The sequence below is a fragment of the Pristis pectinata genome, chromosome 32, assembly GCF_009764475.1.
Source record: "Pristis pectinata isolate sPriPec2 chromosome 32, sPriPec2.1.pri, whole genome shotgun sequence".
In the NCBI taxonomy this organism is placed as follows: Eukaryota; Metazoa; Chordata; class Chondrichthyes; order Rhinopristiformes; family Pristidae; genus Pristis; species Pristis pectinata.
The window spans coordinates 17966577-18110755 of NC_067436.1; the positions used below are offsets into that span (position 1 = coordinate 17966577).

Genomic DNA, 144179 nt, shown 5'->3' on the forward strand with positions numbered 1-144179 from the left:
TCATCAATGGGCCTAATAGCCCCTCTCTGTGCTATACTATTCTTTGATTCTATGATAAGAGAAAGAATGAAGAAAAAGTTAGGAAGTTAGGAACACCTATTTGTTCTTCAACCTTTTTTGTGCTCCTCAATTAACTTGTAGATTCAATTGGTATTTTAAGAAAATATATATGAAGTGAGAAAAAGAAAGTATGACAATAAAAAAGGAACTTGGGATGGTGTAGATAATGAATTGTAGATTGAACGCAAGTCACTGGAGCTGTAAGGCAGCATTGCTAACTGTGCACCACAGTGCTGCCCCTCTGTGTCACTATAAATACTAAGACTAGACTGGGAGAAGATGTGCACATGTTTTGTGGTCAATGGTTGACACTCATTGCTTTGTCTGTATCCCAGGTAATTTTACTTTCACTTGGAGGTCTGCATTGGAATGCTTCTTAACTTAAAAAACCACCCATCCACTGAAGATGAAATGAAAATCCCACAACAAATTGATTCTGATAAGACACCACCAGGGTTCAACACTTAACAGCAAAACTAAAGTAGACAGAACCACATCAGGACTTCTCACGGGAAGCGCAGCCAAACCTCTTCAAATAGACAAAACAGACAATGAAGCAAATGCCGTGTGACTGTGGTTATACAGCACAAAGGATGATGCATATGACCTCTAAGTATCCAAAGGACAAGCACCACCTCACTACTGTTCCACTGGCCACCTAACCCAGGTTTTAATTGGTAGAGGTTTCTACAGGTCCCACAAAAAAATTTCCTTGGAACTGAGACTATGCGTATTGGAATTTTTCTTATCAAACATTACATAATTTGTTGGGTAAGTTAAGTTTCTGATTATACCCATTTTCTCCAAAAGTAGCTGCTCCAACTTTTTTTGAATTCCAGTCTGTTGCAAGGAGGCTGTTCATGTTTTCTAATACGATGAAAGATCCAAGACATCAACTTGAATACAGATACCTGATAGAAGTTGTCAGGAGAATATTAGAGCCTTTTTTATAAAAGAAACCAACGAAGGGAAACAAAGAATACACACAGGATCCACTTGCACTGTCAGTGCTGAGAAATTAGTGTCTTTTTATTGAGCTAAATGCAAACAGTATGCATGTAACAAAATAAATACCTTAATAACACACATGTAGAATGCCTTGAAATGCTTTATCATAAAGGTATTATAAACAACTGCAAACAAAGACGCTCCTACAGGCTAGACCAAGCTTTTGGTCAAAGATACTGCTATCTCCATTTGTGGCGTGGCATCCAGTTTCCTTCCATATCTCAGGTTGGTGGGTTAATAGGCCACTGCAAACTGCCCATACTGTTTAGGTGAGTGGTAAAACTTAAGGGATTTGATGTGAATGTGGGGAGAATAGGTTATAGGGAAAATAAGTCAGGAATGGGATTGCTCTGCCAGCTGGCACATTCTCCAAAGGTCAAAATGGCCTCCCTCTTTGTCATAAGGAAATACAGAAATAAAACCTATTTGATATCATTTCTGTGAACTGATTTGTGGCTTTCTACAACATTAATAGGAGGATGTGTACAAAAGTAAGTTTGCTTGCTATAACTACATAGATCTTTGGTGAGGCCATATTTGGACTGTGGGTACAGTTTTAGTTTCCTTATTTAAAGGAAGGGGATACTTCTCTCAGAGCTGGCACAATGAAGGCATGCTTTATTGATTCCTAGGATGAGAGGGTTGTCTTACAACAAGAAATTGAGGAGAATATGCTTATAGTATCTAGAAGAATTAAAGGTTACCTCAATAAAATTTTTGAGGAGCTTAAATGAGTAGATACTGTAAGGATTTTCTCTCTGTGAGAGAGACTAAAATTAAGAGCCATATGTCCCAGGATAAGGAAGCTAAAGGAAGGAGTTCAAAACCACCCTGATCCTAATCTGGAGGCAGGAATGGTGAAGATATTTCCCAATCTGGGATCAGATTCCAACCTCACTTCCCATCCCCCCAAATGGAGGTCATGAAGGCTCTTTGCCAACAGAATCACCATTTAAGACTGAAATAAGGAGGAACTTCTTTTCTTAGAGGATTGTGATTCTTTACAAGAGGGTTTGAGTACGAGTAAAGATAATTTGTTACAATTAAAGATTTATTACAATTATATAGGGCCTTGGTGAGACTTCACCCAGAGTATTGTGTACAGCTTTGGTCTCTTTACCTAATAAAGCACTTACTCATTGAAATGTATAATTTTGTTTTAAAAGAGGGCTCAACAGGGTAGAAACAGAGAGGATGCTTCCCCTTGCAAAGGAGTTCAGAATAATGGGTCATAGGCTCAAGTTAAGGGGTTAGCAATTTAGGACTGAAATGAGGAGAACATTTTTCACTCAAAGAGTGATTAATTTTTGTTTTGAATTTTCTACCCTGGAGGTCAATGAGGCTCAGTAATTAATTGTCCTCAAAATGGAGGCCAATAGCTTTCTGGTTATTAGAATAATCAAGAGTAATGTGGATAGAATTGAAAATTTGAGGTAGAAAATCTACCATGATGTTGAATTCTGAAGTAGGCTTGAGGGGCCCCAATGGCCTACTCATTCTGAGATTCTTATGAATTCTGTACACCTTTGAGTTGAGGATGGTGAGCTCTCAAATATATTCATATCCAACCAAGAATTTTAGGCACCAGAAGGTGACAGGGACAAAGTAGCTAACTGAAATTGAGGCCAAAGATCAGATCAGACATGATAACGAATAGTGAAGTGTGGCCAATTGTTCTTTTTTCCTTATAAATGCAGAACTATTTTGTTGCAGGACAATGCTAGAACATGGAACACTACAGCACAGGAACAGGCCCTTTGGCCCACCGTGTCTGTGCTGATGATGACACCAATTTAAACTGCACACCTGCCCACACATGGTCTATATCCCTCCCTTCCCTGTGTGGTCATGTGCCTGCCTAAATGCCTCTTAAACATTGCTACATTATGTGCTTCTACCATCTCCCCAGCAGTGCATTCCAGACACCTACCACTTGATATAAAAACCTTGTCTCTCTAGTATTTGATACTTCCTCACTGGGAAAAACACTCTGATTATTTACCCCATCTAGGTCTCTCATTATTTTATATAGTTCTGTCAGGTCACCCCTCACGTTTCGACATTCCACAGAAAACAATCCAAGTTTGTCCAACCTCTCCTTATAGCTCGTACTGTCTAATCCAGGCAGCATCCTTGTAAATCTCTTCTGCACCCTCTCTAAAGCCTTCACAACCTTTTTGCAATGCAGTGACCAGAACTGCACACAATATTCCAAATGTGATGTAACCAAAATTTTATACAGTTGCAATGTGACTTCCCACCTTTTACAGTCAATGCCCTGACTAGTGAAGGAAAGTATGCTGTATACCTTCTTTACCACCCTATCTACTTGTTTTGCCACTTTCAGGGAGCTATGGACTTGGAACCCAAGATCCTGCTGTACATCAATGCTCTTAAGGGTCCTGCCATACACTGTATACTTTCCTCTTACATTTGACCTTCCAAAGTGCAACACATTACACTTGTCCAGATTAACCTCCATCTGTCATTTCTCCACCCATATTTCCAACTCAATCAAATTTGTAAGACGTGACCTCCCCCACTCAAAGACACACTGACTGTCTCCCTAACAAATCTATGCTTTACAGGTGTGCAAATTCTATCCACAAGAAACTTCTCCAATAATTTCCCTACCACAGATGCAAGGCTCACTAGCCTTTAATTTGCTGGATTATCCCTGTTGCCCTTCTTAGACAAAGGAACAACATTGGTTCCTCTTCATTCCCCTGGGATCTCACCGTGGCTAAAGAGGATGCAAAGACCTGTCAATGCCCCAGCAATCTCCTCTCTCAATAACTTGGGATAAATCCCACCAGGCTCTGGGGATTTATCCACCTTAATGCTTTTCAAAAGAGTCAACACCTCCTACTTCTTTATATTGACACGCTCTAGAATATCAACATAACTTTTGCTAATCTCACCATCATCCATGTCTTTCTTCTCAGTGAATACTGATGTCAAGTAGATATTGCAGATGGTGGAATCTGGAGCAAAAAAAAAACCAAACTGCTGGAGGAACTCAGCTGGTTGGGCAGCATCCATAGAAGGAAATGGACAGTCGATGTTTTGGATTGAGACCCTCCATCTGGTCTGGGAAGTACTGGTTTGGTACTTTGGCTACTTCTTTTGGCTCCAGGCATAAATTCTCCCCTTTGCGCTTGACCGGTCCTACTTTCTCCCTAGTTACCTTCTTTTTATTGCATGTATGAAATTCTAAACTCCAGGTGTGATGAGAAGACTGTGGACTGAGGGTCTTAAGTGAAGACCAAGGATATGGATGGAGCCGAAGAGAAATGGCGACGCAATCATCCGCTCGCGAACGCTCCGGTTCAAATCCCAACCGCCAGCAGACTCCCGCCCACCCAGGGAAAACCCACTCCCCCTCCCACTGGTCATCCAAGTTGCCCATCGCAAATCCTATTCGCTCATTGGTTAACCGAGCTCTCAATCACCTGGAGGGTGGGTCTCGCGGCAATGATTCGACCAGACGCTGGAATGACAGTATGATTATGTTTACCGATAATATCAGTTTGCGGGACGTTTTCTTATGTTAAACACGATATTGTGCAACAACAGAGTTTACTAGCTGAAGATAAATCCGGCCATCAAACTAAGCCATAGCGTCAGTTCAGCGTAAACTAATGGAATAATCTTATAAGAAGCCTAATGATTGAAAAAAACCGCTGCATCCAAAAAGTCTGTCAGTTTACTGAAGCAGTTTATCGGCCGTTCGCAGACGCTCCTCCTCCATTGTGCGCCTGGAGCGGAAGACAGCACCAATTACAAACAAAAACACAAGTGAATGCTGCCCTGCAGTTGGCTTGAAAGGGTCTCATTCCGCCACTTCAACATATGGGTTTCCGTAGTGTAGTGGTTATCACGTTCGCCTCACACGCGAAAGGTCCCCGGTTCGACCCCGGGCGGAAACATTGTTTTGTTCCGACCATGTATTTTCATTTGCAAAGGTACCTTTACTTATTCAACTTACAATGTATTTTGTTAGTAAAACAAATATTAAATGTTTTCAATTTTCACATTTAGTTTTAAAAGCTAAAAGCAATTTATTAAGATTTCATCTACATTCTATTTTCTACAAATCTAAATTCTAGAAATGGTGTTTTAAAAGTTAAAGAAGATTTATGTTGCATTCATTTTGTAACTTAAAATATTTTAATCAAAATTAATTGATAATAAAATAAATTGATGTTAATTATTTCCATTTTTGCTACCTCTGAATTTAGGATGTGCCTTTTTAAAAAAAAAATTCCATATGTTTTAAACTTGCATGTGAAAATAATACCACAGACGTTATTATTTGTTGAATAGCCAATTTGATTGTTTTAATTTTTTAAATTGACATTTATCACTTTGTGTAGATGTTGAATATTTTTAACAACTACCAGAGACACCGATCTACACCTCTCAGCCCTGTGTTTGGGTCATGGTTTATGGTGAGATGGGGTAGCAGCATTTTAATTAGTTGTGATCTCTCACAAAAATAACAATAAACTGAGATTCACATATTTTGATCTGTGATGCAATGAGCTCTCATGAATAAGAGCTTGCCCCTCAAGCCTTCTCCGCGATTCATAATATGATGGCTCGTCTGATCTTGGCTCCTTTCTTGCTCTTTGACTCCCTTGTGGTTTAAATGTCTGGCAATCACTGCCTTGACTAAATGTAATGACACTGCTCCACAGCTCTATGGAATAGAGAATTCCAAAGAATTACAATCCTGTGTGAAGAGATTCCTCATCATCTCTAAGTGGATGACACCTTACTCTCGTTCAAATTTATTGTTATTGGCATATATATACCCAGGGAATAAATGCCATGAAAATTAGCTTTATCTTTTTGCAGCAGCACAGTACATTACAAACCTGACAGACATAAGTTAACATAAACTTAAACTAACCTAGGTTGTACATTACTTACACAACAAAATAAACATAATGACATTAGTACAAGTTGAGAGAGAAGTTGAGAGAGGTAATGTTACGGTTTTTCAGATCAGTTCAAGAACCTGATGGCAGTGGGGAAGAAACTGGTGTTGAACCTTGAGGTGTAGGTCTTCAGGCTCCTGTACCTCTTGCCTGATGGCAGCATCGAGAAGAGGGCATGGCCTGGATGGTGGGGGGTTCTTAATGGTGGATGTTGCCTTCCTAAGATATCGCCTCATCCCCTCGATGGTGGGGAGAGCTGTACCCCTGATGAAACTGGCTGAGTCCACTACTGTCTATAGCGTCTTGCATTCCTGTGCATTGGAGTTTCTATACCAGGCTGTGATGCAATCAGTCAGAATGCTTTCAACTGTGTATCTGTAGATGTTTGTCAGAGTCTACTATATACCCTAGTTCTAGATACCCCCACTAGAGAAAACATCCTCTAAGCATCCAAGTTGTCAATGCCCTCTCAGAATCTTGTATTCAAAAAGATCACCAGTTATTCTTCCAAACTCCACTGAACATAAGGCTAATCTACTCAATTATTCTTCAGACCTTAACCTCTTCATCCCAGGAATCAGCCTTATGAACCTTTCCTCTGTTGTCTCCAATGCAATCATATCCTTCATTTAATATGGACAGCTAAACTGAGTGTAGTATTTGGGGTGTGGTCTTACCAGTGTTCTATAAACTTATCTACTCTTGCACTCCTTACTTGTAATAAACACCAGCATTTCATTTGCCTTTCTAGCTACTTGCTGAACTGCCCTTTGTGTTTCATGAGCTAAGGCCCCCAGATCCATTTACACTGCAACATTTTGTAGTCTCACTCCATTTAAATAATATTTTGCTTTTTCATTCTTCCTTCTAAATTGGACAATGTCACATTTTTTAGCATTATACTTCGATCGTTAACTTCTTGCTGACTCACTTAAACTATCTTAAAGAGCCACCCTAACAAACCCTAGGCAACACCCCAAAAAACCCTAGCCAACACCCCGACAAGCCAAAACCCTCCACAAACCCAATAACACCACCCCCCATCTCACATACATGACTACAATACGTGGGACCACTATCCCACCCTATTTTAGATATGGAATAAAGAATAAGGCACAGATCCCAATAAAAGTGAGTAGAGCGGAACCAGGATAATGAAGGCATGGGCCAGATCAAAGTGGCAGGCTCCAGTGAGACTGAATCTCCAGTAACGAGATCAACAAACACATGAGGGATAATTTTCCCACTGCCCACTAACTAACAACCTAACCTCTGGTGCTGTCTGTGTAGAGTTTGCACATTCTCCCTGTGACCTTGTAGGTTGCCTCCCATATCTCAAGACTTGTGGGTTGGTAGTTTAATTGGCAACTGTAAATTGCCCCTTGTGTGAAGGTGATTGGTAGAGTATGTGGAGAGTTAATGGGAATGTGGGGAGAATAAATTGCATTGGTGTAAATGGGTGCTTGATGTTTGTTGTAGACATGGTGGGCCAAAGCGCCTGTGTCTCTGCTCCATTATTATACCTTTGTGTCCTTGTCATGACTTGTTAACCAACTTAATTTTGCATCATCAGTAAATTTTGCCAAAGTACACTAGGTCCCATTATCCAAGTCATTCAATTGATCCATTGGAACTGCACTAGTTACTGATTGCCAGTCTGAAAATGATCCAGTTCTATTATCTATTAGTTAGCCACTCCCCTCCCTCTGCCTATATAATATTCTGACCCAATGCTCTCTTACTGAATGCCTTCTGGAAATACAAGCACATTACATGCACTGGTTCCCCTTTATCTGCCTTGGTTGGTACATCCTGAAAGAACTCAAACTGAAAGAAAGCAAATGTTTCAAACTCCATTTCCCTCTCATAAATCGTTTTGTTTCTGCTTGATTGTCTTATGATTTTCAAAACGTCCTGCTATTTTCTTCCTAATGGATTCCAGCATTTTCTCAATGTTAAATGTCAGACTAACTGAGCTGTAGTTTCCTGCTTTCTGTCTCCCTCCCTTCTTGAATAGTGGTGTTACATCTGGGGTTTTCCAGTCCCCTGGGATCTTCCCAGAATCCAGGGCTTTTGGTAGATTGTAACCAACGCATCCACTATCTCCTCAGCCACTTTCTTTAAGACTGAATTAATTGCAGGCCATCAAGTCTAGAGGCATATCAGCCTTTAGCCCCAAAAGTTTGCCCAGTATATTTTTCTAGTAACGGAGACTGTTTTAAGTTTCTTCCTCCCTACAGCCCCTTGATTATTTATTATTAGGGGGATGAAGACCAATCCAAAACCTCTGCCATTTCTTTATTTCCTGTTATAAATTCCCCAGTCTCACCCTCTAAGGGACCAGTGTTTACTTGAGTTATTCTCTTCCTTTTTATATAACTATAGAAACTCTTAGTTTATGTTTCTTTATTATTTGTTAGTTTATTCTCATTTTCTATCTTCTTCCTCTTTATAGTTTTTGCTGATTTCTGAAAACTTCCCAATTTTCTTGACTGCCACTAATCTTCACAGCATTGTATGCTGTTTCTTTAAATTTGATCCCATCCTTAACTTTTTCAGGGAATCATGAATGGTGCATCCTTTTCTTGGAGCTATTCTTTCTCACCCCTTTACTGAAATACATGACATATCTTGTTACGTAATAAGAAACTAGTTTCGGACCCAAGTTTCTCACCCTCAAACTGAATTTTAAATTCTACCATGCCATGATCACTTTCCTTGGGATCCTTTCCCAGAAGATTATCAATTAATTCTGTCTCAATACATGATGATTAATTAAACTGTCTCATTAAATATTATGCATTTAAAATAGCCTGCTGATGAAAGGTCTGATAAACTGATCATTGACCTAAACTCTTTCGGTCTCCATAGATGCTGCCTGTTGTGCTGAGTATTTCTAGCATTTTTATTTTTTTTTGTTTTTCCAGCAGTTTATTGCATTTTGCTTCCCAGAAACATCTGTTTTAGTGATGTTGACTAAAGGTTAAATATTGTCAAGCAGCTCCCAGATTCATTGTCAGTTACTGAAGTGGGACCTTTTACACTCCCCTGATAGGGTGAATAAGGCCCTCATTTAACATTGCATCCAAAAAAACAGCACATCTGATGAGGCAGCACTGCAATGAAGTGTCACTTTGAGGTTGCCGGACCAGGACTTGAACCCATAGGACTGTAATTTGGAGCAATAGTGTGACCCTTGAGCAACAACTGACAATTTATGAAGTATAATAAGAGTTGGTGTTGGCTGATGTCACATTTTAGAAATGATAATCTTTTATTTTTGGCAACACATTTGAAAGTAACTACTCACTTCTCAAAGAAAAAGCCCTGGAGTATTTGGTTAGACAGTTTGATGCTGGATGTTTAACACTTTTTGTTTACCTCATTAAATCTTGAAGGCTTAATGGTGTTGGTAAGGAAAAGAAATCAGTATGTGTTGGCACAAATAACTAACGGGAATCTCAGCGTCATCCAGGATAAAGCAGTCCACTTGTTTGGCACCCTGTCCGCTGCTTTAAATATTCCCTTTACCATGGTATACCATGATGAATCAGTGGTACACCAGAGTATACCATCTATAAAGTGATGGTACTCACCCAGGCTACTCCAATAGTACTTCCAAAATCTTTGACTTCAAGAAGGACAAGGGTAGCAGGTGCATGGCTATTTGCATGCCTCCCTGGTTTGGAAATATATTGCTACTCCTTCATTGTCAGTGGGTCTAAATCCCAGAACTCCCTCCCCAACAGCACTGTGGGAGCACCTTCAACAAGACTGCAGTGGTTCAAGGAGGTGGTTCACCATAACCACCTCAAGGGCAACTAGGGATGGCTAATAAATGCCGGTCTTTCCAGCGACATCCACATCCAAAAAAAGTTAATTTTGAAAAAATCAAGTGTTTATGCGGGTATATTTTTTATAAAAATATGGTGAGGAATTCTGCCTCCAGCAGTGAGTTGCAGAAGTTCCACTTTGGGAGGGGGGCGTGGGGGGAAAGAAGCCCTTTACTCCTCTCTAAACCTTTCAAATCCATTTAAGGGTTCTGTTTAAACATGTCCCATCACCAAAGCCGATCATAGTAATCCTAGGCTCACCAAATACAAGGGCCTGTTTATACCAGGAGGGTATCCAGTTCAGGCCTCATTAAGGCTTTTAACTTCAATCAATCTCTCCGAGAGAATGAGATTAATCCACTTTAGTTCGAGTCCATCTCCCCGTTGAGGAACATTGACTTGGCTCTGTTTGGATAGTGACAAGCTAAGGCTTGTCGCCCATTTAGTTGGAAGTTAAAATCAAATGTTTGAAGATGCCACCAAAAGAAACCTGAAAGTGGATTAATTGGTCATTCCTTTCATTGTTGCTTATGGTTCATTGTTCATACATTTGTCTCTGTTCAGTAGATCTTGCTAATTATTGATGCTATATTAAAGATGGGATAGAAATGTGAGCAAAATAACCTGGCTGTTTGCAACTAGAATTTATTCATTGATGTCACTGCTGGAAAGACCCACATGCACTTCCCATCCCCGAATTACCCTTGAGAAGGTGGTGAGCAACCTCCTTCATCTGCTGCAGCCCATATGAAGGGACCTGCCAGTGCACAGCAGTTTTGATACAAGTATATTGCTTGTTGGGCCATTGCAGAGGACAGCTAAGGGTTAACCACAGTGGAGTCATAGACATGCCTAGCTGGACAAGGATGGCAGATCTCCTTCCCCAAAGGACTCTACCAAATTGTGATCTTTATTTACTAAATTATGATATTTTTGAAATCAATCCAGTTTTCTATTGGTTTTCATCACCGATGATTTCATTCCAGTTATATTTAATTAATTTAGTTTAAATTCCCAAACTGATTGGCAGGATTTGGATTTAAGTTTAAGATTTCTTTATTAGTCACATGTACATCGAAACACACAGTGAAATGCATCTTTTGCATAGAGTGTTCTGGGGGCAGCCCGCAAGTGTCGCCACGCTTCCGGCGCCAACATAGCATGCCCACAACTTCCTAACCCGTATGTCTTTGGAATGTGGGAGGAAACTGGAGCACCCGGAGGAAACCCACGCAGACACGGGGAGAACGTACAAACTCCTTACAGACAGCGGCAGGAATTGAACCCGGGTTGCTGGTGTTGTAAAGCGTTACGCTGATTTGTGTCTCTGCATCATTAAATCTGGCCTCTGGATTAAGCACCTATTAACATTATCCCACTGTGCCCCCAATGTTTAAGCAACCTGTGTTTTGCCTTCATATCCCAGCAAACCTGCTGCAAGCTTGTGTAGTATTTCAGAATCCCACTCTGTGCAATATTTCTTAGCTCATTTGGTTGATTCTCTTTAGTACCAGAGCAACACCAGCTGCTGTAATTGGCACTCCTTCATGTAGTGGAAGGATTGCAGACAGCTAGGGACAAGTTTACAAGACAAAACCTTTCTCATGTAGCCCTGGAGGCATTAGATGACCCTCATCTGATGTATGGCATCGCATGAACACCACCCAGATCAAACAAAACAATGGGGAGAAGGGTAGCTCCTCCTCAGACCAATTCAAGCACATCATTTTCAGAGTAATCGACTCACCTGGCAGGTGAATCATGTATGACTCAGTAATTCCAGGAACAATCAGTACTGTCATCTTTTGTGGCTTTTTCTTTCCCTTTTCACACCCAGTTCCCCTTCCCCAAGTGGTTAAAGCAATTTAGCTGGTGAACACGCATACCAGGGAGACCTGTGTTCAATCCCTATTTACGTCAGCTGATTTTTTAAATACGGAGAAAATAGGTGTTAGTCTTGGTACACGCTTCACTGTATAATGGGATTCCTGATGAAGAGATTTGTGCCTTTGTGTTGAAAGAGAATGGGGTTACGCCTAACCGCAGTGCACCCTGTGGCCAAATAGCACATGTGGTGGGGACTCTGAGACGAAGAATGACCAGTGGACAGATGCACTACCCAGAGGTGGCAATTCCATTGGAAAGTCTGTGCTTAGTTTTGACCATCTCATCCCAGTGACTATGTGGGTAAATTCCAAAGAAATCTTCCATTTATATAGCACCTTCAATGTAACAAGAAAATTCCAGAGTGTTTTGCAGTAACGTTATCTTGTAAAATTTGGCACTGAGCTACAGATTATGATCGATAGACAAAGCCTGGTCTTTCATAAGACCTTGCTTTAAAGGAAGAAAAGAGGGAAAGGGACAGAGAAGGGAATTCCAGAGAAGGCCCAGGTGGCTGAAGGTATGACAGCCAGTTGTGGAGGGATTCAATTTAGAGATGATCAAGGGGACAGATCTGGCAAGAAGCAAGATCTCAGAAGGTTGTAAGGCTGCAAGAAACAATCTGCTGGAAGAATTCAGTGGGTTGAGCAGCATCTGTGGGAGGAAAGGAATTGTCGATGTTTCAACTCGACGTTGTAAGGCTGCAGTGGATTGCTGTACGGAGATAGGGTGGGGGAAGACAATGAGGGGGGTTTGAAAACAAGGGTGAGAATTTTCAAGTCGAGGGGTCATTTAACCGTGAGTGCATGTAGGTCAGTGAGCAAGGGTGATGAGAAGATGGGTGAAATCATTGCATGATGAGACATGAGTATTGGATCATCCATCACTGGCTGGGAATCACACTGGGGCAGGCATCCTTCATCTACATCTGCTGGCACCAAACCAAGCAGTGTCTTTACCACAGAAAACAGGAGGAGGCTCTTCAGCCTCTCGAACCTGTTCCTGACTGAACCAAGTTGCCCACTAGGTTAGTGCTGGTGAATCTGAACATTCAAGTGTTCAAACCCAGATCCAGACAACTGAAGATCAAAATACTGCAGAGGCTGGAAATCTGAAATAAAAACAAAATATCGGAGACACTCTGCAGGTCAGATAGTATCTGTGGAAAGAGACATAGAATTAATACTTCAGGTGCACACGCTCCCTAACCTGCTCAGTCTTACCAGCACTTTGTTTTTATTCCTGATCTAGACAACCTTGCAGAACCACCTCCTGCTCTGGGTATCATGTCACACTCCATCGCTGTGGATGCCTCTCTGTCCCAGCCAGCTTCTCTCCCCACCTTCAACTACCACATATTGATCCTGGGTTTAGCCCTACTGCATTACACCTAGGCTGGGGCTCTGATTCAGTACAGAGGGAATGCTGCACGTCAGAGATGGTGTCTTTCAGATCAAATGCTGAACTGAGTGCCTCTTGCGTGGATGTTAAATATTCTCAGCACTATTTTTAAGAACAGGAGAATTCACCTGGTGTCCTGACCATTTATTCCTCAATCAACATAATGATATAAGTGGTTACCTCGCTGCTCTGTGTGGGAGCTTGCTGTGTGCAGATTAGTTTCCTTCATGGCAATAGTGATTGCAGTTCTATAAAAATGCTCCATTGGCTGTAATACACTTTGGACTCAAAAGAGGCTGTATCAATGCATTCTCCTAAATTTTGACAGTTTTCCCAGGGAATATGATTACAATTTTCAACCGTTTTGATAAAGAATAGGAAATTCATGTTAACTTTCTGTGTTCCATGTACATGGACACCCAGATCCCTCTACAGCTGCAGGCTGCAGTCTCTCTCCAGCATTCTGTTCTTCCTACCAAAGTGAATGAATTCAGATGTCCCCACATTTTACTCTGTCCTCGCCCCACTTCGTTAAGAGTTTGAGGAGATTTGGTATGTCACCAACAAATTTCTATAGATGTACAGTGGAGAGCATTCTGACTGGTTGCATCACAACCTGGTATGGAGGCTCCAATGCATAGGATTGCAAGAGGCTGCAGAGGGTTGTAGAATTTGCCAGCTCCATCACGGGCACAACCCTCCCCACCATTGAGGACATCTTCAAGAGGCGGTGCCTCAAGAAGGCAGCATCCATCACGGTATTGAGTGTCTAGCATGGATGGAGACGTGAAGCAACACCCATCCTCTACAAAGGACCTTGGACCTGCATCCTCCATGTAATGCCAGTACCCACACTGCCTGGTGCTTTTTATCAGAGGGTTATAGTTACTGGGTTAAACATACCATGGTGCGGTCCAAATAAGGTCAGCTGTGCTTGTTTAGTTTATTATAAATGTTACACACCAAACACATGAGTCAAGCACCATCTGTAAAAACAGAGATCCAAATATAACCAGCACAAATGATTAATATATTTTCAGGAAGCACTGGGCTAGTGCAGTTTTGACTTTGAGCTACTGAAGTTTACGAGTGAAATCTGATGCTGGACTATTTGATTTCACTTTTTCCTTCCAATTTATCTCTTCATCTCTTGGAGGTGATGACTCACACTGGGGTTGTGCTTCTTCAGCTGCCTATGTCTTTCTGATATCCAAACAGCATTCTTCAATGATGACTCTGAACATTAAGTACTGGGAAGCTGATCAAGCATGGAAAGTGTGGAGTTGTGGGGGAAGAGAAGCCACAGCCAAGACCCAAACTTATTCTCGTCTAGTTTGGGCAGGGAGTGGGGATGGAGGAGCAGTTGGCTGGATAATTGTGAGGATCAGGAACATTAGCCTCGTTCTACACTCTTGCCAGATCTAGAATTCAATATTATTGTGTGCATGAGTTGAGGTATGAGGCATATGGGTCTCTTGGTTAGTGCTGAGTTAGCTGATTTCAGTGGAGGGAGTGGTGCCATTATTGATTGGAATAATCTAAATGAGCAGTTAAACATCAATCAGAGGTTCTCACTCTGTCTACATCTGGAAACCCATGCTAGGACTGAGCAGGTCACAGATGTCACAAAAGCCCAGCTGCTGAGGACCAACTGTTGAGGACCACCTGCCTGACCTTCGTGCCTGGCTCCCACCTGGAGAGCAGCCATTTGCCTGAACAACTGTACCTCAGCCTAGAGTTCTTAACAGCATTTGATGGGGTAAATACAAGGATGATTTTTCTTGCTGCTGGAGCTTCCATAACCAGAGGTCTCAAAGTCTCAAAACAAGGGACCAGCCATGCAGGACAGAGGTGTGAAGCAATTTCTTCAGCCAGAGAGCAGTGAATCTTTGGTACTCTCTACCCTAGAGGACTCGGTCGCTGAGGATACTTGGGACAGAGATTGATAGACATTTGAACATTAAGGGAATCAGAGGGTGTGGGGTTAGTGCAGGAAAGTGGCACTGGAGTAAAAGATCATACATGAATGGAGGAGTAGATATGAAGGGCCGAATGGCCTGCTACTATCTCACATGTACTTCTGCACATTGGTCGCAGTCAAGGAGTGAAATGGAAAGAGAAACCAGTGGCACATCTCTTCCACTAAGTAGTTCTTTACAAAATCTAACTTTTGTAGATTCTTGCTGATCTTTATCATCTTGCCTGCACCTGCCTTTACTGGGTCTGCAATCCCCTTCACCGCCCTCTCCCCTAATACAATTAAAATTTATCCTTGGATCAATCCAGGCTTGGGGATCATCTACCAATTCTGGGCTCACAGTGAAGGTCCTAGGTTGCTGAGAACACAAATTACTCTTTATTTTGCATTTAATCAGAACCCAATGGATGTGTGCTCCTCTTTACAATCCTTGCAAGTTTCTTTCCATCTTTTATTTTGAAGCTGAACTTATAGTTGGATCTTCCAGATTTTTGCAAGACTGCAGCTGAAGGCTGGTTTTAGTCTCTATATTGAAGGAAGGAATAGAGACCAGAAGGCAGTTTTTCCTGAGTTCCTCTTCTTCCTCTCATCCCTTGCCATCCAAACACTGCCAGCCTCACAGTTTCAACCCAATACCCCACCCCATTCCATCCTCCCAATCTCACCCCACCATAGATGCCAGCTCTCCTAAACCCAGCTCTGAATTAAATACTGACTGGTTGGAAATGTCCACTGGCTGGTCAATTGTATCCAATGCCTTTTTGGGCCTTGAGTACAACTGGAGTTTGCCAAACAATTGTTGGCAATTGCTCAGCCCAAGAAATGCACCCATTATGGTGTAATAGTTATTTAATTCTCACAATGCTGGAAGTTTGTGGAAGCTTGCTGTGTTTAAATTCAAGCTGTGCATTATAACACTTAAGTACATCATTAGGCATAAATTGTCATAGGGTAATATAGCCTGGAAACAGGCCCTTAAAACCATGAATCTCTACTGACTAATCCTTCATTTATACTAATCCTTTACTAATCTCACTGTACTTTTCCCGCATTCCCATCGGCTGCTCCAAGATTCTATCACTTGCTTACACCAGAAGTGATTTCTAGTGGCCAATTAACAGCAACCTGCATGTCTTTGGGATGTTGAAGGAAACTGGAGCACCAGAGGAAACCCACAGTCACGGGGAGAATGAACAAACTCCATACAGACAGCACTCGAGGCCAGGTCGCTGGAGCTATACCAACTAAATCAGTGTGCTGTCCAGATTGCTCTTGAAGGCAGTTTTTTTTTGTCTTTAAGATAGATGGGAGGCAATATATCACATGTACATATCTATGAATTAGACGTAGGAACAATTGGGAGCATGGCTGGTCTGATTTTACTTTAGCTCTGTATTCCCACCTAGCCTCAGTATCCTTTCACCCTCTTGCTTATCCATGTACTATGGGAGGAGCACAATAATACTGTAATTATATAAAGATATTAGTGTGGTTAGATTTTGTATTTTGGTCAAATGTGTGAAGCTTGTAACATGAATTATTTAAATTTGACATACTTTTGTCTTTACACATCTATCTCGGCCTTCAAAGACTGCTTCCACCATCTCTTGGGGAAGAGAGTTCCTTGAGACTTGCAACTCTCAGGAAGAAAAGGAATTCACCTCACCTCTACTTTAAATGACTACTTTAATGAATTTGTAAGGCCCAAACCAACATTATCCAGATTTTCCTTTTGAGGTGCTCCAGGATAAATGTTTTGTGGTCGTCTTTAGAGCAATAACACAGTGAGTCTCGGGATTGCTGGAAATTTACTGTATTTAGTCACAGAGTTATGGAGCACAGAAACAGGCCCTTCGGATTCAGTCCTGACCATTATGCACCTCCATTTACACTAATCCTACACTAATCCCAATTTTTACCTGGACTTGCACCTTATTGTCCTCCTGCACTGCACTTTCTCTGTAGCTGTGACATTTTATTCTGCATTCTGCATTGTTTTACGTTGTGCTACCTCAATGCACTGTGTAATGAATTGATCTGTACGATCGGTATGCAAGACAAGTTTTTCACTGTACCTCAATACAAGTGACAATAATAAACCAATTCCAACTGTGGAAATATTAATCTATATACCATGGATCCACCATGTTAAACTTGAACAAGAGTAATTAATCTCCTGAAGGCTTGTGTGTTTCTTCAGTGATGAGGTAAAGAGCTGCTGGGAGTGTTAAGGATGTCTGGGATTGCTAGTGAAGCAGCACGTGTGTGTGTAGACAGAAGTAAATCAAGTACTATTTAATTATTTCAGTACAAAAGTCACATATTTGGCCAAAATGCAAAATCTAACCACTTTACTGCTTTCAATATATAATTACAATAAAATTGTGCTTCTCTTGGAGTATATACAACTCTTTTCATTGAACCAGAGCAATCTGTGGCACATACAGAGGCCATAGATCACAGAATCCATTCCCACTGAAGGAGATCTTATCGGGCTGATTCCACTTCCCAGCCCTTGGCCTGTAGCTTTGTGCATTAAGTTCTCATCCAGATACTTGCCATAAAGTTGGGAGTGAGCATTGCACCCTGTGGCCCTGGTTCATGCCATAAACAAATTTTCTTACTTTCCGTTCCCCTTTCCTCCATCCTCAATCAAGAAAAAAAATTTAACAATTCAAGAGTAGAGCACTAGGTGGCAGTGTAAGACTGCTTAGGATTGGGGATATGTTCGAATTCACAGAGGTTACTGTTAAACATAGAACATGGAACACTACAGCACAGTACAGGCCCTTCGGCCCATGATGTTGTGCCGACATTTTATCCTGCTCTAAGATCTATCTAACACTTCCTTCCCACATAGCCCTCCATTTTTCTAGATTTAAAAAATTTTTTTTTGATCAACTGGTGAATCAGTGATCTTAAGCTATCTGATAATGTGAGGGTACAGTCATGAAATCCTTTATACAGATTTTGAGATACAATATTAAGAGTCATTGAAGAGCTTAATATTTTGTCATGTATTTATATTTGCAACAATCATCTTAGATCTTTTAAAATTTTAACTACTGCAGTGCTTATAGAATGGATAGGATAAAAAGAGAGAACTAATTGCTAGAGTACTATCAGAAAAAAGACTTTATTAGTCACCGAGGTACAGAAAAAAAACATTTTGCACATGGAGGTGCAAGACACTGCAGATGCTGGAATCTGGAGCAATGAACAATCTGCTGGAGGAACTCAGTGTGTCGAGCAGATTCTGTGATGGGAAAAGGGATGCTGCTTGACCTACTGGAGTTCCTCCAGCAGATTTTGTTGCTCCATTGGTCCTGTGCCAGCTGAAAAAAATGTTCCCCAGCCTAATTGTACCTTCCATCATGAGGTCTGTAGAACAGAAGAACAGATACCAATAAAAGCAGGAATGGGCCATTCACCCTTTGTTCAATAAGATCAGGGCAGATCTTCTACCTTAGCACCACCTTCCTGCACTAACTACGTGTCTCTTGATTCCCTTAATATCAAAAAAATCTATCAATATGGGTCTTGAATGGTCTCAGCAAAAGAGCCCCATTAGGCCTCGTAGATATAGATTTACCACCCTCTGGATGGAAAAAAAATTCTTCTGTCCTGCATGGCTGACCCCTTATATTGAGACTGATCCCTGGTTCTAGACACTCTAAACATGGTAGCTACAGGAATGATGGTTCCCCTAGCTGGTCCCATAACAATTTTGTCCATTTCAATGGGATCATCTCTCATTCCTCTAAACTTATGTACAGACCTAAAAACTGCTGAAATTCATTGCCCACTAGTATCTCTGGTATTCAAAATACCAGTTTGCAATAAACTTGGCTTGAGATGGAGGAAAGAATGGATGATGTAATTTTTTCCTTCATCACCACCCCTCAGCCTTGGTGTCAATGTCCTCTCCAGTCAGACGTAAGCTGAGAATCCGAGGAGTGGGTGGATATAGTCTCCAGTTAAATGTTGAAGCTATTTTTTTTGGGAAGCTTTAGGGATGATTTATCAGCTTGGTATGAATGTCTGGGGATAAAGACCCTGTGTGCCTTTGTATTTAAGTGCTCTGCTTGACTAAAAGCTTTGCATTTCTGTAGTGCTGTTCGCAGGCCTGTCAGGTTGTTCTAAAGCAATGTAAGGAATGTGGCAGCCACCTTGCCCACAGCTAACCCCCACGAACAGTGGTGTAATAATTATTTTCAGCCGGCACAGACTGACCACCCAGCAGTTCTGGTAAGTGGCAGAGGGATCAGTACCCTTGAGGGTTGGGGAGCTAAATAAAACAGCATTGCACTCACTGAGTACAGAGGAGTATAAAGTGAACAATTTTTAGTAAATAACGAATAATGAAGCAAGTGTTACTTGTATTACTTTGTTTCAGTATAGATTGAGCCCTATCCAATTATTTTGTTTCACTTCTTCTAAATTTTAAGGGAATATAAATGAAAGTTACTATTACAGACCATAGCTAAAATAGATGAATAAAAATAACAGAGTGAATGTGCATAGTCTTTTTCCCAGGGGAGGAAACTTAAAAACTAGAGTGCACAGGTTTAAGGTGGGAGGAGAAAGATTTAAAAGGGACCTGAGGGGGAACTTCTTCATGCAGAGGGTGGTGCATATATGGAATGAGCTGCCAGAGGAAGTGGCTGAGGCAGGTACAGTAACAATATAAAGACATTTGGATAAGTACAGGGATAGGAGGGATTTACAGGGATGTGGGACTAGCTTGATGGGCACCATGGTTGGCAGAGGCTGTTTCTGTGCTGTTTTACTCAATGACTCTAAAGATTTTTTACTTATAGTTTTCTTTAAGCACATAATTTCACTCAAAAATTACACATATTAAGCACAGAAAACAACATAAAGCCCAAAGCTTGAACTTGTGCCAGTGTGCTTTAGGTGCCTGGGCCAATTTTTAGTCTTGGTCTGTCATTTGATATTCACTGACGGCGGCTGAGTGATAAATATTTACCTGTACCCCATTACCAGAGAGAGCAGACCATTTAACATCACAGCCAAAAATCAGCACCTCCAACTGTGCAGCACACCCCCAGCTTAGAGTTTTGTACTTGGGTCTCTGAACAGGGAGTACTGAATGAGGGATGCAATTCTCCTCAAATCTTAGGCATCTGTTTGACAATTTGCTGGATAGTCTGTGTCAAAAAAAAAGTATTGAATCCTGCGCTCTGTCGTGGGTGCAAGATGCACTTGGGCATGTTATCCAGGCAGACCTCCAGACTGAAATTTCATTCAGGCAATTCCAGCATGTTTCCATTCTGCTGACAGGGTTAATATTACATTTCTGTCCACAAGAGGTCAGGACTGCAGTGGAGCCTGTCCGAGTTCCTAGTGAGTTAAAAGAGTTCCAATGACTCGTTGTCTGTACCGCCCCCTTTATAGCTGGGACCACCTGTCAGCACTGGAAGGGATAAGAGAGAGACATACGCACACACACACTCACTCACACAGATGGAAATCTGCCTCTCTCTTCATGACAGGATAAGGAGCTCGCACAGCACACAAGAGGTGTCTTCATCCTGAGTAAGAGATTCACACTGGGGGCCAGGACCAGCACAAGCCGACAAAATGTTTCCTTTCAGGTCCACAATTCTTCACGAAAAATCGCAGCTTCAGGAGCTCAACTCCCGGCTGGAGTCTTACCTTGCCGGGGTCCGAGAGCTGGAGAAAGAAAATGAAATGCTCAGTGTTGAGATCCAGCACCTGAGGAAGGCGGGGGGGTCTGAGGAAAGTCACGCCTCTGCGGATGAGATCCACAAGATGCGGTGGGAACTAGAAGAACTGGCGTTGGAGAAGGCAAGAGCTGAAATGCAACACCACAACCTGCAGCAAGAGATCCAGGAGCTGAGAAACTACTATGCCACTGAACAAATGCTTCACAAAAACATAAGGCAAGAGGTGAAGGCACATCAGAAGATGCTTCAACAGATTGAAGGCACCAACGCTTCTCTGGAGGGCATCATCTTCCAGCTGCAGGCAGAATATCAAACCCTGGAATCTCAACACGAGCAAGCCAAGTGGGAAGTCGGGGAAGAGGTGAGGAGAGCCAGACAGGTCCTTGTTACCCAGAGCTACCCCACCACCCGCTTGGACTTTGAAAACCATTCCCTTGCTTTTTCAGAAATCTGGCAGGAAAACTTTGAAGTCTGCAGAAATAAAATCGAGGAGCTTGAAGCTGCAGCGCAGCAAGAAAAAGAGAGAACAGAAGATTTAAACAGGGAGAATGTGCTTTTGATTGAGGAGATAGAAACCCTGAAGAAAGACCTTGAAGATCAGTTTATTCTCCAAAACCAAATGGAACAGGACTTCTTAACGTTTCAGCAGAAGCATGGCATGGACGTGGAGGAATACCAGGTGAGTGCGATCGGGAGAACTGCTCATTACTCTTCACTGTATGCATGTCAAAGGAATGGAGGTGGGTAGAGCTGTGTGATGCTGTAGTCACTCCCAGTCCACTTCTGTGGATACCTGAATATTGCTTTTCACAATCTCAGGATGTCCCAATGTACTTCACAGCCAGTGAAGTACTTCTGAGGCGCAGCCCCTGTTGTGAATGTGGGGAGTGTTGCAGCTGTTCTACGCACAGCAAGCTCCCACAAACAGCAATGGGATAATTTGATCCGTTACTAATGAGAGATAAATATCAGCTGGGGAACCAGGGTTAACTGTTCTTTAACGCTGCCATTGGATCTTTTATGTTTTCCTGAAAGGACATACAGGGTATAATAGTTAAACATCTCCTCCAAATGCCAGCACCTATGAGAGTGCAGCGGTCCCTCAGCACTGCGCAGGAGTGCCAGCCTAAGTTATGGGGTGGGACAAAACCTTTTGTCTCAGACTTGGTTCCACATCTGGAATTTTCATAGAGACGAACAGCACGGAAACAGGTCCTTTGGCCCACCGAGTCCGTGCCAACCAGCAACCATCCACTTACACTAATCCTACATTAATCCCATTATTTTATTCTCCCCACATTCACATCATCCTCCTCTGTCTCCTTACTGAAACGAGTCATCCCTGCCCTTGCCCCTGCCCCTGCCTCTGCCCCTGCCCCTGCAGCACAGTTCAGCGAGCACGGCAGGGGCCAGAAATCAAACACTACCTGCACTCTCCCACAATTTCTATTCAATTGCCCTTGGCACATGTGGTCTACAGCACTTCAATAAGGGAAAACCAAGAGGTGCACTTGATGTTGTAAAGCTTGAAAGTTGCTTGTGTAAAGTGTTTGTTCTGCAGTGTTGGATTTGCGCCCAGGAGACCCATCCTTGGTGCCCGTCTTCCCTGATGTTTACAGCTCGCTGTACACTTAGCAGTCAGTGCTGTCCACCTCTCCGGCTGCCTGGCGAGTGGGAATGGCTGCAAAGTATGTTTCTGCATTTCTCGCCTCTTACCTGAAAATGCTTCCCCCGTCTCTGCAGCTCTCTGCCAGCTGCCCACGTGGCCAGGCTTAATGCGTGAGCCTGGACACTGATTGTTGGCAGGTAGTGTGGCTGAAGGATGAGCAGGAGGGAAGAGAGTGGGTGGTGGTTCCCAAGCCATCATCCCCATCCTTCTGGGCAACTGAGACTGAACCAGACTGTTTGCAACATCAATGTCACATTTGAACACTTCCAAGCACAGCAGGTGTCTGTGACGTTCAGATCACATCACTAAAAGACCACTTCTTTGTGCTTCCAAAAACGATGCCCGACTCTATCCTGCCCTGGTCCACACACTGCTAAAACCCTCCGCTTTCTCTTGGTGTCTGCAGGCTCGGTATCCAACACACTTCTGGCCTGCTGCTACACAAGATCCAACCTCTCAAAACTCGAGGTTATCTGAAACTCTGCCATTCATGTCTTAACTCAAAGTCTCATCCACCCATCACCCCTCTGTCGACTGGCTCACAAGCTTCTGGTTAAGCAATAAAATCCTCATCCTTGTCTCCTCAGTTTCGTGGTTTCTCCCCTCCCTATCTCTATAATTCCTCTGACCCTCTTGAGGTCTTTGCCCTCCTCAACTCTGACCTCTTGACCATGCACAAATTTAATCACTCCTGCACTGGGGGCTGTGCCTCCTGCTTCCCAGGCTGAGTTATGGAATACCTCTCCACCTCTCCCTAATACCCATCTCCAACTCAGTTGTTCGTCATTTGTCCAAATACCTCTCCAGGTGGAACAGGGTCAATCTATCTGCATATTCCTACCATGAAACTGTGTTAAAGTTGCTAAAAAGACATTAATGTTGTTCAGGGGACTGGCAGAGAAACCATTGTCTACTGACATCCTTCGCTCAACATCCTAACTCAGTGGAGAGTTAGGCTGATTTCTGTTACACACTGGCCTGGTGCACAGAGGTTAATTGAAGCGCTGGCTGAAATTGGGCACCTTGGGAGAGACCAGGGTTTGGTCTGTGGGCTTACCTGGTCCACGTGGCTCAGAGCTACAAAGGCAGTGTTGTCACTGAGCTGAGGATCTCCTGCAAGTCAAAGGTAGATCAGTGGACTGGGATCCAGGTACGGCAGCTGCCTACTTTCAGGAACTTTACTTCCAATCCATCTCAGTTAGATTCATAGAATCATAGAAATGTAGAACACAGGAACATGCCCTTATGGCCCACCTCGCCCATGCTCACCATGATACCTGTCTGTGTTAATCCCATTTGCCCACATTAGGCCCATATCCCTCTATTCCTTTCATATCTAAGTACCTGTCTAAATGCCTTTTAAACATTGTAATATTTTCTGTCTTCACCACTTCCTCTAGCAGTTCATTCCAAATATTCACCACCACCTGTAGGGAAAAACTTGCCCCTCACATCTTCTTTAAATGTCTCCCCTCTCATCTGAAACCTGTGCCCACTAGTTATAGACTCCCCTGCCCTGAGAAAAAGGACTTGACTAACTATCCCATCTGGCTGAATTTATGAAGAAAATCTTCCTGATATCCATGTTAAATCTGTTGAGAAAATCCGAACCCTTTGTCGGATGGTACAGAATGAGGTAGCGCTGACTCTAACCTGCTCTGTAGATCCTTTACATTGTTGATAGGTTTACCCATTAGTGATATCCTCTCAGAATTCTTGTTTCTGATGCAGGGTTTCGACCCGAAACATCAACAATTCCTTTCCCTTCCCCACAGACGCTGCTCTGTTCCAGAGAGTTCCTCCAGCAGATTGTTTGTTGTGCTTGTTTGTACTCATTCACAGTGCAGTCCTCCGGCACCAGGGTCAGCAGTGTGTGTCCTGAACACTGCCTTCAGCAATAGCATTGCTCTGCTATTCCTGAGTGAAGTTTCAGCTCTGGGGTGGAATGTAAAAAGATGGAAACTAGAAATAGCAAATGGCGGAAACACCTGTCAGGTCAGGAAGCATCTGTGGAGAGAGAAACACATGTAACATTTCAGATCAAAATGCACAGCACTTTCTCTTTTTATTTCAGATTTCCAGCATCTGAAGTTTTTAATTTTCAATCACTGAAAAGATGGAAGAATGCTAAGTACATGTGTTAGATACCGAATAAGTCTTTTACCTAATCGCCCACAGGCAGTCAGAGTAACTCGAAGAGCCACTGAGACCAACTACTTGCTGGTATTTTACCTCGTTGGCCACTTGAGCTGTAGTTAGTTGGCTGTTATGATTTACAAAGGAGAGGGTGAGAGTATTTATGGTTGAAACTCTATCTCCTTGTTCACCAGAATGTCCCTGAAACAACAAAACGATGATCAGGTCATTATAATTTTGTTTGTTGGATCTTGCTGTGCACCGTGGTTGCTGTCTTTCCTACAACAATGACTGCAGGAAATGAGCTACCCTACAACTCCAAATGGCTCGGGTTCAATTCTCTTCCCGAGTGCACTCTGTGTGGAGTTTGCACTCCCTTCATGTGACCCAGGTGCTTCAATTTCCTCCCATACTCCAAAGACATGCTGGTTGGTAGGTTAATTGGCCACTGTAAATTGTCCCCAGTGTAGGTATGTGAAGGGTGTTTATGGGCATGTGTGAGGGGAAAATGGGTTACATGGAAATATGTGGAGCAATGGGATTGCTTTGAGGGCAAGTACAGATATAATGGGTTGAATAGCCTCCTATGTTGCAGGGAAATATAAGCAGCAATTACATTTTAAAAGTGTTTCATTGATTGTGAAGGGTTATTGAGATGTCCTGAGGTCATGAAAGGTGATGTATTAGTTTTCTTTTTGTCTTTATCCTGCTGCCACCAATTTGCATCAGGTAAACTGGACACAGCCAGGATTAAACTGGGGTTATTCCCACTGGCACAACGCTACCTACCCAGTCACTGGGGACACTGCTTTTAATTTAGAAAATGTTAATTGGGAATCTGCTTCCTTCACACTCTTTCATCTGTCTCAGTGAAGAATTGATGTGGGATGAGGCTCTTTGTCCTGTCCTGTGCAAGCCAACCCTTTGAAAGAGCAGTCGAGTTTCTCCCAGGCGCTCCTTTCACAACTCCCCGTTAGTTTTCACCCCATTTTCTTACTGAGGATCACTGTTTACTCTGCTTCCAGTGGTTTTTGAGGCAATGCATTTTGGAGCTCCTCGATTAAAAATGTTTCTTTCTCATTTCCTCTCTGGCTCTCCTGTTAATTAACTTGTATCCATGTCCCCCTGTGACCAACCCACCCATCAGTGGAGTACAGAGAAACAATTACCACCCTCATCCTTGATTAAATCTGGATGTGCTGAAGTTTCAATTCTTTGCCTCGTGGGGGTGGGGGAAGGAAAACAATGGGGGCTCAGTGAACGCTCTGTCCCTGTTATTTGTGAGGGGTGGGGACTTGGATTTCTCATGGATAACAAAAAGAACACGGATACCACTAAGGCTGTTGGTAATGACACCAAGGCTAAATGACATTCCGTAATCAACCACTCCTTGCATGTAACAACTTCTATGTAACTTTCAGCTTTAAGCTTCAGTTTCAACTTGTACATAAACTCTGTGATCCTGATCCTAATCCTGATCACAGCTCTGGCTCCAGCCACAAACCTACCACATTCCCAATTCCTGGTGTTCCTGAGCCCCAACCTCAAATACACAGATCAACGGATGATCCATCAGCAGATAATGAGGACTTGGTGTATATTCAAAGCTGAGCTAGCTGAATAGATTTTCAATCAGTAAGGAAATCAAGGGGAAAAGGCGGGAAGCAGACTTGAGGAGACATGGATCAGCCATGATTTTCCTGAATTGCGAAGCAGGCTCGAGGGGCCAAATGGCCTCCTCCTGCTCCCATTTCTTATGGATCTGACCATTTTTGCTGTAAGTACAATCCCAGCCTCTCTTGCCTTGTGCCCTATACCTGGTGCTGGATTAGATGGTGAATTATGAACTGCTGTACTTGTGCAACTGTTTAACTAACTTTGCCTTGGTTGTTGCATACAGAGGGAAATTGGTGTACTGGAGGATGAGAAGCAACATCTCGCATCAGCCATCGCTCTTAATCTCAAGGAGCAACAGAAGTTGATGCAGGTGAAGATGGGACTGAATCTCGAGCTTGCCACTTACAGGTACTGTTTCCATCTTTGACACAAAAAATTCTGCAGATGCTGGAATCTGGAGCAGTACACAAAAGTGCTGGAGGAACTCAGCGGGTCAGGCAGCATCCATGGAGGGACAGTCCAAATGGGCTACAGTCAACGTTTCAGGCCGAGACCCTTCATCAGGACTGGAAAGGAGGAGGGCAGAAGCCAGAATAAGAAGGTGGGGGTAGGGAGAGGAGCACACGCAGGCAGGTGATGGGTGAGATCAGGTGATGGCAAGTCCAGGTTTGTGTATTGCACTGTTTGACACTGCTTGACGCCTGACTGATCCACAATGAGCCTAACTTTAAAGTTAAACCAAACCAAATGCAAAGATGCCAAGATGCACAAAAATCAAAAAGCAACATTAGACTACCAGGTCTTTTAAAACTGAAGTTTGGAATTCAGCAGCCAGAGGGTGAGAGAGGTTGGGAACTCTCTCCTGCAAACAATAGAAATGTCCGGGGTCCACTTTCAATCCAAGATGGATAGATGTTTGTTAACCAAAGGTGTTGAGGGATGAGGGGTAAAAGCAGCTGTGTGGAGTTGGGTGACAGACCAGCCCTGATATCATTGAATGGAGGGACTCAGTGGTCTTCTCCTATTCCTATGATCACTAATGAGGCTGATAGAAGCTTCCTACAAATGGAGAATGAGGATCAAAGACCACAGTATGGAGAGAGAGAAGGAACCAGGTCAGGCCGTGAAATCAGGTGACATCACACTTCAGGCTTTAGACAAAGGAGTTATATAAACTGTCCAGCACAGAAATAGACCATTCAGACAACTCGTTTGTGCTGTTGTTTACGTTCAGCACTTTGGCACCCCCCCCCCCACCCCACCAAATCTATTCCCCCGTCTCCATCCATCTCCTTCTATTCCTTTCTCCCTGTGCATTTGTCCACTTTGCCCACTCCCAGAGGTAGTGAATCCCATACTCCCACTGCTGTCAGGGTCAAGGGGTCTCCCAATTTCCCCATTTGGACTTGACTACATTAATCATTACATTGATTTCAGTTCTTCAGCACTGCCAGCCTAGCACTGTTATTAAATAACCGTCCCTGCTGGATTGGTAACTGAATGAACAAAATGCTGATTGGAAATCGAGGGATTGCACCATTCTTTGAGAGTAAAGAATGAGACAGAAGGGCGTAGAGCAATGAGTTTCTGAAGAAGGAAGAGCAGAGAAGGAAGATGCTGTAATGGAATAAGGAGAAGTCACACTGGAAGCTAAGGGGTGTGGTGCTGGAGCTGTGATAAAGCTTGCTCATTAGATTACAACTTTTGCTTTTCCTACTGAAGTGATTCTGGGTTGACTGTAGCCCATTTGGAAGGTTCTGAATCAGAAAGGTGTGAGTTCAAAGCCTCCAAAAATCCAAGGCCTCCAGTGCTAGACATAAGCAGGACAAACTAGTTGGGTTGAATGCTCTCTTTCTGTGCTGGAGAGTTGATGTAACTTCTTTCTCTAAAACCCAAAGCTTGATGACCCCTGATGCTACAGTACAACTTGGATTGTCTTCCCCCTTCTGTCTCAGCACTGTAGGCCTTAATCTTCATTCTTCACGATGCATTGTAGGAGCTTGTTTGAGCCACGGCCACTCTCCTCCCTCAGCACCCCATCACACTGTTCTGAAGAGCAGGGAAGTTATCACCAACACCCCAGTCACTCATCTTTCCAAAACAGATTGCCTGCTCTTTATTGCTTTGAGTTTTTAGGGATATTGCTGCATGCAAATTAGCTTCTGCGATTCCCATACCACAGCAGTGACCACTTCAAAATTTACCTCACTGGTCAGAGGCATGAATGGTGATTGGTTTATTATTGTCACATGTACTGAGATACAGTGAAGAGCTTTTGTTTGCATGCCATCCAGTTTTTGAAGGCTCCACCGTCATTGGTAATTGGTAATTTGTTTATTATTGTCACATGTACTGAGGTACAGTGAAACATTTTGTTTGCATGCTGTCCATACAGATCATTCCATACATTAGTACTTCGAGGTAGTACAAAAAGGAAAAAAATATCAATGCAGAATATGGTGTTACAGTTACAGAGAATGTACAATGCAGGTAGACAAATAAAGTGCAAGGACCATGGCAAGGTAGATTGAGAGATCAAGGATTTATCTTTATCATATAAGAAGTCCGTTCAAGAGTCTTGTAACAGTGTGAAAGGAGCTGTCCTTGATCCTGGTGGTACATGTTCTCAAGCTTTTGTATCTTTGTGTGGTGCTACAGAAATGTACAGTACATCTTTCTCCATTTGGGAAGAAGTGATGTGCAGTGAGTCTCCTGTTGGGAAAGTATTATTTACTTGTGGATTGACTTGGGATTTAGAGAGAGCTAAACCAAGCATGTCCCAGGCAAGCACAGAAACAAATGCATTCAATATGATTTCATTAGAGCAGGACAAATAGAAAAGAAACAGATGGACTGGAGGAACATCTGAAAGAACACTGCCATCATCTCTGTATAAGCAGAGACGTTAGGAATCAGTAAATTACGAAGATAATTGTCTTCTTGCTCCGATGTCATATTTTATGTGTGGGAAACCATCACATAAACAGTGGTTTATTGGTGGATAAATCTTATAACAGAACTATAAAGATCATTAGTATGAAAGATGACTGGAACTTAATGGCTAAATGGAATTAAGGAGCCCTGAAATGGTCCACTGAGGTAACGTATTTGGCTACTTCCACATGTGACTACTACAAATGCAAGGTTCCCTTAGTATGGATTGAACATTGGAGGACGGAGTTTTTTCTTAATATGGGCAATTCCCTCTGAAATATTAGAATTGCATCAGTGCCAGTTGTTGCCCATTAACGGCCTGCTTGGTGCAGAAGGACTGCAAATCCAGCATTTTTCTTTGGGAACCTGACTTGCGAATCACTGCAGACTCACCGGAACAGTGTCTCCTCAATTTGTTGGCTGCAGAAATTTTATTTGGAATGTGGTTAAGCTGCCTCAGTCCTGCTGGGCTTGAGTCCAAAAAGCAGAGCAGCTTGTAACCAGACATCAAATACATGATCTTACTAGGGGGTGCAGCAGAGGTTTGTACCTTGAATGCAAAACAGGAGCATTTTTACTGAGTTAAGGATGAGTTGTTGGGGCAAATATTATATAAGGGATGACCTTTCTATTTGTCGTATTCTGTGCCTGATGAGGATAAGAAGGATTGGGTGGTTTTGTTACAGTCTGCAGCTTTATTTCTCACCCTAATTACAACTCCACTAAAATAAGTCCTGAGCTACCATTATATATTCCAAAAAAATCTCTGCCAATTGAACATTGTCCTTATTTACTTGGTAGACATAGAAGACCATTCAGCCCACCTTATCCATGCCAGCTCCCAGCAGAGCAATTCCATCAGTCTCATTTTGCTGTAACCCTGCAATTCTCTCTCACATGCCCCTCAGATCCTCTGATTCTTTGGCATTGAGGTACACTAAGGGGCAACTTGCAGCAACCACTTAGCACACCTGTATATGTTTGGAATGTGGGAGGAAATCCATACTGTCACAGGGAGAATGTATAAACTCCACACATAGAACAACCAAGGTCGGGATTGAACCCCGGTCGTTGGAACCGTGAGGCAGCAGCGCTACCTGCTGCACCACTATGCCACACATCAAGTTCAGGTTCAGCTCCTGGGGTAGAGAGACTGGCAGATCCCAGATTTGGTCTCTAATGATATTATCTTGACTGGGATGCTCCAATTTTCATTACTGTCTGGCTGGGGAGGGTCAAATGCACAGGGCTCCTGCTCACCATCCACTAACCACTCGGTTCAGTTATTTATCTTTCATGGAGAGTGGGGAACTTTAATTGTCTGGAATGATGTATGGAAGATGAAACTTTACTCTGTTAATTGTCAATATGTAATAAACACCAGCATGAAGCAGTTGGGCAGAATGGCAGTTTCTGACCTCTAATATCCTGTGTAGTGTTTCCAGCATTGAGGGGAAAAAACAAAAGTGGAATGGCCAGAAGTCCAATGTCCAAGATGGTGAATCTACAGTATAACCAACAATACTAGTGCTCCACCCAACTGCAAAATGCTGCATCAAAACTTTTGTCTTGGACATGGTTTCTGGTGACTTCATTCTTCCCTTCAGCAAATAGGTCAACCATTGTACTGAGATGTGCCAGCTCTTAGCAAACTCTTCCACTCTGAGTCCCGCACTAACAACACCCCAGTATTGTTTCGGAGAATGTTGCTCCAATTCCAACCCTTTTGAAATTCTGTTTGCCTTTGAAATATCAATCCAGCCAGTCGCACCAGCCAAATTACTTGGCTTTACAATACAGCTGTGAGTTCCAGGAATCTCTGAGTAACCTGACATTCCTGAACTCCGAAACTGATGGTATCCTGACTGAAGGCAGTTTATGGGAGAAAATGAATTAGCCAGTTTTCCTTTGAAGAGAATAATGTAATTTCCAAATATAGTCTCAACTACTGTTAATGCTGGCAGTAATGAATTTTTAAAAGTTACTGCATGAAGTTAAGTGATAGTTTAGTGCCCTGCATGGGGCTGGATTTAGGCTTTCGAGAACCAGATCATGGTAATAGTATGCCACCAATGATGGTGTGTTATGGATGGTGTGACACTGGTGATGGTGTGTTATGGATGGTGATGGTGTGCCACTGGTGATAGTTTCAGAGAGTCATAGAGCTTTACAGCATAGAAACAGGCCCTTTGGCCCAACTCATCCATGTTGCCAAGGTTGCTTAAGTGAGCTAGTCCTATTTGCATGCATTTGGCCCATATCCCTCTAAACCTTTCCCATCCATGTACCCGTCTAAATAATGTGTGACGCTATGGGTGACTGTGCTACAGGTGGGGATGTGATATGATTGGTGATGTGTTAGGAAAGATTATGATGTCGTGCTACATTTGGCTTTGGCTAAAAAAGCTAATACAAAAACAGTCATGAAACCTGACCACCATGCAGAATATTGGGCTCAGTATTTTAGCTGTTGATGCTCTCTGCAAAAGCCAACTTATTAAAAATGGTTACGTTAGGGCAAGGGAACATAATCCTTCATATTCATTTCTTCCTGGCCCAGAGCACAACAGGGAACTCTGTTTACATTCTGCTAAGGGCAGCTAACTTGCTTGGGATCCTTCCTATACAGGCAGTCCATTATCAGGAACAGCCAATATTGTCAGACCTGAGTGGTCTTATCTGAGATAAATGTGCTGTTTACCATGCCCAGTAGACTCCATGCCCAGGCACGACGTCTCACGATTACACTGTCTGGAATGAATGCACAGACCTATTGCACATCACCTTCACCTTCGTGATTACTTGTCTCTGCAGGGCCTTATTAGAAGCAGAACACAGGAAACAGCAGGAGATAGGAGAGCAGCTGTGGAAATCCAGGAAAGGTAAAACTGTTTATTTAATTGGGTTGATTGTTCAAACTCTGCTTTTTAGCTAAGCATGGTGGAAATTTCTAAATAATTTTTTTTCAGATTACCACCAGTAACTGATTTCAATCTGATCTGTAGTTTGCCACTAATTTCTCAATACTATTGGCTGGAGTGGTCCTGTTTGCTCAGTCCAGGCTGTTGGTGAGAACAGGTCTCAGGTTTGCATCTTGATCTGCTTTGAGTTATCTCCAATATGGCAGAAACAATTAGTCTTAGCACCTCAAGGCTAGGGAGGGATGTTGTTGATTGTGGGACTCTCAAATAACAAACAATCATGGAGGAACTGACTGACATCAACATTTGTTTGGGATCAACTTCCCCGGAGCATGGAAATCGAACTTATGGCCCACTGATCTATACAGCTTGGTGTGTTGTTGGCCTATGTCTTTTTTCCCCACATAATCCATAATGGCACCTCTTCATCCTCCTAGACCTCCAAACTTGACTATTCAAAGCTTTCCCTAACTTTGTGAGGTCACGTAGAACTTTGTTGTGTCCTAACCATTCCCAAGTTCTGCTCACTGATCTTCTTTGGCTCTCAATTAAGCAAAGTTTCAATTTTAATTGAGTCTCAATTCTTATCTTTATTTTTAAGCTCTTCTGTGGCCTCTCCCCTCGTAATCCCTGTAATCTCCAGTCCTATAGCATCCAGTGGAAGAGTGCGCTCCCCCAATATGGCCCTATTGATCATCCCTGCATTTAGTTGCTCCCCTATCGGGAGCCATTCCTTGCACTGCCAAGGCCCTAAGGTCAGAAGTTCATCTCCAAAGCTTTGTCCATCCCTCTCTTTCTTCCTTCCTCTTGGGAGCTGTGTCTTAATTGACATTTTTTTTATTTGATGCAATGTGAAGGTCCTTGGGTTGTCTTATGGAGTCATTGAGAGATGCAGCACAAAAATGGCCCAACAAGTCCAGGTTAACCATCTAATGCCCATTATCACACTAATCCCATTTTAACCCATTTTATTCTCCTCACATTCCCATCAACTTCCAGATTTGAACATTTACCTACACACTAGGGGCAATTTATTGTGGCCAATTAACTTACCAACCCCTCATTATTTTTGGTATGAGGGAGGAAAACCTCATGGTCATATGGAGAACATGCAAATACCACACAGAAAGAACCTGGGGTCAGGATTGTATCCAGGTCGCTGGAGATGAGAGTGGCTCTACTAGCTGCACCACTGTCATCCATTATAGAGCCATAGAACCATACAGCACAGAAGGAGGCCCTTCGGCCCAACTTGTCTGTGCTGACCAATGCACCAACCTGAGCTAGTCCTATCTGGCTGTGTTTGGCTCATATCCTTCTAAACCTTTCCTATCCATGAACCTGTCTAAATATCTTTTAAATGTTCTAATTGTACTCGCCTCTACCAATTCCTCTGGCAACTCATTCCATATACCCATCACCCTCTGTGTGGAAAAAGTTGCCCCTCAAGTCCCCTTTAAATCTTTCCGCTCTCACCTTAAACGCTCTTAGACTCTCCTATCCTGGGCAAAAGATTGTGACCAGCCACCTTTATCTACGCCCCTTATGGTTTTATAAACCTCTTTAACGTCATCCTTTACATTAGAGGTGCCACATTAATGCAAGTTTTGTTGTAATGTTTTCTCAACGGCTTGAAATGAAGAGTTCTTCCAGGATACCTTTGAATATAGAAATCAACTCCTGCATTAAGTGATGTGTTATTACTTCAACAGGTGCAGACACAAGATCACATAGATATAATGTTATGCCAGGTCTGACTCTTGACACTTTGGATGAGAAATTGTGGAAGCCAAGTAGGAAAGCTGTCCCCTCAACCTTCTGGAGAGATGCTGTGACAAGCAACAAAGGAATAACATCAACACCTATTCCATACCGTACATCTACAAGGACGATTAAAGGTTCTTTCTCAGATAAAGATCTCCTTTACACCGAGAAGTCTTCATTGGTTCAAAATGTAGATTCTTCAACAAGGTCAAGGAACACCTACAGAGGAGCAGCAGGATCTACATCTGTACCTCATGACCCATTCAGCACAATGAAGAAGCCTCAAGTTCAGCACAAAGTGCTTCCAAAAGAGGAGAATGAGAGTGGAGTGGTCTTACCAGGGCCAGAGAATGTTGTGGAAGTGGTCACCCACACATCCAGGATACATGCCACAGAGTCGGCTAGTGACAATGAAACTGGCATATCAGAGAATAAAGCCGAACCTCAGAGTTCAAGTGACTTGCCAACACCTATTAGTGAGATGGAATATCATGATGGTAATTTCAGGACCAGTCAATCTGCGGAAGAGGAGGAGTACAAAAGGCAATATCTAAAGGATGTGAGAGCCTTTGAGCCTGGTGCAAAACAGCTGGAATTCAAAGCAGACCTAAGTGAGATGGGGTCACTCATTAGCCCCGACAGCTACATCTCTACTGCCAACCATGAGGCAGATGCAGAAATAACATCACGGTATTTCCTCTCCGATAATATTATAGAAAAGAATGAGGAGGAACCTACAACAGAGTTGGTGCAAGAGATGCAGGTAAAAAGTTCACCAGAGTCAAGTGACAACAGAGGGATAACCCTCTCTGAGGAAGGGAGTTTGACAGATGATGTCAGAATCAGGGATGTCATTGAAACAGTCATAAAACCCACTGATCTGGGAAAAATGGTTTCACCAGAAGCTGCTATCACTTATCACATCGAGGAGAAGGAAGTGCTGGAAGATGGGACAACAAAACGAGAGATCGTCATTCAGTCAAGGAGTGAGAAGACTGTTGATGTGACAGACCAGGGCGCTCTTCAAGAAGTGCTGAATATGGACACCAAAAGTCCAGAGATGCAACTGAAAGGGGCTTTGGAGCATTTAACAGGGTCAGAGACGGGAAGTTTCATAGATGGACTGCTACACCTAGACATTAAGGGAAGCGAGACTCCAGGGAAAGTATCTGTAAACGTTGAGGTAAAGGAGCAGCTGTCCAAAGCTGATGACTTGCCTGCTCCAACAGTTGCAGCCCCATTGGATGCTGGAGCAGGGGAGGGTGCAGCCCCATTGGATGCTGGAGCAGGGGAGGGTGCAGCCCCATTGGATGCTGGAGCAGGGGAGGGTGCAGCCCCATTGGATGCTGGAGCAGGGGAGGGTGCAGCCCCATTGGATGCTGGAGCAGGGGAGGGTGCAGCCCCATTGGATGCTGGAGCAGGGGAGGGTGCAGCCCCATTGGATGCTGGAGCAGGGGAGGATGCAGCCCCATTGGATGTTGGAGCAGGGGAGAGTGATCTTGAAGGAACAAATGGCAAACATGAAGAAGTCTTAAATGTCACAATGTCTGCTGCGGACTTCAGGAGAACGATGCTATCAAGTTCCGAACCAGAGTCTCAGAAATTCCAGGAAAGGCCAACTAGCTTTTCTATGGATGAAACCGTGGAAGAAGTGGAAAAGGGCGAAGCAGAACTGTATGGAACAAATGAACAACAGGAGAGACCGCAAAACCTTTATGGTGATGAAGGCACAGAAAACATCGAACAGACCAAATTCACACTTCACGATTCCTTTGCAAAAGAACTCCGCTCGCCATGCATAATAGAAGAATCGATTAAGGTCCCACAGGGTGTTCAGGCATCTATTGTAAAACTACTGAAGGAGGAAACTGAAGATCCAGAACTTAAACTGAAAGGAGCTTTGGAGCAACTGAAAGGGGCTGTACCTGAAAATCTGAGAGAAGAGCTTTCACTACTCACTGGAGAAATCCAAGAAAGATCTGACAATGTATCTGTCAACATCAAGAACATCCAGCAATCTTCTCAGAGAGGTGTTGTCACTATAGAAGCTGAAGTGAATGTGTCGCAAAGCCTTGACCCAGAAGACTTCTTCTCAATGGAAAAGTACACTGAAGATGAACAGGATGTAGGTGAAATAGGCTCTGGACTAACATTTCTTAATAGCCAGCAGGAAATACAAAGGTTATTGAATGGGAAAGATCTTCAGATGGTTGAATCTTTAAATGATGATGGCAGAATTAAAGCAAATACTCAAGTTTTTAAAGAACAAAATATATTTTTTGAGCCCAGTGCAGGAGATGTGGAAGATGCTGAAGAATATTCATTTATTCAAGGCCACACAGGTTATCAGACTGGGTCAAGTGAAATGGAAGGTGATGTGTCTCATTGGTTGCAAAAGGACATAAGTAAAATGTATGGAGAAGAGTTCATTCACAAAGTTTCAGATCCCGTTGATTCATCGGGAACCCTTAACATGAATGTAAACAGAATTATGTCAATGCATGCCAGTGGAGGTGACAGTGAGGGAAGTATGTCTTTCATAACTCAGGAGGAAATCGCTGAAGGAACAGATGGAAAGGGACTGGATGACAATGTTTATTGTTATGAAGAATGGGAATCTGGAAGCAGAGGTGAGCTGGCTGTTACTGATGCAATTGAAGAGGGAGAACAACAGGCTTCTGATTCAGAACTAATGCAATACTCTACTTCTCCAAAGGTCCTGACTAACCGTAGGGTTGTCGTGTCTGAAAGCATCACACAAGTGGTTCATGGTGAACAAGACAATGGTGTTACATACCTTGATGAGGACCAGTTGGTTATCTTTTCTCAGTCTGATGATGAACCTTAAAAAGCTTGCAAAAGAACAGATTATGTTCTTTAACCTAGAACCTAGTTAACATAGACAAAAATTCAGGATCAGCACTACAGAGCAGACATTAGCCAGTCTCAATATAATGATATATTTTTTGCTTTGGTGATAAAAAGCTTGGAAGTTGCTTATCGAGCATATAACCATAGTATCCACATTTATTTTAAATGTGATTTCAGATTAACTGAGATCTCAACAATGTCATAGAAATCACTTCCAATGAGAAAATAATTATTAAGTAATAACCTTGCTGACGTGATACAAGTAGTTTTTACTGACTAACTTTTCAGGAGTAATGTCAGGGGCTAAGAAGAAATTACCACAATCCATGGGAAATGACTGACTGGTAGTAATGCTGGAGCAGTGACGTTGCAGTCACTTCTGAAGTTTCCACAGACTGTCTGCATACAGGCAGTTTCAATTAATAAGTTTCACAGTATATAAAAAATATTGCACAGTTAAGCTATGCTAAATTATGGTGCTGTGCAGCTTAATCTGAATTTTAGACTCCTCTGGACAGCTCACATTCAAAAATCTTTCCAGCACAAATATTAATATTACAGAAATAGAGATGCAGATGTTGGCTTTGTTACTGTAACAGGTAATTAAACATAAATAACTTTAAACCATCCATAAAAATTACTTTGGGCTGTTTCCCTTTTTTCTTTAATTACTATTTAGGCCATGTCCCCTGGTCTCTTATTCCCAGAAATATGGTGGAGGGAGAGAAGCTCAGTTTTCCCATGCCTCCTTTCTTGTGGGTTTGCAGTGTTTAGAATTTATTTTTATGTTTAGAAAAGATAAAATGAGTTTAGCCCTTGATATATGATTCTGCTCAGACACACACACATGAAACAGCTGAACACACGTGTGATGATTTTAATTTCCTGATTTCCTTTCTCTTTCTTCAAACCAGAGTGTGTTGGCCACAACTGCATGCAATCTATCAAATATAGAACAACTATTACTGGTTTGAGTAAAATTAGTATGAACATCAATAAGAAATCTACTCAGAGTTGAGACAATTATATTTTTTAATTAGTAATATGTTCACAGAATAGTCAGAGTGGGCATGTCAAGAATCTGGACTGAAAGTTGATGTTATGTAGAATAAGGAATGGGTAGGAGATGTTTCATGAAATGACCTAAACTGCTTTAATGGTTGAAATGAATAAACTAGCATTTCGACACAGCCATTCCTTGACTTATAAAAGGGATGCATTCCAGGAAAGCATTCAGTTAGGCAAAATTTCAGAATTTGAAAAGGCTTTTCAAAATGAAATGCAGATTTGGTATTTTGGTACAGTATATCATTGCGGGTAGGGAGTGGCATGCTAGTCGTTACAGCAAAAAATAGATTTGTACATTGTGGACATAAACCAGTTGATGGTAACATTGAAAATCTGTAAATTGAACATTTGCAAATGGAGGAATACCTGTAGAACCTGTCACAACCAAAGGCACACCGGTAGGGTTTACAGCCATGTAGTTGCTGCTGGAAGATAGGAAAGGTGGCAGCCAATGTGCCCACAGCAGACTCTGCAAGGGGTGACTGGTGCCTGTAGAAGCAGACTCTGCACAAGGCACAACATTTAAGGGAGGAAGAACTGAGGAAACTGACTAATTAAACCTTACTGAATAAGGGCTGCCATCAGTATTAATGACATATTTATCCTGGTGCATGTGCTGATATCAGAATGGAAAGCTTACAACTGTTTCCCTATCCGCACCTCTTACCCAGAATATGCCAGTGTTTGTGTGTTGTGCTGGTTATGTTAGAGTGAGTCGTTTATACCTGATATTAAGGTAAGTGGACCGCAGGTTAGTAGGTGTGTGGGGAAATAAGAAGTGCAGGCATACTAAAGTTTGCACAAATTACTAACAGTACTGGGGATGCCATAGTCTAAGATAAAGTTGCACTCTGCAGAAGATGATTAAGGCACGGGTAAGGAATGGTAATGGTTGAATTACATGTTATACTCTGGCTAAACATATACCACTTCACAGCTGCTTCCTGTATTCTTTTCTAAAATATTTTAATTTAGTAGTAAAACATTTCTTCAAATTCCGGAATCCTGTTTTTCTTTCATTCAAGTTGCTGCATTTTAAGCCAATATATTGGAATTGGCTAAGAGATTAAACCCTATGAATAGTCCAACATATCCAAGACTGTTGCAGTAGGGGCTTCCTCCCAGTGTAAGGCTCTGAAATAATTTTAGTCATATTTCCATAGTTGCCATAAAATGGCACTCTCACTCAATGGAAGAGGATTGTGGACGGGGCAGGAAGGAGGGTAACTGATTACTGCTGTACACACTAGAAGATATCAACTGGTGCAGTAGGCAGTCTCTGCTTCAGCAGAAGGCAACTCATGAAGTTACAACTGCAACAGCTTCACTCTATGACAAGGCTGTGACCCAGGGTGCGTTCAGAACACTGAAATTCCATGAGGGTTCTCCTAGCTTCCTGCCGTCGGGCAGAGGTTACAAGAATCTGAAATCCAAACCATTCTATTCCCAGTATCCAGCTGGTGAGGGAAAAGGATTAGAGTGGAACAAACAGCTTTAGCACTTTAAAAAAAGGTTTTGGAATAAAAAAATAAGCCTGCTTGAAAGATTACAAAAACAGTTCTTTCATCCAAGGGTTACACTCCAGTATAATGTTATGTTACTATGGAAACACTGGTTTCAAAACATTGCAGTCTTCAATTAAGTGCCCCAGCTGCTCCTGGTACCCATCCTTGAAATTTCCCACAGTGGCTGCACCATGGCACTTGTTGGACGTTGCTCACCTGAACTTGTGACAACATTATATTAACTTAAGGCAGATGGGTGGAAATTTTAGAGTATTCAATAACCCACAGCACAGTATATGTTCAACTGAACAGTCACAGACTAAGGTACAATATATTGCGATCCCCAACCACATGTACAACAATCATAAATTATATTTTACTAAACCAGAGAATGCAAAAAAAAGGGGTCAAATTAACATAAAAACTTGTTAAGAGATTAAGGATTCCAAAAAATTCCCAAGAAACTATACCCAGGTCAAAAGCTAAGGAAGTGAACTCAAGACATGGATGCACAGAACATGAAAAGCAAAACATTAATTCAGCAGGTTGTTAACATTCTTTAGCATCACACTTTGAAATGAAAAATAGGATTACATAACAACACTCAGTAATGTGTACAAAGGTAACAGCTGATAACGTTTTGCTTCTATGTAATTACCACTGCACTCCTTAAAGACAGTCTACCAGTGATTCACCTGAACTCCAACAGGGGACCTCCTGTGCAAAAGGACATCTGACTACATGAAAGCTGATTCTCGTCACAGGTCTGTTTGAGTATATAATTAAAATCCATTCCAAGCCTAATGCTTATAATATTTTCCACACTTGACCCAATCTGGAGGCACTTGCAGTAAAGTGGAACAAAAGTCTTGTCACACTGCACAGAGTTTGTCAGTGGTGAAGGACAGAGGACACATCCTGATCTGGATGAAGTACTAAGCTGGGCTGGTACAGTACAGCACAGCCCAACCCAACCTGAACCCAAGTGTTGTAGTAAAGTAGTGTAGTGTAGTGTGCCTGAGAGTCAGCACAGAGTTGGTGGCCGAAGGGCCTGTTTCTGTGCTGCATGATGCTGAGTATACACCTGACCTGACTCTATGGCTCCAGTTTATATTTATTTCAGTGCAAATCTTTAGCTCGTACACATAATAATAAAAAAAAAATAAAATCAAGATTTAAAAAATGTTTTAAAAAATTAAGAACATGTACAAGATCATAACAGGTAATAGAGTATATAGAAAGAAGTTGTTCAAATTACCAGATGGTTCGAGGACCAACAGACACACAGTCAAAGTGATGGACCAAAGCTACACAAGGCTGTGAGGAAAACCTTCACGATCTGTTCAAGTATCAATACACTGTGTTGGTTATGTATTTGCATTGAGAAATTGAGGTGGAGAGCCTTGGTACTGGCTAATACCCAGGCTGGGTGAGGCGAGAGTGATACATCAAGTCAGTTATATACATTTCCTTTGGTACCTCCTGAGATACTACGTTTTGGTAACACCGCGCAAAACAGAGGTCTCTGCTTTAAGTGATCTGTTCCAGTCCGCCCTTCTGCCAGTGCCAGTTCTGGAGACCTGTTGAAAATACCAACAACAAGTGCTTAATTAAACCTACTGAATGGGGGCCAAAAAACTAGGTCAGAGTGTCCCAAAACAATAATTTTGTTCTCTGTCCATTACCTGTATGCAGGTGCTGACTGGTGCTTATAGTTAATACCCAGCAATCCCCAGCCTCCTATGTGGCCACCCATTAGGTATGAGAGGCTGCTAGCAGGCAATTTTTCCTGGGGCGGAGACATCAACACCCCCAACATCTATTCATGCCCTCCTTCTGCAGGAACAACTGGGAGCAGGGACCCTGGTTAATTGTGAATCACCCAAGGAATTCAGAAGAAACTTCTTTATCCAGAGAGTGGTGGGAACATGGAATGCTCCATAGGGAGTGGTTGAGGCAAATAGTTTGGACATGTTTAAGGGAAGTCTGGACGAGCACATGAGGGAGCAGGGAATGGAGAGTTACAGGTAGACGTACAGGAGAAAAGACTAGAGGGGGCTGGAGTGGGGCATAAGTGCCAGCATGGACTGGTCTGGCTGAATGGCCTCTTTCTGTATTATATACCTTGCATAGTCCTATGACAGATGTCCCTCCCCATGAGGTGTATATTCTCTAGGGGTGTATAAAGTCATGAGGGGCATGGATAGAGTGAATGCACACAGTCTTTTTCCCAGGGTTGGGGAACCAAGAACTAGAGGGCATTGGTTTAAGGTGAGAGTGGAAAGATTTAATAGGAACTTGAGGGGCAACTTTTGTTCTCCGCAAAGGCTGGTATGTATGTAGAATGAGCCGCCTGAGGAAGTGGTTGAGTCAAGTACAATTACAACTTTTAAACAACAGTTGAACAGGTACTTGGATAGGAAAGGTTTAGAGGTTATGGGCCAAACACTGGCAAATGGGATTTGTTTGTATTGGCATTTTGGTTGCCATGGACCACTTGAGTCAAAGGGCCTGTTTCTGTGCTGTATGACTCTATTTAATCCCAGTTTTAGCACCCCTGTCATGAACAACACTGAGATTAGAGACCTAAATCTATGGATCACTAACAAGCAGTGACTTCACCACCTGAACAACCAAACACATCTGCAGCCTGTCCCATTCTCCTGTCAGTCCTATGTTGCTAACTATAGAACAATGGCAGCAGATATTGGGCCCAGTACAAGCAGGTGATTTCTCACTGGAATTGAGGTCACCAGGAAATAGCTTGGAAAAAATACCTCAGGTCTGAACCTCCCGGAAAAGTTCTGAACAAAAGCAGAATAAAAACTCCAGAGCCTTGGAAAACAGGAGCTCAGAGCAGTTCACACAGGAAACTCCAGAAATTCGGATATAAAATTTAAACTGGCACCCCAATGTGGCACTGAGGGAGTGCCGTCTTTTTGCTGAGATAGTAAGTTGAGGCATTGTCTACCCTCTCAGGCTACATAGCTATGGCAACCCTTCCACAACCCCCTGGAGCAATTCACTCAAAGTGTGTACCTCATAGAACAGTCCAGCACTGGACAGGCCATTCGGCCCACGATGTTGTGCTGATCTTGATGCCAATTTATACTAAATGTCCTCTTCCTGTGTATCATCCACATCCCTCCATTCCATTCATATTCATGTGTCTATCTAAAAGCCTCTTAAACTCCACCAAACTGCCTGCTTCCACTGCTACCCCTAGTAACCCAATCCAGGCAACTACCACTCTCTGCGTAAAAAACTTGCCCCTCACATCACTTTTAAACTTCCCCCCTCTAACCTTAAATGCATGTCCTCTGGAATTTGACCTTTCTACCCTGGATTCCTCCACTAGATCCAATCCAGTCTCATTGTTCCCAATCAACTGCACCTCCTAGCAGGGCAGATTAGGAGCATGAGCCCAGGCTGACTGCTCCTGAGCGTAGAGACTATAGACAGGCCCCCCAACCTCTCTCGATGAAGATCAGCTGATTTAGCACAGAACGGTCGAAAGAATTCTATGATTCGAATCCTCATGATTGGAGCCCAGAGAACAAGAGGGGCTGCAGCAACATGGGCAGAAAATTGGCTAAGTAACAGGAAACAAAATATCAAAAACCTGCAGATGCTGGAAATCTGAAATAAAAATGAAATGCTGGAAGTACTCAGCAAGTCAGGCAGCATCTGTGGAGAAAGTCAGTGAAATTGAAGTAGTTCTCTGACATGTGAAGATTTCAACCATGGAAATGGGTGGGGTGCTGGTCCGGCCTCTGTTCAAGGAAGGGCCCCCAGACCATCCTGGTGTGGGAAGGAGGTGTCGAGGGATTGGATGTCCATGGTGAAGGTGAGCAAGCTGGGGCCAGAGAACTGGAAAGTGTCAAATGGTGGAGGGCATCAGAGGTGTCAACAATGTAAATGTGAAGGGACAGAGTCAAAGTAGTTCTGATGAAGAGTCACTGACCTGAAACATTAACTCTGTTCTCTCTCTGTAGATGGTGCCTGACCTACTGAACACTTCTGGTACTTTCTGTCTTAATTTCAGGAAACAAAAAGTGAAAGGTTGTTTTTCAGAATGAAGTCTACAGTGGAGTTCTCCAGGGATTGGTTCCAGGATGATTCCCTTTCCTACCATATATTAAAGACCTGGACTTGGGTGTACGGGCCACTATTTCCAAATATTCAGATGACACAAAACTTAGAGGCTCAGTAAACTATGGTAATGGGGTTGGAAGTGATATCAACAGGATGGGTGGCCATTGAAACTTATTACTGAGAAATGTGAAATGTTATATGTTTGTGGGAAGAGGAAGAACAGGCAATGTAATCTAGAGGGTACAAGAGGACAGAGACCTGGGGATGAAGTGATAGGGTAGTTTGAGATAGTACTGGACAGGTCAAGAACAAAGGGATAAAGAATGATAGCAAAAGAATCAAAACTGACCTGAGGAAAACATTCCTTGGCAGAGTGATGGTCAGGGTCTAGAATGCTGTGGTAGGGGTGGGAGTACAGGCAGATTTGATGATAGTGTTCAAAGGGGAGATGGTAAGAATGAACTTGCAGTGCTTTGGGAGAGGGTGGGATGGCTCTCGGTGAATCACTATTGTAGAATATGGATGCAATGGGCTGAATGGCCTCCTTCCACGCTGTGCCCATCCTGTCAACCAGATTCAGACACTGAGGCCAGGGATCATACATTCACACTGGGTACCTTCCCCCACCATGCTGAGCTGTCAGATCTCAGCCATCATGGTGAGCAGGAATGGGTCACTACACCTTCTCACACCCAACTACAATGTGAGGGCGTGTACACCTGTTGTAATGACACCTAAGTATCCTGTTGACTTTAAAACCAACAACTTGCACTCTTAAAGCAGTAAAACATTCCAGCAGATTCAGCCCAGTCCTGAGATCAAACTTGCTGGTGTGTATGGCTCAGAACTTGGACCAAACTAACCAAGTGCAGAGAACCATTACAATTAGCATTGCAACTCTTTACTGGTCTTGCGGCGATGCAATGGTTAAAGCAGCAGTCTGGCAGTTCGTTAGAAAGTTCCTAATGGCTTTGCGCAGCTTGTGTCATTGATCTGATGGGCACTGAGGCGTCACTCACTTGGACAAGAGTTGGACTGTTTGCTGAGTCGCTCTGGTCTTTTTGTGCTGTGAGCCATACAGAAAGGTCTGAATTTCCAGGCACTGCCAAAGAGAGAGATTAAAGTATTTTGTTAGAAACTCTACATTCAGCTAATCACTGGTAGTTGCATAGAGTCAGCACATTGTAATCTAACGACGAAGCAGAACATTTATTAAAATTGCACGTGGACTTCCATCTCTCTAGTTTCTCGTTCTTTTCCCTCAGAGGTGCCAATTCCAGGCTTCACATCTCCCTGTTGCCCTTTCTCTACAACATTCAGCCCTGATGAGCCCTACATCGCTCCATCACTGGCTGCTGTGCCTTCAAATGCCGAGACCTTAAGCTCTGGCATTCCCTCCCAAAACCTCTCCAATCATTAAGATGCACCTTAAAACTACTGTAAATCTTGCCTGACTCAGTGTCAAATTTTGCATAAAGCTCCTTGACAGACCTTGGGACAAATTTGAAGGCACTATGTGGTTGTTATTGTATTTTCTTGACGTAAACAGTGAGGGTCAAGAGGATATTTAACCATGCAAGTTCAGGGCAACACCTCTGAACTGATGTGCAGTGGCCTCAGTGAAACGGAGGAGCCATGAATTGAATAGGATCTCTCCACGGATTAAGGGTGTATTGGAAGCTGGAACACACTGCCTGAGTGCCTGTGGAGGCAGGTACTCTCATAACATCTAGACATGCACATGAATTGTCAACGCATTGACTATAGGTTAAGTGCTGGTAAATGGGATCAGGTTACTTGATGGTCAGCATGGACATGGTAGGCTGAAGGGCCTGTTTCCATGCTGTATGACTATGACACCATGATTTTCCGACCACCATCCTCTCTCATTTCACAAATCAACAACAACTTGCATTAATATAGCATCAATAACATACAAAACATCACAGCAGCATTACCAAATTGAATCAGCTCTAATAACACCACATCACGGTGTCATTAGAGCAGGCAACCAAAAACTTGGTTCAGGAGGTGAGTTTTGAGAGGCAATTTAAAGGAGGAGAGAGGTGGAGGGGTTCTGAGAGGAAATTCTGGAGTCTGGAGCCAAGACAGTTGAAGAATTGGCTGCTAATGGCACAGGACAAGTGAGGAATGCATGGGAAGACCAAATCTGAGGGATGCAAAGGTTTAGGAGGACTGTAACATTTGGAGTAGATTACAGAGGGGCAAGGTTGAGAATTTTAAACATGAGGGTACTCTGATGCTGTGCAATTGTGCAGTGCACTGTTACTAGGTGTCCATTAGTGCATGACCCAAGTGGACACTCTTCCCATTCGAACCTGAGGAGTGAGCATTGGTGAGTGATTCACTCGTCAACTATCGCCCCCTCCAGATGGACAAACCTCGCAGACCTTCTAACAGCTGGTGGCTGGGGGTCTGGAGTTGGTTACTGGGAACCCTCGCTAGTTTTAACTCTTCTTAACCGTACCACCAGACTAAAGCTCAGCTTTTACCTCACTGTTATCAGACTCTTGAACGGACCTCTCATACGCTAAAAATGAACTCTTGATCTCACAATCTACCTCGTTGTGGCCCTTGCACCTTATTGTCTACCTGCACTGCACTTTCTCTGTAACTATAACACATGCTGTTTTCTGTTTACTACCTCGATGCAATAATGCATGGCATGACCTGTCTGGATGGCACGCAAAGAAAAGCTTTTCACTGTATCTCGGTACATGTGACAATAGTAAAACAATTACCAATTGTTGCAGCTGCTGGATCAATAATCTCAGCTCAGGGTGCTAAGTAAAGCTGGTCTCTACCACCTGTCACTTGAACATTCACTTACTAAATCTGTCATTTCCAATGGAAACTATCGTTGCTCCAGTCTGACACTGCCAACAGTAACCGAGTGAATAACAGTACTATGATATGCAATGTTGTGATACAAAGGGATCTGGGGGGTCTGAATGTATGAAACACAAGTTATCATGTTGGTGCAGCAAGTAATTAAGGCAGCTAATGGAATATTGCAAGGGGTATGCAGTTTTGATCTGAACTGACGGCACTGGTGAGACCACATCTGGAGCACAGTGTGCAGCTTTGGTCTCCAGATTTAGGGAAGGGTGTGCTTCCTTTGGAGGCAGTACAGAGAAGGTTCACTGGGTTGCTTCCTGGAATGAAGAGGTTTCACACAAGGAAGGTTGAGCAGGTTGGGGTTTAGAAGAATGTAAAGCAAGCTTATTGAAACAGATACAGATCTGGTGTGGATGCTGAGAGGATGTTGCCCCCTCTGGAGGCATCTAGAACCTGGCAGCATAGTTTCAGAATAAGGAGTCACCCATTGTAGATGGAGATGAGGAGGGCTGTGAATCTTTAGAATCCACTACGCCAGTGAGCTGTGGAGACGGAGTTGGTGAAAGCAGAGACAGTTGAGGGGGATGGGGGAGAGATTGGGAAAGTAGTGTTGAGGCCAAAATGAGCATGATATTACTGAATGGCAGAGCAGGCTTGAGGGGCCAACTGGCTACTCCAGCTCCTGTTTCTTCTGTTCTTTAGTGATGCACAGGAGGAAGGAAGGAAGTAAAACCTGCCTTTGAGTTTTGCACAACATTCTCAGGTTACTCCTTATGACCCTGTGTTTCAGCTGATTCTACAGAACCTTACAAAGTAAATGTCAGCTAAGTGTATCAGTAGAACACGAACAATGGTTTAAAACCCAGCCACACATTCCCCTCAACTTAACGAGATATCCATGAACCACTTTTACGTTCAAAAAAAATTGAGTTTACAATCTATCTGAGGGACCCGTATTGTGTAGTGGAGTTATATACTGGTCTCTAGCCTGTGTCCAGTACACAAATCCTCCCCTGACTAACAGAATTCTTGTTTCCTCTAAATAGACTTTGCCTATCATTTGATTTTAAATTCAGGGAAAAATCCTTGGCTCATCACTCAATTAAAATTCTAGGTCCCTTGTGGAAGGCATCAATACTGAATAATGTCTTCCAAACAAAAAAAATATTAATTGCATTTAGGAAAATTGTGCTTCGAATCCAGACTGATGCACCCAGTGTAGAACACAGTGTAGAATCAGTGCTGCCTGTCAGATGAGACATTAGTGTGAGGCTGCCCTTTCCCTCTCAGATGGATGAACTAACCCCATTGCATGGATTTAGAGAGGAGCAGGGAACTCCCCCAGTGTCTGCACAGTCAGTCAACATCACTCAAAGCAGATTATCTGGTCATTATCACATTGCTGTTTGTGGGACCTTGCTATGCACAAATTGCCAGCCTGTTTCCTTCATTATGCAAACATGACTATGGCTCAAAGGAACTTCAATGGCTGTGGAAGAAGCTATAGAAATGAAAGTCAGCTTATCAAATGTAGCACTTGAGGTGTTAATGTTAGAAAATATAATTAAAGTTTACTGCTCGAAATTTGGCCTATGTAAGTTGCATTAACTAGGGGAATACAGAATTGACCACGTGCTATATTTTGAAATTCAATTCCAATGGATGTTCTGCCAGCTGAGGGCAAATTTCTAAATGCACAAATCCAGATTAAATGCATTTAATTTTAGAAGCCTCTGTGATTACTAAGAGGCAAATACTGCCCTGTTCACAGCTGCTGTCCTGGAGAGCAACAAAATAGGAAACAGTGGAATGGGACATGGACTATCAGTGTGTGTCTGTCTCCAGCTCATCTTCCGTACAACCTGTACAGGGAATAGACCTGCTATTTAATTTCTGTTTCAACTGCACAACACATGTGGCATCACAACAACAAGCAATGTTTGTCGTTTGTCAACAGGTCCATGGAGTAACATCAAAATACAGGGGGAGTCAGGGAGGACAGATGTGTCCTGAGTTACTGGTGTGAGAGTTTTGTATTCATGGCTTACATTGGTTTTGATTGAAAGCTTCTCAGCCAGCTCCGTCACGGGCACAACGCTCCCCACCATCGAGGACATCTTCAAGAGGCGGTGCCTCAAGAAAGCGGCATCCATCACTAAGGACCCTCACCATCTGGGACATGCCCTCTTCTTGTTACTACCATCGGGGAGGAGGTACAGGAGCCTGAAGACCCATACTCAACGATTCAGGAACAGCTTCTTCCCCTCCGCCATCAGATTTCTGAACAGTCCATGAACCCATGAACACTACCTTGTTATTTTTTTTTTGCACAAGTTATTTACTTTGTAATTTATAATAATTTTATGTCTTTGCACTGTACTGCTGCCGCAAAACAACAAATTTCACGTCCTATAAGTCAGTGATAATAAACCTGACTCTGATTCTGAAGTGTGGGTTGAACAAGGACTGAGTTTGGGCCGTTGCCAGCCCACACGGTTAAACAGCCCGTCGCACGTAGGCCAATGTGGTCACCCGTGACAGGCGCTGGGGGTTGCTTGTGTAAAGTGCATTACAAGGCAAGCCGGGACAGGTGGCTATGGAAAGAAACTGGCAAGAAATCCACTCAAAATAAAAGTGCTCGCATTTAATGTGTTCTCAGGAAATCCCAAAGAGACCTCCAGTTGTGGTAATTAATTAGCTCTGGTTTCCAGGGAAATTTGAGCATTTTCAATGACACTGACTTTTAAAAGATTTTAAGATACTAGAACAAGGGCCGGACATTGAAGCCATCTCTCTAATCAAAACTCAAAGCCAAATATAGCTTCTATTTCACTACTTTTCCGCAACAGCTCTACATTTACATGGGTTGGAAACTCTCTTCAAAGAACCCTCTCAGACAATCTGACCACTTGTCTAGGAAGATGACACAAATATCAAAGAGTTAATATCTCAACCTCAGGATATCCGAAGACCTTTAAATTATCTGTTTTTAAGTGTAGCCACCACTATTATTGCAATTAAATATGTCTGAACTTCTTGCAACATTCCTCAAACAGAAGAGAGATAAAGAGGCACTTAATATACAGTTGGCATTTTTGTTGAGCAAGGACTGTAAATCAGAGGACAGCGTTGGGGTGGGCGGATGACTTGGTCTGTTTCTATTCCAAATTACACCTACCAACGGAAACATGTGGCATCTATTTAACCTTTATTTTTTATTTATTCACAGGACCTGGGTGTGTTTGGCAATGGCACATTTATTGTCCATCCCCACACTGCCTCCTCAGTCCAGGGTGCGAAGAGTCAACCAGTCTGGTGGGTGCAGAGTCACACACATGCCAAACCAGGGCAGGAAGCAGATTTCCTTCCCTGAAGGTTATTAGTGAACCAGTTTTCTGACTGGTTTTGAGGGGAGAGAGGTTGAGAGACAAGGACAGCTTATGACTTGAGTAACATATTATGAGAGATTGGTTTGATTACTGGGGCAGTGTATTTTAGAGCACCCACTATCAATTTTTATTTATTCATTCATGAGATGTGGATTTCACCGCCAAGGCCATTTCAGAGGACAGTTAAGAGTCAACGATACTGTTATGGGTCTGGAGTCATACACAGATCAGTGGTGTTCCTTTCCTGCTGGACATCAGTGAACCCGATAGTTCTGTGCGCACCATTACGTAATGACAAAGGAGGTGTACCTGGGAGGAGATGAATCGAAGCTGAAGTTACCAAAGAGGAATGAAGCAGAATGCTGGAAATGTGATGGAGAAGACAGGAATGGCTGAAGTTGATGAATTCAATGTTGTCCTGAAGGCAGCAATGTGCAAAGTTGGAAGATGACGTGCTGCTCTACAATGAACTTCACTGGAACAGCTTAGGAGGCGAAATATGGGGAGATCCATGTGGGAGTGGAATGGACAATTAGAGTGACATATGGATATTAGCTCTCTATGCTACTCCTGGTCTCTCAGCATATCTCCCCTTTATTAATTGATTTTGCTGGTAAACCTGGCTCTCCACAATAAATGAGAGTGGAGTTGAGCTGGGGTTGTAACGTCCTTCTGTTCGTGAACATTAAGGCAATGCTCATTATGAGAGGGTCACACACTGAGACTGGCCAACAAGGAGTGGAGCACTCAGGTAACCAAACAAAAGCACGAAGACAAAGCAAATGTCAACATTGCAACAACTGGCATCCAGCAACTGAAACAAAACTGGCACTGGGCAAACCACAATTACCCAAAATGTTAAAGAAACATCTCCCATTCTCCAGCATCTATCATGAATCTGGGTGTTCCAGTGTGTTTTACAGCTAATGAAGTACTTTTATAAAGCACAGTCACCATTGCAAAGCAGCAAACATTACACACAGCAAGATCTCAAAATGCCAGATGATCTTTTTGGTTACACGGAGCAATGAGCAATTTTCCACCACACATCTGCACTCACTCTTTTGAACTTTTTGAAGGCTGCTTTCTGATGTCCCTGTGCTAACTCTATTCCTCCAAACAGGCGATACGTCTCCTCCACCTCTGCGCTGAAATCTCCAAAGGTAGAAAGCTTGGCTGGGAGGGATTCCTGAAGCAACTTTGAAGCACCCTGCAGCAAAGGCAAAATCATCAATGTTAACTTGAGTTTGCACAAAAATAACCCAATTCCAAATTCTCATCCATGTTTCCATGTCCTAAACCACACCTTGTCTCTGAAACTCTACCCAGCCTAATATCCATTGGAGATATCTGTGTTCTTCCATTTTTGGGATTGTACCCTTCCCATCAGCTGCCATGCCTTCAGCTACCCAAGCTCTAAGCTCTTAAATTCTCTACTTCCAACCTATCACCCCAACTTTAAAAAGTTCCTTAAAATTTGCAACTTTATTATCTAAAGCTTTGTTATCTCCTCACGCATTCTGAATGTCGCTGCTCTTTGAGCTGTCTGTACTAAGGGAGAACATAAGATAATAGGAGCAGCTCAAGACTGCCCCGCCATTCAATATGATTTCAGCTGATCTGCCCCAGGCCTCAACTCCCCTTCTGTGCCAGTTCTCCAAAACCCTCAATTCCACAACCCTTCAGAGATTTATTTAGTTCCTCTTTAAATATCCCCAATGATCAAACTTCCACAACCCCCCAAGGTAGAGAATTCCAGAGATTTACCACCCTCTAGTAGGTGTGCATGAAGGCAAGTTATTCGAGGTAGTGAAGGAACCTAAAGAATTGAGAAATAGCACTATGGTTGCCCAAACATCTGGCGGCACTCCAGTGTCAGAGCTCTGTTACATGACTTGACAGTGTAATCCATGTGGTGAGCATTGACAGAGGTATCACACTCCATTAAGCCATGGATCATCTGTCACTGATGGACACACCACACCAGGACATTATTCAGAACAGTTTTTAAAGGGACTACAAGAACAAAGATCCATAATACAAAATGAACAAGTTTATAACAACATCAAAGAGGTTATCTTAAACCTTGATAAATGACTAGTTAAGGCTCAGTTACAGTTTTGCATCCAATTCTGGGCAACACACTTCAGAATGAACACCCAGATCCTTGGAAAAGTCCAGACAAGATTTGTTGAAAGAGGTGAAGAGGAAAAAATGTCAGTTGTGCCTGAGGCTGGGATTGCTCTCATTGGAGCAGCTGGGGCTAAGGAGAGTTCGACAGAAATGTGTTTAACATTAGAACAAGTTTAGAGGAGATTTACCAGGATGCTGCCTGGTTTAGAGAGTATGTATTATGAGGAGAGACTAAGGGAGCTAGGGCTTTACTCTTTGTAGAGGATGATGATGAGAGGAGACATGATAGAGGTGTACAAGCCAGCGCCTCTTTCCCAGGGCACCAATGCTCAATACAAGAGGGCATGGCTTTAAAGTAATGGGTGGGAAGTTCAAGGGAGATATCAGAGGGTTTTTTACCCAGAGAGTGGTTGGGGCATGGAATGCACTGCCTGGGACGGTGGTAGAGGCAGGTACATTGGTCAAATTCAAGAGATTACTAGATAAGCATATGGAGAAATTTAAAATAGGGGGATATGTGGCAGGAAGGGGTTAGATAGTCTTAGGCGTGGTTTAAAGGTCAGTACAACATTGTGGACCGAAGGGCCTGTATTGTACTGTACTCTGTGTTCTATGTTCTAAACAATGGTAGAAGAGGTCAATCTATAGGACTTGTGAGGAAAGTACTGTGTGTAAGGTCTTGCAATGGGATGATTAGGAGTCATATCCCAAACTATGCCTGTCTCAGCGTGATATGTGAAATATTCCTCTAAGCACTCTGAGATACTTTTCTATTTCCTCAACCATGGATTCTCCTCCAGGGCTCAGTGGGCTGTAGGCATCTTCCATTCAGTTTCCTACACTCCGGCTCACACTGCCTTTTATCTCATCCAGAACAAGGACAGGCTTCCCCTGTCCTCACCTTCCACCCTGCCCCCTACACATGCAATGCAAAAGCAAGGAACCGCAGATGCTGCCTGACTGCTGGGTCCACGTTCAACGGATGCCATCCCAGGCCACATCCAACTCCTTTCTCCTTTCAGCTTTCCGAAGGGACTGTTGACTCCCTAGCTCACTCCTCCATTTCCACCAAAACCCAATCTCATGCCCCCTTCCCGTCCTAGAACATAGAACACTACAGCACAATACAGTTGTGCCGACACTTTATCCTGCTCTAAGATCTATTTAACCCTTCCTTCCCACACAGCTCCCCATTTCTCTATCATTCATGTGTCTATCGAAGAGTCTCTTAAATGTCCCTAATATATCTGCCCCCACAACCTCAGCAGGCAGTGTGTTCCACGCACCCACCACTCTCTGTGTAAAAAACTTACCCCTGACATCCCCCTTATACCTTCCTCCTACCACCTTAAAATTATGTCCCCTCGTGTGAGCCATTGTCGCCCTGGGAAAAAGTCTCTGACTGTTCACTCAATCTATGCCTCTTATCATCTTGTACACCTCTTGTACACTTGCAACTACCCTTTTACCTCCTCCTTATCCATCAGCCAGGGTCCCAAACACTCCTACCAGGCAAAGAAGTGATCTGGACTTGGTATGAGGCACTCGGTGCTCAGCATGTGCCTCCGCTACCTTGGGGGGATCAAATGCAGATTGGGCAAACGCTTTGCAACATGTCCATTTAGTCAACAACAGTTGCAGTCACCCATCTCTCTCACCCAACCTCTGTATCTCCTCCACTGTTTGAGCATCACTGGTATTCCATCTTAGTGCAAAGTTAAGATAAGTAGTTAAAGATTCAGAATTTCTTTTGAAAGCACAACGAAATGCAAATGGAAATTGTACACTTGAAAAGGGTGGAGGAAGAGCAGAAGAGTGGGACTGCAGGATCTTCCTGGGCAGCATCCCTTCACCAGTACCAATAACCAGGGAAACATCTGGCCATCGTTTGTGCACAACTCTGTGGACCCTGTCTATACCTCTCGTTGTCTTGGTGAAGCAGCCAGCATAATCAAAGGCCCCACCAGGTTGTTCTCTTTTTTCTCCTCTTCCATCACGCAGAAGATACAGGAGCCTGAGGGCACATACCACCAGGCTCGAAGACAGCTTCTATCCCACTGTGATAAGACTATTGAACAGTTCCCTTAGACGATGAGATGGACTCTTGACCTCACAACCTACCTTGTTATGACCTTGCACATTATTGTCTACCTGCAATGCACTTCCCTGTAGCTGTGACACTTTACTCTGTATTCTGTTATTGTTTACTCTGTATTCTGTTTTTACTCTGTACTACCTCAATGCACTGTGTAATGAATTGATCTGTATGAACGGTACACAAGACAAGTTTTTCACTGTGCTTCGGTACAGGTGACAATAATAAACCAATACCAATAAATAGGATACAAATCTGTTGTCTGAAATTGGCTGGGAAAGGCATAATGTTACAATGCTGCCCTTTCAGTCATTGACGTATGGGCTTAAACAAGATTTTTTTACACTTGCTGTTACATTGTGTTCCTGCTTAAAGAATGTACTCTCTAATGTGCTGCTCTTCATTTTGCTGTCCATGTGAGCTTGGTCAACAACTTGTATAAAACATGCATTTAAGGTGAGGGGGGAATGTTTAAAGAATGTTTAAATGTTTAAAGAAGTTATCCCTCACTCCCGCTAGCATTAAATAATTAATAAAAGCATTAATTGTACGCTTCTTGGTTCTGCTGTTGTCTGCTTTATTACAGCGCGGGTCGACTTTCACAGTGCGGGACAAGTTTTTTTTTACAGAGATTAGTGGGTGCCTGGAACAGGCTGCCAGGGGCGTGGTGGAAGCAGATACAATACTGGCATTTAAGAGGCTTTTAGATAGACACATGAATAATGCAGGGAATGGAGGGATATGGATTATGTGCAGGTAGAAGAGATTTAGCTTAATTTAGCATCATGTTTGGCACAGACACTATGGGCTGAAGGGCCCATTCCTGTGCTGTACTGTACGCAGGACCACTCTTTTGTGAAGCCAAAGGCACAAAGGTTTACATTCTGAACATCAGCTCCCCAAATGCTGGCCATTGTTTTCAGTAGAGAGGACAGAGTCAGTAGCTTCAAGTAGCATCTGCCTTGGGTCAATGGATCATGCTCTTGTCTGAGTTGGAAGGGGGTGAATTCAAGCCTCAATCATGAGACCTGGACCACAAGAATCCAGGCTGATGCTCCCAGCATTGAAGGTGTGCTGCACAGTCAGAGGTGCTTCCCTTCAGGTGGACAATTTGTTCTACCCAATAGACATTAGAGACCCCATGGTGCTATTTTATGAAGATCTAAGGAGTTTCCTCCAGCATCCTGGCCAATGTTTCTTCCTTAGTTAATACTACTCAAGCAGATGGTCTGCTTATTATGACATAGCTGATTGTGGATGAATTCACTACTGTAATTCTAATATTCTGATAATGTAATTCTACTGAAACTAAACTAATTAACTACTTAATTGGCTGTAGGATGCTTTGGGACAAGGTAGTTAAGGCAATGAATAAGGTTGGTCCTTATGCTAAGGTCCTAGATTGGGGGAAGGCTGACTTCAATAGCATTAGAGAGGACCTGGCGTGAGTAGACTGGGAGCAGATGCTTACTGGTAAAACAAGATCTAACAAGTGGTAGTCTTTTAAAAGAGAGTTGGTAAGAGTTCAGGGTCGGCCTGTTTGAGGAAGGGTGAAAGGCAAAGATGGCAAGTTTAGGGAACCTTGGATGGTAAAGGATATTAAAGGTTTGATCAGAAGAAATGGAAGGATATCACAGGTATAGGCAACAAGAGCGAGTTCCTTGAGGAATATAGTTTGTAGGAGAGAACTTCAGAAAGCACTTAGAAGGGCAAAAGAGGACCACGAAATAGCCTTGCAGGAAAGATTAAGGAGAATCCCAAGACATTCTATAAGTAAATTAGGAGCAAGAGGATAGCTGGGGAAGAGTGACCAAAGGGGTAATCTAGGAGCCTGGGAATGTGGGCAAGGCCCTATATGAATATTTCTCGTTTGTATTCACCAGAAGGCTGTGGAAGATAGTGAGTTCAAGGAGGGGTTTGATGATGGTCTGCACCATGTCAGTATTAAGTAGATGGAGGTGTTAGAAGTCTTGGAATGCATTGGGTGGATAAATCCCCAGAGCAGAATAAGATCTATCCCACATTGCTATGGGAAGGGAAGAGAAAGCTGGGGCCCCTTTGCACCTTTGTTAGCCACAGGTGAGGTACAAAAAGGCCGGAGGATAGATAATGTTATTCCTCTATTTAAGGTAAGCTAGGTAACCTTACGTCAAACATGGGGAAATTACTGAAGAAGATTCTGAGGGACAGGACTTTGGTACATTTGGAAAGGACTTTGGTACATTTGTGAGAAGGAAACCCTGCCTCACTAATTTGACTGAATTTTTTAAGGAAATAACTAAGAAGATTTATAGGCGTTAGGCAATAGGCGTTGTCTGTATGGACTTCAGTAAAGCATTTGACATGGTAGGCTGGTCCAGATGTTAAGGCACATGGGATCGAAGACGCACCGGCTAATTGGATCGAAAATTGGCTCGGTGATAGGAGGCAGAGGGTAGTGGGGAAAGGATGCTTTTCTGATTGGAAGTCTGTGAATAGTGGCATACTGCAGGGATCAGTGCTGGGACCTTTTCTATCTGTTATACAGTATGTATTAATGACTTGGACGTAAATATAGGTTTGATTAGTAACTTTGTGGATAACATGGAAATCGGTGGTGTTGTGAATAGCGAGGAAGGTTGTCTAAGGCTGCAGCATCATATAGATCCAATGGAAAGTTGGGTGGAGCATTGGAAGATGGCATTTAACCTCAAAAAGTACAAGGTGATGCATTTTTGGAAATCAAATAAAGGTAGGACATATAGAGTAAATGGTAGAGCGCGAAGGAATGTTGATGAACAGAGAGACCCTGCATTTCAAGTCTATAGATCCTTGAAAATAGCAACACAGGTAGAAAATGTGGTGAAGGAGGCATCTGGCATCATAGGTTGGGGCATAGAATATAAAACTTGGGACATTATGTTGCAACTTTACAAAACACTGGTTAGACCGCACGGAGTATCGTGTGCAGTTCTGGTCACCACACGACAAGGAGGATGTGGTTGTGCTGGAGAGGAGATTCACCCTGATATTGCCTGGATTGGAGGGTATTATTTCTGGGGGAAGATTGGATAGGCTGGGCTTGATTTCCCTGAAACAATGAAAGCTGATAGATGGCCTGATGGAGGTATGTAAAATTATGAGAGGCAAAGAGAAGGTAGATTGTCAGAATCTTTTTCCCATGATTGGGATATCAAAAACAAAAGGAGATAGGTTTAAAGTGAGGGGAAAGGTTTTTATTTTACACGGAACATAGAACATAGAACAGTCAGCACAGTACAAGCCCTTTAGCCCACAATGTTCTGCTGACCTCTATAAACCTACTCCAGAATCAATCTATCCCTTCCCTCCTACACAGCCCATGACCCTCCATTTTTCTTACATCCATGTGCCTATCTAAGAGTATTTTAGATGTTCCTATCGATCAACCTCTACCACCACCCCCGGCAGTGTGTTCCAGGTACCCACCACTCTCTGTGTAAAAAAAACCTACCTCTGACATCTCCCCTAAACTTTCCTCCACTCACCTTAAATGGATCTCCTCTGGTATTGACCATTGCCGCCCTGGGGAAAAGGTGCTGGCTGTCCACTCTATCTATGCCTCTCATAATTTTATACAACTCTATCAAGTTGCCTATCTTGATTCCCCATAGCTCCAAAGAGAAAAGCCCTAGCTCGCTCAACCTTTCCTACACTATCCACAACACCTCCAACCTTCATGTCATCTGCAAACTTACTAACCCACACCCCCCCTTCCTCATCCAAGTCATATATAAAAATCACAAAGAGCAGGGGTCCCAGAACAGATCCCTGCGGGACATCACTGGTTAACGACCTCCAGGCAGAATATGCTTGATCTACTACCACCCCATCTTCTGTGGGCAAGCCAATTCCAAATCCATGCAGCCAAGTCTCCATGGATCCCATGCCTCATGACTTTCTTGATCAGCCTACCATGGGGAATCTTGTCAAACGCCTTACTAAAATCCACATACACCACATCCACCGCTCTACCTTCATCAATTTGTTTTGTCACCTCCTCGAAAAAAACTCAATGAGGCACGACCTGCCCCTCACAAAGCCACGTTGGCTATCCTCAATAAGACTATGCTTCTCCAAATGCTCATAAATCCTGTCCCTGACAATTCTCTCCAATAGTTTGCCCACCACTGACGTAAAACTCACTGGTCTCTAATTCCCAGGAATACCTTTCTTGAACAATGGAAAAACATTTGCAATCCTCCAATCCTCTGGTACCACTCCTGTGGCCAGGGAAGATGCAAAGATTATTGTCAACGCCCCAGCAATCTTTTCCAGTAGTAACCTGGTGTGTATCCCGTCCAGCCCCGGGGACTTATCTATCCTAATGTTTTTCAGAAGCTCCAACACTACCTCTTTCTTCTCAACATGCTCCAGCACATTAGCTTGTTCTACGCTGACCTCACATTCGTCAAAGTCCCTCTCCCTGGTGAACATTGAAGCAAAGTATTCATTAAGGACCTCCCCTACCTCCTCCACCTCCAGGCACGTTTCCCCCTTTATCCAAGCAGTCCTGCCTTCACTCTAGTCATCCTCCTGTTCTTCACATATGTGTAGAATGCCTTGGGGTTTTCCTTAATCCTACTCTCCAAGGCCTCATTTCCCCTTCTAGCTCTCTTAAATCCCTTCTTAAGCCCCTTCCTGGCTGCCTTATCATTCTCAAGAGCCCTGTTTGATTTTTGCTTCCTAAACCTTAAGTATGTTTCCTTCTTCCTCTTGACTGAATGTTCCACCTCTCTTGTCAACCATGGTTCCTTCACCCAATCATCCTTTCCCAGTCCCAGTGAGACAAACCTATCCAGAACCCCATGCAAGTGGTCCCTAAACAGCCTCCACATTTCTACTGTGCATTTCCCTGAGAACATCTGTTCCTAATTTATGCTACCAAGTTCCTGCCTAATACCATCGTAATTAGCCCTCCCCCAATTAAAAACTTTCCCATATCATCTGCTCCTATCCTTGTCCATGGCTATGCTAAAGGTCAGGGAGTTGTGGTCACTATCTCCGAAATGCTCACCCACCAAGAGTTTTGTCACATGACCAGGTTCATCGCCTAGTACTAGATCTAGTATGGCCTCTTCTCTAGTCGGCCTGTTCCCATACCGTGTCAGGAATCCTTCCTGGACACACCGAACAAATTCTGCCCTATCTAAACCTTTTGCACTAAGGAGGTGCCAATCAATATTAGGGAAGTTGAAGTTACCCATGACAACAACCCTCTTATTTTTGCACCTTTCCAAAATCTGTCTACCTATCTGCTCCTCAGTGTCCTGGTGGCTATTGGGGTGCCTTCAGAATACTCCCAGTAGAGTGATTGCTCCCTTCCTGTTTCTGACTTCCACCCACATTGACTCAGTAGACGATCCCTCCAGGACGTCCTCCCTTTCTGCAGCTGTGATACTGTCCCTGATTAGCAATGCCACTCCCCCACCTCTTTTACCTCCCTCCCTATCCCTTTGAAACATCTAAACCCCAGAACATCAAGCAGCCAATCCTGCTCTTGTGACTGCCAAGTCTCTGTAATGGCCACAACAGAGTGTGGTTGGTATCTGGAAAGTGCTGCCAGAGGAGGTGGTGGAGTCAGATACAATCACAAATTTAAGAGAACTTAGACAGTCACTTGAATAGGCAAGGCACAGAAGGATACAGACCTAAAGTAAGCAAATGGATTGCCCGTACTTCCTGAGTGAAAAGTTCAGCATGGACATGGTGGGCTGAAGGGCCTGTTTCTGCACTGTACAACTCTATGACATTGTGAAAGGAATGTGACAGGCTCTACTGTAATGCAGGTTTTCCTTTAATGTTACGTCAAAATCTGATAATCTGCTGCTTGACCATTTGCATCATTCTGGACTATTTCAGAGGGCGGTTAAGAGTGAACCACAATGGTGGGTCTGGAATCACAACAGATCTGTAAGCAGCAGACTTCCTCCCTAAAGGACATTACTGAACTAGAGAGTTTTTATAACAATCTGACAGCTTCATGGTCACCAGTAATTATATTAACATTTAATTCCTTCAATTAAATTCCCCAGAGGTAGGATTTGAGCTCACAACTCCAGAAGTATAGCCCATGCCTCTCGACGTTTGTCTAGTAATTTAACCATTATATTACTATGCTCCCAAGTTCAGAGTCCTTCATAAATCCTTGCCCTAGTATGCATGTAAAAGTCATGAGAAGGAAGGACTGACTCACAGAATGAGGCCATTCAGCCCAGCTGAACTAGGCTACTATTAACGCTCCACATGAGCTCCCTCCCATCCTACCTTGCAGTCGACTGCCCATAGCCTGTGGCTAATGAATTGGACACTTCAGTCAGCAAATGCAGTTTAACAAAGTATTTATCCTTACCAGATAATTTTTGGTCAGTATCAGAAAACGACTGTAACTGTCCAGGACGGAGAGCGATGAAGGATGTTCCGGCCCCATAGCTGCCTGATAACACTGCAGGCTCTGTTGATAGTACTGCTCTGCTATATCTGCAGTAAGGTACAGGGAACGTTAACTAGTAACAGTGACAACAAAGATATTAATATGCTGCAAAATATCTCCAAACATAAAGCCATGTTAATTTGATGTTACTGTACTGATGTTACTGTACTGTGCTGCTGCTTCAGAAAGCTAATTTTCATGGCATTTATACCTTGTGTGTGGATGCCTATGACAATAAACGTGAACTTGAACATTAGAGAATTTTGTTTTAATCTGTTGAGAATATAATGCATCAAATAACTAATCATAACTTTCTCTCACACATCCCTCAACTTCCCTTTGATTCTTTTGCTGCTTTGCTACACTAGGGGCAATTTACTAAGGACAATTTACAGCGGCCAATTAACCTACCGACCCACGTCCTTGGGATGTGGGAGGCAACCGGAGCAGCAGGAGGAAACCCACGCGGTCACTGGGAGAATGTGTAAATTCCGCTCAGATTTGGGTCCCTGGAGCTGTGAGGCAATCCCGAACACATTATTGATCTGGTTGAGGATGAAGCACCAAATATTGATCAAGTACAGGTGGTAATACTAAGGACACCATCCCGATCAGGAGAAAGAACCGAGAGGGGCAGGTTTGGCCTGACCTAACTGGTTTATGCGAATATACACCCTACGCGGCCTGTACACAACACTGTACACAGAGCTCCGAACTACTTCACCAATGCCCTTCAGGGAAAGAAATCTGCTGTTCTTACCCAGTCTGGGCTACAATTTTCTCCAGACCCACCACAAGAGGTTGATTCTGAAATGGCCCAGCAAACCACTCATCTCTGCCATTAATGGCTGCAGCCCAGAGATCAGTTGTCAGTAGTCGGAAGAGTCATCAATCTAATCAGTCCAACTTGAGAAAGGATGTTTGGTCCAGTGTGACCTGTACACAGCAGCTACTTGCTAAGCTGGGCATCTGAATAGTTTAAGTAACTTGAAAGTTGAAGTGACCAATAATAGAGCTGAGAATTTGATAGTATTTAAAGAAGGCAAAACATGAGATATTTGGTTAAGGATACTAGTTGTCTGTCTTGTACATCACAAAGTTAAAGTTCTTTAAGGATCACAAGTGTTTTGAGCAAGGGGGAGATGGTCCCCCAGGGTTGGTTAAAATGGGGAGTGCAGTAGTTGGAGTTAATGATCTCTGTCACTGATGCTCTCCTGCAGCCTGACGAAGACTAGAGGAGGAGCTGCTGCTGCATCAAAGAAGGTAGTGAGGAGAGTTAATGGAGGTGTACAAGATCCTTGTGGTGGCAAACAGAGGGAAGCTGCTCCCATTTGTGGATGGTTCAAGAACTTGGGCACAGATTTAACAGCTTGGACGAGAGAGATACGAGAAAAAACATGTTTTTATATGCAAAGAGTAGATATTAGGGGAAAGATTTAAAAGGGAACTGAGGGGCAACATTTTCCATTCAGAGGGAGGCATGCATTTGGAATGAGCTGTCAGAAGAAGTGGTTGAGGCGGGTACAATAACAATATTTAAAAGACATTTGGACAGGTACATGGACAGGAAAGGCTTAGAGGGCTATGGGCCAAACATGGGCAAATGGGACTACCTTAGATCGGCATCTTGGTCCGCATGGATGAGTTGGACCGAAGGGTCTGTTTCCATGCTGTTTGACTCTATTATCTGGAATTCACTCTCTATAGGAATGGTAGGAATCTGGGCTTTCTGAAGGGAATTTGGCACTGGAGGGGGAATAATTTGCAGGGCTTTGGGAAAAAGCAAAGGAATGAGACTGACAGGATTGCTTTCCTTCTAGCTAGCACAGACTCGATGGGGTCAAACAGCCTGCTCTTGTGCTGGGACAAATCTATGACTGCAAGTGCCTTTAAAAGAGTCACCGTGATCCTCAGCTCTGCCAGTTGAAGTGTAGGCCTCTGCTAGAGCGAGAGTTATTTTTCCTTCCTCTTCTCCAGAAGGAGCATTAGTCAGCACTATGGAATGAGCCTGTAAAACAACAAGAGTTCCCTGTTTAAATCAGTCAGGAGGTCAGAACTGACAGCTTCTTAATGCAATACTGCAGGAGCAGAAAGTAGAAACAGATCATATTAGGACACAGGAATAATCCTACAACATATGTCCAAAAACAGGGCCTTAAAAATGCACAATGCAACAATATCCAAGTAAAGCATTGCATCTGTTCTGTTATATCAGGAACTGGTTGTAGAAATGAAATTAAATAGTTCATTAACTTAAAATTTATGCCAAGATGTTAGCCATTATATAGAGCTTTGGTTAGGCCACTCTTGCAGTATTGTGTCCAATTCTGGTTGCCCCATTACAAGGATGTGGAGGCTTTGGAAAGGGTTCAGAAGTGGTTTACCACGATATTGCCTGGAATAGAGGGTATTAGCTATAAGGAGAGGTTGGACAAACTTGGATTGTTTTCTCTGGAGTATCGAAGGCTGAGGGGAGGCCTGATAGAATGGGCGGCACGATAGTGTAGCGGTTAGCGCGATGCTATTACAGCGCCAGCGATCGGGGTTCGATTCCCATCGCTGTCTGTAAGGAGTTTGTATGTTCTCCCGTGTCTGCGTGGGTTTCCTCCGGGTGCTCCAGTTTCCTCCCACATGGCAAAGACGTACGGGTAGGTTAATTTGGGTTTAAAATGGGCGGCGCAGACTCGTTGGGCCAGAAGGGCCTGTTACCACACTGTAAATAAAATTTTTCTTTTCTTTTTACTTTTTACAATGTTTTTATTAAATCCATGAAAAAAAATACAGAGTATATGCATCAAGAAAGACAGTAAAAATACTACTGAATACATTGTGTTAAATCATACTTAGGATTACAATACTCTAAATCAATAATCAGACATAGTAGTTAGTTAATAAAGGAAGAAAAAAATTGAAATATTTTATTACAAAAAAAATCTCCCCCCACTACCAAAACCCGAAGCTGTTAGATAGAAGAAACAGCAAGGAAAAACCTTAAAAAATTTATAAACTTATGAGAGGCATAGATAGGGTGAACAGTCAGAATCTTTTTCCCAGGGTAGAAATGTCAAATACAAGAGGCATACTTTAAGATGAGAGGGGGAAAGTTTAAAGGGGATGCAAGAGGCAAATTTGTTTACACAGAGAGTGGTGGGTGCCTGGAACATGCTGCCAGGGGTGGTGGTGGCAGCAGATAAAACAGTGATGTCCAAGTCTTTTAGATAGGCACATGAATATGCAGAGAATGGAGGGATATGGATCATGAACAGGCAGAAGTGGTTCAGTTTAATTTGGCATCATGCTCAGCACAGACATCATGGGCAGAAGGGCCTGTTCCTGTGCTGTACTGTTCTATGTGTGTTACATTGCAATCAAGAATCAGCTAAAGCACTGGTATGTTTTTCAAGGGTTTTTGAAAGGCAGAGCAGGTTTCTAAGATTAGATTCCTGCTCTACTGAACAAATTTTCAAAGCTGCCTCCCCCTCTCCCAGAGGTGCTACCTCACTCCGGTGGTTTCAGTTCTAATGCGAGCACTGGCTGTCCTTTGCCAGCGCACCATCGCACCTGTTGTTCCTTTGTGAGCCCTGAGGGAGTTACGGCAAGCTTTACATCATGGACAGAGGAGCAGCACAATCCTGCCTCACACTCCCCAACAGATCCAGATGAATTTTACGCCATGTCTCTCGTGTGGCTGGGTCTAAAAAGACTGGATGGTTCCAACAACACAGCTGTGATCTGGACCAGTAGCTTTATAATGGGAAAACGTGCAAGATTGTACCAGAAATTGCCCAGAAAAGGAAGGCATCATATAGATGGGAAAGTTAACATATTATTAATGTTGTATCTCTAATCTCTTTTCTCTCCCATTCCCAAAGGTACCGATCCCTCCAAGTACAATTAAGGTTTTTTTGTGTGCACACTCTGGTGGGACTCAAAGGTTGGTGCCCAGATTAAGGAACCCTGCCTTAATTCATTTTCCCCACTTCTCCCCGAGTGATAGGGATTAGTGCACTTTAGCCTAGTTTAGCTAACTTGCCACAGAGTAAGGAGCAAGGTGGAGATTTTTGCATAGTGAAAACATAAAATACTGGAAAATACTCAGCAGAATCTGAGGATAAAGTCACAGGGTTAATGTTTCAAGTCACTGACTCTTCATCCATTATTTCCAACAGTCACTATTTTTATTTTGGATTTCCATCATCTGCAGATTTTTGCTTTCTGATGTTTGCAATGTTGCAAAGTCCCATTTATTTGATCAGAAACAAAAGTGGATGCTAAATTCCTCCCCCTCACAAACTTTGAACATTTGAATGTGGGGCGCTACATTCTCCTATTGTGGAGGAAGCCAGAATATGCTTCATTTTAAATTACACAGGCCATTAAATAAAAATCAAATATAAAAATAGCTTGGAACTCCACCTCCCCCCCTCCCCCCCCCCCCCAATTGTGTTCAAAGAGCCCTGGGAATACATTCAAATGAAATTGTTCCAAAAATGCAGCTTTCAAATGGAAGTGGGTGGGTGGGACTAATTTAGCAGAAGAGAATATTTACTGTAATCTAATTAAACAGAGCATTCAGAAATAAAAGGTAACAGAAGTCTAATCAGGCTTAGATGGGCAGGTCTCTATTCATCTGTCTGTGAGACAGATGGGACATTTAATGCTCCAACTCATTTCTCAGGGCAGGTCAGTAATCCCACATATGATGTGCCAAATACTAATTTCCTAGAGCCAATTTCTAACTTGTCCATATAAATCCAGGGCTCAGCAGCGGAGGAAGAGCATGTAATGATTTTGTAATGTTTTTATTTATTCAAGTAAGTGGCCAATGGTGCTGCCTTGACCATGTAAGGGAGAAAATTGAGAGAGTGCTGGCAACGCATGAAAAATAAAACCAGAAGCCGGAACAAGTCTTTGCAATTATGGTGGCTTTCCTGCAGAAGTGGTTACAGCAATCCAGCGTCAAGATTTGCAGCAAATGGCCCCATCAGTTGGTTAAAGGACCTGTACTTCTTTAGTCCTGTTTAAGTCCTCAAGACATCTCTTCCAATCAATGAAGTCCTTATGTATGGTCACAGTTGTAAGACCCTGCGTTGCAGAATGAAAGCCCAAGTCAGAGCTTGGAGGCAATGGAAGGTTGGACAAGTGGTGCAACATCTGTCCTTTTACCTCTTTTCTTCGCACCATCCAAGTGCCCAAACAGTCTTTCTCGGTGAAGCAGCAATTTACTTGCATTTCTTCCTATCTAGAGTAGCTCACAGTTCTTTTATCAGAGAAACCAAATACAGATCGTGTGACTGCTTTGTGAAGCACCTGCGTTCAGTCCGCAGGGTTGACCCTAAGCTTCTGTTGCCTGTCAGTTTAATTCTCCATCCCACTCTGACCTATCTGCCAGTGGCCTACTGCACTGTCATAAGGAGGCCCAACATAAGACTGAGGAACAACAGCTCAGGGTTGCAGACCCAAGACACTGAGTGGTTCTCTTTCCACAGATGCTGGCTGACTTGCTGAGTTTTTCCACCATCTCAACATCTGAGACTGACCAGATTTCACCTCCTCCTTCAGGGGCAACTGTGGGCTCTGAGAATCCTTACCAGTCTTACTGTCCTCCTGACCAGGTGCCCTATTGTGCCACCTACCTGCAAGAGGTACTGCACCCTCATGTCGTGGCCACCTCCGGCCAACTCTGCAGCTGCCAAGTCCTGATAGATGGAGACGCACTCCATGCTCTTTTCACCCTTGTCAAGTTGCACCAACCCAAGTGCTTTTTGGTAAGATGCCACAGCCTTGTTCCACCTGCTCTCCTTCATGTGGAGCCTGGAGAAATGCAGTGAAACCCAATGAGTTACATTAACATTTCAGGTCTGTTCCAGTACAGTGGACGAATTTTGTGATAGAGGGAAGCTTGTGAGGGCAAATTAGAAGTTTGATGAAAATGGGAGTGGGAAGAGCTGTAAAGCAAGCTCGACCATTTTACACCTTCGCACAGCCTAAGTTGTTCCAAATGACCCCTTCATCTTAAATATAAATCTGCTGAGAATCTAATAATTTCACTGGAGAGTGAGTGGGTTACCACTTTGCAACATACCTAACAACTGCTGTAATAAATCCAGATTCGGCAAAGTCTATTCAGAGTGCAAAATGCTCTGGCCAGGCGTACAGACATTCTAACGTTACACGGCCTTGCCCCTTACTATCTCTGTAACCTCTGCCAATTCTACATTCCCCCAAGATCTCTGTACTCCACCAGTTCCATCTCTCCACTCTGTGCCGTGAACTAAACTCTAAAATTGCCTTCCCAAACCTCACTGAATCTAACACCTTTTAGACACTCTGTGAAACCTACCTCTTTAACCCTGCTTTTGGTCATCTGTCTAACAATCCTCTACATGCTTTTGTCTGCGCAAATTTCCCTTGAAGCAAACTGGATGTTTTTTTACTACAGTAAAATGTGATATATAAATGCAGCATGGTTGTTGTAGTTACTGAGCTGGAGGGTCTGACTTTAATAAGCAATTAATGTCCACCTTTCATTAGTACTGACACACCTCATCCTAGAAACAGGAACCAATTTAACCAAGTTCACTAATCCCTCACATGAAGAAAGATTGCTTGGTGCCTGTGGAACTCAGGGTGGGGGGACAGAGAGGACAAAATGGGAGAAATTTCAGTTCACTGCTCGAATGCTCATTGCCTATCTCTCTCCATCATCTCCAAACAAGATACTTAAACAGGTGTCCACTCAGTTGAAATAACCAACCCAGTAACCTGATGCTGGTGAAATTTAACGCTGACTATATAAATTCACTGCTCTTACATGCCATTTTTGTTTTGGATTGTTGCTACGATCTTCTCTGCATCTTGCAGAGTCTAACAATAATCACCAGCTGGTTAAACTATTGGTCTGATTCATGGAAAAGCTTGAAGTATTTGGATCTGGAACAGTAATACGCCCAAAGTTGCAAAACGCTGATCAGCACAGTTTCCAATCAAGACCTCATAGTGAATTTCATTGCTGCACTATTACCTGGGAGATGATTTGTGCTGTACAGACACTTAATTGTAAATGGATTTTATGAAAATTCCCTCGGCTTTGATTCATCTGAAGGAGCAATAAAAGGACGAAAATTGGCTTTTTGGTTTTACCTGTACAATTCTAATTTGGTCAGAACAGGATAAAAGAACGTCAGCTTCCCACACTCAGTTATTACTTATGGAAGTGAGGGATGGGCAATAAATGCTGGCACTGCCAGCAACATTTGGATCCCGAAAATCAAACAAGAAACGTATGAAATAGGAGAAGTAAGCCATTAGGCCCCTTGAGCCTGCTCTGCCATTCATTAATTTCATGGCTGAACCATCTCAGCACCTTTTTCCAGCACTATCCCATGTCCCTTGATTCCCTTAATGTCCAGAAATCTATTGGTCTGTGTTTTTCAATGAATACAACAACTGAGCATTCACAGCCCTCAGGGGCAGAGAATTCCAAAGGCTCAGCATCCTCTGAATAAAGAAATTTCTCCTCATCTCATCCCTTATTTTCCGGACTCCTCAGCCGGGGAGAATCTTCCCCCTGCAGTCAGGCTGTCAAAGCCCTTTTGAGAATTTTCAATGGATTCCTTCTTTCTTCTAAACACCACAATCTCCATCCAATCAATCTCTCTCCTCAGACAAACTTGCTATTCCTAGAAGCAATCTAGTGAATCTTTGCTGCACTCCCTTTAGGGTAAGTATATGGTAACAGGAGGATACCATAGTGTTATATAGTACGGATTCAGGTCCTTCAACCCACTCTCTCCATGCCAACCATTTACCCTGATCCTATTTTTTTAAAATTCTTCTCACACCAGATTCTACCCTCACCCACATACTAGGGACAATTTACAGCAGCCAATTAACCTATCAACCCCCACGTCTTTGGGATGTGGAGGAAACTCACGCAGTCACAGAGAGGACGTGCAAAGTCCACACATGGACAGCATCCGAGGTCAGGTCTGAGCCGGGGTCACTGGAGCTGGGGCCAGCGGTTTTACTAGCTGCGACACTGTGCTGCCCACTCTTGGGTAAGGAGACCAAAGCTGCCTCACAGCTCCAAAGACTCAGGTTCAATCCTCAGGTGCCTTCTTTGTGGAGTTTGCATGTTCTCCCTGTGACCATGTGGGTTTCCTCCAGGTGATCTGGATTCCTCTCACATCCCACAGAACTCCAGGTCCAGTCTCAAGAAGGCCCTGCAGTAAGTCTTCCTTGCCCCTGTAACCAAACCCTCTCATAACAAAGACTGATACAACATTCGCCCTCCTAATTCTTTGCCACGCCTGCACGCTGGCCTTTAGTGATTGTGTACAAGCACACCTTGGTTCCTTCGAACATCAGCACTGTCTAATTTTTCATCATTTAACAAATATTCTGCTTTTCTGTTATGTGTACCAAAGTGGATGACCAATTTTCCACATTATATTCCACCTGCTATGCTCTTAGCTTGTCCCTAACCCCTTGAAGCCTTTTTACATCTTCCTTTGTACTCAGGCATGGCGAGATTCCAGTCCACACAGTGGGTCAAAAACTGGCTTTTTTTCTTTTTTTGTTAATGATCCTTAAACATCTTGCCGCTGTAGCACTAAAAAGAGTTAAAAAGTAGGACTTGTCCCAAGAAAGCTTCATTAACTGTGTCTCAGGTTCCTGAAAGGAGCTGGGTGTAGTTCCAACTGCAACAGCTGCAATTGTTTAATTTGATCCATGTGGAAACCTAGTACTGTTCTGGAATAAAGTCACCAGAAAAGAAGTGTTTTGGACTTCCCTACCCCACACCTACAGGCAAACCTCCTGCTGACTAACAGAAATTGTACACAGTATTATAATTTACTGGATTGATCTCCCATGGTGCTGGACAAGTTAAGATCGAGTGATTAGGTAAAGCCTGTGCATTTAATCACCAGCATCTGGTAGTTGGATCCAATGTTCTATCTCCATGCACGTTCTATGGGTTGGAGGACTGCGGGGGTGGGAGGGGTGGTGAATAAGATCAGGTGTGGCAATTTTAGTATGTCCCAGAGTGCTTTATAGCTAATATCGTACTCTTGCATCGTGGTCAACATTGTAGGAAAGTGTGCACAGTAAGCTCCCATGAAAATGAGCAAAATGGTCAGATAATAGCTTTGGCAATGCTGGCTGAGGGATAAATACTGGTCTCACAGCTCTAGCGATCTAGGTTCAATCCTGATATCCGGTGCAGTCTGTGTGGTGTTTGCACGTTCTCCCTGTTACTGTGTTGGTTTCCTCTGGGCCCTCCAGTTTCCTCCCTCATCCGAAAGATATGCTGGTTGGTAGACTAATCTGCTGCTGTAAATTGCCCCTAGTGTGGGTGGATGGCAGAAAAATCAGGGGAAAACTGATGGGTTGGGGAAGAGAATAGTTATAGGGAAATAATGGGGGATTAATGGAAATGCTCCGAGAGCTGGAATAGACTTAACGGGCCAAATAGCCACCTTCACTGTTGTAAGGGAACATGAGTCGTCTGAAAGACGGCAACATTGACAGTGCAATGCTCCTACAGTAACAGCCCTTGGAGTGTTGGCTTGGATATTAAATCACACATGGCACCTTTTTATTTATTTTATAACTTCCTACACCTTCCAGACATGGCTCAGTGGAGAGTCATCTTGTCTCTGAAACTAAAGATTATGGATTTGAGTCCTGCTCCAGAGATTGGAGCACAAAAATCCATCTGCACTGCCTAATGTGCCGTGTTCTGAGTGAGACATTTTCTCTCTCAGGAGTGCATTAAAGAGACCAGAGCAATGTTCTGAAGATCATGTGAGTTATCCCAGGTATCCTGTGCAATATTCATTGCTCAATCAACATTTCTAAAACACCTTCCTGTTTGTGGGATCCTGCTGTGTGCAAACTGGCTGCAATGTTTCCTACATTACCCAGTGGTGCAGATGGTAGAGCCGCTGTCTCACAGCTCCAGTGACCCAGGTTCAATCCTGACCTCCAGTGCTGTTTGTGTGAAGTTTGCACAGTCTCCCTGTGACCGTGTGGGTTTCTCCTGGGGTGTTCCAGTTTGCTCCCGCATCCCAAAGATGGAGGTTAATTGGCCAATGTACATCTCCACTAGTGTGCAGGTGAGTGGTAGACTCTGGAGGGGGGAACTAATGGGAATTTGGGGAGAATAAAATGGGATTCATGTGGACTCAATGCGCCAAAGAGCCTGTTTCTGTTTCTGTTTCTGTGATTATAGAGTGACAACACTTCAAAAGTACTTGGCAGGAGAGGAGATAAGGCCTGGGTTCTGCTCTATTTATGTTCTTCACTGACTGCAGAATGCTTTAGGATGTGAGAGCTGCTACAGAAACAAAACTCTGTCTTCTATTATAAATTGTCAAGTCCACCCAAGAGGAAGGACTCAAAAAGGTTTCTATTTCTTCCCATCCTTTTGTTTCTGTTACTGGCTACAGACCAATTTCCCAGCTCAGGAAGCCTAGAAGGATGAGCAGAAGTTCCTGCAATCCCTGGCACTATAGGCACAGCCATCCCCACAAATCAATCCAACCCAATTCATGATCTCACCCACACACACACACTATTACATTACCCCCTCCATCTTTCTCCCCCCTCGCTCACTCTCCCACTCCTTCCTTCCCTTTCTCTCTCATATCCCACTGCACACTCCACCCTCCCTCCACTATCTCTCTTCCTCCTCACCTCTCTCTCCCTTGCTTTACTCCTTTCCCTACAGCCCCCAGCTGCAGATTTTGACCATAGACCCTTCCATCCAACAGACCCCCAGTCTTTCAGTCGGACTGGGTAAAGACTTCAGGTCCATTTCCATAAGGAGGACTATCTGATAAATCAGTTGGGTTTTCCACAGAGAATCTAACGGCTCTACAGTCAATCAAAAAGCAGATTAAAAAAAACACCTCACTGTAGTAGGAGTATAAGAAAGTATTTGTTTAAAAGCAGAGACTTCTCTTTCCCTCCAAAATCCCATGCCAACTTTCCCTTTCAAGAATAATTAAGTACTAATGAGCGAAGCTGGGGAAACCGATTACTGGTTTGATGGTGACAGTTTTCCCTGTGGGGAAGTGTCGTGTGCACAGTAAAGAAACCCAATGAATGATTTCTTTGTTTACAGCACCAGTGAAAGTCAGCGGCAAATGAGATGCTCAATGCCGAGTGACCTCATCCTTTCCCTGTATGAGTAACAAAGTAAAATGTAATTTACATTCCCCTCGGAGATGGGCATGACCAATTTTCTAAACACAGAACCAAGTCAAATTAACTCTCTGCAGGCCACGTGGCTTGATAGCAAATTATTCAGTGCAGGTAGATGAGATTAGTTTAATTGGGCATCATGATCGGCACACACATCATGGGCCAAAGGGCCTCTTCCTATGTTCTATGTATGACAGCTATGGATAATGTGACTTAGAGCGTCACAGAAGGAAGAAAGGAGAACAGCCAGTAATTTCATTATGGATCCCACTCTGCTGTTGTGAGAGCTTGCTGTGCTCTTGGCTGCTGCAGTTCCTACAACAGTGCTTACACAACTGTGTGTCTAGCCGTGCTATTTCAGTTAAGGGTTAATCATATTGCTGTGGGCATGAGTCTCACACACACACACACAGAGCAGGCAGGCTGAGTAAGGACAGCAGTGAACCAAATGGATTTTTAGGGTTACCATCGCTGACATCAGTCTTTTGTTCCAGAATTAATTGACAGCTGCAATGCCTGGATTTGCTATCTCTGAATCAGGTATCCTTGTCTCTGAATCGCCAGTGCATTGAGACAACCAACATTCTGTTCTCAATTCAAACAGAATCACATAAGAGCATAACAAGAGTAGGCCACTCGGCCCCTCAAGCCTGCCCTGCCATTCAATAGGTGTCACAGAGTCATGCAGCACAAAACAGGCCCTTCAGTCCAACTCGTCCATGCTGACCATGATCATGACTGCTCTACCACAGACCTCCTCTGTGCCAGTTTCCCCTGAGCCTCAATTCTGCAACCTTACAAAAAATTATCTACTTCCTCCTTAAGTACCCCCAATGATCTCACCTTTACAAACTCTGGGATAGAAAATTCTAGAGATTCACCACTGTCTGTGAAAAGAAGTTCCTGCACACCTTGGTTTTAAATGACCACTCACTAATCTTGTAACTATATCCCCTCATTTGTGATGATCCGACCGGCAGAACCATCTCAACATCTACCCTCTCATGCCCTCAAGATCTTGTATGCTTCAATAAGATCATTCCTCGTTCTTCTAAACTTCAAAGAACATGCATCTATTAGACCCATGCAACACAGAATGGGTTAAGAAAGAAATCTTTGGCTATTGGGAGGATGACATTCTTATTAAACAGGCCACTAAACAAGTTCATTATCACTTATTGACGCCCTTATCCACATTTGTTTTGGCAGCTGCCTTTTCCACTATCACATAATGAAGGAATTTGCTGTCCACCAGCTCACTGGGAAGGGGGGAGGGGGGGGGGGGGGAAACAAGCTGGAAATTGCTGAACAAATATTTATATTCTCACACTCTTTCAAAATATAGATTTGTTTTATTCTTTGATTCCTTACGGAAGCCTGGATTTTCACAGCCAGCTGGGAGCTAGCGGATCTCATCAGGCCTCAATGAGGGAGAGAGGAAAAGTATTTGAGAACCAAGACTGACAGCATGTTGTTGAGACACTACAATGTCAAAATGATTCCCCAAAGTACAAAACAGTACAGGGTTCCATTTATACAACTTTCCATATCCTGGGATGTACCAAGGTGAACTGAATTGCCACTGAAGTGAAATCTAACCTCTAAAGCACAGAGTCTCAGGAAGTAACCATAATTAAATACATCTTAAAGTGGTCAACCAAAAGGTAAACCACTTTTGAAAGAGGTTTACCAGGATGCTGCCTGGATTAGAGGGCATGTGCTACAAGTTACAGCTGGACAAACTAGGGTTGTTTTCTCTAGAGCAGTGGAGCTTAATAGGAAATTTATAAAATTATGAGAGGCATACATAGAGTAGACAGCCAGTATCCTTTTTCCCTGGGTCAAAACCTCTAATACTAGAGGGGCATGCATTTAAGGGGGGGGGGGGGGGAAAACAGTTGAAAGGAGATGTGTGGGGCAAGATTCTTTCTTACGCAGAGTGGTGGGTGCCTGGAACAGGCTGCCAGGGAAGACACCAAGGTGTTGTTTAAGAGGCTCTTAGATACGCACATGAATCTGTACAGAATGGAGGGATAGGGACCACATGCAGGCAGAAGGAACTAGTGTAATTAGGCATCATGAGCTTAATTAGTTCAGCACAACATTATGGGCTGAAGGGCCTGTTCCTGTGCTGTACGGTTCCATATTAATTTCCATAATGTCAGAAACATGGGAAGCAATTTGCACTCAGTAAGGTCCCACAAACAGCAATATGTTAATGACCAGATAATCTGTTAGTGTTGAAGGAGAAACACTACCCAGGACAACAACTCTTCAAATCAGTGCCACGGCATCAGTAACATCTACCTGAGACAGCAGAATGACCAGAGTTTGGTGTCTCACCTAAATGACATGCAGCACCCCTTCAGTGCCACATTAATAGCATCAGCCTAGACTGTAGGGCTTGTACCCCAAAACCTTCTGTCCCAGAGGTAGGAGCTCTACCCACTGACCTACAGTTTAGTGGAATGGTACTGAGTAAGTGCTTGCATTATTTGAGAAGAATTCTCATAAATAGTACAGTTTGTACAATTAGTTGTTCTTTTCTCATTCTGCGACTGCTCAGTGAAATACTGTGGACTGGTGGCTTCTCATTATACAGTATCTCTGGGCTGCATGGCCCTACATTTTGAGCTATTGGTGAAACTTTAGATTCAAATGCTCACTATTGTCAGCCCCCAGTATTCTAACCTTATGATAAATGTAATTTCCATGTGGATGAACATTGGCATTTGTGGTTGCTAGGAAACCAAGCATGATTTGCATTTACTTTTCTTACAAGGAGTTGGAGGCCGCTCCTTCTAGCTGCTCACTTAGAGATTATAACTTACTGCACCATGTACAATCTGAAAGGGAGTATTCGGATCTGATCGACAGAAAGAAACAGATCACTATTTTGAGGTTATTCTCAAGAGTAGGACAAAGGGCTCACACTAACAAAGAAGTGGTGTATATATGAACTGACAAGGTGGATTAGTGCAGAGTTTTAGCAGTGTGTCAGAGGACATGCTGTGTATGGGTATGGGAATATTAAAGCACATCATTCACTTAGAATGACTGAAAGAAAGTGTTTTATTATGCTGCTTTCTGAGATTTTTTTGATGGTGTTCTGGCAGTTAATTTCCACATGCACTCTTTTTATGTGAAAACTACAAAATAGATGGGCAATCATATTTAAGATTTGGATATTTTGGTTTCGTATCACAAAGAAATACAACACAGAAACAGACCCTTCAGCCCATCGAGTCCATGCCAATCATCAAGCACCTAGTTTTACACAAATCCTACCCTAACCTGTTTTGTTCTCCCCATATTTCCATCAACTCCCATCCCCCCCCCCCAAGACTGTATCACACCCAGGGCAATTTAGTGTCCAATTAACCAACCCATGCCTTTGGATGTGGGAGGAAACTGGAGCACCCAGGGGAAACCCACATGGTTACAGGGAGAACGTGCAAACTCCACAGCACTGGAGGTCAGGATTGAACCAATCGATGCATCAATTTTTGGAATCTATAAAGTGCAGTTAAAAATCAAGATCGGTAATAACAATTACAGTTTAGCTTCAACTTTAATTATTTCTTTGACAAACCTTTATCTTGGTTCAGGAAATCAGAGACATCAGGAATCAAATCCTAGACAAGCCTTCAAAGGCCTGAATCTTTGATCCATAGCCACAAGTTCAAATCCCACTGTGGCAATTAGAGACTTTCAACTTGGGTAATTAGATAGATCTGCAATAACTAACTAGTTTCTGTACTGGTAACTATGAAGTCCTCGATTGGCATAAAAAGAAATCTCATCTGGTCCACTAATGTTCTTCAGGAAAGGAAATCTTCCTTCCTTTCCCAGAATGGCCAAATGTAATTCTAGATCCACCAATAAGGTGGACTATAAACCACCTCTTCAAAGTAGTGGCAAATATCAGCATTGCTAGTGCTACCACACACTGTGAAGAAAGTAAGTTTAAATAAACTTTTACAATATGGTCTTTGGTGCAATTTTTCAATTTTTAGTGTGGTTAAAACTGAAGAATTCCATCCATAATCAGCTTAGTTTCCCCCTTAACTATGACAAATGTTGGGTTCAGTTATATAGGGCATTGATGGGATTACCTGGAGTACTGTGTACAAATTAGTCGCTTTATTTAAGGAGGATGTTAATGCATTGGAAGCAGTTCAGAGAAGGTTAAGTAGCCTGCTACCTGGAATGGACAGATTGTCTTCCAAGGAAAAGTTGGACAGGTTATACTTGTATCTGCTGGAGTTTAGAACAGTGAGAAATGACATGATTGGAAGATATAAGAACCTGAGGAGTCTTAATGGAGTGGATGTGAAGAGGATGTTTCCTCTTATGGAGAATCTAGAACTAGGCATCAATATTTACAAATAAGGGCGGCACAGTAGCATGGCAGTTAGTGTGACACTATTACAGTGCCAGCAATCAGGGTTCAATTCCCATTGCTGTCCGTAAGGAGTTTGTATGTTCTCCCCGGGTTTCCTCCGGGTGCTCCGGTTTCCTCCCACATTCCAAAGACGTATGGGTAGGTTAACATGGGTTTAAATGGGCGGCGCGGACTCACTGAGCCCGAAGGGCCTGTTACTGTGCTGTAAATAAAGTTTTAAGTTTTAAATAAGGCAAATTTTTCTTAGAGGATTGCAAGTCTTTAGAACTCTCTTCCTGAAAAGGGAGTGGAAGCAGAGAATTTGACTATTTTGAGACAGAGATAGATTGATTCTTGGTAAGGAGATGAAAGGTTTCCAGGGGTAGGTGGGAACGTGGAGTTAAGGTTACGGTTAGTCCAGTCATGATCTTATTAGTGAGCAGCGAGGCTGGAGCTGGATGCCTGTTGTCTCAGATGACAGTGAGGAAACCGCATGGTGTCCATCATCATTGGGCATTGGTAGGTTGGCCAAGCAGGAGATTTGGAAATTGGGCTCAACTGTGTAAAGATACAAGGGCACCAGCTGATCTGAGAGACAAGGGGATGGTCCCAGCTACTGTCAGCTAGAGGGTCAGTTCCAGAGACCAACAACTCTGATGAAAGGTCACCAACTAGAAACATTAACTCCTTTTCCCTCTCAACATTTGATCTGCTGATTATTTCCAGAATATCCTGTTTTTAAGTCTAGTGACAGCAGTGCTGGATGTGAATGAGACTGACGTGATAATTTTTTTTACGTGACCACTCTCCACATTCTTCTGGAAATATTATCCTGTTCTTCCTGGGAGAAGGAGCCACCCAAAATCTCTACTATGTGGTCTGGAGTCACATGTAGGCCAGACCAGGTAAGGGCAGCAAATTTCCTTTCCTGAAGGACGTTAGTGAGCCAGATGGGTTTTAATGACAATCCAGTGGTTTTGTGAGTATTATTATAGGTAGCATTTTAAAATATAGATTTAATTAATTAATTGAATTTAAACTTCCCAGCTACTGTGAAGGAACCTAGATCACCTGTCCAGATTTCTGGGTTGCTAATCTGTGAACGTAAACACCAAGTTAACAATCACTTTGTAAACTATGTTTAATATTTGACATATAAACCACCTTATCTCCTGACTTGTAGGAGTTGACTCTGGAGTTTCTTTGAGCACCAGGTATCTATACGATGCCGAATGATCAATGTTCATGTTCTATCACAGACAGCGAGTGTTAGTGCTGGCATTCAGCTACACAAGGCGTCAAAGACAGACCCTGCTTTCACCTGTACACCCTCCAGCAAGCAGTCAATGAATAATTACATTGAATGGAAGCCTGGTGACGAGGTCTTTCCTTCATTTTCCCACATCTGGAGGTCTACCCAACCCTCTCTCCCTCCAAATGCAATCATGTAGTCCAACACTGACAAAGAATGAAACCCAGGACCTTTTGGATTCCTTGGCTAAGTTTATTGCAGTCACCAAGGGAGCTTTTCTGAAAATATTTGATACTTGCATGTTAAATTTAGCTTCTGGTATTAGCACCTCTAGAAGAATGTCAGACTAAATAACATAGTGCAGAGTCCATTCAGCCCACTATGTCTGTGTCCGCTCTTTGAAAGAGATCTCCCATTAGACCCCACTCTATCCCCACTGTCCGACAAGTTTTTCTTTTCTAAAGATTTACTTAATTCCTTTTCAAAATCTGCATCTGAACCTGGCTGAACCAACCTTTCAAATAGTGTGTTTTAGATCACAAGACTCAGTGGCGAAAGGAAAGTACATTTCTTTAACCAATTATTTTCCCTTTGGACACCAAGCATGTTGCAAGCTAATCTTTCCAATCTTTTATAGTTTTGAACATAACAGTGAAATCCTTCCTTAACCTTTTTCTTCATTGCAGATGAGATTATGTGAAGGTGCCATTTGACGCATCAGAAGTGTTGAACTGTGAGCCCTCCTCCTCCTCCTGCTGTTGCGGTTTTAAAAATAACGTCCCATTTTCCCAACACTTAATGAACCTCTCCCTGTGCAGAAGGCAGGACTAAAATTAAAGTCAAGTTGTTATCTTGAAAACACTTTGAACTAAGCAATTTGGATCTGGGTGGACACCAATCTATCATTAAGTCCTGTGTTTATGGTGATATCTGTTACTGTATCTAATGTCCCCAGACCAATCTAAAGGTCACTCATTTGCTGGTTGGTTTTGAATCCAACAAAACAAAGTTGCTCAATCACAAAGCTTATTTTGTTGGGTTCATGGAAGCCACAGAGAGAGTTTGTTTAAAAAAACAATTCATGCATTTTTAAATCCCAGATTCCTCTCTTTCCAACTTTTGTTGATTCTGAAGAGTGCCAACAGCCCAATCATCCATGAGTGGTAGCTGATCAACTCTAGAGGGCATCATCATTGATCGTTAGTCTGGATCACCTTAACTAAGACAGCAGTTGTGAGTCAGTGAGGTAGACTCAACAGCCACAGGCCTGGATTCCTGCCTCCAATCCACACAGGCACACTCTTCAGTAGGTACTGTAGTGAGTGTAAAAGTGGCACAGCTACCAGGGAACTCAACCTCCAATCTCACCACAGCTTGGGTTTGGGAATTCAATTTAAAAAAACAAGAAATCTAGGAATAAGAAAGCAGTTAGAATGTCATAAAGACCCAAGTGGTTTACTTGTGTCCTTTTGGTGAGGGCAGCAGGTTTTCTTCCTTGGATTGGGCATATACGCGACTCCACTCCAACACCCATGCTTAACATTAACCCAGCAAGTCATTGGGCAGCAGTAGCAATGCCAAAGTCCTTAAAATAGGTGCACCAAGGCCAAATGCAGCACTCCTGTTATGACCTCAGCTAAATGTGGACCACTTTTAGGAACTGTGGAGAGTGTGCAGTAGTAGTGACGAAAGGTTATGGAGAGAACCTCTCGGTGCACTGATAGCAGCCTGAACGTCACAAAACTTTGCCTGTGAGTCAGAAATGTCTACAACAACACACATTAGCAAAGGCATTTCCAAATGGCGGTGTTTACCTTCCTAAGGCCAAGTTAATTTTGGTGTCCACTTGTCTCATCTCTTCCTGCATCACCTCCTCTGCTCGGCGAAGCTCGTCCGCAACCTTCTCTGACTTCAGCAAACTCTGCTCAGCCTCTTTTAGAGTGGAGAGGATTAAGGAAAAGCAGAGAGGCATAATGCTGTTAAGAGGACATGAACAGCAGCAGGAAAAGGCCACATGGATCCTTGAACTTGCTCCCTTACTTCCACTGCAACACCTGCCCTATTGACTCACATAGTCCAAAACCATACCTTTTACATGAATCCATATTCTGAAAGGCAATGGGCTTGAATTTTAAACCTTCTGTGCAAATTCCAGTCAATAGTACTCAACAACAACATTACCATTTCTACTGCACCTTCAACATGGCAAACTGTCCGAGGGTGTATCACCGCAGTACCTTCAGACAAGAATTGACTCAGACCCAAATACTGAGAACAGACACAAGAGACTGCAGATGCTGGAATCTGGAGCCAAAAACAGACCACTGAAGGATCTCAGCAGGTCAGGCAGCATCTATGGAAGGAAATAAACAGTGGATGTTTCAGGTCCATATGAAGGGTCTCGATTCCAAACGTCACTGTCCATTTCCCTCCACAGGTTCTGCCTGACCTGCCAAATTTCTCCTGCAGTTTGTTTTTTTTTAAAAAAGAGAATAGACACTCAGTCAGCGAGCAAGGCTTTGTGGAGGATCTTAAAGGATTGAGACAGAGAGAGGGGAATGGTTAAAGGAAAGGATTCCAAAGCATGGGCTCAGCAACTGAAAGCATGACCGTCAGTGATGAAGCGATTAAGTTTGGTGATATTTAAGAGGCCAGAATTCAAGGAGCACATAGTATTCAGAACCTTACAGGGCCAGAAAAGATTAGAAAGATGAGAACTTAATACACGAGGTCTGGTCACCTGGAAATTAATACAAGGGAGTAGCAAGACGTGCTTGTCGAACAGATTTGATGCAGTCAGGATGCAGAGATTTGGACAGTTACAGGAGGGTAGAATGATGAAGACAGAACAGGGCTCTGAGATACCTCGAGGAGATGACTGATGCTGTATGAATATAGAAATTGTACAGCAGGCAAGGCTGCATATCTGAAGAGAGACAAAGTTAACGATTCACATTGGTAACCTGAAACATTAATTTTGCTTCTCTGTCCACAGATGCTGCCTGACCTGCTGAGTATATCCAGCATTCTTTACATAGAATCAATTATTCACACTTTGGACTGGCAGTGCTAGTCAGGGATGTAAAACCCTGATCCACTGTGCATTTTACACATATTAATGAACTCCAATTAAAGATGGGAATACTTTTTTCACTCATTTGTGAGAGGCGAAATGGACATTTACCAATAAAACTCGAACTGTCAAGCCTAATTATGTTTTTCTTTCTGTCCAGTGAAGTGGGGGAGATTGCAAAAGGAGCAGTGGAGCATTTCTGTGGAACTGCCCAACAGTAGCAGCTAAGCAAAATGCAAGGAAATAGAATATAAAAGCCAAGAGGTTACGCTACTATGATATCCAACACCAGTTAGGCCACAGCTAGAATACTGTGTATAGTTTCAATCACCACACTTTAAGAAAAATGTGATTGCACTGGAGAGGGTGCAGTGGGCATTTACAAACATGTTACCAGCACTGGAAAAATTTTAGCTACCAGGGAAGACTGGATAGCCTGGAATTGTTTTCTTTGGAATTGAGGAGGCCAAGGAGAAAATTAATTGAGGTGAAGAAAATTAAGTGGGAGTTTAGATAAATGGAAAGGACCATAGCAAAGGAGTCCAAAGCCAGGGAGCAGAGATTTAAAGTAATTGGAATATTATTGCCACATGCACCAACATACAGTCAAGAGCTTTTGTTTGTAGGCCATCCAGACAGATCATCCATATACAAGTACATCGAGGTAGTAAAAAAGGAAAAGCAGAATGCAGAATATAGTGTTACAGTTAAAGTGTGGTACGGGTACAAAGATGAGAGGGGAGAGGAGGAAAAGCTTCTCATTCAGAAAATAAAAGTCTGGAACTCACTGCCCGAAAGAGCCTTAGAGGTAAAAAGCGTCATCAAATTTAAAAAATACTTGGATGTGTCAGTGAAGAGTTGTGAGCTGCAGGAGTCCAGTGCTGGAAGACGGGGTTAGGCTGGGTGCTCTTTCACAATGGGCTCGAACATGGTCGGCTCCTCATGGCAAACCTATGATTCTAAACAACTTCTAACTCAGATTCCCAGTGTAGCATCAGATTTAAGTTTTTGCCAAAGCATTCTAGCTGCATAACCCTGTGCAGTTCAATCAGCTGAGCAAAAGGATATTTCTCAAGTTCCAGTAGAGCTTTGCCCAGTGTGAGGAACATGGTGATCAAACAACGGAGGATCTCCCTCCTCTCCTCCTCAAATGCTGGAAGCTGAGTGTTGGCATACATGATGTCTTTGGCCTTTTCGCAGTGCTGTTTGGCTTGCAGAGCCTGTCCTGTGGGAATAGTACTGCATGTCAAAGAAATGCTGTGCAACCTTCCTCAATTAGCCCCTTTCACTACAGATAGGGTCGTAAAGAGAGATTTTGGCACTTTGGCCTTCATAAATCAGGGTATTGAGTAAAGGAGTTGGGATGTTATGCTGAATTTGTACGAGACATTGGTGAGGCTAAATTTAGAGTATTGTGTGCAGTTCTGGTCACCTACCTACAGGAAACATATCAATAAGATTGAAAGCATGCAGAGCAGATTTACAAGGATTTGCTGGGACTTGAGGACCCGAGTTATAGAGAAAGGTTGAATAGGTTAGGACTTTATTCCCTGGAGTGCAGGAGAATGAGGGGAGATCTTATGGAGTTATACAGAATTATGAGTCTGAATAACCTCAGAATTATGCATGCAGGCTTTTCCCCCTCGGGTTGGGTGAGACTAGAACTAGAGGTCATAGCTGTAGGGTGAAAGGTGAAATATTTAAGGGGAATCTTCTTCCCTCAGAGGGTAGTGCGAGTGTGGAACAAGCTGCCAGTGGAAGTGGCAGATGCAGGTTCAATTGTTACATTTAAGAGAAGTTTGGATAGATACATAGATGGGAGGGGTTTGGAGGGATATGGTCTGGGTGCAGGTAGATGGGACTGGGCAGAAGATCAAGCCAGCATGACTAGATGGGCCAAAGGGCCGGTTTCGGTGCTGTAGTACTCTGACTCTACTTCTCTTTTATATATATGCAGTGAGCTGTAATGATCAGAAAAATGATGATTCTCTAGTTACATTTAATTGTTAAAAAATAACTGAAAGGTAATAAACTGTTGAGAAGATTAGGTGAGTGGGATTAATTGGATGGCTTTATCAAAGAGCAAGCACAGCAAGTATGGACCGAATGTCCTCATCCTGTGGTGTGTCATTCTACAATACGAGCAAGCCGTCAGGCTGGGTTGGATGGAGAGTGACGTGCCAGCAGCAGCTGGGGTGGCCACCCGCCAGGAGGCTGGTAAGAGTTCTCAACACTCTTCTCCAAATATTCTCGCCGTCACACTTTATATTTAGAGGGCAGATTGGTGGGTGTCGGGAAGTGGGTGCAATGATTTACTGCAGGACAGTGGTAAATGGATGAGGCAAGATATAGAAACATCACATTTATTAATGGAGTGGGTTGTTTTTGTAGCAGGAACATTTTAACCAGTATATTATGTATCACTACACAGAAGCCTCCAGTGGTCTAGGGTTTCACTGTACCCGAGATTCAAACTTTGACTATTCAACCTCAGGACAGTGATGTGGTGAGCCTCCTTTTGACTGCACCCAACATTCAGAGACAAACAGAAGGAGAAAACTCAGCAGTTTTCACTCCCTCTACTTATTAGATAGAGGCAGGATGTAACACATTGACAGATGTGTGGGGAGGGGAGGAGGCGGATGCAGGGAATGTGCACAGTCACTACCTCACTGTCTCCAATATCATCCACGCACATTCGTGGTAAATAACCAATGCACATCAACCTGATACTGTGAGGAATGGAAATCAAAAGAAGTGTGCATTTATATAGTACTGTCCACAACCTCCAGGACTCCTCAAATTATTGAGTTGACTGCAAGGCATTTGGGGCATCCTGGAGTGTAATACAAGTACCACGTAATGGCAACACTGGTAGAACATCCCCAAGTCTTCTACAGCAGCATTATAAACAAAATCTGAAATGAGGGCACACATTGGGAAGGCAACAAGAGCTTGGTCAGAATTAAGTTTTAAGGAAACTCTTAGAGGAGGAGAGAGAGGCAGAGAGATTGGTGTGGGGGGTGGGAGAGAGTGATATTCCACAATGTAGAGCTTGGCAGCTGAAGGCCTGGCAGCAACAATGGAGTAATTAAAAAGGAAAAGATGCAGAGATGTTGGAAGGATGCGTAGCTGGAGGAGATCAGAGAGAGAGGGAGGAGAGAGAACATGAAGGATTTGAGTTCTCTCCCTTGTTGAACTGTGAAGTTATGACACTGCTAGACCAGAGGCACTATAATCAGGAAGCATGGAGGTGATCGGTGGACAGGAATCGGTGTTCATTAGGATAGAGGGACTAGAGGTGTGGATTAGGTTCCAGAGAGAAGGATGAGGGAGGCTAGTCAGGAGATATTGGACTAGGCAAAAGCATTTCAGCAGAAGACAAGGCATAGATGGAAGAGGGTGACATTACATTGAAGGAAATATTCACGAGGAGACACAGGACAGAAGCTTCCACCTGCCTTTAAGGTCCAGGTAGCCTTTTGCTAGGTTGATATGGGCATGAGCCATCCGCCAGTGGAAGTCCCCAAAACTGATCCTTGCCAAGGCCAGACAACGCATCAGTTCTTGTACAGCAGGCACCTCCTACAGCAAAAGAAAACGACAAGCTCAAGACAGAACAAAGTGACACAAACAGAACAGTTACTGCTGCTTCCTCACAGCTCCAGTGACAGGGGTTTGATCCTGAACTTGGGTGCTGCCTGCGTGGACTTTGCACGCTCCCTCTGACTCTGTGGGTTTTCTCAGGGTTCTCTGGTTTCCTTCTACATCCCAAAGAGGTGCAGGTTGGTAGGTTAATCGGCCGCTGTAAATTAACCCCAATTGTAAGTCAGTGGGAGAAAGAATTAAAGTGGAGGTGATGGACGTGGTGGAGTGGGGCTTGGCCAATCTCTCTCCAAACGCAGGAAATTGGGACTAGCTGGGTGGACAACATGGTTGGCTGGGACTGGTTGGGCCAAAGGGCCTGTATCCGTACTCTATGAGTCATGTCTATCGAGCTTGCACATAAACCCATTTCTGCTTCTTTGTCTCCTCCATTAGCCCCTGCTATCACCCTTTATGTCATTTAACCTCTTCCCTTTCCATTCTTATCACACACCTCCCCTTTTGTTCTCTCTGCCCTTCCCTGCTTTCACTTGTTTTATCTCCAACTTCCTCAATTCTGATGGAAGGCCATTGACGTGAAACATTCATTGTTTCTCTCTCTGCAGATGCTGCCTGACCTGCTGAGCATTCTTCACCTCAGATTTCTGTGGCGTATTTTTCCTGTGTTACACCTTGGTCTCCCCCACAGGAGAAACTAAGTTCTACCTAGTCAAACCCCTACAGATCTCCACCACCCGCTGAAGTCTTGAATCTGTTCATTCAGTCTTGGCAGATGTAACCTCTCAGTTCATAAAAAAAATGTATTGCACAGAATGAGGCCATTGAGCCCATTGTGTCTGTACTGGTCAAAAATAAAAGAGCTAATCCAGCCGAATCCCACCTTCCAGTAGTGGGTCTGTTCTCCTGCAGTCTTCACGTACACCTTCCAGAGCTGGTTAAATGTGATGAGGGTTTCTGACTCTCCCACGCTTTCAAGACAGCGAGTTCCACACCTCAAGCACCCTCTAGGTGAAAACAAATGTCCTAACCCTCTTACCAATTGCTTTAAACCTAGTCCCGCTGGACTTTGACGCCTCTCCTAAGAGAAACAGGTCCTTCCTATTTTTTTGTCCCTCTGTCTAGTTCCCTCTTAATTTTAAAGAGCTCAATTAGACCTCCCCTCAGCCTTGAGTTCCAAAGAAAATAACTGCAGCCTATTCCAACCATTACCAGTTCTGGTGAACCTGCCTTGTAAATCACTTTCACACCTTCTCAAGTGCCTCCTTACCCTATTTATAAAGTGGAAACAGTATGCATTGATAGGCCCATCCTACCTCCCCATTAGCAGAGTGCATCCTCGCTCTCTGTTCAGCCTGTGCCAGCTTTTCCTCTGGCAGGATCATGATTGCCACTTCCTTCAAGGCATTTCTCTGCTTCCGTCTGACCCGGGCACTTCCGTTCAGTGTGCTGGGTGTCTCAGAACTTCCTGAGCTTGTTCTAGTGTCACAGTATCTGGACGATAGGAAGAGAGTGACCTGTGTCTGTCCTTCATCAATACAGGACAATGCATGGTTTAAAATCATAATGTGACTCTGTGTTTACTTTTCGGCTCAATCGTCAACCTTAGTTTCACTCAAAAACCCTTTACACAACTTTAGGGCATCCTAGGGCCACTGCCAGTGAAACACCAGGAACAATGGAAATACTTAGCGGGTCAAGTGGCTACTGTGGGAAGTGGAACAGAGTCAATGGTTCAAGTCAATGACCTTTCACCAAAAACCCCACAACAGTGAAGAAAGGTCTCGATCTGAACCATCAACTCTTTCTCTCCACAGATGCTGACTGACCTGCTGAATACTTCTAGCACTCTGTTTTTATTTCAGATTTCTAACATTTCGCTTGCTTTTGTTTTTAAAAAGTTTTTTTTGAAGCGGTCACTACTGTGTTTTGGGAAACGTGATAGTTAGTTCCACGTGGCAAGGTCTCATCAACAGCAATGTGATAAATACTGGCCAGGACACAGTGGACAAACCCCTCTGCAATAACGACATAGGGTCTTTTACTTCCAACTGAGGGAGCAGACAAGGCCACCACTCACACCCAAAAGATGAGACAGTGCAGCACTCTGTGCACCAGGAGCATCAGCCAAGTTGTTGTGCAAACAAACTGCAAAGAGATGGAAGCTCAGTTCCATTTATTTTTTGTTACTGCACAAAGGATGAATGTTATCCAGGGAACTGGGAGTCCCTCGTCTTTGTAGTGCATTGGCACAGCACAGTCGCATCAGTCTGGACTTTGGGAAAACCCTCAGATCCTACAACAATCCAACTCAAAAAGCATTATTAATAGATGCTATCTGCTAATTCATTTATTTACCAAACTAACACAAACTCTTTAAGTGATTAATGAAGGCAATATTTTAAAAAAAGTTTAAAAGATTAAAGAATGTAAAATAATATTTTTTAAATCTCATAAATTGGAAGCATGCAAAGGTTAGAGCCCATGGTCACAGCAACCTAGTCTTTGTCAGTAGGTTGTGGGTTTCCTCCATTTATATTTCATAATATTGATAAAAACGAGCCCATCAAATATTTCTTTTTAAATTTGCTTCTCTTTTGAAATCTTCTAGTAAGATATTTGAAGTCTCAAGCATAACTACAACAGAGAGTGGTAGCAGGCAATTCAGCTGTGGAAAGCATCATGTCAGAGACTCATACACAGACATGCTCTTCAGTGTAGCACTAAGGAGGTGCTGCATTGCCAGAAGTGCTGTCTTTCAGTTGCAATGTTAAAATGAGGCTCTGCCTGCCCTCTCAGTGGAAGTAAACAATCCCACAGCCACCATTACAAGGAAGAATATTCAGGCTGTCCAGGTCAACATTTATCATGAAGTAATCGAAGTATACAGCATAGAAACTGGCCCTTCGGCCCATCACACCCATACCAAATATCCATACTAATCCCAATCAATCAACCAAGATACCTAAAAGATACAATTTAGTCATACTGAACTGATCATGCAATAAATTTCATATATGCAAAACATAAATCCTAAACTCCAAATCGAAAAATGACAATCAATAGTTTGGGGGAACTCAGTTTTTGTATCTGAAACTATTTTGCCCAATAAATATTCTGCAATTTGCTAAAGCATCAAAAATATGACCAATAAGGAGAAAATGAACTCCAGCTTAAAATATACAGTCATGCTAACTTTTAGAACAGTTTAAATGACCCAAACTCACTGTGTTTCTGCTCCTGGGGAATTTATTCTCGATGAAACTTCACTGGCCAAATCCTCCTCTGCGCTGCTCATAATGGAAATTAAAAAATACTTATTACCTCCTCGATTTAATTTAAAAGCGCGTTTTCTGCTTAATGCACCTTTTTGGCGCCATAATCTTGTTGAACGGAGGGCTGAACATTTTGCAAGAAACTAAACACTGTAACAACTACTCCACATGCGCTTCATTTACACATAGCAACGCTCTAGGCCTTGATTGCCAAGCAACGGCATCTGCTGTCAATCAGAATCTGAGATAACCAATAACAGTACAGGGAGGGCGGGACGGCATGGAGATCCAACCAATCATTGCAAGAATTTTAAACATTGCCTCAATGAGGGAGACATTATGTTTCGTAACTTAAATAACATCCATATAAATGGTATAGGCATGTCAACTGCTTCCTTTTGAATTATTTTCTCTCCTGAAATCTTTTACTGAAGTGAATCCAAACCTCAATTAACTTATCATAGAGGTGACAGTTGGCAGGCAATTCAACTGCAGAAAGCATCACATCAACTTCCCTCCTCACCCGGGTAGAAGTCAGTTTTAAAAAAGGATACTGTTGTTCATCGTGTAAAGCAAAATGTAAGGATTTTATAGAGGGGAAAAAATAACGCTTAGTGTTCAAGTTTATTGTTGTCATAGGCATAAATGCCATTTATTTTTATATATTACAATATATACAATATATTTTTCTTTTCTTTTTCAATCTTTTTATTAGTTTTCAAATTAATACAGATTAATATATAACGTCAATGTTTGTACATGTAATATAAAGAGATCAGGAGAACAATCATGGCATGGATAATCATAAAGAACAATAAAATATAAAAAAAATGTAGATCCAAGATCTCTTAGTAAAATGAATATAATATAAAAGAAAAGAAAGAAAAAGATTTATTGTATAAATAAAAAAAGGAGAAAAAATCCCCAAATCAATAAGAAAAATTATAAACAATATATCAAACCAAACTAAACAGAAAAATTTCCAAGAAAAACAAACAAAAAAAAAAGAATGGACTAAAATTTCAATACAGCTTTAATATATTACAAACATGACAAACATAAGTTAACATCAGTTTAAATTAACATGAATTATACATACATGTGTGCAAAATAAACAACAAAATAAATATAACAACACTAGTGGAAGATCGAGAAAGAGGGACAATTAATTATACTCTGAGGTAGTGTCAGGGTGTTTCAGGTCTGTTCAAGAACCTGATGGCAGTGGGGAAGAAACTGTTGTTGAACCTTGAGATGTTGTTTTGTGAAATGTGTATACATGCTTTCAACAAAATGCTTTATGCAATAAAGTAATAATTCTGTAATAATAAAGGTGAGAACTCTTCCTGATTCTTCCTTCCCCACACCCACGCCACTCTGCAATCTGGATAAATCTGAGTTTAAAACCCAGTCTCACATTTCAGCACAGTTCTGAAGTAGCACCACACTGTTGCAGGAGCAGTGCTGAGAGAGTGCTGCACTGTCAGAGCGACAATACAGAGAGTGCCACACTATCCGAGGGGAAGTACTGTGGGACACTGCACTGTCAGAGGGGCTGTTCCAAGTGAGCATTGCACCATCAGGGGTGGTGGTGGGTGGCTGGGGAGAGCTGCACTGTGAGAGGGGCAGTACTGAGGGAGTGCTGCAGTGTCAGAGGGGCAGTACTGAGGGAGTGCGGCAGTGTCAGAGGGGGCAGTACTAAGGGAGTGCGGTGGTGTCAGAGGGGCAGTACTGAGGGAGTGCTGCATTGTCAGAGGGGCAGTACTGAGGGAGTGCTGCAGTGTCAGAGGGGCAGTACTGAGGGAGTGCTGCAGTGTCAGAACCAGTGCTGAGGAAGCATCTCACTGTTGGTGAGACAACTCTGAGGAAGTTCTGCAGTCAGGGGGATAGTAACAAGGGAGAGCTGCATTACCAGAGAGATAGTACTAAGGGCACACCATAACTTCAGAGGGACATTGTTGAGGGAGTGCAGAGTTGGCAGAGGGACAGTCCTTAAGGAGCATTTTAGCATCAGAAGGCCATTGCTAAGGGAGCACTGCACTGTTGGTGGAACAATACCGAGGGAGCATTGCACTACCAGAGGGGCTGTGTTAAGGATTGCTATGCCGTCAGATTTCTTTAAAATATTTTTATTAATTCCACAAAGAAAATACAGAGCACATGAATCAAAAAGTTAAAATATTACTGAATACACTGTGTTAAATCATACTTGAAATCACAATACTCTATATTAGTAATTAAAAATGATAATTAATTAGTAACAAATAGATTGGAATAAGTCAGATTTCATATTTTTTATATGAGTTGTAAACTGAGGCTCAATCTGCCTTCTTTGAAGGCCACAAAAGACCCTGTGGTGTTACTCAGAGAAGAGCTGGAGAGTTCTCCCCAATATCCTGGCTGATAGTTATCCCCTGACATCATAAGATTTTAATTGGTTGTAAAGTGCTTTGGGACTTCCCAAGGTCATGAATGGTGCTTTATAATTGCAAATCTTTCAACAGAACCTGTCAGTTGAATCATAGTTTGCAAGGAATCCTTCAGTATACATAACTAACATTTAACATATAAAGCATTTGGGAATCAAACCAAAAGGCTAAGGAGCTAGAAATAAGATACCCAATATCTAATTCAGGGTAAATTGTCATTTGGTACGTAGATATTCATTCTGACTCAATGAGTAAAATGTTCTTAGAATCTTCATGGAACAAAAATAGGCCATTTGGGCCATTGAGTCTGTGCTGGCTCCTGGTTGACAATCCCATTCCCTCTCCCCACCAACGTTTTCCACAGCCCTGCAAATTATGTCCTCATCCAAGTGCTTTCTGAAGCCCCTAATTCTGCTTCAAACCCTCTGCAGACACTGAGTTCCAAAACATCACCACTTTCTGTGCACGAAAGGTCCCAAATCTTCCATGTCTTTTCTCCATCACCGGAACCTGTGCTCTTGGACTAGGCACCAATGGGAGCTGCTTCCTTCTGCTTACCTTGTCTTGTACATTTGATAAAGTTATTTATTGGAATAACTGTATAGTACTGAATACTGATTGATTTTCTTTATTTAAAAAAACGTACAAGAGGCAGTTGGAAATAAAAATGGATTGGAAGGTTGAATTGCAAAACGACTTGCATTTCTGCAGCATCTTTCACAGTGCCAGGGCTTCCCAGAGAAGCTTGCAGCCAATAAAGTACTCAAGAGGTGACGCTAGTGTTGTGGGAAACACAACAACTGAAGCGTTCCAAACCGGCTCCGAGTGTTAACCTTCCTATGAAAGGACCTGGGAACATTGACAGTGGCACAGGCAATAAACCAAGAAATATCTGATGCATGTAAGAATGGAACGGCAGTTGTCATGGGGGACTTTAACTTCCACATAGATTAGGTGAATCAAGTTGGTCAAGACAGTCTGAGGAGGACTTCGTGGAATGCATCTGAAATAGCTTTCTTGAACAGCATGTTAGTGAACCTACAAGGGAAAATGCTATCTTGGATCTGGTCCTGTGCAATGAGATGGGTAAAATTAACGATCTTGTACTTAGGAATCCTCTTGAAAAGTGTGATCACAGTATGATTGAATTTCGCTTACAAATGGAGGGTGCAATAGTTCAATCTAAAACCAGTGTATTATGCCTAAACAAGGGAGACTACAACGCGATGAGGGAGGAGTTGGCTAGTGTAGACTGGGAACACAGGCTATCTAGTGGGACAGGAGGAACAGTGGAAGATTTTCATAGAATAGAACACTACAGCACAGTACAGGCCCTTTGGCCCACAATGTTGTGCCAACATTTTATCCTGCTCTAAGATCAATCTAACCCTTCCCTCCCACATAGCCCCCCATCTCTCCATCATTCATGTGTCTAAGAGTCTCTTAAATGTCCCTTCTCTTAGATGAGAAGGGGAATTAATATTGGGTAATGTGGAAATGGCCAAGGCCTTGAATGACTATTTTGTGTTGGTCTTCACAGTGGAGGACACATCTAACATGCCAAAGAGAGATGTTATGGGTGCGATGGGAGGTGAGGAGCTTGATGCAATCGCTGTCACTAAAGAGGTAGCGATGAGCAAACTAGTGGGTCTAAAGGTAGACAAGTCCTCTGGTCCTGATGGGATGCATCCCAGGGTACTGAAAGAAATGTCAGAAGTTATAGTAGATGTTTTTGGGATAACTTATGAAAATTGTCTGGATCCTGGGCAGGTCCCAACAGATTGGAAGACGGCGAATGTCACGCCACTGTTTAAAGAAGGATGTAGGTAAAAGGCAGGTAACTATAGGCCAGTTAGCTTAACATCTGTATTCGGGAAAATGCTTGAAGCTATCATTAAGGAAGAAATAGTGAGACATCTGGATAGAAGTGGTTCCATCAGGCAGACATAGCATGGATTCAGGAAGGGCAGGTCCTGTTTGACAAACTTACTGGAGTTCTTTGAGGATATAATGAGCGCAGTGGATAGAGGGGAACAGGTGGATGTTGTACAATTGGATTTCCAGAAGGCATCATAAAAGACTTATCCATAAGATAAGGATGCATGGAGTTGGGGGTAATGTATTAGCACGGATAGAGGATTGGTTAACTGATAGAAGGCAGAGAGTTGGGATAAATGGGTATTTCTCAGGTTGGCAATCAGTGGTGAGTGAGGTGCCGCAGGGATCGGTGCTAGGCTCGCAACTGTTCACAATATACATTAACGATTTGGAAGAAGGGACAGAGTGTAGCATATCTAAGTTTGCTGATGACACTAAATTGAGTGGAAAAGCAAATTGTGCAGAGGATGCAGAGAGTCTGCAGAGAGATATAGATAGATTAAGTGAGTGGACAAGGGTCTGGCAGATGGAGTACAATGTTGGTAAATGTGAGGTCATCCACTTTGGAAGGAAAAATAGAAGATCAGATTATTATCTAAATGGTGAAAGATTGCAGCATGCTGTTGTGCAGAGGGACTTGGAGTGCTTGTGCATGAATTGCAAAAGGTTGGTTTTCAGGTACAACAGGTTATCAAGAAGGCAAATGGAACGTTGTCCTTCATTGCCAGAGGGATTGAATTTAAGAGCAGGGAGGTTATGCTGCAACTGTACAGGGTACTGGTGAGGCCACACCTGGAGTACTGCGTGCCGTTCTGGTCTCCGTACTTGAGGAAAGATATACTGGCTTTGGAGGCAGTACAGAGGAGGTTTACCAGGTTGATTCCAGAGATGAGGGGGTTAGCCTACGAGGAGAGATTGAGTTGCCTGGGACTATACTTGCTGGAATTCAGAAAAATGAAAGGGGATTTTATAGGATCATATAAAATTATGAAAGGGATAGACATGATAGAGGCAGGAAAGTTGTTTCCACTGGTAGGTGAGACTAGAACCAGGGGACATAGCCTCAAGATTTGGGGAAACAGATTTAGGACAGAGATGGGGAGAAACTGCTTTTCCCAGAGAGTAGTGAATCTGTAGAATTCTCTGCCCAGGGAAGCAGTAGAGGCTATGTCAATATATTTAAGACACAGTTAGATCAATTTTTGCATAGTAGGGGAATTAAGGGTTATGGGGAAAAGGCAGGTCGGTGGATTTGAGTCCACGGCCAGATCAGCCATGATCTTATTGAATGACAGAGCAGACTTGATGGGCCAGATGGCCTCCTCCTGCTTCTTCTGTTCTTATTAATCATATCTTACACACAGCATACAGATCAGGTGCGCGCGTGCGCGTGTGTGTGCGTGTGTGTGTGTGTGTGTGTGTGTGTGTGTGTGTGTGTGTGTGTGTGTGTGTGTGTGTGTGTAAGTGGAGGGGTTGGGGCAGAGTTGGGGCAGAGGCAGTGGGAGTGCAAGATCTGAATCATAAATTACCAGAGGCTCCAAGTCAGATCCTGGAAATTCCCAGGTGTACAAATGGTGACTTGCAATAGGTAGATATTGCTTTTTATGTTCACCACTTGAGGGCAGCATTGTCACACAGATAAAAGCAAGGAGCTGACTAAAACAGATGTTAATTCAGAATCAGAATTATCACTGACTTATATGATGTGAAATTTGTTGTTTTGCAGCAACAGTACAGTGCAACGACATAAAAATACTATAAATTACAAAAATAAATAAATAGTGCGTAAAGAAGGAATATCGAGCTAGTTTCATGGACCATTCAGAAATCTAATGGTGGAGGGGAAGAAGCTGTTCCTGAACCATTGAGTGTGGGTCTTCAGGCTCCTGTACCTCCTCCCTGATGGTAGTAACGAGAAAACAGCATGTCCCAGATGGTGAGGGCTTCAATGATGGATGCCACCTTCTTGAGGTGCCACATCTTGAAGATGTCCTTGATGGTGGGGAGGGTTGTGCCCATGATGGAGCTGGCCGAGTCTACAACCCTCTGCAGCCTCTTGCGATCCAGTGCATTGGTTTCTCCATACCAGTCAGAATGCTCTCCACCGTAATCTATAGAAATTACAGTATTTAGAAATAAACTCCATCATGAAATTAATTTACACACACACAGTGACATCTCTCTCTTTCACACCCTCTCTCTCTCTGTCATACTCACACACACACACACACACACACACACACACAGTGTGACACACAGTCTCCCTCTCTCCCTCTCCCACACACACATTCTCTCTCTTACACACAGTCAAACACATAGAGTCTCTTCCTCTCTCATACATACACAAGGTCTCTCTCTCTGTCTCACACAGACACAGTCTCTCTCTCCCTCTCACACATAAATATTCAAACACACAGTCACTGACACATACAAGGTCTCTCTGTCTCACATGGACAGTCTCTCTCTCTCCCTCACACACACTCAATACACAAATAGTCAAACACACAGTCACTGACACAGACACAGTCTCTCTCTCTCCCTCTCCTGCAAACACATACTTCACATCACTGAATGGACGAGGACAGCAAACTTTCTTTAAATGCTGAGGCCAGTTATAGGCTCTGTAGGATAGGCTGAGAGGTCACTGGAACTGGTCCCACTGCACATTTGATAGAAGGGGTGTTCAGTTTAAGCACTCCAGTGATCACATCCCTCCACTCCTTCACCACCTCTCCTCTCCCTCACCAGTAGAGTGTGCAAGGGGATCATGTACTGGGTTGTGTGGATCCCAGAGTGAAGCAGCTCACCAGCATTCACCTGTATATCCAGCAACCTAAACATTCTCTGGATCCATCAGTAATGCATCTTGGCTCCACAGTAGCTCATTCAGGCTAATCTGACAGCACCGACTACACTGCACTGCAGCCTCTACCATTTAGCGGGACAAGGGCATATAGGTGCATGGGAGCACCACCATCTACAGATTCACTTTGCACTAAAATGGACTTTGTTTTTTTTGTCCTAATTGTGTTCTTTCCTGTAAAAATTGTGCATAATTTACGTTTTTCTTATGAATATCTACTTATATAATGCTATGTGCCCATGATGCTGCAAGTAAGTTTTTCATTGCACCTGTGCATACATGTACTTGTATGTCGACTTTGACTTTGATTCCCTACAAGTCACACAACACGCTGAGTTGTAAATATTCGCTGTTCCTTCGTCATCGTGGCTGCCTCCCAGTTCCAGTGGCCCAGGTTCATCTCTGAGCTTGGCTGTTGTCAGTGCGGAGTTTACACATTCTCTGAGGGGAATGGGACTGATGGGATTGCTCCCCATGGGGCTGGCATGGACCCAATGGGTGAATGACCTCCTCTGTGCCATTGCAAGTATAAGCTAACCTCCCTGCTCTTCCACACTGTGTCTCTGTGCCGAACATTTAATTCTGAATTATATCGGTCCATTATTTATCTCAAAACTGCCCAGCTAATTGTTACCAATGTGGCCTCAAATCCTGTTCTTTCAACCAACATCTAAACTTCAGCATCAGTCACTTTTTATTCTAAAGCACTGAGACCTGGGACTGAATGACTTTTATTGAGTAAGAAAGACAAAACGTCAGTGAAGCATCACCGACCTCCCAACTACTTGTGGGACACTTGGCCAGGGTCAGTATCGGACTCACAGTCACCTAACAAGGCACTGTTTTCACTAGCAAGGTTTTGCCATTGGAAAGTAAATTTAGTACAGAACTGTGGGTAAAGCAAAAGCATACTGCTTGTAATAAAGCAAAGATTAAATCAAAATATGCCCTCTGGGTCTGTGAACACGAATCTTCACCACACTGGACTGACTGAAAACATGGGCTGGATCAAGGGAGTGGATTCATTCTAAAATGTTAAGGAGGGCTTGATATTCATAGCTTCATGGAGTCACAGGGTTACACTTTGGCCAACTTGTCCTTACCCATCTATGCCAGTCCCATTTGCCTGCATTTGGCCCATAAACCTTGCCTATCCATGTACCTGTCTAAATGTCTTTTAAATTATTGTATTTGTACCCGCCTCTACCACTCCCTCTGGCAGCTCGTTCCATATACCCACCACCCTCCGTGTGAAAAACTCACCCCTCACGTCCCCTTTAAACCTTTCCCCTCCCAACTTAATCTTGTGCCCTCTAGTTCTAGACTCCCCTGTGCTGAGAAAAAGATTGTGACTATCTACCCTATCTATGCCTCTCGTGATGTTATAAACCTCATGATAGATAGGGTAGGTCACCCCTCAGCCTCTTTTGTTCCAAGAAAAGCAGTCCCAGGCCATCCAGTCTCCCCTCATAACTCAAGCCCTCCGATCCAGGCAACATTCCTGTGAACCTTTTCTGCACCATTGAAAAGCAAGTAAATGGTTCACAGTAGCAGGTTCTACAGATGGGAATCACAGAATCATACAGCACAGAAGCAGGCCCTTTGGCCCATCTTATCCATGCTGACCATGATGCCTGACTCTGCTAATCCCATTTGCCCACGTTAGAGGCATGAAGAAGTATGCCTCTACTTCTTTCCTATCCAAGTACCTGTCCAAATCATAAGACCATAAGATTTAGGAGCCGAATTGGGCCATTCAGCCCATCGAGTCTGCTCCGCCATTCAATTACAGCTGATTTTTTAACCCCATTCTCCTGCCTTCTGCCTGTGACCCTTAAACCCCCTGTAGGTGTTGTAATTGTATCCTCTACCTCCTCCAGTGGCTCTTCCAGATAACCACCACCCTCGGTGTGAAAAACTCACCCCTCAGATCTCCTTCAAGTTTCTCCCCTCCTACATTCACATCCAACTTGTTGATACATATCACAAACAGCAAAGTTCTCAGCACCGATCACTGCGGTACACCACAGGTCACAGCCTTTCAATCAGAATATCATCCCTCTACCACTCCCTCTGCCTCCTATCACCAAGCCAATTTTGAATCCAATTAGCCAGCTCACCTTGGTTCCCACATGCCTTTCTTTACCTTTTGGACCAGCCTGCTGTACGGGACTTGTCAAAAGAACTTCGAGACCAATGAGCTCTCGTATGTCAGCCCAATGGAAAAACTTCAAAATATTGACTTAACTAACTGGGGCTGAACACATGAATTTCATGGCATCAGATTTCTGAATGGTCAGTGAACCCATGAACACAAGATCATTATTCCACTTTTGCACTATTTATTTATTTTTTGCAACTTATAGTAATTTTTATGTCTTTATGTCTTGCACTGTACTGCTGCCGCAAAACAACAAATTTCACAACATATGTCAGTGATAATAAACCTGATTCTGAATCCATCCCGAAAGCACAATTAACTGAAGCTCAGTCTAAACTCAACTAAAGAACACTTGGCTAGAGAAATGGGACAAAATACTGCAGATACTGGAAATCTGAAATAAAACCAGTGATGCTAGGTTTTCTCAGCTCGGCAGGTTGAGACGAGGGCAATGTAGAATATATAACATGGTCCTGATCATTCGTTGTTGCTTTAAAGCGGTTTTTATGAGAATTACACCGCAATGTTAAAAGGACACGCCTTATTCTGCTTATTTCTTGAGTTTGTCTGCAAACTCTGCAAATGCACCTTGTGTGTTAGGAACGCACCAAGGACGTCACCCACGTACAGAACATGCGAAGTCGTTTGAACTAGGAGCAGGAGTAGGCCACTCCTCAAGCCAGTCCCGCCTTTCAATGAGATCACGGCTGCCCTGACTGTAATCCCAATTCTGTATTCTCCCATTGAGCAGAAGATACAAAAGCTTGAGAGCACGTACCACCAAGCTCAAGGACAGCTTCTACCCCAATGTTATCAGACTCTTGAATGGACCTCTCATAAGCTACAAGATGAACTCTTGATCTCCCAATCTACCCTGTTGTGGCCCTTGCACCTTATGGGCGGCCTGCACTGCATTTTCTCTGTAACTGTGACACTATATTCTGCATTCTGGTTTCATTTTTACTACCTCGATGTACTTATGTATGGAATGATCTGTCTGGATGGCACGCAGAACAAAAGCTTTTCACTGTATCTCAGTACATGTGCAATAATAAACAAAATCAAAATCTACTTCAGATAACCTTTCTCAGAGTGAGCTCAATAATCTCTCATTAGTAGGGTTGTACAGTCATGCAGTAGTTAGTGCTACTGGCAGTGTGGCAGCACCCAGTGGTGCTGTCTCATTCTTGTACCCTTAATTCTACCTCTCTCGTTATTCCGTATTGTCACTTTAGTGTTTTGTTTTGTACTACTACAGATTGCACAACAATCTTTGCACCATTTTGCTGTTTTGTGTTCATTTATTGTATTTATTACCATGTATACTGTTTACTCTTGTGAGCTTCAGGCAAAAAGAAAATTCATTTCACCCTGGTACATGGGACAATAAACAGCTCCAGTGACCTGGGTTTGATAATGACCCCTGCTGCTGTCTGTGTGGAGTTTGCACGTTCTCCCTGTGACTGTGTGGGTTTCCTCCGGGTGCTCTGGTTTCCTCCCACATCCCAAAAATGTGCTGGTAGGTTAAGTGGCTGCTGTAGGTCACTCCTTGGTATAGGTAAGTGGCAAAGGAATCAGAGGGGAGTTGATGGGTGCAAGAGAGAATAATTTGCAGGGGTGACGGGAAAAAATGGAGAGGGGGAATGGAACTGATGGGATTGCCCTGCTGGAAGTTGGGCTGAATGGCCTCCTGTGTCATAACAAGTAAGGAACTACAACCTCTTAAAGAGGTGGAGGCTGGTACATTACAAGAGATATCCCTGCAAAAATGTAAGTCAAAACAATTTAATTTTTCTTGTTATTGTAAAATTTTTCTTTCAGAGTTGCACAGACTAATTGAAAAGTGAGGTAAAAATTTCAGCCGGGGTTTGTTTTGTTGTCCATTGTCGAGGAAAACCACTGCAGGACCCCCTTTGGCATTTCTCAAGGGTCAAGTTTTGTAAACTTGCTCCTGGGAAAGATCCAGGACATTGGTGCTGCTGTCACTGCTTTTAATTAATTAGTTTGCCTACTGCCCCATGTGACAAGTTTCCTGACAATTGTTCGGCAAGAAGAAGCCTCGTACTTTGTAGGATTATTACCTGCATCTCTATGGGGTCCAAGAAAGTTGCAGAGAGGCAGTCTGTGAGGAGCTCTTGAATTAAGACGATACATCTTATTTTCCCTGTGTCTTGTGTGTGTTTGTCTGCACACTCTGGCTTTTTCAATGCATTATTAGTAGACAAAATTATTATTTGGAACAGCCCCATCATTTTACTGATAAATGTGAAGCAAATTCTCAAAACACAGCCCAGAAATTGTTTTTTTTGGTGATACAAGGTTCAATAAAGACTTGCGTTAATATCACACCTCATTGTATCTGTGATACATTTCAAAGTCCCTCATTTACAATAAATTAATCAAAGATTTACTGTCAGACACCATAGCTTAGTAGCACTCTCATGTCTAAGTCAGAAGGTTGTGGGTTCAAGACCTAGGCCAGAGGTTTAAATATGGTTGTACTGAGGGAGAGGTGACGTTGGTCAGATAGGTGTCGAACTGAGACTGTTGTGAACAGCAAGATGCGGCAATGAGCAGATGAGGTGAATGTCTCTCCATCAATCTCTTGGATGGGTTGAGTAAAGTCAATGTGGCGACCGGGATTTCTCTCTACTTTTTCTTAAGCATTAATCCCCAATACATCCATTGGAACAGATGGACTGGGTTATTTATAGGGAATATGTAACACTGCAGCACTCCCTCAACACAGTAAAACTCTGATAACTTATACCCTCGGGACTTTGCTAGTGCTAGGCTGGCAGATTTTCCATTTTATTGGATGACACTTCTATTAAACCCCAAGATACTTTGCTGTCACTTTTTAAAATGTTACATAGTAATAAAAATACAGTGAACCCTGTGAATTTAAAGGAATTGGGAAACTGAGCCCTGGTAAGTTTAAAGGGGGCATGGGGAAAAGAACCCATTGAGTTTCAGAATGTCTGTTTCAAGCTGTCAGAACAAGCTGGAACGTCCAAATATTAGAGAGCCAGAGAGCCCAGTTGGAAGAGACGGTCACCCACCCCATTGCAGACTGTGGGTTTGCAGAGGGTGTGGAGACGGATGCGAGGGTCTGTATCCTGGTTCATCCCCAGCAGCTGCGTGACAGAGGACTCTCTGATCTACAGGCTGTTACCGGGGACACACACCGAGACAGACATCAGGTGCTGCTGGAAGGTCATCAACTCGGTGAAGGACGCCCTTTGGTCTGCCCAAAGCTTGTTGGTCTCCCAGCACAGTGAGATATCCGTCAGGGAATGCTGGTAACTGGAACATTCCAGGCTGCAGGAGTCCGTGCTGAGGGATGCACTGAAGCTCGGTGCAGCCAATGCTAAGGCTCTGTGGGGAAGGACCACAGTCTGGGATCCTTCCGCTAACGCACATGGAGGGGCTGAGTCAAGTGGGGAAGCCCCTCGAATGTTGAAATGGTGTATCGCCCCAGGGGGCCACATGAATGGCAATGGTGTTAAGGTTTAAAACAAAATAAGTTAACACTACCGAATGTAAAGACCACAAATGTAAAAGTTTTTCACTGTTTCTTCTTTTGTATGTATTTTTTATTATGAATGAAGTTTAGTTTTGAAAAATAAAAAAATACAGACCCCAGTTGCAAATCTACTCACATTCCTGACCGCTGATGTTCCCGACCCTGATCTTGGCTGCACATATGGCTTGTACGCTGGAATATTGAGTGAGCCAGATGCCGAACCATCAGGGTTACAGAACAGCGGATTATTGGAGTTTAAATAATACGGATGCTCCAAGCTCACCTGCAGAAGTCATAGGGGTCTGTTACAGTCTTCACACCTCCCCTCTCCCCCCATAATTGTTTGGCACTTCTCTCCATTGAAACCTATTGAATGGGGGAAAAAATCCTCCCGATCGCACCCTAGTTTAATGTCACGGCACTTCCAACAATACAGCCCTTCCGCAGCACTGGTCTGGAACATGAGCCGAGGATTCTGTGCTCAGCTCTCCCCAACCAGTGACCGTCTGAATCAGCTGCCCAAGTGAACCACAACTGGGACACCTGCTGGGTTCTGTGGCATCAGGCACTCCTTTAATCCCCTGGCAGGTGTTGGCCAAGGGCCGGAGGTTGCTGCAGGACTGGTGGGGTTGTAGTTGGAACTGTTTGACATTTAAGGTTATTCAGAGCATCAGCCTAGCACTTGAGCAACTCCCACAGCAGCTTTGTATAAAAGCATTGTAAATGCCCTCGTACACTCCCTGTGGTTGGCAGAACTAGTGGGGTAATAAATGTGGGAGAAATGATTATTTCTACAGCACTCAGGTAGATTGAAAATGTTGCTATCTGTGACGTGTCTTAAAACTGAATGAGGAGTGTGCAACTTTGGAGAAGATTAAATTTCTCTGCTGCTTTTATTCCAACCCAACATTGTTCTTGGAGAACGGCTGCTGCTGTTCAACCTACTGAGTCTGATTATTAGGTGCTGGTCTGTTTTACCCAGACCAACAATGGAGAAGGTAAGTCAATGAGTCACAGGGAGATCCAGCACAGAACCAACTCCTTCCACCCACTGAGGGTACACCAATCATTGACCACCCATGTTCACTACTCCTACACTAATTCCGTTTTATTCTCCCCACATTCTCATCGACTTCCCCCGATTCCATCATTCACCCACACACTAAGGGGAAGGTGCAGTGGCCAATTAACCAACCTTCTACATTTTTGGGATGTGGGGTGGGGGGAACCGGAGCACCAGGACGAAACTCAGCGGTCACGGGGAGAACTTGCAAGCTCCACACAGATGGCACCTGCAGTCAGGATTGAACCTGGGTCGCTGGTGCTGTGAGGTTGGTGAATCTCCTCTGCACCTTCTTCAGCACAATCACATCCTTCCTATAGTGTGATGACTAGAGTTGCACACAATTGTTCTGGACATGAGGAAGGAGGCTAAGAGGGGTTTGTCTCCAGAAACCCACTCACCATCCAGCATGGCCCCTCCATTTAATGATTCAGTTTAATGAGCAGGAAGCAGATAACATTGATTATAGGAATAATACAGTGCAGGAGGCAATTTGGCCCAGCAAATCCATGCTGGATCCTTGAAGGGAATGCCATCAGTCCCATTCCCCAGCTCTTCCCACACAGCTCTGCAAATTATTTCCTCTCATCTGCCCATCCAATTCCCTGTTGAATGGCCTGCTTGACTCTGCTCCCGCAACCCTAAGCGTAGTGAGTTCAGACCATCCCTGTGCTCCTCTACAAGAGGGCTTCCTGCTCATCCCTTTGTATCATTTGCCCATCGCTCTAAACCTCTGCCTTCTTAACCTTGAACTATCCATCAATGGAAGCAGCTTCAGACAGATTTATCCCATCCAAACCAGTCATGTCCTTCACTCCTCTACCATATCTCCCTTTTTTAACACAACGAGAACAATCCCATCGGAGGAAAATAATTGAACATTGTCCTTCATTTTCCACTCCAGCATTGGCTTAAGGAAACATGGACCTTTTGGAGATTAGAGTCCAAGAGAGCTTACCCTACTCAAAGAAGTCCAAGGGGAAGGAAGGGAGAACAGAAGACAATTAATGCACAACTGTGGTTTTGAAGTTCTTCTCTTTCACTTGCGACTGGGGCAGTGAAATTACAATCCATGAGGGTGTCATTGCAAAGAATAGAGATCTCCGAAGACCTTATCACAGCCGAAAACAGGCCACTATCAAACCCTGACGTGCTGTTTCCAATCCAAACACGGAAGGCATTCCACCTTGAGGCTAAGATTGTGGCAATTAGCTTTACTGAGCACCCCACGATAAGTTAACAAGCTTAAAACAGACAGAGAGAAAAGAGCAAGATCAAATAATCAAACCATGGCTATACAAACCCCGCCACATGAATTCAACTTACTGATGTCAATTCCAACTGATGATAATTGCTGGTAATTTGAAGGGAGTTTTGTTCTGTGCAGCTAGTGTTCAATGGGAAGTGGAATGGCACTGTGACAACGATTGCTTCTAGTTATTTTTAATTTCTCTGTTTACCACTTGAAGCACTATTGTCAACACAATAGATTTTGATCTCTAAAGTTGAGGAACTGATTTCTATTATTTCTCTAGAGAGCGAAGACTTTGCCACAGTGTCTCTGAATTATTAGGCTTTAGTTGTTTCATAAATTCCATTGAAAACTTGCATCCAGTGCTTTAATTAGGGGTTTGTCCTTTGGTATCTCTGCTTTCAGTGCTGTGTTTATACAGTCCTAGAGCAATACAGCACGATTACAGGCCCTTTGGCCCAACGATTCCATGCTGACCACGTTGTCCGCCTAGATAGTCCCTATTTCCTACATTTGGCCCATATCCCTCCAAGCCCCTCCCCTCCATGTACCTATCCAAGTGCTTCTTAAATGATACTGTTGTACTTGCCTCAACCACTTCCTCTGACAGTTCGTTCCATATACTCACCACCCTCTGTGTGAAAAATGTGCCCCTCAGGTCCCCTTTAAATTTTTGCCCTCTCACCTTAAACCTATGTCCTCTAGTCTTAGACTCCCCCACCCTGGGAAAAAGACTGTGACATTTCACTTTATATATTCCCCTCATGATTTTACATGCCTTTGTAGGGTCACCTCTCAACCTCCTTCGCTTCAGGGAAAACAGCTCCTGTCTATCCAGTCTCTCCTAAAACTCAAGCCATCCAGTCCCAGCAACATCCTTGTGAATCTTTTCTGAACCCTTTTCAGCTTAATGACACCCTTCTTATAGTTAGGCAACCAGAACTGCAGACAATACTCCTAGTGTGGTCTCACTAACGCCTTGTACAGCTGTAACACGACATACCAACTCTTGTACTCATTGTCCCGTCTGATGAAGGCCAGCATGCCATATGCCTTCTTCACAGCCTTGTCTGCCTGTGACACCACTTTCAGGGAACTATGTACCTGTACCCCTAGGTCTCTCTGTTCTACAACACTCCCCATGGCCCTGCCATTTACTGGGTAAGTGCTGTCTTGTTTTAACTTGCCAAAATGCAAAACCTCACAGTTGTCTGAATTAAATTCCATCTGCCACTCCTTGGCCCAGATTCCTAGATGATCTAGATCCTGTTGTAATCTTAGATAACTTTCTTCACTGTCCATTATACCACCGATTTTGGTGTCATCTGCAAACTTACTAACCATGTCAACTACATTCTCATCCAAAACATTAACATAGATGACAAGCAACAGTGGACCCAGCACCGATCCCTGCGGCACACCATTAGTTACAGGCTTCCAATGTGAGAAACAACCCTCCACTACCACTCTCTGACTCCTGCCACCAAGCAGATTTTGTATCCACCAAGCTCATTTTGTGAAGACATTGTTATTTTTTTAAAAAAGCTGACAGATTACCTTCAGGATATATTTAGCATTCAGTTAGCCTTCGGATCTAATTCAATTGCAATTTATTCCACAATAAACATGTTGGTAGGTGAACGATCTATATATTTATATTGTTTAATTAGGAGATCAGATTTAAGTTCCCCTCAGTATAAAGGAACCAGTATAAAAGCAATCACTACTCACTTCCAGTGACAGAAGGAGCTGTGGTATTGGTTTATTATTGTCGTATGTACCGGGATACAGTGAAAAGCTTTTGTTTGCATGCCATCCATACAGTTTATTCCATATGTAACTACATTGAGGTAGTACAAAAGGAAAAAAAACACAGAATGCAGCACATTGTTACAGTTACAGAGAACGTGCAGTGCAGGTAATGTGCAACGCAATCTTGAAGAAGGCATGCCAGTGGCTCTACTTCGTTAGGAGCCTGAGGAGATTTGGTACATCACCAAAGACTTGCAAATTTCAATAGATGTATGGTGGAGAGCATTCTGACTGGTTGCCTCACGCCCTGGTATGGAGGCTCCAATGCACAGGATTGCAAGAGGCTGCAGAGGGTTGTAGACTCAGCCAGCTCCATCACGGGCACAACCCTCCCCACCATCGGACACCCGCAAAAGGCAGTGCCTCAAGGAGGCGGCATCCATCACTAAGGACCCTCACCATCCGGGACATGCCCTCTTCTTGTTACTACCATCGGGGAGGAGATACAGGAGCCTGAAGACCCACACTCAATGATTCAGAAGCAGCTTCTTTCCCTCTGCCGTCAGATTTCTGAACGGTCCACCAGGCTCAAGGACAGCTTCTATCCCGCTGTTATGACTATTGAACGGTTCCATAGTACGATAAAATGGACTCTTGACCTCACAATCTACCTCGTTATGACCTTGCACCTTATTGTCTACCTGCACTGCACTTTCTCTGTAGCTGTGACACTTTACTCTGCATTCTGTATTGTTTTACCTTGTACTACCTCAATGCACTGTGTAATGAATTGATCTGTATGAACGGAATGCAAGACAAGTTTTTCACTGCACCTCGGTACATGTGACAATAATAAACCAATTCCCTGATCTTTCAAACATTTCCTCTTTAAATACCCTTAACGATCCAGCCTCCAAGGAAATCGAGGAATATCAGTAACCTAAAAGAGGACTAAAGAATAACAAAGGTGACAGTGGGGTACTGGTTCCAAATTCAGTGATTCTGACAGTTCAACCAATAAACAATCATCTTTTGAACTAAGATCAAACTGCATGTGATTCACAGGAACTGAGATCTTTTCCACAGATCATCAAACACAATTGTATCTCTTATGATTAACCTTAAGTCCCATTGTCAGGTTGGGGAGGAGCAAGTTCTCATTCAACCAAGTTGTGCCTAATCACTTTAACAAGGAGCCTACTGTAACACTACTTTGTGATCTGATCTGCAGACAAATGTCTGTAGCAGCAGGATGTGTTTCACATTCAATTTCACTGTCTCCACAAAGCACAGACTGCAGCTCAAGACTGCAGAGGAATAGCAAGGACAGAGCAAAAACCCGGGGTGGATTAAAAACTGAGCTAAGGTCTCCGAAAGATTCAAATTGCAATGTAAATTGGTTTTCTAAGGAGTGAATTTATCTTCCTTACATTATTTAATTTGCATAGGCTAGTTACATCCTCATCTGTGAGACCAGGGAACTGAAGCTGTTGGAAGTAAATGAAGTTGTGAGAAGTGTAGATAAGGTAGAGTCTTTTACCCAGGGTGGAAATGTCAAATACCAGAGGGCATAGGTTTAAGGTGAGAGGGGGAACGTTTAAAGGGGATTTGCGAGGCAAATGTTTTACACAGAGATTGATAGGTGCCTAGAACATGCTGCCAGGGTGGTAGAGGCAGATACGATAGCAACGATAGAAGTATTTAGACAGACACGTGAACAGAATAGAGGGATTTTAGACCATGTGCAGGCAGATGGGATTAGTTTTGGATTAGCATCATGTGCAGCACAGATACTGTGGGCCAAAGGGCCTGTTCCTGTGTATACTGTTCTGTGTTCTAACACAAAGGTATGGGCTGCCACCGCAGTTCTGAGGGAGTGCTGCAGTGTCAGACAAGCTGACTCTTGAACCAGATGTTAAAGCAAGATCCCATTTGGTCTCCTGGGAGTATTTCATAAAGGAGCAGGGAAGTTGATGTTGATGTCTAGGTGGTGTTTGTTCTCCTACAAGCAAAACAGATACAGATCATTTTCCTGTTACTATTTGTGGGATCTTACTGTGCACAAATAGGCTGATGCTATTCTGACCTAAAATATTCATTGGCTTTGGATTTGTACCGAAGGGGATGTGAAAACTGCATTACAAATGCAAACAGAGAGGCAAGAGACTGCAGATGCTGGAATCCTATACAAACAATCTGCTGGAGGAACTCAGCGGGTCGAGCAGCATCCGTGGGGGGAAAGGAGTTGTCAACGTTTCAGGTCGAAACCCTGCATCAGGACTGAGTGGAGAGGGGAGTCAGAGAGAGGGGAGGAAACCTTCTTCAAAGTCAGCATACCTTGAAGGGACTTTGCAATGATGTAGTAAAATGGAGACACACAAGATTGCAGATGCTGGCATCTCCCCTCTCCTCTTTATACCGGCCCAATCAAACTGTCCAAATCATCCAGCAGAATGCCTCATCACCAGAATTCACCAACAAACACCAAGACCTCGCTTGGCTCTCCCTGTTCTCCTTACCCCTGTCCCCCCCTCCCCCCCCAGTTATCTTATTTCTTATTTAATATGACAAAGGAGGTCATTCAGCCCATCAAGTCTCTGCCAGCCACAGCAGGGCAATCTCATGTCCCATTCCCCCTCTGCTTTCCCTGTAACCTACTCTCCCCACATTCCCATCAACTTCCCCCAGATTCCACCACTCAGATACACACTAGGAGCAATTTACAGCGGCCAATTCACCTAGCGACCCGCATGTCTTCAGGAGGCGGGAGAAAATCAGACCACCCGGGGTAACCCACACGATCACAGGGAGAATGGGCAAACTCCACACAGACAGCACCTGAGGTCAGGATTGAAGCCAGGTCTCTGAAGCTACGAGGCAGCGGCTCTACCAGCTATGCCACTGCGCCGCCATCAGTCTCCCAGTCTCTTCATCCTCCTCCCTCAGCACCCTCACCCTCACCCTTCCCATTTCCTACGTTCCAAGGATTAAAGTGCTCCCCGCACCTGCCTATCACTGTCTCTTACCTGCATCTACCTATCACCACCCTGTGTCCACCCCGCCTCCCCTCCTTTGTCCACCTATCACTGCTCTGCTTTTCCCTCCTATATATTGGGCTTCCCCCTTTCCTATCTTCAGTCCTGAAGAGGGTCCTGACCCAAAATGTTGACCGCCTGCTTTTCTCCACAGATGCTGCCTGGCCCGCTGAGCTTCTCCAGCATCATTGAGTTTTTCATCTAGATTCCAGCATCGGCAGTCCTTTGTTTCTCTAACATTTAAAAGATACTTGGACAGGTACATGGATAGGAAAGGTTCAGAGGGACATGGGCTAAATGGGACTAGCTCAGATAGGCATCTTGGTCGGCAGGGATGATTTGGGCTGAAGGTTTCCGTGCTGTATGACTCTAGAATAATGGTAAATGAGAAAAAGCAAACAGAAACATTTCTCAGTGGAACTTTCTTCTAGCAGTTTGTTTTTTTTTGCTCCAGAGTACACCCCTGCAGTCTCTGGTGTTGTCAGAAACTTTCCTCATGCTTACTTGGTCAAGAAGCCCGGGTGCTGTCAGCCGCTGGCACTGGATGGTTCCAACCCAACAACCATCTGAAATTGGATGCATCCTAAGCCCATTTTAGCATGATAATGAGACATAATATATTCCCAGTCTCAGCGCAGTGACAGCTCAATAACTGACTTTGTTATTAATGACTCAGGTTATAAATTAAGTGAACAGACAGCTGCATCAATTTTGATTTCTCGTTGTGGGAACGTATTACCTGTTTCTAGAGAAGTGAGACATTGAGAAAAATCTCTCAAGGCTAGCAATTGGTTTGGGTGGAGTGGTTTGGTGTTGACAGAAAATGCAGGAAACACTCATCAGGTCAGGCAGTGCTTGTGGAGAGAGGAACAAGAGTTAACTGAATATCCCTTTCTCCTCTCCATCCCTCCCCCACCTCTCTGCAACTTAAAACCAACTTGTTTCCTCCCTTTCCCAATTCTTTGACCTGAAACGTTAACTCTGTTTCTCTCTCCACAGATGCTGCCTGACCTATGGAGTACTTCCAGCAATTTCTGGTTCTGTTTTACATTACCAGCATCTGCAGTTGGTATGATTCTTGTTGGTTTATATAAGTCTGAGGGCAGAATCTTGACATTAGAGACGAGAGTTGACATGGGATGGCCCCATAAGACATAGGAGCAGAATCAGGCCATTCAGCCCATTGAGTCTGCTCCACCATTCAATCATGGCTGATTTTTTCATCTCCATTTTCCCGCCTTCTCCCCCTAATCCTTAACCCCCTTACCAATCAAGAACCTATCAATCTCTGCCTGAAATGTACCCAATGACTTGGCCTCCACAGCCATCTGTGGCAACGAATTCCACAGATTCGCCACCCTCTGGCTGAAGAAATTCCTCCTCATCTCAGTTCTAAAGGGACGTCCCTTTATTTTGAGGATGTGCCCTCGGATCCTAGACTCTCCCTCTGATGGAAACATCCTCTTCACGTCTACTCTATCCAGACCTTTCAGTATCTGGTAGGTCCTGGTGAGTTTAAAGGGAGGGTGGGAATCAGTACCTGCTGTACTGGATGCTGAACCATTGGGATTTCCGGACAATGGGATGCGGATTATTGGAGACTTACTGCACTCTGGACGTGTGTATTGAAGTGCACGGATGTGTCTGTTACAGGTGCAAGAAGGCTGGTTTGCAAACTCTCGAGCAGCTTCCCACCCAGGCGGGGAAGGGGAGCTTGGTACAGGGTCAGAGAATCTAATTGGAGCTTGGGGAACATTCTCAAACTGTTACTTCTTTCATTACTTGAGATTGAAGGAGTTTTATTTATTCATTTTTCAGGATCTGGGCTTCTAATTCCTACACTTATGGCCCATCTCTAACTGCCCCTTGAGAAGATGGAGGTGAGCTGTCTGCAACTGAGGGGCTTGCTTTGCCATGAAAGAGAGCAGTTAGGAGCCACATGAGGTGGGTCTGGGGTCACAAGCAGACCAGACCAGGAAGGATGGCAGATTCCATCCCTGAAGAACATGAGTTTCTGATTCTGGGATCATCTTTACAACAACTAGTTGTTGGGCAAAATACTTGTTGATGGGGCTTGAGAGGCAAGAAACAGGGATAAAGTTTCTCCTAGTTGGGGTGCCTAGAACTAGGAATCAAAGTGGTTGGGCCTTAGGGACAGAGATGAGGAGGAATTTCTTCACCTGAATTCTTTACCCAAAAGGGGTTTGGAGGCTTCGATGTTGAGTATATTCAAGGCAGAAATCAATAGATTTTTAGATACTAATGGAATCAAGGAATATGGGGAATGTGGTGCTGAAATAAAAGATTAGCCACGATCTTATTGAATGGTGGAACAAAGGACTAGTGGCCTACTTCTGCTTCTTAAAGTTCATGTATTAAGTTCTTACATATTTACTCTGTTTCATTAGGAATGCAAGCATTGCCTGTCCTTCTAACTGTGTAGTTTGGTGGAAATAACATATCTTGTGTTAATTACTGTGACTTTTGTTCTATTGTGCACTTGACAATGATTGGAAACTGGACAGTTGGGGCTAATCTACAGCATTTAGGTGGTCTCCAAGTCCACAGTGTGGTTCATCTGCGCTCTGGTGGACTCTCAAGGCACTGACACCACAGTAATTTCGCCCTCCTCCCCCCCCACCCCACCCCCTCAACGCCCCTCCCAGGACTAAGCACAAGCCATTCAGCCCAGCTACTTTTGCTGAGTTGCTACTCCTACCCTTCCTCTTCGTAGCCCATCAGTGAATCCTTCTGTTCCCTTCTTCTCACTGCTTGGAGGTTTGATCTGCGCAAGGGACACAGTTCTTGCCACCTGGGGCCAACTATTCCTAACATAAGAAACAGAAGCAGGAGTGGGATACTTGACGCCTTGTGTGGCTCCACCATTCCGTAAGATCATGGCTAATCTTTTACCACAGCACCATCTACCTGCACTAACCCCACGTTCCTGATTCCTATACAATCCTTTAATTTATCCCTTGACTAACATCACTAAACACAGGTTTAATGCTGTCCATGGACACCGTTCCTGACTGCAGTTCCATGAGACCCAGCAGAGGGAGTGAGGAATAAGAAAGTGAGGAATCAACTGCTACTGCTTGTGATTCCTCCCATGTTCGATGGAGAGACGTACAGTATGGAAACAGGCCCTTTGGCCCACCGAGTCCATACCGACCGTTAAACACCCATTTACAACCATCGATTTTATTCTCCTCATGTTCCCATCAACTGCCCCCACCACCTACCACTCAGCTACACACCAGGGGTAATTTACAGCAGCCAATTAACGTGCAAACCTGCATGCCTTTGGGATATGAGAGGAAACTGGAGCACCTGGGGGAAACCCACGTGGTCACAGGGAGAAGGTGCAAACTCCACACAGACAGCACCAGAGGTCGGGATGACTCCACTGCACAAACCAGCCTCCCCTCCACTGGCCCCATCTACACTTCCCGTTGCCTCAGGAAAGCTGCCAACGTAATCAAGGAGCACTCCCACCTCGGTCATTCTCCCTTCTCCCCTTTCCCGTTGGGCAGAAGATTCAAAAGCTTGAGAGCACGTACCACCAGGCTCAAGGACAGCTTCTATCCCACTGTTATCAGACTCTTGAATGGACCTTTCATACGCCAAAGCCGAACTCTTGATCTCTCGATCTACCTCGTTGTGGCCCTTGCACTGTATTTGCCTACCTACCTTTCTCTGTAACTGTAATACTATATTCTGCATTCTGTTTTCCTTTTACTACCTCAGTGTAATTATGTATGGCATGATCTGTCTGGATGGCAAGCAAAACAAAAGCTTTTCACTGTACCTCAGTACACATGACAATAATGAATTACCAGGTCTCTGGAGATGTGAGGCAGTGGCTTTACTAGTACTTGTCATCCAGGGTTACACCTGTAGATGCTGCAGCTCAACAATTCTTCAAGTGTCCCTCTGCAGCCACCCTCCCAACCCTACCTCCAGCCTCCACTAACAGCTCACATTACCAGTGCTGGTGAGGGAGGGTTGCATCCACTGTACAGTGGGAGGATGAGAACCTTGGGTCTCTGCACCACCTATCCATCCGTGCACCAGTGCCAGAGGTGGACACAGAGTGATTCCTGGTTCTGAATCTCAAGGCAAGGCCAGAAGGCCAGAGGTCATGGGCACCAGCCAGGTTGGGAAGGGACAAGAGCAAATGTAATCAATTGGTGGCAGCAAGATGACTCCTGTTCTACAAAACCCTGTCCCATTTGGAGAAAGATGAACAATTCAGTGAACCAGAGGCAAGAGTTCAAATCCCACCTCTGAAATCAAAATCCAGTCAATTAGGATACAACATAGAACAGTACAGTACAGGAACAGGCCCTTTGGGCCATGATGTTGTGCTGAACTAATTAAACTAGTAATTAAATGCCTAAATAAACTAATCCCTTCTGCCTGCACAAGATCCGTATCTCCCCATTCTCTGCTCATTCATGCACCTATCTAAGAGCCTTTTAAACTCCTCTATCGTATCTGCCTTCACTACCACCCCTGGCAGTGCATTCCAGGCACCCACCACTCTCTGTGTAAAAAACTTGCCCTGCACATCTCCTTTGAACTTACCGCCTCTCATCTTAAATGCATGCGCTCTAGTATTAGGCATTTTGACCCTGGGAAAAAGATCCTGCCTATCTACTCTATCTATACCTCTCGATAGATGTCTCCCCTCAGCCTCTGCCGCTCCAGAGAAAACAACCCAAGTTTGTCCAACCTATATTTAAGAAAAATAATAATTAAGTGAAAAGCTACTCTTTGTAATGGTGACCATAAAACTATTGGACTGTCAGGAAAAACAACCTGTTCACTGATGTTCTTCAGGGAAGGATATCCGCTATCTTCGCCTGGTTTGGCCTGTGTGTGACCAGGCTCAGCTACATAATTGACTCATGGTTTAAAAAGCATCTCCGGTGTCAATAAGACAGCTTATCACCTGCTTTCTTTGGCACAGTTAGGGAAGAGGCAATAAAAGCTGGCCATATCTTCTGAATGAATAAAAAAGGAATAAAACTCCCACCACATTGAGAATTTGTTCTAATGCACAGGATCTCTGTGATACCAGCATGGCCAACAGTTATTGCCCATCCCAACTGCCCCTGAGGTGGTGGCAGTGAGTGGCCTCAGAGTCAAAGAGAGATACATTAAAACAGGCTCTTCGGCCCACCAAGTCCATGCCAACCATCAACCACCCATCTACACTAATCCTGTTTTTATTCTCCCACATTCTCTCCAACTACCCTCAGATTCTACCCCTCACCTACGAAAAATTACACAGCCAATTAACCTACTAACTCCCATGTTTTTTGGATGTGCGAGGAAACAGGAGGAAACCCATGTAGTCACAGGGAGAACATGCAAACTCCACACAGGGAGCACTGGAAGCCAGGATTGAACCTGGATTGCTGGAGCTGGGACGCAGCGGTTCTACAGCTCTGCCACTGAGATGCCCTCTTGAAACACTGCAGTCCTTCTGGTGAAGGTGCTCCCAGAGTGCTGTTAGGAAGGGAGTTTCTAAATGAAGAAGGAACCGTAATCTATTCCTCCTCCTCGTCACTATCATTAAGGACCCTCACCATCCGGGACACGTCCTCTTCTTGTTGCTACCATTGAGGAGGAGGTACAGGAACCTGAAGACCCACACTCAATGGTTCAGGAACAGCTTCTTCCCCTCCACCATCAGATTTCTGAACATTCCATGAACCCATGAACACTACCTCATTATTCCTTTCTTTGGCACTATTTATTTATTTTGTAATTTATAGTAATTTTATGTCTTTGCACTGTACTGCTGCTGCAAAACAACAAATTTCATGTCTTATAAGTCAGTGATAATATACCTGATTCTGATATTTCCAAGTCAGGATGGTGTGTAGCTTGGAGGGGAACCTGCAAGTGGTGGTGTTCCCATTGTCTGTTGGTGGGGGATGTTGATAGGCTGGCAGCCTGTGTGAGATACTGCAGTACGTTTTGTAGACGGTACACACTGCAGCCTCTCTGGGCCGATGGTAGAAGGAATGAATGAAAAGGATGAGTGTGAAAGTTATGCAAGAGATGTTTGCAAACTGTGAGAAATGTCAATTTACCAGAGGCAAGGAAGGTTATGAGTTTGTGTGCAGATTAAAGATGCAATAGTCTCTCCTGAGGTAACAATCTGGTTTTGATATTCCTGTCAGACTGATTTTATTTCATTCTGATTTCAGAGAAAGAAATTAAAAATCTGTTTGAAAAGGGTGACATATATATCCGATTAAAAATATTCTAAAATCAAAGGCTGAAGATCAAAGGGCTTCCTTCAAAGAGCAAGCATGAACTGTATGTGGAGATTGACTCGTTTTTTTAACGTTGAGGACACATGAAAGGTTTATTGCTCCCTTCCTGTGATCTCACACTGCAATGTACAGTGGCAGATCCGGTGTGAAGGATGGATTACAACATGACAGGCAGGCCCTGACTGACTTCGGAACATCAGAACATAACAAATAGGAGCAGCAGTCAGCCATTCGGCCCCTCGTTCCTGCTCTGCCATTCAACAAGATCATGGCTGATCTTTAACTCACCGTATGCAAGTCGGAGGGGATCCTGGAGGTGGTGGTGTTCCCATGCATCTGCTGTGTTTGGTTTCGCACATCATGAGCATCAAGTTCAGCACACTGTGAGTAGCTAGCTGCTCTGTGAAACATTCCACTGCCTGATGGCACACAGGAGAGTTTACTGGTGTGAGATCTGGTTCTGGTCACTCTTGCTAGACTGAAAATCAAAATACTGCAACTGCTGGATATACAGAAATTGCAGTAAATACCCAGAGGGTCAGGCAGCATCTGTGGAAAGAGAAACAGTCATCAGAACCCGAAACATTAACTCTATTTCTCTTCCACAGATGCTGCCTGACCTGCAGGGTATTTACAGCATCTTCTGTTTTATTTTCCCTATTATGCTCCCTGATTTTGCCACAGTTTCAGAATCAGAATTATTATCACTGACTTAAATGACATGAAATTTGTTGTTTTGTGGCAGCAGTACAGTGCAGTACATGGTGTGATATTGGACGGTTGAAGCACATTCTTGAACATTAGATGTGGGGACCATTTGACTCGGGAGTAAGCCTGAATAAATGCCAAAATCAGAGACAAGGCATTATAATACTCCTTCCATCTTCCATTCTCTCCATGACCCAAATATCTGGAAGCAAAAGAGGACTACACAGATGGGCCAATGAGTGATCAGCTCCAAGGACACTGCTGGGCCTGTCGACTATCATGCACTCATTTATATTAATCTTAATTAACTGCATTTTTTATTCTCCCCACAGTCCCATCAACTCTCCCCTGATTCTACCGCTCAGCACACACTTTACAGTGGCCAAGTAACCTACCAACCTACATGTCTGTGGGATGTGGCAGGAAACTGGTGCACCTGGGAGAAACAGCCACAGGGAGAGCGTGCAAACTCCACACAGACAGCACCAGAGATCAGGATTGAACCCGGGCCTCTGGAGCTGTGAGGTAGTGGCTCCATCAGCTGCATCACTATGCTGCCCAAATGTGCACGACCCAAACCTCTGTTCACCATTGAACAGTTTCTTCCATCAGGAAAGGTCTATCTGGTAATGTTGGTGTACTCGGACTGGGTGGAGTGGCTAAGGAGATATCACAAGGGAGAAAGGACTAAGATTGGGGGAGAGTGGGGAATCGGTAGGTAGGAGGGATGGAGTCCAGGTGATCAGGCTAGCTGGCTGGCAGAGGAGAGAAAGGAGGTGGGGTCCTGACGAGATGGACAGCTGCCAGGGTTGGTTGAGTGGGGGACTTGGGTGGGAATGGGTGATGATGTGAGGGTTACAAGCTAAGGGGAGAGTTGAGAATCAGTAGGTAGGAGGGGTGTATAGGGAGGTGGGTGTAGGAAAGCGTCTGGGTACATCTTTGGGCTGCGTATTTGGGCAGCACAGTGGTGTAGCTCTGATACTAGAGGCCATGCATTTAAGGTGAGAGGGGAACATTCAAAGGAGATGCGCAGGGCCAGTATTTTACACAGAGAGCGGTGGGTACCTGGAATGCGTTGCCAGGGGTGGTGGTGGAGGCAGATATTAAGAGGCTCTTAGGCACATACAGGGTTGGAGGGATATGACATTATGCAGAAGGGATTAGCTTAATTAGTTCAGCACAGCATCATGGGCCTGTTCCTGTGCTGTACTGTTCTATGTTCTACAACATTCAAGTAGGACCTGCCTGGGTTGGGGAAGGGGGTTTCCCTGCACCAGGCTTAACACAGACTCACTCTGAAGCCACCACCTCCTGCACTGGGTTGACCTCCTGCTCCAGCAGCCCACAGAGGGTGGTGGGGAGACCCCCCAATGTGGGTCTATCCGTGTGTCCCACTCTCGTGTCCGGGCTCCTCTGTGGATTAGTGGGACATGGAGAACTGGGAAGGAAATCCATGAGCTCTGATTTTCCATTGACCTATCTCTTAGAAATGTATCTATGCAGCTGATAAAATCCTGGCATTATATATAGCTGGGCACCAGTGTCCAAAAATCCAAGTTTACTGGGAATGAAGCTCAACTCATCAATTTAATGTGTCCTGGCCAATATATTAATGAGGATTGGGATCATTCTGTGTGTGTTCCTACTCCTGAGCTCCTGAATAACAGGCTCTTCACAATCATCTTCACAACTTCTCTATGACACAATAGCAGCGGGGTCCAGGAAATGGTCATAATTATCAGCATGTCACCAGTTCAGCTAAATAGGATGGAGCGAAATGTCAAATCTGCTCAAACCACCCACAACCTTCTCTTTTCGTCTTCTTCAATGTGCTTTTCTTCATGTTAAGGTCAATTTTTAATGTGTGTTTAAATGTGCATTTGACTGGATGTTACAAAGGTAAGGTTACTGCTGACATCTTAATCCTGTTCTCGAGGTAATATTTAATGTTTGTTTTGGCATGCAAGGTGATAAATCAGCAGGTCTGTGGGCCTACTGAACACTGGTAAAAGCAACACTATAGATGCTAGAAAACTGAAATAAAATCTCCCTGTGTTTTCCTGGACGTGTCTAGCACCAGAAGTAAACCCTTAAGGTTTTACGAACTAACCGCAGATGTTACTTATCACTTACCAGCCCATGTCTGAACGTTGTCTAGTTTTTGCTTCTGGTAGTCGAGGACTGCTTCATTATCCAAGAATGGAATTTTTCAAAATATATTTGCTGGCATTTGTGGGATAGATTTCTGGATTTTCGGTTTGAATCCAGACCAGATCTTTCTCCTTCTCCCTCTCTCTCTCTCCCTTCCCCTGGTTTTCAGGTTCCTTGGTGAAGTGAGATTGCCCAGTTCCATGCAAATTCCCATTGCACAGTACAGACCAAATGAGCCATCTTCTTCAGAGGAACTCAAGAACAGCATGGGATCATAAAATGGCAGTCTGACACATTTAAAGGGTGATATTCTGAAGTCGGGACAGAGGCAGGCTGGCCCAATTGCCAGCCATTTTAATTCCCCTCCCCATTCCTGCACCAACCTGTCTGTCCTCGGCCTCCTGCACCCCCACGGTGAGGCTAAACGCAAACTGGAAGAACAGCACCTCCTATTCCACCTGCGTAGTCTACAACCTGAGAACATGAACACTGAATTCTCCACTTTCAGGTAACCTGCTCCCCCTCTCCCCTTTTCCATGCTCCTCTTCATCCATCCAGTTCCTCCAACACCCATCCCACCTCCCCCCCCCCCAGTCCCCCCATCACCCAGTTTCTTTCCTCCCCTCCACCCACTCCATCTGACCATCACCCACACACTCCTCCCACTGGGACCCCTCCCCTCACTGTTCCAGTTACCCTCCCCACCTCTCTTATTTGGTTCCATGCTCCCCTATCAGATTCCACCATCAGCAGCCCTCCAACTCTCACCTCCCAGCCTCTCCACTCTCCCCTCCTCCGCCTGCCTATCCCTCCTCAGCCGGATCCACCTATCGCTTGCAGCTCTTGCCCCTTCCCTTACCCTCACCTCTTTATACCGGCTATCTCCCTTCTATCTTTCAGTCCAGATGAAGGGTCTCGACATGAAATGTCAACAGTCTATTTCCCTCCACAGATGCTGTCTGACCCGCTGAGATCCTCCAGCTGTTTGTTTTTTGCACCCCGGGTAGGATTGGGACAATTTCACTCACTTGAGGAAAACTTATTCTGCATCTAGCTGATGTGAGCTGCCTACTTGAACCTTTGGTGAAGGAGCTCCTGCAGTGCTGTTGGGAAGGGAGTCTCTGGATTTAGACCCAGTGATGATGGAAGATTGGTGATTCATTTGGTGATCCATTTGTATGCAACTTGGTGGGGAACCTGCAGGTGGTGGTGTTCCAATGTTTCTGCTGTCCTTATCTTTCAAGGGGGTAGAAGTCATCAGTTTGGGAGGTGCTGTCAGAGTATGCCGGGTGAATTACTGCAGTGGATTTTGTAGATGGGACATACCTCAGCCACTGTGCGTCAGTGGTGGAGGGACTGAGTGTTTAAGGTGCTGGATGCGGTGCCAGTTAACTGGGGCGCTTTGTCCTGGGTGGCGTCAAGGTTCTTGAGAGTAGTTGGAGCTGCACTCAGCCAGGCCAGTGGAGAGTGTTCCGTCACACTCCTATCTTGAGCCTTGTAGATGGTGGAAAGACTACAGTTTAGCAATACAATGATCACTTTGATCACTTTGCACTAAAATGGACTTTGTATGTTTTTGTTCTAATTGTGTTCTTTCTTGTAAAAGTCGTGTATAATTTATGTTTAATTCATCTTTTTTTCTTGTGAATGCTGCTTATCTGATGCTATGTGCCTGTGATGCTGCTGCAAGTAAGATTTTCATTGCACCCGTGCACACATGTACTTGTGCATATGGCAATAAACTCAACTTTGACTTTGGCATGTGCAGAAGTGAAGCACTCACCTCAGGATACCCAATCTCTGAACTGCTCAGAGTATTTGTGTGGCTAGTCCAGGTGAACTTCTGATCAGTGGTGATCCCCAGGATATTGATGGTGGGGGATGTGATGATGATAGTGGCATTGAATGTCAAGGCTAGGTGGCTATACTCTCCCTTGTTGCAGAAGGACATTGCCAGGCACTTTTAGAGTGCAAGCCTGAATGTTGTCTTGGTCTTGCTGCAATGCAGGCTTGGGCTGTTTCATTACCTGAGGATCCTTAATGAAACTGTACAGGTGAAGCTAGTAGAGCCACTGCCTCATTACTTCAGCGGCGCGGGTTCAAACCTGACTTCTGGTGCTGTCTGTGTGGCGTTTGCACATTCTCCCTGTGACTGTGTGGGTTTCCCCTGGGTCCTCTGGTTTCCTTCACAGGTTGACAGGTTAATCAGCCACTGTAAATTGCCTTCTAGTGTCTGGGTGAGTGCTAGAATCTGGGGGGAGTTGATGGAAATGTGGGGAGCATTAAAAAAATCTGGAACTATTGTAGGATTAGTGTAACTGGGTGCATGATGGCCAGCACAAACTTGGTAGACCAAGGGCCTGTTTCTGTTCCATATGACGACAACATTGTGCTGATGTCAGTGGGATATCCCCATTTCATAGAACGAAGGTTGTGGATGCAGCATCTCCAGATGGCTGGTCCTTGGACATTGTACTCGATGGAAGATCGGAGGAGGTGTCAGCCATGACCAAGTGATTACTCTCTAAGCTCCAGACAGCAGGTTCTACAGGAGGTGCTGCCTCAAGAAGGCGGCATCTATCATCAAGGATCCTCACCACCCGGGTCATGCCCTCTTCTCACTGCTACCATCAGGCATGAGGTACAGAAGCCTGAAGTTCCACACCACCAGGTTCAGGAACAGCTACATTCCCACAACCATCAGGTTCTTGAACCGACCTGCACAACCCTAACCCTACCTCCACAACGGAACACTATGGACCACCTCTTGCACTGCCGTGGACTTGTCTGTGGTTGTATTTTTTGTTGCACTAATGACTTGCTTTGCATGGTTTTTTTCCACTGTCTGGTATAATTTATGCATAATTTATATCTGTGTTGCAAGCAAATCTTTCATCGTACCTGTACCTCATCATACTTGTGCACATGACAATAAACTCAACTTGATGGGCCTTGAGTCCCCGTCCAGACACTTGAACACGATCACTCAGCTGAAAACTGCAATAGTGAGAGAGTGCTGCACTATTGCAAGTGCTGTCTTCTGCTCTCTGATTTGATATAACATCTTATGGCTCTATTTTGAAGATGAAAACAGCGTCCTCCTCTGTGTCCACTGGCCAAACTTTGCTTCTCTGCCCTTAACACTGATACAGATTATTAACTCATTATCACCTTTCCCTTAGTGGAATCTTCCTGTGCAGTTGCCAGGTTTCCCACATTACATCAGTGATTTCACTCCAATGACACCTCATTGGCTTATCAGCACTTTGGCATGAATGGTGCTGTATAAGTGTCAGCCTTCCAATTCTTTCTAAGTTGAGAGCAGTCTTGCTTTCGGGGCTCAACATCTGAAATCTGTTGGTTGACAGGACCCCAGTCACATCCAATCATTGCTGAGTCAATGCCTCCTTCTTTCTATTTTCAAGAGATAATTAAATTATTTACAAGTAAACCAATCCCCAAGCAGTTTAACCACAGATAAAAAAATTCTCTTCAAAGGCATTTTCTTCAAGGCAAACTTGTACTTCTTTTTTCTTGCATGTCTAACAACATCAAACTAAATTGCAAAGGACAGAATTTGATTTGCTTAAAATAGACTATTCAACGACTGACTGAGCAAGCTACACTAACTCTTGAACTCTCATAGGTTTTTTTGTGGTTCAGCTCCTTGAGGGTATGGGGATGGGGGGTGCGGGGGGTGATATTTTAATCAAACTCAGAAAACAAATAAAACAGCAGATGCTGGAATCTGAAACAAAAATAGAAGTACAGAAAGAACTCATGGAATATTTTACTGGAAGAACTCAGTCAGTCAAAGCAGCAACTGTGGAAGGAGAAACCAGTCAATGCTTCGGGTCAGGGACCCTAGCTCAGACCCTACCTTGTGTTTTGAAGAGGGGTTGTTGACCTGAAACGTTGACTGGTTTCTCTTTCCACAGATGCTGTTTGACTGGCTGAGTTCTTCCAGCAATTCTGTTTTTGTTTTAATTGAACTCGCTGATGGGGGACCCACTGGAGGTTCAGAATGGGGATTCACCTTTCATTGCTCTCCGTTGTCCAGTGGAGAGTAGAATTGGTGAAGCTGGTGTTGTTCTGCATTGCGACAATTCTTCCAAGAATAGGTTAGAGTTAAATGGTGATTCGCTTTTGCCCATGTTTTTTGATGCTTTTGCATCAAGGACTCCCACCATCCGGGTCATGCCCTCTTCTTGCTGCGGCTGTCAGGCAGGAGCTACAGAAGCCTGAAGTCCCACACCACCAGGTTCAGGAACAGCTACCATCAGGTTCTTGAACTGACCTGCACAACCCTAATTCCACCTCAGCAATGGGATGCTACGGACCACCTCTTGCACTGCCGTAGACTGTGTTTTTCTTTTTCACTAACGTATTGTATTGCACAGTCTTTTTGTTCTTCACTGTCTTGTATAATTTCTGTGTATTTATGCTCTACATGTTGTTTGAACTTACATGCCTGTGATGCTGCTGCAAGCATGTTTTTCACTGTACCTGTACCTCCTTGTACTTGTGCACATGACAATAAACTCAGCTAGACTTGATATGCCCAACTGTAGTTGCTAACAAAAAAAGCAACTTTTGTTTGTACTGCAAAATGTTCTAACCCATTTCAAAACAGTAAATGAAAATATAAAGAAACTATAGATGCTGGGAATCTGAGATGCAGCTCTGATGAAGGGTCTCAGACATGAAATATTCCGTCTGCCTGACCTGCTGAATCTTACTGGCATTTTCTGTTTTTTGTTTCATTGTCAAAGCAGGCTGTCATCGAGCCATGTACAAAGGTTTGAGGAAAAGTGACCATGAATTTGGTCGAAGAAGAATGTTTTACAGAGTATCTTAAAGGGGGTAAGAGACCTAGGGAGTACAGGCAGAGAGTTTCAGACTTGTGGGCCCAAGCAGCTCTGTAGCTGTTACACTTTATTCTGCATTCTGTATTATTTTACCTGTACTACCTCACTGCACCATGTAATGAATTGATCTGTATGAACGGTATACAAGACAAGTGTTTCACTGTAACTTGATACAAGTGACAATAATAAACCAATTCCAATTCTAGCTGAAGACACAGCCACCAATGGTGGAGTGATTAACTATGGGAGTGAACATTAGGCCAGAGTTGAACAAGCCTGTCTCTTTTGTAAAAGGTAGACAATTTAAAAGCCTCTGCTTTCTATACTCTACGTCCTTGTTAGTGTGTCTCAGCAAGTGTGAAAGTGGGAACAGCTTGCTTGAGAATCTCAGCTGGACAGTGATGGCTGAGGGAGATGGATGTACTAATCTCCGTTGTCTAATCATTAACTGGGCCTTGAGTGAAATGAATGATTATTAAGCTGCCAGAAACAGAGGTGTCCGAATTTCTAATCAGATGCTGGCCTGAGGGAAGATTAGTCTGTTCCTTCACACCCACACAGTTAAAATATTTCACATTTAAAGACCTTAGCTGGATGGTTCCCTTCTGCTGTCTGGCTAACTGGTTTTGTCGGGGACACAAGAGACTGTAGATTCTAGAACCTGGAGCAACAAACAAAATTCTGGAGGAACTCAGTGGGTTGAGTAGCATCTGTGTAGGGAAATGAGTGTCGAGACCCTTCATCTGGACTGAAAGATAGAGGGGAGATAGCCAGTGTAAAGAGGTGAGGGGAAGGGGTGGAAATAGTGACAGGCTAGGAGGTGATATGTGGAGGAAACAAGGGGCTGCAGATGATGGAATCTGACAGGAGAGCATGGAACCAAATAAGGGAGGTTTGGTTAGGCCACGTCTGGCTCACTGCCTGTTCCAGCTCAGGATGCTTTAGCTTGGTTTACTGTGTGTGTCCTCTGTCCTTGATCAACAGCAAGGTATCGCACTTCCCAGCAAATGCCTCCGGGTCGAATTAAGTATGGAAAATGTTCCTTAGGTTTGGATTGGACATGGTCAGGTCAGGTTTTAAATTTATATCTGATATGTAGGGATTTAAGTTGGACTGATTTTAAGGAGCACATTAAACACAAAGGCATTATATATGTATAGTGATAGGTGTGCATTCATGATGTGCTGAACTGGGACAGTCTTAAGCTCCTGCTGGTACCTGTCCCCTTACCCTGTGCATGCTCTTGAGAACGAGGCCAAGGTGACAAGTGTGTACGGTCCTGTTGCCAATGGACACTGCAACAGCCTCTCAAATGCTCCATGGCTGCATTATTTGAGGAGACATGAGTGGTGTTGATGCATTGTGGGAGAATATGTTGAATTGATGGTACCATGATGTAGAGAAACATGAGCAAAAAACAAACGCTAGAGGAACTTAACGGGTCAGGCAGCATCTGCGAAGGGAAATGGACAGTCGACATTTCAGGTCGAGACCCTCCAAGAATGCTGCCTGACCCACTGACTCCTCCAGCAGTTTATTTTTTGCTCCAGATTCCAGCATCTGCAGACTCTTGCGTCTCTAGAGAATGACATCTCCTAGGTTGGATTTACTATATATTTTATGAATAAAATACATTTTTGAAATCAAAAATAATCACTTATAATTCAGTTTTGTCCTGCTTGAAACTTGTTGGTCTTCCAGTGTAAGGACTGGCACATTCCAGGGTGCTGGAGCACATGCTGAGGGACACACCGAAGCTCAGTGCACCCAGTGCAAAGACCCTGTGGGGAAAGGCCATAGTATAGGGTCCTCTGGTCAATGCACAGAGGGTCTGGGTCCTGTGTAAGAGCCTCTCACTGATGGAATGTTTGGTACCGAAAAAGTGATGCCATGTTGACTTAATGTAAATATTGCTCTGCCCAAGACCACAAGAAATTACACAGAATTGTGAACACAGTCCAATTTATCACGAAAACCAAGCTCCCCTCCATTTACTCCGCCTACACTTCCCACTGCCTCGGGAAAGCAGCCAACATTAACAAGGACCCCTCCCACCCTGGTCATTCTCGCTTCTCTGCTATCCCGTTTTGAGAGCACGTACCACTGGACTCAAGGACAGCTTCTATCCCACTGTTATCAGACTCTTGAATAGACCTCTCATGTGCCCAATCTACCTAGTCGTGGCCTTTGCACTTTATTTGTCTACCTGCACTGCATTTTCCCTGTAACCGTAACACTATATTCTGCAAACTATTATTGTTTCTTCCTTTTGTAGTAGTTTGATGTACTTATGTATGGAATGATCTGTATGGATGGCATGCAAGCAAAACTTTTCACTGTATCTTGGTACATGTGACAATACTGAGCAATGTACCAATTATTGTACGTGAATGTAATTATATGCTTGGTACAGTGAGTGAGGACGATGTCCCACATTGTATATTTTAGGAATAAAGTATATTTTTGGAAATAAAAGTATGTAAGGTCAGAAAGAGAAAACACAATAATGTGGAACAATTGCATATGCGTTCCAGCTAGAGTTGTGTAAAGACAGGTTAAACTAGTCATTTATTCCAAACTTTAATCAATATCCTGAACCCAGTAGCAGTTATAATCCTCCTGCCAGCAAATTAAACTTTGTAGAGGTCTAAACTCTGACTATGGGCCAATAATCTTCCTAGCCGAGGAAGATTTCAGAGGACACTCTCTGACTGACCTTTAGAAAACCGTCAAGAGGAGGAGGAGCAAGGTAATCATCACTCATGACAGAAGCTCAGCCATGCCTCAGTTAATAAAGATTGTTTTCACAAATATGAATCTGAGGATCTGAAATGAGAACAGCTTGACACAGTAGGTAGTAGGGAAATGTTATGCTGGCATTTCAGTGTGACCACTGATGCAATATAGTAAACACAGCAGCCAATTTGGGCACAGCAAGCTCCCACAAACAGAAATATGAAACTCATCAGTGATGATGGTTGGGGAATAAATATTATCCAGAGCATTGAGGAGGTCTGGCATCATTCAAGCATTGGTGACTGTCTGATTTATAGAAATAGAGGGAAGCTCTCTCCATAAGTGAATGGTTCAAAGACCAGGGGGCATAGGTTTAACATTTTGACCAGACTGTATGAGGGGATATGAGTAAAAATGCTTTTACACAGACAGACAGTAGTTGTGATCTGGAATTGTAAGGGTCGTGGAAGTAGTTATTTCCAAATTGGACTGGCACTGGAGAGAGAATAATTTACCAGGACATGGGGAAAGAGTGGAAGAATGGAACTGAGTGATGAGAAATCCATTGAAAGCATCTGCAGGAGGCGCTGCCTCAAGAAGGCGACATCTATCATCAAAGATCCCCACCATCCAGGCCATGCCCTCTTCTCGCTGCTACTGTCAGGCAGGAGGTACAGAAGCCTGAAGTCCCACACCAACAGGTTTAGGAATAGCTACTTTTCTATAACCCAGGTTCTTGAACTGACCCGCACAGTCCTAATCCTACCTCTGCAATGGAACACTACGGACCACCTCTTATACTACCACGGGCTTGTCTCTGATTGTGCAAAACAAGACATCAGTGCCAAAAAGACACAGTCTTTTTCCGCTCACAGTCTTGTATAGTTTATGTATAATTTATGTTCTGTGTATTGTTGTCTGTCAGAGTATGCTGGGTGAGTTACTTCAGTGGATTCTGTAGATGGGACACACCTCAGCCACTGTGCATCAGTGGTGGAGGGACTGAGTGTTTAAGGTGCTGGATGGGGTGCCAGTTAACTGGGGCGCTTTGTCCTGGGTGGTATAAATGTTCTTGAGAGTTATTGAAGCTGCACTCAGCCAGGCCAGTGGAGAGTGTTCCGTCACACTCTTGTCTTGAGTCTTGTAAATGGTGGAAAGACTACAGTTTAGCAACACTATGACCACTTTGATCACTTTGCACTGAAATAGACTTTGTATGTTTTTGTTCTAATTGTGTTCTTTCTTGTAAAAGTCATGTATAATTTATGTTTAATTTATGTTTTTTTCTTGTGAATGCTGTTTCTCTGATGCTCTGTGCCTGTGATGCTGCTGCAAGTAAGTCTTTCTTTGCACCTGTGCACACACGTACTTGTGCACATGACAATAAACTTGACTTGACTTGGAATGTTCTACTAGGTGCTGACAGAGACTCAATGGGCTGAATGGCCTCCTTCTGTGCCATTATGGCTCTACTGTTCTTTCAGATAACTCAAAAGAGCATGAGACACTAAACGGGGAAGTATGCCTTCCATTATCTCCTGAACGTCTGTCCTTGAATCCCTGGTAAACTCTCTTCATGTAACTAGTTTCATCCGAACTACTTCCCACAGACAAGACTGAACTTCTCAAATCCTTTGAAGTTTAGACTTCATGAGCTGTTATTCTCTACTTTGGTTAACAAACCCCACTATCTTGTTTGTTGCTCGGCCTATGAAGGTACACTTTAATCATTTGTGGTTCTTGTTATTTCTGTGACTTATTCTCATACACTTCTGACACTAAAAGGAGATAACTGTTCCCCAAGCAAAAGGATAGAGTTGAAGTATCCTCAAGTGGTGACACTTCAATGCCATCCTGCTGTTTGGGGAAGGAAGAAAGTACAGACACTAAGCCCAAACTCTCCATGATGTCCGACCATCCCTTCCGAAAAGAATGCTGTGGGCTCTTTTGCATCCACTTCAGAAAGCATATGGGCCTCAGTTTAATGCCTCATATGAAGGGCATCTCCTCCAGCAGTGTGGCATTCCCTCAGTGCTGCAACCCAATGTCATCCTGGACTATAGCCTTTGGTCTCTGCATTGGGACTGGGGAAAGAGTCAACTCCTATTATGCTTCAGATCTTTCTTCAGTGATCCCAACAACAACAATGACATGAGTCATAGCTATAGAATCAGAGAGTTGTACAGCATAGAAACAGGCCCTTCATCCCGCCATGACCATGCCAACCCTCTTGCCCATCTACACTAATCCCATTTGCTTTCAGGATGAAACTCCACTTGCCACTTTTCTGCCTGACTGACCAGACCTTTTGTATCTCCCTGCTGTCTAAACCTTTCCTCCTCACTCTCACCACGGAGCCAATTTTTGTATCATCTGCAAACCTCTTTATGATACCCCGTACATTTAAGTTCTATGACATTGAGTATGGGACTGAGGACTGTGCTTGTGGAACCCCAATAGTGACAGCCTTTCAATCACAAAAAAACACCCATTAAATTTGAATGCAATCTGCCACCCTCCCTTGGGTCCCATGGGCTTTTTTGACCAGCCTGCCATGTGGGAACATGAAAAGCCTTGTATATGAACTGACCTCAAAACCATTCTTGTTACACCCTCAAAAAATTCAATCAATTTAATTAGATATGACCTACCCATAAGACCATAAGATACAGGAGCAGAATTAGGCCATTCGGTCCATCGAGTCTGCTCCGCCATTCAATCATGGCTGATTTTTTGAACCTATTCTCCTGCCTTCTTCCTGTAATCCTTACCCCCTTACCAAGCAAGAACCTATCAATCTCTGCCTTAAATACACCCAATGACTTGGCCTCCACAGCCCTCTGTGGCAACAAATTCCACAGATTCACTGCCCTCTGGCTGAAGAAATTCTTCATCTCAGGGTTTTAAAAGGATATTCTGAGGCTGTGCCCTCAGATGCTGGACTCTCCTACTAATGGAAACATTCTCTCCACGTCCACTCTATCCAGGCCTTTCAGTGTTCGGTAGTTTCAATGAGATCCCCCGTCATCCTTCTGAACTCCATCGACTACAGGCCCAGAGACATTAAACGCTCCTCATAAGTTAAGCCATGCTTATTGTCCGTGATTATTCATTGCCTGTCTAACTGAAGTTTTAGACTGTCTCTACGAATTTATTCCAATAGCTTGCCAACCACTTAAACTAAGTTAACTGGCCTGGACAACTGGCTTATTCTGTATCTTGGGAAGGATTTGAGTTGTTCCTGGAAGCACAGACCAGGAGTATCACTGTGAAGTTCTTCTTTTTCTTAGGCAGTCCCTTGGGATCAAGGATGACTTGCTTCCACTCCAGTTCTGTGGGTTCTGAGGTCACTAATGAGGCCAATGTGGGAACTTAAATACTTCCAGAGATGAGCAGTCATGAGTCAGAGATTTCCAGGAGTCAGTGGGGATGTTGCATTTCTTCAGGGAGGCTTTGAAAACATGCTTGTATCTTTTCCTTTGTCCACCTAGAAATCTTTTCCCAGACCCTGGAATAATGTGTCTGTTTCAGGAGTCTGGTGCCTGGCATGTGAATGATCTGGCCTGTCCAATATGGAGACTGCTAATTACGGCCTCAACGACGGGATGCTTGCTCTGGGAGAAGCCACTGACATTAATTTGCTTATTCTTCCAGTGGAATTGGAGGAATTTGAGAAGACAGCATTGGTATTACCTTTTCAGAACACTTCTTGCTGAAAGTAATTCAGATCTCAGATGTTTATAGGAGGGCAGGGGTCACAGCTGCCTGGTGAACCATGAGTTTTGTACCAGTTCTGAGGTCTTGATCTTCAAACATCCTTTTCCTCAATTGACCAAAGGCTGTGCTGGTGCTTTGAAGGTGATGATGAATTTCACCTTCGTGTCTGCCTTTGCTGAAAGCTGGCTGTTGAGATATTGGAAGTGCTCCATATTTTCCAGGGATTCACCCTGAATCTTTATTATTGGAGGACAGAGTCATGCAATGTGGATAGGTTGGTTGGGACCTTTGTCTTGTGGATATTGACTGTAAGGTCTCTTGTGGGCTTTGGAGAGTCAACAATGGCTTGGAACCTGTCTCCGAGCATGCGCAAATACAAGCATCTTCTGCATACTGCCGATCCATTACTTGGTTTGGGTGACCTTGGCTCTGGAGCATAGTTACCAACAGTTGAACAGTTCCCACAGGAGTTTCCTTGGAAGTTATTTTGGAGTGATGCACCCAATGGGTGGATCAGGATTCAAGGAAACCTACACAATAAGGCAGAACAAGCCAGTGTGTTCAGGCCTATTAATTTAGCTCCACCCCTGCAGAAAGTTTTTTGGAGCCAACATTGTGGCAAAAATGACTGAGAAAAGTTTGGGGCAATGATGGAGACCAGTCTCAAAAACCTTCTTTGAGAATGGTCTCCACTGAGATCAGATCTGTTGAAGAACCATTGGTTAGGCTCATGGTTTGCACGCCACCATGAAGCAAACATAAGGTGGTGACAAATTTCTGTGGGCAGCTAAGTTTGAGGAGGACGTCCCACTATCCCTCCTATTGATGGAGTCAAAGGCTTTGATGAGCTTGAAAAAGGCCACGTACAGTAGCTGATATTCCCTGACTTTTACCTGCAGTTGTTCCGCTGTGCTTCTGGATGGACAGAATTGTTCTGAAGTAAGTTTCAATGAACTCCTAGATCAGTGATACAAAATCCTGAGTCCTGGTATCTGCTAGCTGATTCTTGGATGAATCATGTTCTGGATTCATCTTGAGCCTTGAGGTGTCCTGTGTTGAAATTGCCTGGGGCAGCCAGCTCCCACAATAAGTAGGATGTGCCCCGTTCAATATAGGACAATTGACACCTATTTGACCCATCAATCCTCACCAATTTTTATTGATGCACCATAGAGAGCATCCAGATGCATCACAGCTTGGTATGGCAACTGCTCTGCCCAAGACTCCAAGAAACTGCAGAGAGTTGTGGACACAGCTCAGCACATCACGGAAACCAGCCTCCCCTCCATGGACTCTGTCTATGCTTCTAGCTGCCTTGGCAAAGCAGGCAACATAATCAAAGACCCTGCCCACCCAGACATTCTCTCTTCTCCCCCCCACCCCCCCATCAGGCAGAAGATACAAAAGCCTGAAAGCACGTACCAACAGGCTCAAGGACAGCTTCTATTCCGCTGTTATAAGACTATTGAATGACCCTCTTGTATGATAAAATGGATTGGCCTCACAATCTATCTCGTCATGGCCTTGCACCTTATTGTCTGCCTGCACTGCACTTTCTCTGTAACTGTAATGCTATATTCTGCATTCTGTTATTGTTTTCCCTTGTACTATCTCAATGTACTGACGTGATGAAATGATCTGTATGGATGGTATGCAAAACAAAGTTTTTCACTGTACCTCAGTACATGTGACAATAATAAACCAATTTACCTATTTAATTTACCAATTTATTCCTTCATCCTCCCTCTCCTTCTCCTGCTGTATTCTCATAATCCCAAAATATTTCCCTTTTAGGCAGAGGTGCCATTTCCTTCTGAAATGTTTCATTGAATGTCTTCCACTAACCTTTCAGGCAATTCATTTCCGATCACAACACCCACTGCGTAAAAATCTCCTTGAGAATCCCTGCAATGAGGAATTGTTTAAGTATTTAATATTCACACTTTTCCACACAAGACGGTAAATTAATTTCTTTGTGAAATCTGAATTTCGGCAAAAGAGCTGAGAAATTTAGAGTCAATTCTATTCCTAAGTGTTCCTGTTACCATTCTGGAAATTACAAAGAGCCCACATTCAAGTCTCCAGGGGCAACTTGAGACAGATTTACCAGTGTGATAAGATGACTGATGTTCTACTTTCTGCCACCTGGGCATGTGGCACAGAATCATTCATAGTCTGGACAGGCATCTTGCAAAAAGTCAATATAATTAACACCGACTTAGAGAGGACAGGTGCCAAAACAGAAATAAAATGTGGCAGAACTTGCACAGGCAGAATTAAACACAAATGAGTCTGCTGGCTTGGCACTTGTGTCTAATCGATTTATACATTGTTATGTTCAGAAAGGAGATGTACACCCTACAGTACATGGAAGATTTCCAATACCCCCCTTCTCCCACTTAGTGCTCTCCTGAAGGCACTAATTCTGGGTGCCGGCAGAGTTGCATTTCTAAAGCACCTTTCATATCCCTTTCAGGATGTTCCAAAGCACTCTAGAGTAAATAGGCTGCTTTTTGAAGTTTCGGAAACAAAACAGGCATTTTGTACACAGCAAAATCCCACAAATAGTGATGTGATAATCCCCAGGAGTTTCCTTGGAATTAGCTGAAACTTACTTTGGAATGATGCTCCCAATGGGTATTTTTGGGATTGGAGGAATCCTTCTCAATGAGGCAGAACAAGCCAATTGGTCAGGCCTATTGATTTAGGAAAATTACTGAAATCAATTCTGCTGGACAGTCTAAACCTACTTTTGGTGATGTTGGTAGAGTGGTAAAGATTGGCCATCAGGAATAACTCCCTTGCTCATCTCTGGACAGTGCCATGGGTCTTTCATATCCAATTGACAGAGCAGACAGTATCTTACCTACAACAGTGCAATAGTCTCAACCTGCATTGTCAGCCTCCAGTTCTGGGTGATGGTTCTTCAACTGTGGCCCTAAGCCTGAGGGGAGTCCTGCACAGTTGGATGTGTCACCTTGCCTCTTACACCATGTGAAACTCCCCACACATTCTCTCAAAAAAGGGCACGAGGGCTCCCCTGATTGTCCTGCCCAATGCTTACTCCTCAGCTAAGATCACTACAAACGTTATCTGGTCATTCAGCAGGTCAGGCAGCACCTATGGAGGGAAATGGACAGTTGATGTTTCGGGTCAAGACCCGCTGATTTCCTTCAGTGCCTTTGTGTGTTGCTTCAGATTTCCGGCATCTGCAGTTTCTTGTGTCTCCATTATCTGGTCATTATTGAGTTGTCGCTCATTATCTGGTCATTATTGAAGCTTGCTGTGCACAAATTGGCTGCTGTGAGTCTAACTTACAGCCATGATTACATTTCAGGAGTACGTCACTGCCTGTAAAAGTCTTTCAGATCACAAAGGAATTGCAATCTGATTATTCTTTTCTTTCTCAAAGAAGAATCCAGCATTGCTTTAAAACTTGGATTGAAATTTTCATGTGACGTTAATAACGATCCAGTAATAAATTGGTGTGAAATTCCTAATCTGTGATACTCACAAAGGTGTTATTACTGAATGAGTTTCTGATGCCCCACGACAGAATTTTAAACAGGTAACTCACGAATCTTAAAACTAAACCAAACTGCAATAAAATCGATTTTAGTTTTCCACGTTTCGACAAGTCTTTGTCGCAGTTGAAGACATTCAGATCTTCTTCCAAGTAATTGTATTTGAGTTGTGCAATGTGGAGAAAAACATGACCTTTTCAGCTCCTTGCAGGCATGACAGTAATGTCATTTCCAGGCTTCAGAGTATTTGCTCAAATCTGAAATAACTTGCAGTGAACAAGAGCCATCCAACCATCATTAACATGTGTAACTGAAACCAGTAACTGTCCCAAGTTATCCTTGCCACCTCCTCAAGTGCCAAAGACCAACTTTCTGCCTTCCAGAGGTTTAATTGCACTTCTCTTGGCTGCCCTTTGAAGTGGCCCAACAAATTGCTTGGCTTTCCTGAGCAGCTGCTGCATAGTTCAAAGGCAACACATCAACGTCTTGAGAGCAACCAAAATGAGCAGTAAATGCCAGGCATAACAGCAATATCCCAGAATAACTGAAAGTAAACAAATGCGGCACAGGAGAAAGTGCAGGAAAAATTTACTTGAATGATGCTGTTTAACCTGTTAGGAAAGATTGTACAGGTTGGGAGTCTTTTGTAGAAGAGAGGACAACATGATAGAGCTCTTGAAAAGAAGATAGAGGTAGAAAAGGTGTTTCATTTTCAGCCAAGGCTAGAAATAGGGGCCATTCATATACAAAGTCACTAATAAGTCCAAAAGGGAATTAAGGAGGAACTTCTTTCCCAAAGAATGGTGAGAATGTGGAACACTCTCCCACTGGGAGAGCAGGATAGAATAATTGAGATGTGTTTCATTAAAAGCTGGATATACAGGTGGGATGACAAGGAACAAAAGGCAATGTGGATGGGGGAGATGGTGGTATACGCCAGTTCAGCTGAATGGCTGTAAATACTACAAAATAGAAAGTTCATAAGGATATAAACATAGGGTAGGCAATAGGGCAGGATACCCTGTACATAAATGGGAAGTTGGCTCCTCTATAGGAGATCTATATGGGACATGTTATTTCTTTTATAATTTTCCCATTCCTGGAACTTGCCCCATAAGGATTGAAAAGTTGGCCAGTCAGTAGTGAATGACTCTGAACCACATTCACCTTAGAGTCAGTCAGTAGACTGGGGTTTGTCCCCTGAATGAACTGAAATTTATCTCTGAAGCCCTATCCAGTGGGAACTTCCAGGAACCATTAGAGGAATCCTTCCCAGCGACCCAGAATAAAGGCTGCCAACAACCTGCTTTGAAACACAATGTTGACAAGCTAAAGCAACCAGCAAATGGAACCATGCAAACACTTTCTGGAGAAGAAGTGAGACAATGGAGGAAATAAAATGAAATAATAACTTAATTACTTGGTCTGATAGTGGAGTGGGATCTATTTTGTTTAATCTTTTAAGGTCTTGTCAACGTGGCCATCTCATATTGAAACGTTTAGGCACTCAGGATATGAATTCTCAATCAGCTTCAATTGAAACAGGACCTCAACCTATCCAATACCAAGTAATAATATTACACATCAAGAGAAGGCTAAAAGATGTTTCTTCTTCTAATTGGCATTTGATTACTAGCAAGAGATTATCAGGAGATCCCCATGATCATTAATTTCATTGAATTGGGATCCCAGTACATGGCTGATTGTCAGAAGACAGAGAAACTGAAAGACATGATTAGCAATGATAATAGATCCTTGCTCTTGTATTCATAACACTTGTAGAGGCACCCAAGCAAAGACGTGGTTTAAGGCATTGTGTTATGCCATTGACTTAACTGTGTCCAACTGTAAAACTGCAAATTGGCTTAAAGTCATAGAGTCACACAGCACAGAAACAGCCCCTTTGTCCCAACAGGACCATGCTGACCAAGATTCCCATCTAAGCTAGTCCCATTTGCCTATGTTTGGCCCATATCCCTCTAAACCTTTCCTATCCGTGTACCTGTCCAAGTACCTTTAAAATGTTGTTAATGTAAACCACATCCTCTGGATTGTTAAGAAAAAGGATTTGTAGTTCTGGCATACTTTTCATTACATCAGGACTTGAAAAAACTTCAGAGCTTTTAGAATCATAGAATCATAGAACAGTACAGCACAAAACAGGCCCTTTGGCCCACAATGTTGTGCCGACCTTTAAACCTCACCTAAGACTATCTAACCCCTTCCTCCCCCATATCCCTCTATTTTAAATTCCTCCATATGCTTATCTAGAAATCTCTTGAATTTGACCAATGTACCTGCCTCCACCACCACCCCAGGCAGCGCATTCCACGCCCCAACCACTCTCTGGGTAAAAAACCTTCCTCTGATCTCTCCCTTGAACTTCCCACCCATTACTTTAAAGCCATGTCCTCTTGTATTGAGCATTGGTGTCCTGGAGGCGCTGGCTGTCTACTCTATCTATTCCTCTTAATACTTTGTACACCTCTATCATGTCTCCTCTCATCCTCCTTAGTCTCTCCTCATAATGCATACTCTCTAAACCAGGCAGCGTCCTGGTAAATCTCCTCTGCACCCTTTAAATGCTTCCACATCCTTTCTATAATGAGGCGACCAGAACTGGACACAGTACTCTGTGTGGTAATATAAAAGTTTAACCATCACTGTAGGTCGGAATTTGCAGCCACAATAACTAGCCAGATTTAGCCATTACTGAGTTTCACTCTGTCCAAAGTACATTTTTGATTGGCTGATGCTACATGACTGGATTTCTAGGCTTTCATGCTTTTGAATCCTTCTCCCAAACTGCTTATTCTCTCCAATGATAATAAGCCCTGTCCATGCATGTAACTGCAATTCCTCATCCCTGGAACCATTCCTGTAAATCTGCAACTCTATACGTCTTTCCTCCAGTGGATGTTCATATTCTGACACCAGTTGGAAGGGTAACAGAACTAAAACATTAACTATTTCTCTTTCCACTGATACTGCCTGACTTGCTGAACTTTGGTGGCATTTTCTGTCTTTGTTTCACATTCCAGCTGGGGCTATTTTACATGGGGTCTGGCATGTTTTTGTATTCTATGCTTCTGTACCGTTCAATAATCCTGCACACTAGTAACCTATCAACTGAAACAATATGTAATGTACTGAGCTGCTGCTGTAAAAAGGTAATTTTCATGGCATTTATACCTTATTTGTGTATGACAGTAAACTCAAATGAACTATGAATGAGTGGTTGGTGTAGTGCTGGTCTGGATTACACATGGAAACTGCTATTCTTTGCACAATACCAGAGGAATCTCAAATAGACACCTGGGTAAAGAGAAGTGGTTTAGCATTTCATCGGGTAGCAGGCACCTCTGACAATGGAGAGTCCTCTCAGAACTGCTCTGAACTTTCTTCTTTATTCACTTTTTAGAATCTGGGTGTCACCGGCAAGGCTAGCATTTATTGCCCGTCCTTAACTCACTTTGAGAAGGTGGTGGTGAACTATCTTCTTGAACTGCTGTGGTCTATGTGCCAGAAAGGGTTGGCAGGGGAGCTCCAGTGTTTATAGCTTGCTAAGGAACAACAATAAATTCCCAATCAGTGTCTTGAAGGGGAATCTGCAGGTGGTGGTGTACTCCTGTGCCTGCTGCTCCTGTCCATAGAGGGTCTGGGTAAGGAGGTGGTATCAGAGTCGTCTAGATGGGTGTTTTGTAGATGGCACGCACTGCAGGCACCGTGTGCCGGTCACAGACGGGAATGAATGTTCACGGTGGAAGAAGTGGTGTCAATCAAGCAGACAACTTTGTCCTGGATGGTGTTAAATTTCTTGAGGGCCATTGGAGTCAATTCATCCAGGCAAATGGAGAATATTCTAACACATTCCTGACTTGCACCTTGTAGATGGTGGAAAGGCTATGGGGGTGTCAATAGATCAGTCACTCACACAGGACACCCAACCTCTACCCTGTATTGTAGCCACAGAACTTACATGCTGGTTCATCTGAGTTTCTGGTTAATGGTGACCCGCAGGATGTTAATGGTGGGAGACAGGCAATGAAAATGCCATTGAGCATCAAGCTCAGGTGGTTACACTATCTCTTGTTGGAGATGGTCATTGCCTGGCATTTTTTTTGCCATGAATATTAGTTGCCTTTTATCAACTCATGCCTGAGTTGTATCTCGTTCTTGCTGCAATATGGGCATGCCTCCTTTGCTGAGGAGTTGTGAATGGAATTGAACTTTGCACAGTGATCAGCAAACTTATCTGACATAATGCGAGAAGGAAAGGGATTATGGAGCAGCTGAAGATAACTGGAAGACATCGTCCTGAGGAACTTCTACAATGTTATCCTGAGGCTGGGAAAGACTGATATCTCACACAAACACAGCCATCTTCCTTTGTGTGAGGTATGACTCCAACCGTTATAGTCCTTTCCCTTTGACGCCCATTGGCTTTAGTTTTATCAGGGCTTGTTGTGGTCACACTCAGTCTGATGTTGTGGTGGAGAAGTCACCCTCACATTACTTCTGGCAGCTCAGCTCCAGCTTTGTCTAAACACGTGTTCTTCAATATCTCCTGACTTCCTGGCTTCACCCTATCACACACCTTCCCTTTCGTTCCCTTGGTCCCTTCCTCACTTCCTCCGCATCTTAAAACCTCTGACTTTTTCTGGTTCTCATGAAGCCTTGTTGATTGGAAACACTGGCTGTTTCCTCACAGGTCTCACTGAGTATTTCCAGTATCTTCAGTTCAGTGATCCTAAATAATGAGTTAGAAGAGGAGATGTGACCTGATAGGATGTTGACGTGTTTTCCAAACTGATGTGAAATCCTTGCTATGGTTTTTCAATTCTATTTATACTCTTGCTAAAATAGGTTACAACTATGTAGTAGAGATTGTCATAAAGCACCATTATTTTCTAATTAAACAGATGCATTGAACATTGATTTCACAGCAACTGGAATACAATCTTTCAGAGTTCATTATTTCAAAATGCCAGGAACTGTAAGTTATACCATTATTAATCATGCTTCAAGTTTGTTCTGAAGCGGCTCTACTGAAATTCAGCCTGTTGAATAATTTATTTAATTATACAAGGCAGCCCAATTAGTATGGACAGATGGTTTGGCATTGTTCAACTCTTCCCTGGCTATTAATTCCAACTTCAGCACAGAAATGAGATGGTGCCCAGGGTTATAAATTAAAAGCTGCTTCCTTCCAGATGTTTCAAAAGTAGGAACCTGAAAAATTCAAACCCAAGTCAAGTGATGAACCAGGATTGGTGAGATGACATTTAGATAACTGTGAGAGGTTCTGCTTTGCCATCTTATAGAAGGGGTACTGGACAGGGTGCAACAGAGATTTAATATGATGATATTAATGTCCTTGGAAGGTACATGGAAAGGAAAGGTTTAGAGGGATATGCCAGGGAAGAATTGAACAATGCCAAACGCTAGCAAATGGGATGAGCTAAGATGTGAATCTGGGTTGGTATGGACCAGTTGGGCCAAAGGGCCTGTTTCCATGCTGAAAGACTGTATGACTCTATATCAGAACTGAGAGGTTCTATGCACCTCCTGTAAAGCAGAGACTTGAGGGTGGTCTGGTGTAGGTCTTGAAATGATGAAAGAGGTTGTAGTGTACGGAAGATGTTTCTGATTGCAAAATGACCAGCACTGATGAGTAAAATCCATTAGGGGATTTAGGGTCCACTTCCTTACTCAGAGGGCAGCACAGTGGTGCAACACGTAGTACTGCTGCCTCACAGGTCCAGAAATCCAGGTTCAATCCTGACCTCCAGTGTTGTCTGTGTGGAGGTTACATGTTCTCCCTGTGACCATTTGGGTTTTCCCCAAGATTTTATTCAACCTTGGTCCCAACACTGCTTTCACTGATGATTGCACAACGTTCAACTACATTTATAACTCCTTAGAAGGTAAAAGATTCCAGATTTGTATGTGGCAACATTGAGACATGTCCTGGTAGGTGGCAGTAACACTTGTGACAGATAGGTCTCAAGCAATGCAAAGCAAGAGCTTACCCGCATGCCCCTGATATTCAATGATAATCCTATCACCAAGACCCCAACATCAACATCCTGGGGGTCACCACTGACCAAAGATTGAGTTGAACCAGCCGACTTCTAATACAGTAGTGCAGTCTTCCAAAGTACCCCATGGACTGTAAAGTTCTCTGAGATGTTAGTTCACGGAAAGGTGCTTTAGAAATGCAAACCTTTCTTTCAATGCCTATGACAATAAAATTGAACTTGAACTCATTTCCTTTCTACAAACTGATTGCTTTGGTTGCTCCTTCCACATTTTCCACAATCATTTTGAAATGCAGTGATGCCTGATGGTGGAGGATTCATGGGACTATTAAACCTTGGCATTTCACTTTAACTGGCTCTTCAGCCTGTACCTGCTGCAGATGATACTCAGAACGTGAAATGTTGTTCCTCATGTCAGTGTCCTGGGCCCAACCATCTTCAGCTGCTTTATCAATGACCTCCCTTCCATTGTAAGGTCAGAAGTGGGGATGTTCACTGATGACTGCACAATGTTCAATTCCATTTGCAATTCTTCAGTAAACAAAGCAGTCCATGTCCCCGTGCAACAAGATTCTCGACAACATTCAGGCACGGGCTGATAAATGGTAATTAATATTAGAGCCACAAAAGTGCCAGTCAATGATCATCTCCAAAAAGAGAGAGTCTAACCACCTATCCTTGACATTTAATGGCATTGGCATCATCGAGTCCCCCATCATCAACATCCTGGGAGTCACCACTGACCAGAATGTGTAGCCACATATGTACCATGGCTACAAGAGCAGGTTAGAAGCTAGATATCCTGGAATTGTGACTCACCTCCTGACACACCAAATTCTTTCCATCACCACAAGTCAGGAGCACTTCCCAAAACTCCCAAGTATCAGCAGCCCATATGACTGCCACCTCATCAACCACTCTAAAGTGATGAACCCAGCGCTGCAGCATGTACTATCTACAAAATGCACTGCAGTTATTCACCTAGGGTAGTCCAGTAGCACCTGCCAAACCTGCAGGCTCAACCACCAAGGTGCATTAAGGCACATGGAATCACTACCACTTGTATGTTTCCCTCCAAGTCACACACCATCCCAATTTGGAAATATATCACTGGTCCTTCAGTGTCTTGGATCCAAATCCTGGAACTCCCTCCCCTTTCCTACCATTGTGCTTGCTCTGTCAGCTGTGGAGACTGAGCAGGCTGCAGCTGTTAGCTATGCCCTGATGGATGGACCATCTGTTTTGAAGGCCATGAGTAGAAGAAGCTAATCTAAGGGCCTGTTTCCATGCTGTATAGCTCTGTGGTAATTAGCCTGTGCACCTCAGGGCTGGCCTGGGACACATCTGTCATTGTTCGTCAGGACATGATGCACAAACCTAGTTACCAAGGGACTACTGACAGGATGCACCTCACAGTACAATAGTCTGTTGACATTCTATGTTGCCATGGGAGAAGGAATGAATGAAATTGTCTTGTTGAAATTATTCTTTAATCCCTATTTTTAGATTTAAAACCAATGCCTCACTGGTAGCAGTGTACAGAGCAAGCTGTTCCATTAGTCTCAAATTGCTGTTGCAACATGCTCCAAAGCTTTGCTAACGATGTAAGTTGTTCTGAGGAAGTGGTTACAGAAACCTCCTTGGAAATATTCATGTAAATACACTGTGAATTATGAACAGGCGTGGAACAGACGGATACAGACTATGTACAGACAAATGGGATTAGTTAAATTGGCATCGTGGTCGGCACAAACATGGTGGGCCGAAGGGCCTGTTCCTGTGCTGTACTGTTCTATGTTCTAAGACATATTTCCATAGCAACTTTTACATCCCTTTCAGGATGTCCCAAAATACTTTACAGTCAATGAAATATGCTTCAAAGAACAGTCACTGTTCTAAAAATTAATCACTGTTCAGGGCTCAATACCAAATGCTCCTACTCTATGTAACACACTTTTTCTGTCTCTGTCAGAAGTGGCCATTTCTTTGTTAAGTCATCCATCTGTTATTTTGCCTCAGTTTTTCTCTCTCCCTGCTCGGCACGTGCCAGTCCTGCTACTTGGAAGACATAACACAGAAAAAGAAGCATAATCACCCTGTAACTGCCCCATTAACCCATTTTTCCTGGAGTTGGAATCAAGGAGATTTTTCTCTTCTCACCTTCCCTGTAGGCAGTTAGGTTAAGACTGAGTGGAGATTGATTGAGGTACATAAAGTCCTGATGGGTTTAGACAGGATAAATACAGGGTGGTTCAAGGACAGGATTTAAAATTCTGAACACAAGATTCAAAGGGGATAGGAAGAATTTCTTTTACACAGAGAGCATTATTTTTAACACAATTATTGTATTGTGCATTATAACAGACGACCATAAGACATAGGAGCAGAAACAGGCCATTTTGCCCATCGAGTCTGCTCCGCCTTTCAATGATGGCTGATTTGTTTTTTCCTCTCAACCCCATTCTTCTGCCTTCTCCCCTTAACCTTTGACGCCCTTACTAATCAAGAACCTATCAACCTCCGATTTGAATATACCCAATGACTTGGCCTCCACAGCCGTCTGTGGTAATGAATTCCATAGATTCACCACCCTCTGGCTCAAGAAATTTCTCCTCATCTCTATTCTAAAGGGACATCCTTCTATTCTGAGGCTGTGCCCTCTGGTCCTATACCCTCAGAATATTATAGAATATTATAGCCTAGAATATTATAATTGTATTATGTATTATAATATTATGATACAATTATTATTTGCAGGGGTATTGGAAGGAGCTATTTGAAGCTGGCATGGATTCAATGGGCTGAACGGTCTCATACCATGATAATTCTATGACTCCATTGATGGAAATCTGGCAGAATGCGATGGTGTGAAATTCCTTTATAAAATGTTTTTGATTGCCCCCTGTTAGTTCACTTTTTGTGGAAATGAGGAACACTTTGTTCATCTGGAATCCCATGAGACAGCCAGAGGCAGACATCATTGACATCATCAGCGGAGGCAGGGAATCGTTCACAGCACAGGCTAAATGGGAGAAACAGCGGGAAGAAAGAGCCGGGAGGAATCTCAGCAAATAAGCATGCACCCTCTGATTATTTTACAAAACTTTGATGCATAATTTTTTTTCATTAAAGCATTCTTAAGACATGTTCTGCCACATCTATACTGTAGGCTGTCTCCATCAGAAGTGGTGTACTTATCCTGTGGATGATTTCTGTTATGTTACGAGATGAATTTCATAGCAGCAATCATAACAACTTGCATTTATGTAACACCTTTAATGACGTAAAAAGATCAAGATGCTCCACAGTAATGCTATTAGACTACAATCGGCACTCAGCCACGTTAGAGAGCTGTAGTTTGTGGTTATGGTTCTAGACTAATAATCCAGAGTCCTGGGCTACTGATCCAGAGGCAGGAGTTCAAATCCCTTCATGGCGACTGGGAGATTAAAGCTCAGCCAATTAAATAAATCTGGCATAATCTCTTTCTTAGACAGTGTCTCGGGATTGAGGAAGACTTACTTCTCCTCTGGTTTTGTGGGCTCTGAGGTGGGTAATGAGGCCAATGTGGGAGCCACAGACTCAGGTGGAGGGTGGAGGGTGAGTAGTTTGTGAGGTGGTCTGCTCTTCCCACCATTAAGCGTAGGGCTTCTGTGTGCTCCTGATGCATGGATTCAAAGATCTTAATACCATCCCAAATGTTCATTCTGCATTTTGAATGGTCATGCCCAGAGTCTCCCAGGAGTCAGTGGGGATGTTACATTTCTTCAAGGAGCACACCTTTTACCTCTGTCTGCCTGGTAATCTCTTGTCCTGACAGAACTTGGAAAAAGGTGCTTGCTTCAAGAGTCTGGTGCCAGGCAGGTGAAAGACTTGGCCCACCCAATGGAGCTGACTGAGTGTACCTAGGGCTCAGTGCCGGGACTGTTGGCCTGGGATAGGATACTGATGTTGGTTTGACTAGTTTTACAGTAACTTTGGAAGGTTTTGTGTAGATAGTGTCGGTGGTGTCGTTCCAAGTGCCTTCATGTGCCTGCTGTATATACAGCCTGCAGGTCTCAGAAACTGCCTGCAATACCTTGAGTTTCATACCAGGACGGAGGTCTTGATTTTCAAATACTCTTTTTCCCAATCTACCAAAGGTGTGCTGGGGCATTGAAGGTAAATTTCATCATCGATGTTTGTCTTCAATGAGAGCTGGCTGCCTAGAAATGGTCCATGTTTTCCAAGGCCTCATGGTGAAACCTTATTGTCAGAAATCAGCATGGTACATTATGGGCAGGTTGGTAGGGAACCTTTGTCTTGCGGATATTGAATGTAAGACCCACCCTTTCTTCAGCTTGGGACTCAGCCTCTGAACATGTGAAAATGCAAGGGTTGTCTGCATACTGCAGCCCGTTGACTGGGGTTTGGGTGAACTGGGTCCAGGAATGTAGTCACACTTGTTCAAACAGTTTCCCACTAGTTCTGAAGATTAGCTCCACTGCCATGCAAAGTTTGGTGCAGGTGAGGTAGAATATTCAGGTGAGGAAGGTTGAGGAACATGCTGGGGCAATGATGAGCCTTGTTTGGCACTGGTCTTCACTGAAATTGGTTCTGTTCCAGATCATTTGGTTGGTATCATGGCTTGCATGCTGTCAGTGTAAAATTTCTGTGGGCAGCAGAATTTAAGGATGCTGTTCCAAAGTCCCTCTGCTTATTGGTGCCAAGGGCTTTAGTGAAGTCATTAAAGGCCTTATATAGTGGCTGGTGCCACTCCCTGCTTTCCTCTTGGAGTTGATGTGTGGTGAGGATCATGCCCACTGTGCCTCTAGATGGACGCAATCCACACTATGATCTGGGGACCAGCTCTTCGGCCACAGGAGGAAGCAGTTGAGGATGACCTTGGCGATAATTTCCTCTCTGTCAGACTGCAGGGAGACCCCTCTGTGATTACAAAGGTGAACGTCTCCTTTCTGGAAGCTCACCTTTTTCCTGTAGTAAAGGAAGTTTGCCTTCCCTACCTAGTGCCAATATTTGACGCCTGGCCCATTGTAATATGGTTGACTTTTACCCTTCCTCTGAAGTAGCCCAGCAAGCAAGAAGTGGGTACAGCAAGCATTGTAAAAACAGACTTTTCATTAATTTGTCTGACTTTGCCCCATCGATAGGAGTGAGCGGTGCAGTGAAGGGCTGGCTGTGTGGTATTTACAAACCACTCCCTTCCTCCTGTTAAAAGTAAGAAACTGTGCTTGAGGACAGACTCAGGAGTATTTGTGGACCAAATGTATGTGGAAAAGGGGATTCAAAGGCATGGATGTAAGAAGCAAATGAGGGTAAAGATCACCAGCACAGGACTGGAATAAATAAGGAGGAAAATAAAATATATGGATGAGAAAAGGATTGCACTTCATGGAGTAGAAGCTTACAATGCAGAAGAAGGCCATTCGGCCTATCATGCCTGTACTTTGAGGTACTGCATTGGTCTTTTTAAACTATTGAAGGAGGAAGGGCATTTTCAGAAGTCGACATTAACAATCCCCGTCAGTCAATCCAAGTACAGTAAAGTAGTTGTTGTAATAATCCTCCCAAAATGATATTTGAGAAATATTTCATAATTCCACTCTGTAAGCCTGGTCTGAAGGTAACTATGGCAACATACCAAAGTCTGAGTCAAGCCTTGTGTTTCTGGCTCTGCTCAGCTTATTAAGTGTCTCAGAGTGCAGCTGTGGATTGGAGGGAGGTTCTGTGACTGCTAAAGATACAGGCCAGCTCACAACCATCTCATTATTCTTTAGCCTTGATGATCCCTGTACGTCAATTTTTGAAAACAAAAGTAATTATAAAATAGCAGATTGGAGTTTATTAGGAAGCTGTGTTTGGAGTGAAGATGGGAACAGATGTATAGCTATGATTTTACCATCACATCGGGGGAAGATCAGATGAACTGGCTGCTTTTCCTGTTAGTTTCATTATGTTTATACAAGATTTACCATCCTAGATTTCAACCTTGCCCTCCACTTTCAGATCTTCCCTTCTTAAAATGCTGGCCCTCGCTGGTGACACTGTCCCATGGGTTCCAATGCTATCTGCGGTGGTACGTCTGAGTCAACACGAGAAGAATATGAGCTCCATCTGACGCACAGACCCAAACTCCCCTGAGAGTGTCTGTACAGGGGCAGCATTGTCACTCAGCCCAGTCCTTTTGTCAGTTGCTGACCTAAATGGGCTTAACGATCCCACCTCCGGCTGCGAGACTTGAACTCAGAATCTCAGCTAACACTCCACTGCTGCATTATAGGAGGTGCTGCCTTTGGTAAAACGTGGGCTCGTTGGGCCGGAAGGGCCTGTTATCATGCTGTAAAAATAAAGTTTAAAGTTTTAAAGCTTTATAATTTTTAAGCACAGCAGGTGAGTCCTCCCTGATTTGCTGGGACTAATATTTCTTTCTCAACTAAAAAAAACACCAATGTTGGTTGTTATTCCATCGCTATTAGTGGGAGCCTGCTGTGCACATTTGCTGCTATGTTTCCTATCTTCCTACAGTAATGGTATTTCAGAAGTACTTCATTGGCTGTAGATTGCTTTCAGGCTAAGGCTGTGTTGTAGGAACGCACCTTAGATTTCAGGAGTACAGTGGTGGATATGCTGATAGTCTCCCCTCCATTCCCATCTCAGGAAGGGCTGCTCCTTGTGTTAAGATCAATGTCGGGCTCAAAGCTGACACCTTACACTGTGTTCCCACACTACCCTCAAGGAGCCAAATGTTGCAGTTGGCAGCCTGCAGTGAATGAGTAAAACCTCTCTGATAATAAAAAGCCAGGAGCAGTTTATGGATCTGCTGAGCACGACCAATTCATTTGCAAAGTCTGTCCTCTACTCACTGCTGGGTATGAGCAATCCTGCGTAAAATAATAATGTTAAATATTGCAAATGGAAATGGGCATTATCATAGATCTTTTTACTACGATGTGGCCAATGATTAATTTCTCCAGCAAGCAGCTAATCAACCAAAGCAGGGACAGTAGGTGTGGAATCGATGGTCTATTCTGTGACCATTGTGCAGGATTTGTTTCAGTA

The 144179-nt window shown here is 43.5% G+C and overlaps 2 protein-coding genes and 1 non-coding gene across 6 annotated transcripts; 2 read left to right on the forward strand and 1 right to left on the reverse strand.

Moving 5' to 3' along the window:
• The first annotated feature begins 4924 nt into the window (after nucleotides 1–4924).
• Nucleotides 4925–4997, forward strand: trnav-cac (transfer RNA valine (anticodon CAC)). The gene has a single exon. It is a non-coding gene; the product is annotated as a tRNA-Val (tRNA).
• Nucleotides 4998–19240: 14243 nt separating this feature from the next.
• Nucleotides 19241–36712, forward strand: synm (synemin, intermediate filament protein). Of its 2 annotated transcripts, XM_052042698.1 has the most exons (5): nucleotides 19241–19355; nucleotides 20624–21497; nucleotides 26524–26648; nucleotides 31989–32056; nucleotides 33808–36712. In XM_052042698.1, the coding sequence occupies exons 2-5, from the start codon at nucleotides 20712–20714 to the stop codon at nucleotides 36705–36707; spliced, it is 3879 nt and encodes a 1292-aa protein (XP_051898658.1). In that variant the 5' UTR covers nucleotides 19241–19355; nucleotides 20624–20711; the 3' UTR covers nucleotides 36708–36712. The 2 variants fall into 2 exon arrangements, with proteins under 2 accessions (XP_051898658.1, XP_051898657.1); XM_052042697.1 differs by lacking the exon at nucleotides 19241–19355 and having other exon boundaries at nucleotides 20544–21497.
• ttc23 (tetratricopeptide repeat domain 23) lies at nucleotides 24437–87290 on the reverse strand. 3 transcript variants are annotated; one of them, XM_052042699.1, is made up of 11 exons: nucleotides 87076–87290; nucleotides 85165–85342; nucleotides 83707–83830; nucleotides 81314–81470; nucleotides 78987–79112; nucleotides 65962–66139; nucleotides 62228–62333; nucleotides 60245–60372; nucleotides 50707–50856; nucleotides 44418–44500; nucleotides 40738–40883 (listed from the first exon to the last, which is right to left on the reverse strand). In XM_052042699.1, the coding sequence occupies exons 1-11, from the start codon at nucleotides 87144–87146 to the stop codon at nucleotides 40757–40759; spliced, it is 1428 nt and encodes a 475-aa protein (XP_051898659.1). In that variant the 5' UTR covers nucleotides 87147–87290; the 3' UTR covers nucleotides 40738–40756. The 3 variants fall into 3 exon arrangements, with proteins under 3 accessions (XP_051898660.1, XP_051898659.1, XP_051898661.1); XM_052042700.1 differs by lacking the exons at nucleotides 40738–40883; nucleotides 44418–44500 and adding an exon at nucleotides 24437–24494; XM_052042701.1 differs by lacking the exon at nucleotides 85165–85342.
• Nucleotides 87291–144179: the final 56889 nt, after the last annotated feature.

Bases quoted from the DNA above. Each gene is read 5' to 3' on its own strand.
- synm (XM_052042698.1), top strand. From the start codon at position 20,712: ATGTTTCCTTTCAGGTCCACAATTCTTCACGAAAAATCGCAGCTTCAG. The intron at 21,498-26,523 runs GTGAGTGCGATC...TGTTGCATACAG, and splicing joins TGGACGTGGAGGAATACCAG to AGGGAAATTGGTGTACTGGA. The intron at 26,649-31,988 runs GTACTGTTTCCA...TTGTCTCTGCAG, and splicing joins CTCGAGCTTGCCACTTACAG to GGCCTTATTAGAAGCAGAAC.
- ttc23 (XM_052042699.1), bottom strand. From the start codon at position 87,146: ATGAGCAGCGCAGAGGAGGATTTGGCCAGTGAAGTTTCATCGAGAATA. The intron at 62,334-65,961 runs GTAGGTGGCACA...GTTGTTTTACAG, and splicing joins GGGTGCAGTACCTCTTGCAG to GCTCATTCCATAGTGCTGAC. The intron at 44,501-50,706 runs GTGAGTGCAGAT...TCTCTTTGGCAG, and splicing joins CCTTCAAAAAGTTCAAAAGA to TGCCTGGAAATTCAGACCTT.